The 144,179-nt window shown below is 42.6% G+C and overlaps 3 protein-coding genes across 3 annotated transcripts; 2 read left to right on the top strand and 1 right to left on the bottom strand.

Annotated features, from left to right (window-relative positions):
* The first annotated feature begins 38,021 nt into the window (after positions 1–38,021).
* Positions 38,022–80,943, top strand: LOC120056985 (junctional adhesion molecule 3B-like). The gene is made up of 9 exons (XM_039005314.1): positions 38,022–38,106; positions 75,447–75,515; positions 75,665–75,778; positions 76,015–76,167; positions 76,902–77,104; positions 78,098–78,197; positions 78,742–78,871; positions 79,094–79,148; positions 79,225–80,943. Exons 1-9 carry the CDS (start codon positions 38,022–38,024, stop codon positions 79,258–79,260), a joined length of 945 nt encoding a protein of 314 aa, XP_038861242.1. The 3' UTR covers positions 79,261–80,943.
* Positions 80,944–81,264: 321 nt separating this feature from the next.
* On the bottom strand, positions 81,265–116,249 carry ncapd3 (non-SMC condensin II complex, subunit D3). Its single transcript, XM_039005313.1, has 35 exons — positions 116,166–116,249; positions 110,455–110,621; positions 109,620–109,782; positions 109,292–109,458; positions 108,950–109,114; positions 108,777–108,838; positions 108,596–108,683; positions 108,345–108,478; positions 102,522–102,594; positions 101,789–101,914; positions 101,453–101,705; positions 101,307–101,345; positions 101,130–101,222; positions 100,949–101,022; positions 98,632–98,766; positions 98,078–98,298; positions 97,167–97,358; positions 96,767–96,864; positions 95,678–95,787; positions 95,461–95,568; positions 95,190–95,304; positions 94,911–95,006; positions 94,426–94,664; positions 94,053–94,132; positions 93,799–93,936; positions 91,860–91,993; positions 91,490–91,695; positions 91,074–91,184; positions 89,000–89,167; positions 88,506–88,627; positions 83,720–83,808; positions 83,544–83,591; positions 81,852–81,914; positions 81,704–81,758; positions 81,265–81,617 (listed from the first exon to the last, which is right to left on the bottom strand). The coding sequence occupies exons 1-35, from the start codon at positions 116,215–116,217 to the stop codon at positions 81,545–81,547; spliced, it is 4,257 nt and encodes a 1,418-aa protein (XP_038861241.1). The 5' UTR covers positions 116,218–116,249; the 3' UTR covers positions 81,265–81,544.
* A 678-nt stretch (positions 116,250–116,927) lies between these two features.
* On the top strand, positions 116,928–124,165 carry LOC120056983 (vacuolar protein sorting-associated protein 26B-like). Its single transcript, XM_039005312.1, has 6 exons — positions 116,928–117,364; positions 118,139–118,295; positions 118,934–119,098; positions 120,455–120,630; positions 120,905–121,047; positions 122,214–124,165. Exons 1-6 carry the CDS (start codon positions 117,142–117,144, stop codon positions 122,346–122,348), a joined length of 999 nt encoding a protein of 332 aa, XP_038861240.1. The 5' UTR covers positions 116,928–117,141; the 3' UTR covers positions 122,349–124,165.
* The last annotated feature ends 20,014 nt before the right edge of the window (positions 124,166–144,179 follow it).

Raw genomic sequence — 144,179 nt, 5'->3', positions numbered from 1 at the left:
CTAAAGAGCAAAGAAGAAAGAAGAGTGCAGACAGGCAGCTCAATACATCTAGGGGCTATTACTGTGTCTAAAAAGCATGCCTGCCAGCAAACTGCAGCCTGGCGTTTTGCTCAATGATTCTTCTGCTGTCATGCCAATTTAACGGGTTCTTTGCCTGTTTCACAGAGGACTGACTTTAAGTGACTGTGGGCAGGTGTTTTGCACTAACAAGTACACCGTGAGCTGTACAGGGTGACCTGACAGGGCAACTAAACTAAGAGTTCCCTGGGCCAGGGTGTCATTAAAGCATTTAGCCCAGAGAAAAGGTTGGGTGGGTCTCTAAGGGAAGGGAGGGAGGCATTGCATTGGTGTTGGTGCTACTAAGCCTTGATTGGATAGGAGAAATTAGATGAACCACCCAAGAGAGGAAAAAATAGAGGAAGTACTTTAGAGGAAATTAAACCTTATTATGAGTATGAAATGGAAATCGCTCATAGAAAAATCTATTGCACTTGTATGGCATATCTTTGAGGAATAGTGATGTAATGTTGTGGATGGTGATGGCGTTAGTCTTCTTTTCCCATCCGCCACCAGGGTGCAATGATAATTATAAAATAAACTCAGCAAAAAAAGAAACGTCCTCTCACTGTCAACTGCGTTTATTTTCAACAAACTTAACATGTGTAAATATTTGTATGAACATAACAAGATTCAACAACTGAGACATAAACAGAACAAGTTCTACAGACATGTGACTAACAGAAATGAAATAATGTGTCCCTGAACAAAGGGGTCAAAATCAAAAGTAACAGTCAGTATCTGGTGTGGCCACCAGCTGCATTAAGTACTGCAGTGAATCTCCTCCTCATGGACTGCACCAGATTTGCCGATTCTTGCTGTGAGATGTTACCCCACTCTTCCACAAGGCACCTGCAAGTTCTCGGACATTTCTGGGGGGAATGGCCCTAGCCCTCAGCCTCCGATCCAACAGGTCCCAGATGTGCTCAATGGGATTGAGATCCGGGCTCTTCGCTGGCCATGGCAGAATGCTGACATTCCTGACTTGCAGGAAATCAGGCACAGAACAAGCAGTATGGCTGGTGGCATTGTCATGCTGGAGGGTCATGTCAGGATGAGCCTGCAGGAAGGGTACCACATGAGGGAGGAGGATGTCTTCCCTGTAACACACAGCGTTGAGATTGCCTGAAATGACAACAAGCTCAGTCCGATGATGCTGTGACACACCGCCCCAGACCATGACAGACCCTCCACCTCCAAATCGATCCCGCTCCAGAGTACAGGCCTCGGTGTAACGCTCATTCCTTCAACGATAAATGCGAATCCGACCATCACCCCTGGTGAGACAAAACCGCGACTCGCCAGTGAAGAGCACTTTTTGCCAGTCCTGTCTGGTCCAGCGACAGTGGGTTTGTGCCCATGGGCGATGTTGTTGCCGGTGATGTCTGGTGAGGACCTGCCTTACAACAGGCCTACAAGCCCTTAGTCCAGCCTCTCTCAGCCTATTGCGGACAGTCTGAGCACTGATGGAGGGATTGTGCGTTCCTGGTGTAACTCGGGCAGTTGTTGTTGCCATCCTGTACCTGTCCCGCAGGTGTGATGTTCGGCTGTACCAATCCTGTGCAGGTGTTACACGTGGTCTGCCACTACGAGAACGATCAGCTGTCCATCCTGTCTCCCTGTAGCGCTCTCTTAGGCGTCTCACAGTACAGACATTGCAATTTATTACCCTGGCCACATCTGCAGTCCTCATGCCTCCTTGCAGCTTGTCTAACGCACGTTCATGCAGATGAGCAGGGACCCTGGCATCTTTCTTTTGGTGTTTTTCAGAGTCAGTAGAAAGGCCTCTTTAGTGTCCTAAGTTTTCATAACTGTGACCTTAATTTCCTACCGTCTGTAAGCTGTTAGTGTCTTAACGACCGTTCCACAGGTGCATGTTGGGTGTGACAGAGAGAGAGCCCGACTGGAAACAAACTGTCGTTTCCATGTAATAAAAATTTTAAATGAAGTTCGGGAATTTTTGTCAATTTTTACTTAACTTTGAACCTAAATCCAATGTTTTCATGTTGAATTTGCATTAGTTGACAACTCAATCAAAATGTAAATTAAAACTAGACGTTGAACTGACGTCTGTGCCCAGTGGGGAGAGACAGAGACAGCGGGAAAGGAATGTGGGGTTGCTTGCTTAGCACAGACACTTGTGTCATGGAGCTAAAAATTGTGTGAAAATCCTCTAGTAGTCCACAATGGCTCCAGAGCTGTTATGGGTCTAGCCTGGACTGTCAAAATTCCTCCAATCTCACACTCCTCCATCCACATTTGCTCAATCTTTCTCATTCCTTTCCTCATCTCATCCCTTTTCTTTCACAGTGTTGTGAGTCAAATAAAATATGTCAATGTTTTATCAAATGGAATGACAACTACTTCATTTACCTGAAAAATAGGCACGGACAATAGTCACAATATTTTAATGAACTCAAAGACTTTAACTGGAGTGGCATTAGCTAAATGGTATGAATTTGTATTCTTCAAATTATAATTTGAGTTCTCACACAACATGGTATTATCTAACTTTATTCCAATATCCTCTGTACTTCCAATTGGAATGCGGGTGGAAGACATGTGGGAGTGGTTTACACCCTATCTGTTTTTATTGGTCTGTGATGTTGTTTTCATACTACTTTGAATTGTGCCAGAATAAAAAGTTGTCTCCATAAAATTGGAGGCTTTGTAAAACTGGATACTACACAACCAAAGAGGTGGTGGTGGGCTCAGCCCTAGAAAAATACAGTATCCCATGTATTGAAATACACATAGTACATTTTCTTATCCTTTTACATTTTTTTTAATCTCAATCTCACTTTTTCAGAATGAATAGTAACTATATACTTTGTCAGCAGAGTAAATACAATGACAAACTGCAATATAGGCTACAATGTCATACACCGGCACAACAAATAGAAGGTTAATTTATCTTCAAAGTATATTCAAACTATTCAGGACAATGAACTTACATCAGTGCCATAGACTGTCTTACTTAATCCACAATGATTTAAAATATGATTACTTTGCAGCAAACAACTAGGGTATGGATACTAAAGTTGTGTCGACCAGAAAGCCACACCATTTCTCAGTCTCTTACATGCTCTTACTAGCCCTATGGCATACACGTTTCCTCCCAAATGTTACGCATACATTTATAACCAGACAGGCTGAATTTATGACAAAAAATTGCTTTCCAAGAAGCAGAGGAGTAAACATAGCTAACAAGCAGACGATCTCAGTGGTTTTGCACGTTTGGGGTTTATTTACAAAGAGGTGAATCAATTTTCATAAATTGCGGTGGGTCATGGTACACATTCAGCTTACATCAAAACACAACAAATTAATTAGTGAAATGTAAGTAATGCTGTCTAAATATAGTATTTTCAAATGCTTTTACATTTTTGTTGGATAAGAGTGCTATTTCATGGATAATATTTATGATATTGTACCAGGGCAAAGTTTGGCAAACGCTTCTTAAATATGGTCTCAACGAGAGAGTCTTAAAAAAGAAGAGAATAAAACCTTTCACTTTATTAGCTATATTTGTCATCCAAGGCCTCTGCTATCTATTCTACAGTACACCTCCTACAAGCCAATGATTCAAAACAACATACCCATGCTATATTCTCATCAGCATGAGAAACCAGACAATTGATGTCCTGAAATGTCTATGAAACGATAGTCCTGGACTATGTGTCATTTACAGTGGATGGGATGATTGAGTGAGCCACTCACAATGCTAATCCACATGAGATCGAGGCGATCTAAAATCTATCCATGATAATTAGCATTAGTTCAGCAGGTCTCTCGCCATGGGTAAGCAGAGAGGGGGATGGGGAAAGGGATAATGCAATGGAGCAGATCCAAGTGGTACTGTAGCCTAACATACTGTACTGGAGCATCTGCAAGCATGGCAGGGGGCCAACGCCTATCTCTCTCTCCCAAGCCGACTCGCCTCTCCGTGCAGATGTCAGCACGTCACATGCCCTGGATATGAGAGGAGGCGAGGGAGGGAGGAGGGCTGCCCGAAATCTGTCTCTGCGCCACCATGGGAGTGGAAAGGGTACACTGACTACACACCATCGTTCTGATACAGTACACTCCCTCCCGACCAATGGCAGCCTTCCCTCCTTGGCCAGACTGGCCAAGTGCACGCCTGGCATGCTGGGGTGGTGGAGAGGGGGACAACAGCTGTGGGCGGTGGGAGAGACAGTCGCTCAGTCCTGGCAGGCCGGGAGGGACAGGTGGGCTGTGCTCATCCGAACGATCACTCGCATGTGTGAGGGGTTGAACGGATCACCCTGGCCAGAGCCTCGCTCTTACATCACCTGCCAGAAATCCCAGGCATGGCAGCAGCTCTGGCTACTTGATAATCTACTTGTAACTAATGCCTGAAAGCGAGTAAAGTCAGATGGTTGGAAGATAGGCACTTGGGGCTTATAGATAAAGGACTTTGCAGGAAGTCCCCCTTTGACAGAAAACATATAATCCTGCATGACAGTGTCTGAATGTTTGTTTCAAATGATACTGTGAAATTGGGGGGAAATAAAGGTAAACTGGGATTAAACAACTGCCAAAATAAAAAGAGTTCTACGTTTTCCATGTGCCAAAGAATCATTTTTCTACTGCTCCGTCTCCTTCAAGAAGAACACATGAGGACAGACTACTGAGACATTATTTGTCTTTCCTTCTTTTATTGAAAATAAAATCCCTATCAATCCCTGCTTCACCATAAGAGCTTTAAGATGAAAGGTGTAAGAGGTTTAGGCCTTTAATTCCCTGGAGAAAGCTCATCTTATGTCCTTGGATATTACTACCTAAGAGCCTTGGTCTCTCCTCCATGTCACAAAGCACAGAGCATCCGATTGAATCAGCTCCCTTTAATCCTGCTTAATTTAGGTACGTAAACCACAAGGGCTTAACATTCCTATGACCCTGCCACCCAAATGAATTAAGGAATTGATTCTCTCCTTGTTGGCCTTAAACTAGATTCGGCTAAGACTACATTGAGACACTTCGCTCTTGAATATTAGATGAAGGAAGTCATAATATTACGCTCATAAGGTCCCCTCCCTTCTCATCAATTTCTCCCTCTCTCAGTCACTCTTTAAATTTCTCCCTCCCCTTTCTCACTTGCCTCCATATCTGTCACAATAGCCACCTCACTCTGATATTAACTTCATTCTCTTTCTCTCTGTGCATTTTCTCGATATCCCTCTCTGTATTTTATTTTTGATCCACATCTTACCTCCCCTATCCTCCCTGAGGGGTTTTGAGGTACGGGGGTGAGAGCCAGCCGCAGCTGCCTCTTCCTTCCTCTGGCTGGGTCTCTGCCTGGGTGTGGAGGCATGCTGTCAGCTCCCATTACCTAATTGGAATTGAGATGCAGCTGGCCAGGGTTTCTGCCTGCACTGCACTCCTGGTGGAGATGCTCAGGGCTCCAGCGCCCACTTTGCCTCAGATTCACCTCACACATGGGGGGAGTCAGGGGTGCATCCCCTGGGCTGTGTGGTTGAAAAGCAGCCAAGGCCAGTAGATGGAGGGAGAGTTCAGACCACCAGCCAGCTATATCTAAGAAGGTCAGCACTGTTTAATTGATATGCTTGGTCACGGTGCACTGGCAGAATTTATACATACTAGCTTACTTTATGAAACACCCTAGGGGCTTATTGTTGAATCTATACTGAACAAAAATATAAACGCAACTTGCACAATTTCAAAAGTTACAGTTCATACAATGCCTTGCAAAAGTATTAACCCCCTTGGCATTTTCCTATTTTGTTGCATTACAACATGTCATTTAAATTGATTTTCATTTGGATTTCATGCAATGGACATACACAAAATATTCCAAATTGGTGATGTGAAATTTAAAAAATTACTTGTTTTCAAAAAATCCTTTTTTTTTTTAAGGAAAAGTGGTGAGTGAATATGTATTCACCCCCTTTGCTATGAAGGCCCTAACTAAGATCTGGTGCAACCAATTACCTTCAGAAGTCACATAATTAGTTAAATAAAGTCCACCTGTGTGCAATCTAAGTGTCACATGATCTGTCACATGATCTCAGTATATATACACCTGTTCTAAAAGGTCCCAGAGTCTGCAACGCCACTAAGCAAGGGGCACCACCAAACAAGCGGCACCATGAAGACCAAGGACCTCTCCAAACAGGTCAGGGACGAAGTTGTGGAGAAGTACAGATCAGGGTTGGGTTATAAAAAAATATCCGAAACTTTGAACATCCCACGGAGCACCATTAAGTCTATTATTAAAAAATGGAAAGAATATGGCACCACAACAAACCTGCCAAGAGAGGGCCGCCCACCAAAACTCACGGACCAGGCAAGGAGGGCATTAATCAGAGAGGCAACAAAGAGACCAAAGATAACCCTGAAGGAGCTGCAAAGCTCCACAGCAGAGATTGGAGTATCTGTCTATAGGACCACTTTAAGCCATACACTCTACCGAGCTGGGCTTTACAGAAGAGTTGACAGAAAAAGCCATTGCTTAAAGAAAAAAATAAGCAAACACATTTGGTGATCGCCAAAAGGCATGTGGGAGACTCCCCAAACATATGGAAGAAGGTACTCTGGTTATATGAGACTAAAATTGAGCTTTTTGGACATCAAGGAAAACGCTGGCACCAACCCAACACCTCTCATCACCCCGAGAAAACCATACCCACAGTGAAGCATGGTGGTGGCAGCATCATGATGTGGGGATGTTTTTTTATCGGCAGGGACTGGGAAACTGGTCAGAATTTAGGAATGAAGGATAGCACTAAATACAGGGAAATTCTTGAGGGAAACCTGTTTCAGTCTTCAAGACATTTGAGACTGGGACGGAGGTTCACCTTCCAGCAAGACAATGACCCTAAGCATACTGCTAAAGCAACACTCGAGTGGTTTAAGGAGAAATATTTAAATGTCTTGGAATGGCCTAGTCAAAGCCCAGACCTCAATCCAATTGAGAATATGTGGTATGACTTAAAGATTGCTGTACACCAGCGGAAACCATCCAACTTGAAGGAGCTGGGGCAGTTTTGCCTTGAAGAATGGGCAAAAATCCCAGAGGCTAGATGTGCCAACCTTATAGAGACATACTCCAAGAGACTTGCAACTGTAATTGCTGCAAAAGGTGGCTCTACAAAGTATAGACTTTGAGGGGGTGAATAGTTATGCACGCTCAAGTTTTCTGTTTTTTTGTCTTATTTCTTGTTTGTATCACAAAAAAAAATATTTTGCATCTTCAAAGTGGTAGGCATGTTGTGTAAATCAAATGATACAAACCCCCAAAAAATCTATTTTAATTCTAGGTTGTAAGGCAACAAAATATGAAAAATGCCAAGGGGAGGGAATATTTTCACAAGCCGCTGGAAAAGGAAATCAGTCAATTGAAATACATCCATTAGGCCCTAATCTATGGATTTCACATAACTAGGAATACAGATATGTATCTGTTGGTCACAGATAACTTATTAAAAAAGGTAGAGGCGTGGATCAGAAAACCAGTCAGTATCTGGTGTGACCACCATTTCATGCAGCACAACAAATCTCCTTCACATAGAGTTGATCAGGCTGTTGATTGTGGGCTGTGGAATGTTGTCCCACTCCTCTTCAACGGCTGTGCGAAGTTGCTGGATATTAGCGAGAAGTGGAACACGCTGTTGCACACGTCGATCCAGAGCTTCCCAAACGTGCTCAATGGGTGACATGTCTGGAGAATATGCAGGCCATGGAAGAACTGGGACATTTTCAGCTTCCATGATACATGTACAATTCCTTGCGACACGGGGCCATGTAATATCATGCTGAAACATGAGGTGATGGCGGCAGATGAATGTCACGACAATGGGACTCAGGATCTCGTCACGGTATCTCTGTGCCTTCAAATTGCCATCGATAAAATGCAATTGTGTTCGTAGCTTATGCCTGCCCATACCATAACCCCACCACCACCATGGGGCATCTGTTCACAATGTTGACATCAGCAAACCGCTTGCCCACACGACATCATACATGTGGTCTGCAGTTGTGAGACCGGTTGGACGTACTTCCAAAATCTCTAAAACTACGTTGGTGGTGGCTTATGATAGAGAAATGAACATTCAACAAAACTGCACATTTTAGAGTGGCCTTATATTGTCCCCAGCACAAGGTGTACCTGTGTAATGGTCATGCTGTTTAATCAGCTTCTTGATATGCCACACCTGTCAGGTGGATGGATTGTCTTGGCACAGGAGAAATGCTCACTAACAGGGATGTAAACAAATTAGTGCACAACATTTGAGAGAAATAACCTTTTTGTGCGTATGGAACATTTCTGGAATCTTTTATTTCAGCTCATGAAACATGGGACCAACACTTTACATGTTGCGTTTATATACAGTGGGGCAAAAAGGTATTTAGTCAGCCACCAATTGTGCAAGTTCTCCCACTTAAAAAGATGAGAGAGGCCTGTAATTTTCATCATAGGTACACTTCAACTATGACAGACAAAATGAGAAAAAAAATCCAGAAAATCACATTGTAGGATTTTTAATGAATTTATTTGCAAATTATGGTGGAAAATAAGTATTTGGTCAATAACAAAAGTTTCTCAATACTTTGTTATATACCCTTTGTTGGCAATGACAGAGATCAAACGTTTTCTGTAAGTCTTCACAAGGTTTTCACACACTGTTGCTGGCACTTGACACATTTATGAAATTGCTTAGTCCAGTTACTAATAAGCGTACACGCATTAAGAATATGACAGTAAATACTGTTAAATCCCTGTGGATTGAATAGGAATTGAAACATTTTATGGTTGAGAGGGACGAGGCAAAAGGAATGGCAAATAAGTCTGACTGCACAGCTGATCGGCAAACGTACTGTAAACTGAGAAATCATGTGAATTTACTAAACAACAATAAGAAGAAACCATGAAAAACATAGAAATTATATAAAGAATGATAGTAAAACGCTTTGGAGGACCTTAAATTACATTTTGGGTAAAAACGTGAGCTCAGCTCCATCAGTCATTGAATTGGATTGTTCATTCATCACAAAACCATCTGAACTGATATTTCCAACTACTTTAATTATTTATTAATTGGCAATATTAGCAAAGTTAAGCTTAACATGCCAACAACAAATTTTGAACCTACACATCCATGCATAACTGACCCAATTGGGAAAGACAAGCATTGTACTTTTGAGTGTGGAAGAATTGAAAAAAGTATTGTTGTCTATCAACAATGACAAGCCACCTGGGTCTGACAACTTGGATGGAAAATTACTAAGGATGATAGTGGACTATATTGCCACTCCTATTTGCCATCTATTCAACCTAAGCCTACAGGAAAGTGTGTGCACTCAGGCCTAAAGGGAAGCAAAAGTCATTCCGCTATCCAAGAATAGCAAAGCACCCTTTACTGGCTCAAACAGCCGACCAATCAGCCTGCTACCAACTCTTAGTAAACTTTTGGATAACATTTATTGGACCAGATACAATGCCATTTCACAAATGATAAACTGACTTTCAGCGCTTATAGGGAAGGGCACTCAACATGTACAGAAATTGATGAGAAGATTGTTCGAGATGATTTGTTAGACTTCAGTGCAGCTTTTGACATTATCGATCATAATCTGCTACTGGAAAAATGAATGTGTTATGGCTTTACATCCCCTGCTATAGTGTGGATTGAGAGTTATCTGTCTAAAAGAACATCGAGGGTAGAGTCGGCATTCCCCAGGGCAGCTGTCTAGGCCCCTTACTTTTTTCATTCTTTACTATTGACCTGCCACTGGCACTGAGTAAAGCCTGTATATCTATGTATGCTGATGACTCAATATAATACACTGAGTGTAAAAAACATTAGGAACACCCTAATCCAGGCAAAAGCTATGATCCCTTTTTGATGTCACTTGTTAAATCCACTTCAATCAAATATACATTTGAAGTCGGAAGTTTACATACACCTTAGCCAAATACATTTAAACTCAGTTTTTCACAATGCCTGACATTTAATCCAAGTAAAAATTCCCTGTTTTAGGTTAGTTAGGATCACCACTTTATTTTAAGAAAGTGAAATGTCAGAATAATAGTAGAGAGAATTATTTATTTCAGCTTTTATTTCTTTCATCACATTCCCAGTGGGTCAGAAGTGTACATACACTCAATTAGTATTTGGTAGAATTGCCTTTAAATTGTTTAACATGGGTCAAACGTTTCGGGTAGCCTTCCACAAGCTTCCCACACTAAGTTGGGTGAATTTTGGCCCACTCCTCCTGACAGAGCTGGTGTAACTGGAGTCAGGTTTGTAGGCGTCTTTGCTCGCACACGCTTTTTCAGTTCTGCCCATACATTTTCTATGGGATTGAGGTCAGGGCTTTGTGATGGCCACTCCAATACCTTGACTTCGTTGTCCTTAAGCCATTTTGCCACAACTTTGGAAGTATGCTTGGGATCATTGTCCATTTGGAAGACCCATTTGCGACCAAGCTTTAACTTGCTGACTGATGTCTTGAGATGTTGCTTCAATATATCCATATAATTTTCCTTCCTCATGATGCCATCTATTTTGTGAAGTGTACCAGTCCCTCCTGCAGCAAAGCACCCCCACAACATGATGCTGCCACCCCCGTGCTTCACAGTTGGGATGGTGTTCTTCGGCTTACAAGCCTCCCCCTTTTTCCTCCAAACATAACGATGGTCAGTATGGCCATACAGTTCTATTTTTGTTTCATCAGACCAGAGGACATTTCTCCAAAAAGTACAATCTTTGTCCCCATGTGCTGTTGCAAACCGTAGTCTGGCTTTTTTATTGCAGTTTTGGAGCAGTGGCTTCTTCCTTGCTGAGCGGCCTTTTAGGTTATGTCGATATAGGACTGTGGATAGAGATACTTTTGTACCTGTTTCCTCCACAAGGTCCTTTGCTGTTGTTCTGGGATTGATTTGCACTTTTCACACCAAAGTACGTTCATCTCTAGGAGACAGAACGCGTCTCCTTCCTGAGCGATATGACAGCTGCATAGTCCCATGGTGTTTATACTTGCGTACTATTGTTTGTACAGATGAATGTGGTACCTTCAGGCGCTTGGAAATTGCTCCCAAGGATGAACCAGACTTGTGGAGGTCTACAATAATTTTTCTGAGGTCTTGGCTCATTTCTTTTGATTTTCCCATTATGTCAAGCAAAGATGCACTGAGTTTGAAGGTAGGCCTTGAAATACATCCACAGGTACACCTCCAATTGACTCAAATTATGTCAATTAGCCTATCAGAAGCTTCTAAAGCCATGACATAATTTTCTGGAATTTTCCAAGCTGTTTAAAGGCACTGTCAACTCAATGTATGTAAACTTCTGACCCACTGGAATTGTGATAAAGTGAATTATAAGTGAAATAATCTGTCTGTAAACAATTGTTTGAAAAATTACTTGGGTCATGCACAAAGTAGATGTCCTGACTGACTTGCCAAAACTATAGTTTGTTAACAAGAAATTTGTGGAGTGGATGAAAAACGAGTTTTAATGACTTTTAATGAGTTTTAATGTAAACTTCCGACTTCAACTGTAGATGACTGGGGATGAGACAGGTTAAAGAAGGATTTTTAAGCCTTGAGACAACTGAGACATGGAATGTGTATTTGTGCCATTCAGAGGGTGAATGGGCAAGACAAAAGATTTAAGTGCCTTTGAATGGGGTAGGGTAGTAGGTGCCATGCGCACTGGTTTGAGTGTGTCAAGAACTGCAACGCTCCTGGATTTTTCCTCAACAGTTTACAGTGTGTATAAAGAACAGTCCACCACCCAAAGGCCATCCAACCAACTTGAAGAGACTAAACTGCTTGGTGTAACCTTGGATTGTAAAGTGTCATGGTAAAAACATATTTATGCAACGGTAGCTAAGATGAGGAGAGGTCTGTCCGTAATAAAGCGATGCTCTTCAACCGATCGCTGCCAGCACCTGCCCGCCTGACTAGCATCACTACTCTGGAAGGTTCTGACTTAGAATATGTGGACAACTACAAATACTTAGTTGTCTGGTTAGACTGTAAACTCTCCTTTCACACTCATAATTAAGTATCTCCAATCCAAAATTATATTGAGATCGGCTTCCTATTTCGCAACAAAGCATCCTTCACTCATGCTGCCAAACATACCCTCGTAAAACTGACTATCCTACCGATCCTTGACTTCGGCGATGTCATTTACAAAATAGCCTCCAACACTCTAATCAGCAAATTGGATGTAGTCTATCAGTGCCATCCATTTTGTCACCAAAGCCCTATATACTACCCACCACTGCGACCTGTATGCTCTCGTTGGCTGGCCCTCGCTTCATATTCGTCGCCAAACCCACTGGTTCCAGGTCATCTATAAGTCTTTGCTAGGTAAAGCCCCGCTTTATTTGCATACACTGTATATAGATTTTTCTATTGTGCTATTGATGGTACGTTTGTTTGTCCCATGTGTAACTCTGTGTTGTTTGTGTCGCACTGCTTTGCTTCATCTTGGCCAGGTCGCAGTTGTCAATGAGAACTTGTTCTCAACTGGCCTACCTGGTTAAGTAAAGGTGAAATAAAGTACACTGCTCAAAAAAATAAAGGGAACACTAAAATAACACATCCTAGATCTGAATGAATTAAATATTCTTATTAAATACTTTTTTCTTTACATAGTTGAATGTGCTGACAACAAAATCACACAAAAATGATCAATGGAAATCAAATTTATCAACCCATGGAGGTCTGGATTTGGAGTCACACTCAAAATTAAAGTGGAAAACCACACTACAGGCTGATCCAACTTTGATGTAATGTCCTTAAAACAAGTCAAAATGAGGCTCAGTAGTGTGTGTGGCCTCCACGTGCCTGTATGACCTCCCTACAACGCCTGGGCATGCTCCTGATGAGGTGGCGGATGTTCTCCTGAGGGATCTCCTCCCAGACCTGGACTAAAGCATCCGCCAACTCCTGGACAGTCTGTGGTGCAACGTGGCGTTGGTGGATGGAGCGAGACATGATGTCCCAGATGTGCTCAATTGGATTCAGGTCTGGGGAACGGGCGGGCCAGTCCATAGCATCAATGCCTTCCTCTTGCAGGAACTGCTGACACACTCCAGCCACATGAGGTCTAGCATTGTCTTGCATTAGGAGGAACCCAGGGCCAACCGCACCAGCATATGGTCTCACAAGGGGTCTGAGGATCTCATCTCGGTACCTAATGGCAGTCAGGCTACCTCTGGCGAGCACATGGAGGGCTGTGCGGCCCCCCAAAGAAATGCCACCCCACACCATGACTGACCCACCGCCAAACTGGTCATGCTGGAGGATGTTGCAGGCAGCAGAACGTTCTCCACGGCGTCTCCAGACTCTGTCACATGTGCTCAGTGTGAACCTGCTTTCATCTGTGAAGAGCACAGGGCGTGGTGTTCTCTGGCAAATGCCAAACGTCCTGCACGGTGTTGGGCTGTAAGCACAACCCCCACCTGTGGACGTCGGGCCCTCATACCACCCTCATGGAGTCTGTTTCTGACCATTTGAGCAGACACAAGCACATTTGTGGCCTGCTGGAGGTCAATTTTGCAGGGCTCTGGCAGTGCTCCTCCTGCTCCTCCTTGCACAAAGGCGGAGGTAGCGGTCCTGCTGCTGGGTTGTTGCCCTCCTACGGCCTCCTCCACGTCTCCTGATGTACTGACCTGTCTCCTGGTAGCGCCTCCATGCTCTGGACACTACGCTGACAGACACAGCAAACCTTCTTGCCACAGCTCGCGTTGATGTGCCATCCTGGATGAGCTGCACTACCTGAGCCACTTGTGTGGGTTGTAGACTCCGTCTCATGCTACCACTAGAGTGAAAGCACCGCCAGCATTCAAAAGTGACCAAAACATCAGCCAGGAATAACTGAGAAGTGGTCTGTGGTCACCACCTGCAGAACCACTCCTTTATTGGGGGTGTCTTGCTAATTGCCTATAATTTCCACCTGTTGTCTATTCCATTTGCACAACAGCATGTGAAATTTATTGTCAATCAGTGTTGCTTCCTAAGTGGACAGTTTGATTTCACAGAAGTGTGATTGACTTGGAGTTACATTGTGTTGTTTAAGTGTTCCCTTTATTTTTTTGAGCAGTGTATATATATTTTTAAAAAGCCTGAAGGAATGGGCCCACTCCAGGACCATTGAGCGGACAGCGTCAAGCAAAAACATCCAGTTATCTGGGCCCCCCCAGGGTTCGGCTGGGACTGCTGCACCTCCCGGATCTATTTCCCTATACCCCAGCTGAGTGCCGTCGCCAGGCACGAGGTGGGAAGGATGGTCTCTGGCTCCGGGTGGTAACCGTGGAGTTATAGCAGCGAGACAGGGCATCCAGGTCTTGTCCTTTTCTCCAAAAAGAAGAAACCTGCGCCAGCGGGAGAGGAAGAGGGACGGATAAATCCTGTAGCCAGGAAGTCCCCAATGTAGGTCTCCATAGCCTTGGTCTCTGGTCCCAGCAGAGAGTACAGACGTCCCAGAGGCGGCGTGGGGCTAGGGAGAAGGTCAATCCCCCAGTCATAGAGGCGGTGTGGCAGAAGGGAAGTGACCCGGGACTTGCTGAACACCTCCCGGAGGTCCTGGTACTCCACGGGAAGGACGGAGAGCTCCGGAGCAACTTCGAGCCCCCAGGAAGACGACTTCAGACAATGGGCGTGGCAAAACGGACTCCAGCCCATGATAGCACCCGTAGACCAGATGATGAGGGGATTGTGTCGCTGGAGCCAGGATAATCCCAAAACCACGGGAATCTGGGGAGATTTGATGAGCAGGAATTGAATGGTCTCGCTGTGATTCCATGACACACGTAGGTTGATGGGAGTGGTGTTATGGGTGACCCGACCTATAGAGCGCTCGTCCAGCGCTCTAACATCCATGGGAATGGAGAGGGGCTGAGTGGAGATGTTCAGCTCGGAAGCAAGTGTGGCGTCCAAAAAGCTCTCATCAGTCCCGGAGTCGATGAGGACCCGGAGAGATTTGGACTGGTTTCCCCACAGCAGAAGGACATGAAAAGGGGTGTGAGTAAGGGAAGCAGAAAAGTTCTCCTTATGGCCCACAAGGGTACTCGGTCCTACTGGTGAGCCGGGTCTTTTACCGGGCAAGAGGACACAAAATGACCAAAAGTCCTGCAATACAGACAGCTCCTTGTGTTGATCCTGTGTTGCCGTTCCGCTGGCGACAGCCAAGCTCTGCCTATTTGCATAGGCTCGGGAAACAGTGCCTCGGCCATCTTCGGTGACTCTCAAGGAGGTCGGGAAACCTCGGGAGCTCTTGGCAACGGGACTGTCAGGGACTTCCAGGATGACTCGGAGACGAGGTGGAATCCCTGGACGTGAGAGCGAAATCGAATTTCCACTCCATCCGTCGTTCCTGCAATCGCCCATCGATGCGGATGGTCAAAGCGATGAGGGATTCAAGATCCGTGGGTAACTCCCAAGCAGCAAGCTTGTCCTTAACCTCGTCCGAGACGCCGTGCAGGAACATGTCGAACAGTGCTTCCTGGTTCCACGCACTCTACGCTGCCAACGTGCGGAAATCCACTGCATAGTCGGCCACTCTGCTAGGCTTCCTGCCAGAGCTGGATTAGCTTCCGGGCAGCTTCTCTCTCAGAGAACAGGGCATCAAAGACCTTCCTCACCTCTCCCACTAACCCCTCCAGACTCATGCACATGGCCGGCTGTTGTTCCCATACGGCGGTAGCCCAGGTGAGAGCCCTCCCAGACATTAGCGTGATGAGGTAGACTATCTTGGAACGATCCGAGTGGAAGGAGAAGGGCTGAAGCTCAAAAATGAGGGCACACTGAGCTAAAAATGCCGACAGGTGCTCGGCTCTCCATTAAAGCGTTTCGGGGGAGGTAAACAGGGCTCCCGGGAAGGTGGAGTGGCCGGTGGGGAGGCGCTGCTAACCGCCGAGTTACTGAGGGGCGGTGGGGTTACTACCGTGGCAGGCTGCACCCCAGACAACCGGTGTAATTGCTCCAGCAGCATGTCCAACGCCCGGTCATGGTGCACAGCCAACATTTGGACCCCCTCCATAAGACCACGAAGCAATTCCTCGTGCCTACCAATGGAGGCTCCTTGGAAGGAGATGGTGTTGCGCTGCTGGCCCGGGTCTGCTGGGTCAGTCATGGCCAGTTCGTACTATCAGGTATGAAGTTAAGACCCAGATGCAGACACTGTCCAATTAACAATGGTTTAATAATCCAACAGGGGCAGGCAATAGACAGGTCAAGGCAGGCAGGGTAAACCAGAGGTGGGGCAACGGTACCGGACGGCAGGCAGGCTCAGGGTAGGCAGAGGTCAATAATCCAGAGGTTGGGCAACGGTACAGGTCGGCAGGCAAGTGCAGGCTCAGGGTCAAGGGCAGGCAGGCTCAGAGTCAGGACAGGCAAGGGTCAAAACCAGGAGGGCGAGAAAATAGAGACTGGGAAAAGCAGGAGCTGAGACACAAAAACGCTGGTTGACTTGACAAACAAGACAAACTGGCAACAGACAAACAGATAACACAGGTATAAATACACAGGGGATAATGGGAAAGATGGGCGACACCTGGAGGGGGGTGGAGACAATCACAAAACAGGTGAAACAGATCAGGGTGACAGGTAGATGGGTAAATGTTTAAAAAGCATGAATTAAATATCCCTTTGAGCATGGTGAAGTTATTATTCCTAACTCTGGATTTCACCAAAGGTGACTTTAAAACAATTACAGAGTTTAATGGCTGTTGTCATGACGTTGGGTTGGGGGTAGGTTTACGACAGTCATAAATACCTCTTTCCCCCTTTTTCTCTCTCCCCACTATAACTGATGTGACATAAGGAAACCCATGGGTTAACATAGAGATTCTGGGTAACATCAGAAGTTGGGGGAAATGAACTATATTCTGGTAATCCAACCAACTGTACATATGCGGTGGTACTTAAGGTATATTATGTCAGTTCGGTTGCCCTCTGACACATTCTCATCAATGATAGAATGACATAAACGCTACTGTGAAAAGTCTAAACGTCAGAGGTATCGGATTCACATGGAATTGTTGTTTAATTCAAATGTTTGAATATGACATTGTTTGTGAAGAGGTGAAATGTAATTTTACCTTCCAAATGAGAGATCTGTGTTTTCATAAATTTGGCTTCTGCTCAACCAGGGGCCCGCCCCTGTGAAGAGACCTGGGTAATAGACTTTTCAGACACACCCCTCTCCCTCCACTATAAAAGCCACGAACCAGAAAATAACTTTCTGTTCCGGGTACTCTAGGATGACGATCCAGGGTCAGAATGGTTCAGATAATCACTATAGATGAAGCCAACATCAGCATGGACTTTGATTGTGAATGGTATGAACTTTGAACTCGTATTCACTACAGAAGTGATATCTCCTAGCCTTGGAGTTAGCAACAGCTAAACGCAGGTTCGGAAGGACAGTCCAAGTACCCCGTCTAATACCCACAACGTGTTCCCGTGACTACCAGAGACTTCTTCAAAGGACAGAGGACTCGGGTTGGCGACACAGGCCATCTACCACCAACCTACTGAAGCGCAGCTCAGAGTAAATATTCATTGCATTTTCCTCTTCAAATGGCGGTAATTTAGAATGCATAAGATAAGATTTACGATAGCACAGCTCGCCTATGCTCAAGTCTCCCGCGCTTTCACTAGGACTCCCCCCCCTTTCCTTTGTGTAACAAGCTGTCATATCGATTCTGCCCGCTAGGGACGTTTTTCTGTATGACGTAATTTGTGATCAAGTTATGATTTAATTGTGTATATGTGTTTCTGTGTGATTAGTTAGGTATTTAGTAAATAAATAATTAAACCCAATTTTGTAGTGCTGATTCAACTTGTTAGCCAGGATTCTTGCAGATAATCAAGGACTTACAACTTTCAGATGAGACTGAATAAAATGACGATTAATGTGACTGTTATTTAGTAAAATATTACAAAATCTTTAAGAGTTTATTCGAAAGATAACAGCTCTATAAATATTCTTTCGTGGTGTCCCTCTCTAGTTAATTAATATTTACATGGTTAGTTCAATCAGGTAATATTGATACCGGAGAAATTATTTTATAGAATAGCATGTCATAGCAATCAATCTGGCATAGTCAAAGACACGACACTGTGATAGAAAAAAACTGAGGATTGATCAACAACATTGTAGTTACTCCACAATACTAACCTAGATGACAGATCAAAAAGAAGGAAACCTGTACAGAATAAAAATATTACAAAACGTGCATCCTATTAGCTACAAGGCACTGAAGTAATATTGTAAAAGATGTGGCAAAGCAATTCACATTTTGTCCTGAATACAAAGTGTTATGTTTGGGGCAAATCCAATACAACAATTTACTGAGTACCACACTCCATATTTTCAAGCATAGTGGTGGCTGAATAATGTTATGGGTATTTTTTTATTTATTATTATTTCACCTTTATTTAACCAGGTAGGCCAGTTGAGAACAAGTTCTCATTTACAACTGTGACCTGGCCAAGATAAAGCAAAGCAGTGCGACACACACAACACAGAGTTACACATGGAATAAACAAACGTACAGTCAATAACACAATAGAAAAGTATATTTATAGTGTGTGCAAATGAAGTAAGATTAGGGAGGTAAGGCAATAAATAGGCCATGGTGGCGAAATAATTACAATTTAGCAATTAAACACTGGAGTGATAGATGAGCAGAAGATGAATGTGCAAGTAGAGATACTGGGGTGCAAAGAAGCAACAAAAATAATTAACAATATGGGGATAAGGTAGTTGGGTGGTGTCAAGGGTCGATGTGCAGCAGGTGGGACGGAGTCAGGCGCAGGACACAGAGGATGAGTAATAACAGACTTTACTCAATACGACAACAAAAATAATTTCCATGCAGGGAAAACAATCCAGCTCACACAATGTAGCGACAGCTTAACACAGAACAAACACGCACAAAACTATGGGGGGAACCAGATGGTTAAATAAGGAACATAATTATGGGAATGGAAACCAGGTGTGTACAATGAAGACAAAACAAATGGAAAATGAAAAGTGGATCGGTGGCGGCTAGAAAACCGGTGACGTCGACCGCCGAACGCTGCCCGAACAACGAGAGCGACCAACTTCGGCGGAAGTCGTGACAGGTGGGCTATTTACAGATGGGCTATGTACAGGTGCAATGATCAGTAAGCTGCTCTGACAGCTGATGCTTACAGTTAGTGAGGGAGATATAAGACTCCAGCTTCAGTGATTTTTGCAATTCGTTCCAGTCATTGGCAGCAGAGAACTGGAAGGAAAGGCGGACAAAGAAGAAGTTAGCTTTGGGGGTGACCAGTGAAATATACCTGCTGGAGGGCGTGCTACGGGTGGGTGCTGCTATGGTGACCAGCGAGCTGAGATAAGGCGGGGCTTTACCAAGCAAAGACTTGTAGATGACCTGGAGCCAGTGTGTTTGGTGACGAATATGAAGCGAGGGCCAGCCAACGAGAGCATACAGGTCAGAGTGGTGGGTTTTATATGGGGCTTTGGTGACAAAATGGATGGCACTGATAGACTACATCCAATTTGCTGATTAGAGTGTTGGAGGCTATTTTGTAAATGACATCGCCGAAGTCAAGGATCGGTAGGTTTTACGAGGGTATGTTTGGCAGCATGAGTGAAGGATGCTTTGTTGCGATATAGGAAGCCGATTCTAGATTTAATTTTGTATTGGAGATGCTTAATTGTGGGTCTGGAAGGAGAGTTTACAGCCTAACCAGACACCTAGGTATTTGTAGTTGTCCATATATTCTAAGTCAGAACCGTCCAGAGTAGTGATGCTAGACGGGCGGGCAGGTGCGGGCAGCGATCGGTTGAAGAGCATGCATATAGTTTGACTTGCATTCAAGAGCAGTTGGAGGCCACGGAAGGAGAGTTGTATGGCATTGAAGCTCGTCTGGATGTTTGTTAACACAGTGTCCAAAGAAGGGCCAGAAGTATACAGAATGGTGTCGTCTGCGTATCAGAGAATCACCAGCAGCAAGAGCGACATCATTGATGTATAGAGAGAAAAGAGTCTGCCTGAGAATTGAACCCTGTGGCACCCCCATAGAGACTGCCAGAGGTCCGGACTACAGGCCCTCCGATTTGACACACTGAACTCTATCTGAGAAATTGTTGGTGGACGAAGCGAGGCAGTCATTTGAGACACCAAGGCTGAGTCGAAAGCCTTGGGCAGGTCGATGAATACGGCTTCACAGTATTGTCTTTTATCGATGGCGGTTATGATATTGTTTAGGACCTTGAGCGTGGCTGAGATGCACCCATGACCAGCTCGGAAACCAGATTGCATATCAGAGAAGTTACGGTGGGATTCGAAATGGTCGGTGATCTGTTTGTTAACTTGGCTTTCAAAGACTTTAGAAAGGCAGGGTAGGATAGATATAGAGAGGGATTACCACGGCAGCTTTCCAATCTTTAGGGATCTCAGACGATACGAAAGAGAGTTGTACAGGCTAGTAATAGGGGTTGCAACAATTGCGGCGGATAATTTTAGAAAGAAAGGGTCCAGATTGTCTAGCCCAGCTGATTTGTAGGGGTATGCTTATCATCGTTAAGGACTAGGGAGTTTTTCAGGATACAAATTAAACGGAATGGAGCTAAGTACAGGTGAAATCCTAGAGGAAAACCTGGTTCTGTCTGCTTTCCACCAGACACTGGGAAATGAATTAACCTTTTATCAGAACAACAACCTAAAACACAAAGCCAAATCTACACTAGAGTTGCTTACCAAGAAGGCAGTGAATGTTCCTAAGTGGCTGAGTTACAGTTTTAACTTAAATTTGTTTTGAAAATGTATGGCAAGACCTGAAAATTGTTGTTTAGCAATGATCACTGTATGTACGGTGGGATTATAAATGTTGTATTTTAGATATGTAGTGGTTTAATAGTGGTGTTTTTGCCTTAATTTGGTTGGACCCCAGGAAAAGTAGCTGCTGTCTTGGGTTTCCTAAATAAATATAAATACATCAACGGATTTCTCACCTTGTCGGCTCAGGTAGTCAAACCAGCGACCTTCCGATTACTGCCCCAACACTCTAACCGCTAGGCTACCTGCCGCCTAGCTAGCACATTTGGTTTCTTAGAAGTTGTGGGAATGTGTTTTTGGGCTCAGATTGGTTCTGGTAACAAAGTCCTCAAGTTTCCTGACCGGTAAAACAAAACTTTTTTTTAACTATGACTGTTCTGTGAATGTTTGTTGTTCGATTGCAGCAGCAATCTGCGTTCAGGGTAGGCAGTGCCCTGAATGAAATAAATAAATATATATATACGTTTTATGAATAATCATTTGATCATGTTTTTCTGCATGACAAAATCGATTTCCCAAATTTTGCTGTGATCATGTACAAGATGTGCAAAGGGAAAGGCAACCTCACTGTGTGCCCTTCTCCCAATATTCAAACTTCAAACTGAATGCAAGGCATTGACATGACTTGGCTTGACATGACTTGGCTTGAAAAATGTATTGGCTTGAAAAAAGTAATGGGATAGGCAGGAGGATAGACAGAGCTCACTCCTGCCTGTGGACGTCACACATTATCTGCCCCCTTTTGGTGGTTACCGTTTTACTGTTAGCTAAAGTAAGCTGATCAGGATGGCTAACATACTGCATCTGAAACTGTTTTCAAAGTTGGATTTTCTAGCGAAACGTGGTAATAAGGGATGGAAGACCAACACCTGAGCTTAGGGACCTACACCAAAGGAAGGGACATAAAATAACATAATCATTTCAATCTGAGTGGCTCTGTGGCTGTGCTGCTAGCAGCCGACTCTACTGCTTCCCCTGCTTGTTGTTCTCCACCAGCGACAGCGTGTGGACAAGAGTCTGTTACTGCGCCTAGAACAACTTGCCTATAACACTCAACAAGCATGACAAATCTGTGTCTCACATCCAAAGCCAGATAGCTCTTAAAATATTTGGCAGCTCACGGATCGATCTGACATTGAATGAACAATGGAGAATGAACATCAGCATGCACATTGCAAATATAAAAGAAAACTGTGAGATTTTGAAAGACCTACATTGTAGCTAATTAATGCTACATCATGCTACCTAGGTAAACAGGAGTTGGCATTTCATGGCAACAATGAGAGTTCCAGCTCATCAACCAGGCCCAGGGGCACATATTAGTGATGGGGGGGGTCGATACAGTTACCTATCAGGACATTATTTTTGACAATATATCGTATTGTTTTGACAATATTGCAATATTATTTTTGCGCTAGTTTGCTATATCTGCACCAAAAAAGTATTTTTCCTTCTTCTAAAATGTATAAAATTACTTTTTCATCATCAATCTAAAATTCAAAAGGCACTCGCACATCTGAGCAAACTTGCATGGCAACAGTTGAACAAGATGAATGAAAAAGGAAACCGCACACTGCTCTTGATAGTATCACTGATCTTTAATAAGCTTACGTATCGGCCTCACGGCCTTCGTCAGAGCCGATACGTAAGCTTATTAAAGATCAGTGATACTATCAAGAGCAGTGTGCGGTTTCCTTTTTCATTCATCTTCATCATCAATCTACACACAATACCTCATAATGACAAAGCAAAAACAGTTTTTTATAATTTTTTGCACATTTATACAAAATAAAAATCTGAAATACCTTATTTACATAAGTATGCAGACCATTTGCTATGAGACTCGAAATTGAGCTCAGGTGCACCCTGTTTCCATTGATCATCCTTGAGCTATTTCTACAACTTGATTGGAGTCCACCTGTTGTAAATTCAATTGATTGGACATGATTTGGAAAGGCACACACCTGTCCATATAAGGTCCCACAGTTGACAGTTCATGTCAGAGCAAAAACCAAGCCATGAGGTCGAAGGAATTGTCCGTAGAGCACAGAGACAGGATTGTGTCGAGGCACAGAAATTCTGCAGCATTGAAGGTCCCCGAGAACACAATGGTCTCCATCATGCTTAAATAGAAGAAGTTTGGAGCCACCAAGAGACTTCCTAGAGCTGGCCACCCGGCCAAACTGAGCAATCGGGGGAGTAGGGCCTAGGTCAGGGAGGTGACCAAGAACCCGATGGTCACTCTGACAGAGCTCCAGAGTACCTCTGTGGAGATGGGAGAAACTTCCAGAAGGACAAGCATCTCTGCAGCACTCCACCAATCAGGCCTTTATGGTAGAGTGGACAGACAGAAGCCACTACATTTATGAAACTAATTATTCCAGATACTAACAAGCACACATCCATGACTACATGGAACTCTATTCCACATCAAGTAACTGATGCAAGCAGTAAAATTAGATTTAAAAAACAGATAAAAAAACACCTTATGGAACAGCGGGGAGCGTGAAGCAACACAAACATTGGCACAGACACATGCACACACACACACACACACACACACACACACACACACACACACACACACACACACACACACACACACACACACACACACACACACACACACACACACACACACACACACACACACACAGACACACACGCACTATACATACACATGAACTTAGTACTGTAGATATGTGGTAGTGATGGAGTAGGGGCCTGAGGGCACAAAGTGGGTTGTGAAATCTGTGAATGTATTGTAATGTTTTTAAAATTGTATAAACTGTCTTAATTTTGCTGGACCCCAGGAAGAGTAGCTGCTGCTTTGGCAGCATCTAATGGGGATCCATAATAAATACAAATACTCCTCAGTAAAGGGCACATCTGGATGAAACCTGGCAACATCACAAAGGTGAAGCAGGGTGGCGGCAGCATCATGCTGTAGGGATGTTTTTCAGCGGCAGGGACTGGGAGACTAGTCAGGACCGAGGAAAGATGAACAGAGCAAAGTACAGAGAGATCCTTGATGAAAACCTGGACCTCAGACTGTGGCGAAGGTTCACCTTCCAACAGGACAATGACCCTAAGCACACAGCCAAGACAACACAGGAGTGGCTTTGGGACAAGTCTCTGAATATCCTTGAGTCACCTAGCCAGAGCCTGGACTTGAACCCGATCTAACGTCTCTGGAGAGACCTGAAAATAGCTGTACAGTGACACTCTCCATCCAACCTGACAGAGCTTGAGAGGATCTGCAGAGAAGAATGGGAGAAACTCCCCAAATACAGGTGTGCCAAGCTTGTAGCGTCATACCCAAGAAGACTCAAGGCTCTAATCGCTTCCAAAGGTCCTTCAACAAATTACTGAGGAAAGGGTCTGAATACTTATGTAAATATGATATTTCAGTTTTGTATTTTTAGTACATTTGCAAACATTTCCAAAAACTGTTTTTGCTTTGTCATTATGGGATATTGTGTGTAGATTGATGAGGGGGAAAAAACTATTTAAAACATTTTAGAATAAGGTTGTAGCGTAACAATGTGGAAAAATACTGAATACTTTCTGAATGCACTGTAAGTATGGTGATATCATATCGTGAGGTCCCTGGCAAATCCCAGCCCCATCAATTATGTGGAACTATTACATGCCTTTGCTGAAAAAAAGTTAGCAAACCCATTTAGAGACCAGCACCGTGTGTACTTTTTGCTCATGGCCTATGATGGAAATTTCAATTCAACTGACGCGCTCTTCCGTGTTCTGCAGAACAAAGTGATGGATATTGGCTTCTGCCGTACCCGTATCAGCAACAAATGAAACCCCTGGAACGGCAGGGACAAGACTTTGATAGTTTCTTTGAGCGATTCGAGCAGAAATGCAATGAACTGGGCCTGGCAGAAAGTGAAACTTGTTTGATTTCGTTAGAGTTAAGGCTGATCTTGTCAGATTGTACAGTCACAAATGGTAAGAGACAAATCACCTGGACAGCTCCTCAGCTTTTTGTTCCAGCATGACTTAACACAGACTGTTCCCGAGGCGACTAAGTTACTGCAGCTGGTCCTCACAATACCAGCCAAAACAGCATCCGTTGAAAGGTAAAAGACATACAGACGAATAAAGAAATACAGTCAAAACCGGACTGATCAAAGTCCACTCTCATCCCTTGCCATCATCTCTATCGCATCAAGAGACTTTTAAAACTGATGGCCAACAGGGAGGAGTTTTATAGTTCAGTCACTGATGGATGGACTTCGTTTACAAGTAAGTACAAGTGTTAATTTACTGCTCACTGGCATTTGGGTCGCTGTCTGTGGTGCTTAATGTAGCCTGTTAGTTGCGTAGGGCACAAGCTATAAGGGCTTGTGAATTTTTGTCTAATGGTTGCGCCGCCTACCTGCTGCTGATGGTTGGTTGTGGTTGTTTGATGGTCATCTTCGTGATCGTGTCATACCGAGTGTTTGTGTTTGTGTGTGTGCGTGCGTGGGAGTGAGAGACGAGGACTGGGGGGGCTCAATAGAAAGTGCCTACCCGGCTTCAGACTTCACCGCCCTGAGTTCCCTGAAAGTTTTCTGTTAAAATGTCATTAACGCTCTGAGAATGAAAATTATAGGTTATTTGAAGATAATTAAATAACATTTTGAGAAATTTCAGTGAATGTTTCAAGAATAATTTTAACACTGCTTGCTTATTTTAGATTTTTTTTTCTTCAAAACTCCAAGCACAGATAAACATTGAAATTAATTTGATTTGGCATTAATCGTGCTAACAGTTATTTTGACTTATTCATTGTGACACAACATCAGTGAGATTCAAACCTGTCTCTATCGATGGAATTAGTCCACTGCGCCACCACAATGGAGATAGCATACCATGTTTTTTTACGTATACAAAGCTGTTCATATAGTCTATTAGAAAGTCATGTCTCGTTTTTTGTTTGCATAGAGAGGAACTTATAAAGAGGATAGACAGAGTTTTGTTGAGGCGCAGAGAATGGAATGTTCCAAATATTTTCTTGTGGTTTTATAGAAAGTTTTCTTAAAGAGTGGCTGAACTTACCAATTCCGCATGTGTTTTTTTGTTGCTCATTAAGAAAAACGGGATTTGAGTCTATGGGGTGCATTTCGATGTGGGTGTGTTATGTCCGCTTTGTCGTACCCTGGCAGTTACTGTTGTTATTCCCGCTTAAGACATAGTAGCAACAACATAGCCATTATCATAAGATAATCAAGACATTTGTAATTTATTTTGACATTTTTGCAGAGGTCTTAGTCGCACAATTTTATATCTAGCTAAAGTGTTTGGTTCAGTATTCCTCAATTAAAAAAAATAAATCATAAAAAACTACTCAGTTCACTGCAGACAGTATCGAGTCAGCGCCGTCTGGCTGCACTCAGGACAGATTCCTGGGGATCAGGTTTTTGGCTAAAATGTCCTGGTACTTGGTAAAGTTAATGATGCAGTTGACCTGAACAAGGTCCCCAGGACAAGTGGAAGCAAAATAGCCCCATAAAATCAAAGATCCACCACCATATTTTACCATACGTATGAGATACTTTTCTGCATATGCTTCTGTTTTCCAACGCCAAACCCACGACTGGTATGTGTGTCCAAAGAGCTCTATTTTCATGTCATCTGACCATTGCACTACCTGGTGTTTGATAAACGGCATTGGCACTTGGATTGGAAACTGGGTGAGGAAGTGCATGTTGTTAGCCTTCTTGGATAGGTGCCCCTTCTGAATAGCAGGAAAGACGGCATGAGAGAAGGCATGCCAAAATGAGTGACCTCCCGAACTGTGCAAACAAACACCTGGTGGGTTACAGGATGCAAGGGACAGAAAAACAGAGCCTTAGCCGAGCAATAAAAACATAGTTCGGGACAGAATCCAATGGCTGAATATGTGCAAAGCGCTCACATCAGCAGCGAGAAATGAATCACTTGTGTATTAACCATGCATCTGTTGCCATTATTCAATGAATATTTTCATCAACCAATTAGGGACCACTGTCATGACTACCATTACAACAGCAGAATTCCTTTAAAAAGACATTCAGCTAAAATTAGCAACATGGCACTGCTAGTATGTACCAGTAAGGAGCCATTAGGGTATTTCATATTATAGTTTAGCCAATGATAGCATATTAGCATGTTAGCATTATGTTTTGGTAACGTTGGATTTATAGCCTACTGAATTAATTAAAGGAATTCATTGTTGAGAAACGTTATAAAAAATCTGACTGACAAAAAAACTGATTTCACAAACAGATTATCTGTCACGTTCTGACCATAGTTCTTGTGTGCTTTACTTGTTTTAGTGTTTGGTCAGGACGTGAGCTGGGTGGGCATTCTATGTTGTGTGTCTAGTTTGTCTGTTTCTATGTTTGGCCTAATATGGTTCTCAATCAGAGGCAGGTGTTGTGTGTTGTCTCTGATTGGGAATCATATTTAGGTGGCTTGTTTTGTGTTGGGATTGTGTGGGTGGTTGTTTCCTGTCTTTGTGTTTTCTCTGCACCAGATAGGACTGTATCGGTTTGCCACATTTGTTATTTTGTATTGTGTAAGTGTTCACGTTTATCGTCTTTATTAAATATGTTGAGCACAAACTACGCTGCGTCTTGGTCCGATCCCTGCTACACCTCCTCTTCAGACGAAGAGGAGGAAGGCTGCTGTTACATTATCTACCGAATCAATATCTGCTTTTAAAATACTCCGCCTTTTTTCAAGACTTTGGAAGATATTATGTTCATGAACACAACATTTATGTAAGGTCCTTTCCGTTTACTTATAAATGGAGGAAGACCTATTTTTCATCACCACTAGCAAATTTGTCACATGCCTCAGGTTTTTCACTAAATCTAGGAGTAATGGAGAGCTCCAAGTACATCAAGGTTAATGGCCAATATATATTTTTTGTCAGTACATGGTAGTTACAAAGCCTGTAGACAGGTTCAGTGTAACCACAGTGTAGGTACACATAAATAATTGTAGAATTGTGTTTGAGCTCCATTCTTTATGACTAAGTACACTTAACTCTACATATCCTGTAAGGGCAACTGTATTGCAGACACCTTCCCTTCTTTCCTGCATTTAAAAAAAAACACCACTCACATCCCCCCCGTTCAGATGACACCTTTATCCTTATGTTTTGTGTTTCACAAGTTATATATTATTTTACCTATTGATATAAAGATCCCCTGCTTTTGCTGCGCTGAGTTTCTCGTAAGTAAGGGTTTGTGGATGTCTGCTTGGCTGATCTCATGTCAGCTCTTAGGGGGTGGGGGTTGACCCATCCATTATCCCCCAGGTCCACCTCACTGACCACCTACCCAGAGTGCCATCTGGCACACATCTCAGAAGAGAGAGGTCTGTTGTTTGTTTGTGTGCAAAGAACTGAAAAACGCTTGCCCGCTATTCACCTCATGAGCACATTGTGCCGTGTATTTATGATTTATTAAATAAATAATTTCTCCATCTCTACATCTTCAAAAGTGCAAATAGTTTCATATTTGGTCCCTTTTCTTTTCATCATATGCACAAACAGACAAGCAAACAACTAAGCGATGGATTCTATAACAGCTTTTCTGTTACTGTACGATCAAATCACGCTCAAAGCTGGGATGTTTTAAAGCAGTGGAATGTGTATTCTCCTATAGCTATGCAAGGTATTCTATTAAGCGTTTGCCCTATTTTTTAAGTAATCGCCTGGTTAACTAAAGGTTAAATAAAATGAATAAATACATGTTTGTTTTTATTACACAATTTGCACAGCTACAACTTTTAGAGTTCTTGTTTTTCAAGGCACAGTCCCAGCAGCGTAACTAAATTTGATTTGATTGGAAATGAAACAAAGTATAAAAAAAGTAATTTGGGAATTCCTAGTACTTAAGATGTTTTTTGTTCATCTAATTTTAGCAGTGACTCGTGCTTTGTTTCCTCTAAGGTTCATGCTATATGGGTTTGCTGTGGGTATTTAGTGATAGGAAGGAGAATATCTACAGTGCTACATTAAGCACTACGTGTCTGGGAGTTGAGGGTCATTCCAAGTTAAACTGTAATGATAACAGTATGGTAGCAGCATCCTTGATATGCCCATGACAGATTTGTCGAGCACAAGAAGTGATTACTTGAGACACATCGTGTCCCCTTGGGAAAAAATGCCCTATTTATTTGATCTGAATTCTCATTTGCTTCCTATTTTTTCCCTCAATCCTTTTACCCGCTTAAGCCAGGTCCAAGTGGGAATTATAAATGAGCACGAAAGGAGGAAAATATTACCGACCATGTCAGCCAAATCATCCTATACTGGATACGAGTGTTTTTTCACAAGTATTTTTATTTCTATGCAAGATGCCTTTGCAGAGAATTTGGGTGACAAAAGCTTTCAGTTGTCCTGTCCATCACATTCTAAATATAAGACATGAAAGATCAAGGATATAAATACATTGACTGACTTGATACCCTTGTCTTCACCCTTCACCAATCAACTCTCACATTGGGCCCTGATTGCGTGCCTGCCTGCTTCCCCGGCCCCTTGTGGAGACTGAGGATCAGTCTGAGTGCTGTGAGGGCTGTGGGTTTTCAGATTTCTCTTTTGGGCGTCCTTGACTCTGATAAGGGCTCCAAATGACTAAAGCCTGTAACATTCACACATCGGCGGGGTAATGTAATGGCTTTGCTGCTGAACCTTGTTTTGAAAGGACAAGACAGAGGGGACAGATATGGTTATTTTTATTTGATTAGACAATTCCTCTCTACTTTCTTCTTCTACTGTCTCGGAGGATTTGTTATTAAAAAATGACCTTACGAAACTACTAAGATGAGGTATCATCTCTGGGAGCTAATGCGATTCTTCAGGTCTCAGGCAAGGTTACTCACAAAACCACCTCTACACTGGGACTGTTGAATTGACTATGTGCAGTATATCATTATTTGTTTATTTGCTATGTGCCTTGAGGGATTTTAGAAACCATGATACAAGACACGTTATCCATCCACTTACAGTATGTACTGTACATACCTGGATGGGTACCTACCTACCTACCCATCGATCCTCTTAAACCTGATATATACTCTCCTACAAGTCCTTGAGTCAAAAGCATGAATCGAAATCAAATACTGCACAGCAGTGGAATATCATGGAGGCCCTCTTAAAAAGAGATTTAGTCTACAGTGCAATATAAATTGCTTACCCAAGGTGACAGAGAACCAGAAGGCTTTGCTTACGTACCATCTGGTGGCATATTTCACTGTTAGTCTACACCTGTTGTTTACGAAGCATGTGACAAATAAAATGTGATTTGATTTTCCTTGCAATAAAGAGGACAGTGAGATTCACCGTTTATAGTGCTAACGGGCTAAAACATCTCAAGGTCGCGGCACCGGACCCAAATAAATATCACTGACAGATTCAGTGAACCCGGAGCGGCCGTGTAAAACAGACCATGGGAGGTAGTTTGTCTTCTGTCCGCAGCGTTTTACAACATGAGAATGTCACCGTAGCAGCAATCGAGCCAATGCCACTCAGAGTCTAGGGGAATTATACAACGGGTGTGTCTAATCATGAATGCTGATTGGTTAAAACCGCATTCCAACCGTGTCTATTCCACAAGTTACCACCAGCTAAATCTATGACGTTAAAATGCATTTCTCAGCCAGTCGAAATCATTAATATTTTTTCTGGATATACTGTATACAAAGAAATGCAAATTGAAAAAAGGTCAAGCGAAACAAAATGCAACTAGTTTGCAGTTTTTCCAGCTTCAGTTTGAAGTGATTGTGTTAGCTGTGTTGTTGTTGGCTAGCTCCTCTGAACAACAGTGTCCTGACAAGAGAGCACATTTTCAATGGCAAGGGAAATCACGCCTCATTAGCTCATTGTTATGGATGTATCCAAATAAATGTAATTATAAACTGGGTGGTTCGAGACCTGAATGCTGATTGGCTGACAGCCATGGTATATCAGACCGTATACCATGGGTATGACAAAACATGTATTTTTACTGCTCTAATTACATTGGTAACCAGTTTATAATAGCAATAAGGCACCTCGGGGGTTTGTGATATATGGCCAATATACCACGGCTGTCACGTTCCTGACCTTATTTGCCTTTGTTTTACTTTGTTTAGTTGGTCAGGACGTGAGCTGGGTGGGTAGTCTATGTTATGTGTTTCTATGTTGGGTTAAATGTGTTGCCTGATATGGTTCTCAATTAGAGGCAGGTGTTTGACGTTTCCTCTGATTGAGAACCATATTAAGGTAGGCTGTTCTCACTGTTTGTTTGTGGGTGATTGTTCCTGTGTCTGTGTCCGTTGCACCACACGGGACTGTTTCGTTTGTTCATTCGTTTGGCTAGTCTTTCCTGTTCGTGCGTTCTTCGTTTTATGTAGTTCTCATGTTGAGGTCAGTCTACGTCGTTGGTTTGTTATTTTGTTAATTATCAAGTGTAGTTCGTGTCAGTGTTCGTCTTGTCAAATAAATTCATTATGTCTACATTCAACGCTGCATTTGGGTCCGACCCTTACTCCTCCTCCTCATCCGAGGAGGAGGCATTAGACAGCCGTTACAGAATCACCCACCAACAAAGGACCAAGCGGCGTGGGAGAAAGCAACAGCGATCGCAGGATTCATGGACATGGGAGGAAATATTGGACGGAAAAGGTCCATGGGCACAGCCAGGAGAATATCGCCGCCCTTGTGAAGAGCTGGAGGCAGCTAAAGCCGAGAGGCGGTGGTATGAGGAGGCAGCACGGAAGCGAGGCTGGAAACCTGTGAGTCAAGCCCAAAAATTTCTTGGGGGGGGGGGCTACAAGGGAGTGTGGCGAAGTCAGGTAGGAGACCTGCGCCAACTCCCCGAGCTTACCGTGGAGAGCGAGAGTACGGGCAGACACCGTGTTATGCGGTAGAGCGCACGGTGTCTCCTGTACGTGTGCATAGCCCGGTGCGGGTTATTCCACCTCCCCGCACTGGCAGGGCTAGATTGAGTATTGAGCCGAATGTCATGAAGCCGGCCCAACGCATCTGGCCACCAGTGCGTCTCCTCGGGCCGGCATACATGGCACCAGCCTTACGCATGGTGTCCCCGGTTCGCATACACAGCCCAGTGCGGGTTATCCCACCTCCCCGCACTGGTCGGGCGACGGGGAGCATACAACCAGGTAAGGTTGGGCAGGCTCAGTGCTCAAGGGAGCCAGTACGCCTGCATGGTCCGGTATATCCGGCGCCACGTCCCCGCCCCAGCCCAGTTCCACCAGTGCCGGCACCACGCACCAAGCCTCCTGTGCGTCTCCAGAGCCCTGTTCCTCCTCCACGCACTAGCCCTATGGTGCGTGTCTCCTGCCCATTACCACCAGTGCCTACACTACGCACTAAGCCTCCTGTGCGTCTCCAGAGTCCTGTGCGTCCTGTTGCTGCTCCCCGCACTAGCCTGAAGGTGCGTGTCCTTAGCCCGGTACCTCCAGTTCCGGCACCACGCACCAGGCCTACTGTGCGCCTCAGCCGGCCAGAGTCTGCCGTCTGCCCAGCGGCGCCTGAACTGCCCGTCTGCCCAGCGGCGCCTGAACTGCCCGTCTGCCCAGCGGCGCCTGAACTGCCCGTCTGCCCAACGGCGCCTGAACTGCCCGTCTGCCCAACGGCGCCTGAACTGTCTGTCTGCCCAACGGCGCCTGAACTGCCCGTCTGCCCAACGGCGCCTGAACTGCCCGTCTGCCCAACGCCGTCTGAGCTGTCCATCTGCCAAGCGCCGCATGAACTGCCCGTCTGTACTGAGCCTTCAAAGCCGTCCGTCTGTACTGGGCCTGCAAAGCCGCCCGTCTGTACTGAGCCTTCAAAGCCGCCCGTCTGTCATGAGCCTTCAGAGCCGTCTGCCAGACAGGAGCCGCTAGAGCCGTCCGCCAGACAGGAGCCGCTAGAGCCTTCCGCCAGACAGGAGCAGCCAGAGCCTTCCACCAGACAGGAGCAGCTAGAGCCTTCCGGCGGACAGGAGCAGCCAGAGCCTTCCGCCAGACAGGAGCAGCCAGAGCCTTCCGCCAGACAGGAGCAGCCAGAGCCTTCCGCCAGACAGGAGCAGCCAGAGCCTTCCGCCAGCCAGCCATGAGCAGCCAGAGCCGCCAGCCAGCCATGAGCAGCCAGAGCCGCCAGCCAGCCACGAGCAGCCAGAGCCGCCAGCCAGCCATGAGCAACCAGAGCCGCCAGCCAGCCACGAGCAGCCAGAGCCGCCAGCCAGCCATGAGCAGCCAGAGCCGCCAGCCAGCCATGAGCAGCCAGAGCCGCCAGCCAGCCATGAGCAGCCAGAGCCGCCAGCCAGCCATGAGCAGCCAGAGCCGCCAGCCAGCCATGAGCAGCCAGAGCCGCCAGCCAGCCATGAGTAGCCAGAGCCGTCAGCCAGTCATGAGCTGTCCTCCAGTCATGAGCTGCCCTCCAGTCATGAGCTGCCCTCCAGTCATGAGCTGCCCTCCAGTCAGGAACTGCCCTTCAGTCAGGAGCTGCCCTTCAGTCATGAGCTGCCCTCCAGTCATGAGCTGCCCTCCAGTCATGAGCTGCCCTCCAGTCATGAGCTGCCCTCCAGTCATGAGCTGCCCCTCAGCCCGGAGCTGCCCCTCAGCCCGGAGCTGCCAGTAGTCCAGAGTTGCCCCTCTGTCCTAAGCTACCTCTCTGTCCTAAGCTACCTCTCTGTCCTGAGCTACCTCTCTGTCCTGAGCTACCTCTCTGTCCTGAGCTACCTCTATGTCCTGAGTTATCTAGGGGGGACCTGTGTTAAGGTTCCTAGACCAGGGTCGGGGGCGAGGATCGCCACTCAAAGGACGCTAAGGAGAGGGACAAAGACAATGGTGGAGTGGTATCCTCGTCCTGCGCCGGAGCCGCCACCGTGGACAGATGCCCACCCAGACCCTCCCCTTGAGGTTCAGTTTTGCGGCCGGAGTCCGCATCTTGGGGGGGGGGGGGGGGGGGGGGGGGGTACTGTCACGTTCCTGACCTTATTTGCCTTTGTTTTACTTTGTTTAGTTGGTCAGGACGTGAGCTGGGTGGGTAGTCTATGTTATGTGTTTCTATGTTTCTATGTTGGGTTAAATGTGTTGCCTGATATGGTTCTCAATTAGAGGCAGGTGTTTGACGTTTCCTCTGATTGAGAACCATATTAAGGTAGGCTGTTCTCACTGTTTGTTTGTGGGTGATTGTTCCTGTGTCTGTGTCCGTTGCACCACACGGGACTGTTTCGTTTGTTCATTCGTTTGGCTAGTCTTTCCTGTTCGTGCGTTCTTCGTGTCTATATGTAAGTTCTTATTTTCAGGTCAGTCTACGTCGTTGGTTTGTTATTTTGTTAATTATCAAGTGTAGTTCGTGTCAGTGTTCGTCTTGTCAAATAAATTCATTATGTCTACATTCAACGCTGCATTTTGGTCCGACCCTTACTCCTCCTCCTCATCCGAGGAGGAGGCATTAGACAGCCGTTACAACGGCTAAGGACTGTGTCCAGGCACTCCACTTTGCGTAGCCATGGCATATTGGCCATATACCACACCCCCTCCAGCCTTATTGCTTACTTATACAACAGGTGGGTTTAATCCTGAATGCTGATTGGTTAAAACCGCATTCCAGCTGGTGTCTATTCAGCAAGTTGCCACTGGCTAAATCTATGACATTAAAATGCCTATTTACTGTTCCATTTGACTGCGTAATCCACTGTCTCATCAACCCAGCCAGGCAATTTATAACTTTGATCTCCACTATAAAAAGCATCTAGATATTATCTCACATTTATTTTAGACTAACATTTCGTTTTCAAAAGCGGAGATTTGTATAAACCTTGCGGTCTGTATCTCCTACATTTGCAACGTTGTTTCAATATTCAAATTTGATCTCCAGTTGTCCCATAGTAATGAACTTGTCGGGACGAGACAAACAGGCAGGGAGCGTTTCTCAGCCAGTCGAAATCATGAATCAGCTGGCATCATTTTTATGGATATATACAAAAAAAAGTAAATTGAAAAAAAGTCAAACGAAGATTTGCAGTCTTTCCAGCTTCAGTTTGAAGTGATTGTGTTACTGTAGCTGTGTTTTTGGCTAGCTCCTCTGAACAACAGTGTCCTGATGAGTGAGCACATTTTCTATGCCAGGCGAAATCGCGTCTCATTAGCTCATTGTTATGGATGTATCTGAATAAATGTCACTAGAAAACAGCTTAAACAAATGCAAATGTAGCTACTTTGCTGTTATTCTGGGCGCAATTTTTTGACGTAACTGTAAGTTAGCCGTAGTTGGCTAGCTAGCAATTTTCTGACGTAACTGTAAGTTAGCCGTAGTTGGCTAGCTAGCAAGCAAGTAATAAGAACTTTGCTATGGAACATTTAGAACGAACGACTGTGTCGCGTCCATAGATACAGAACAAAAAGACTGAACAACTGGTTCGCGTCCATAGATACAGAACAAAAAGACTGAACGACTGGGTCGCGTCTCTAGATACAGAACAAAAAGACTGAACGACTGGGTCGCGTCTCTAGCAACCCTAGATTTGTGTCGGGACTATATCTTGTGGAAGGATGAAATAATATGAATAAATTAATCAATATAACGTTTTTAATGAAAATATGTCAATCATTATTGGAATATGTTGGTAACCCGTTGTATAAAAGTGATAATGCTCTCGAAGCCGGTGTTTGGAGGATATATTGGCACAGTTTGCAGGCCCTCAACGAATAAATCCTCCAAACACTGGCTTCTTTGGCATTATCACTTAACTAGAAAACAGCTTAAACAAATGGAAATGCAGCTACTGTTGTTATTCTGGCTGCACTGTTTGACGTGACTGTGTAAGTTAGCCGTAGCTGGCTAGCTAGCAAGCAAGGGATAAGAACGTTGCCAGCCAGTATGGTAATAGAACATTTAGAACAAACGACTGGGTTGCGTCCATACATACAGAACAAAAAGACTGAACGACTGGGTCGTGTCCATAGGTACAGAAAAAAAAGACTGAACGACTGGGTCGTGTCCATAGGTACAGAAAAAAAAGACTGAACGACTGGGTCGTGTCCATAGGTACAGAAAAAAAAGACTGAACGACTGGGTCCTGTCTCTAGCAACCCTACATTTGTGCCTGGACTATATCTTGTGGAACGATTAAATAGTATGAACAAATTAATAAAAATAATGTTTTTAATGAAAACATTTCAATCATTATTTGAATATCTTGGTAACCCGTTGTATAAAAGTGATAATGCCCTCGAAGCCGGTGTTTGGAGGATATATTGGCACGGTTTGCCAGCCCGGGGGCCTAACAACACCCGTGCCAATATATCCTCCAAACACTTGCTTCTCAGGCATTATCACTTAAATGTAAACTAAGAGTCTTGTGATACATGAAAACAGCAGCGCACACTCTGGAAAATGTGATTAAGATTTAGATCAGATAATTTGGCATATTAATCCTTCAAATTGCATCTTTACATTTCTCTACAAAAGGGGAAGAGAGCATAGACATGATGTCAGAGTTATATTTACTTAGCTACATAAGCCAGAGGACCGAACCAAAATGGTGGTTCAGATGGCTCAGTTAGTTGGAACATGGTGCTTACAACACCAGGGTTGTGGGTTTGGTTGTGGCGGCAGTAAAAATGGGGGAGAATTGATCTGGCAACTGGAGGGCTGTAGGATTCAGATCCTAACAATCCTCTACCGTTGAGCACAACTGTAAATCGCTCCAGATCAGCATCTGCTAATGACCATATATATATTTTTATTATTACTTAGATGGAGTTGGAAAGGAAGATACATAGATACATGTAACCATGTAAAAAAAAAAATATTAAAACATGAAAGTCAACATTTCGCTCTTCCTCACTCCGTTTCTATACGTCCACGTTCTGCTAAAAGATACCCTGAAAGAGCAAGCTGGTGATAAGAATGATGACCGTGAATACAATGTGGGCTCAGAGCCAAAAGCTAGGACTTAAAGTGGATGGCAAAGGAGAAAGTCTGTCGTCTTAAGTGCTGAAAGTAAATCTGAGAATTCAGGATGTCTCTAAAGCGCCTCTATCATTCAAAAGACAAGAGAAAAACAATGGAAACAAAAGAGGCTGTTACATATTGTTTGTGCGTGTATGGGGGAAGGGACTTTAAGGGTTACTTTCCTCCACTGTACGTCAAACTATAAAGCCTGGTGCATCAGGTGCATATTGGGAATGCGTTTTACATTTAAGCTCTATTCACTGTGTGTGGACCTTGATAACATAGAACACATTTCAACTACTAGTAAAACGACCATTGTCCCCTTTTCTGTATTAATACTTAGTACTTACATAGTTTTCTGATATTGAAAAACCATAAGAACTGTAAATTCATTAGGGAGAAGACACCATGACAACCCGTAAAGCGTAATGCAATGAATAGTCTTTATTCCCTCCAGTTATCAAAGCAACATACATTTAATAATATGTAATTGTCATAAAATTGCAAGCAACATATTTGGGCCACACACATTAGTGTGGACTTTCTAGCAGACACAATGCCAATGGTTGGCTTAGCTATATAAAAGCAATAACGATTGCGTGCAAAATCAATTGAGATTGACTGAGATAAATAGCTGATTCTTTCAAGCCTGATCTGCCTGATGACACAGCTGTGGGGTTCTCTTTAAATGCAGTTACAACGGACAGGATTAGGCCAGTAAAAAGAGCCTCCAATCAATGCTAATTAATCCCTTGTTTACTCTACACAATTTGAATAGTCAACAAAACATTCCAAAGGCCATTTGTTTTAGGAAGGATGCCAATTGAGTTTTCTATTTTTAAGAATGGAATTTGTCTGGATATCTGACATACAAAGCCTACTCTGAAAATCAATAATAAAAAAGATTTGTAAATGTTATCGTAATTGTACAGCACAGAATGGTGTCTGATAGAATAGAATGGGTAAAATGGGTAGCCTAATACAGTAGTCCCCAATCAGAGATTCGAGCTGCCTGGTCCACGGTTGTAAAACGTCTGGTCCTCCCACATCTTGTCAACCATACATTCTTGACTGTTTGAGTGATGCTATCGGTAGCCATGGAAACCCGATACAATAGATTCATTCCCCCTGCCTCTCTCTCCCTGGCCAGTCCTCTCCATCCACTGAAAAGCTCTTGACTTTGCGCATGTACGGCCAAACTGAACATTGCATCGACTCCAAGATGGCGTTAACACGTCTGGCTTGCATTCTGGTCCTCCTCTCAACTCACTGTAAGTAAATACATGAGGACTGCGCTTTATTTCCCTAGCCTATTGCCGTTGCTGAGACATTCTGGACGAGACATTCTGGACGTGACACTCGCTTGTGTCATTTGAAATGAGCTACTTTGTTATTTGCGAGACGTGATCTGCGTAAGGATATAAGTGATAATTTCTGACCCAACTCTCTCAGCAAGCTAGCTACAGCCAGCCAGCTATTTTGTTATTAATAGATGATGTTCTGATTTAAATGGAGATATATTCAATTATAAAGTAGGCAATCGAAGACCAGAATTAAGAAATGGCTTGGTAACGCTAGAGCCTCAAGTCCTGTTGTGTCGGCTCGTTGGAATGTTTGATCTATCTGAAGCCGGACAGTGCAGTTTGGCATTTGGAAGTATGTCTAGTTTATCGAACTCTTCAGAGATAGAAACCTTTCGTAAACTGTTCTACATACAGTTAGCGTGTTTTAATGGGCTACAAACTTTACATGATGAAATAGCAAGAAGAGATACAATGTATCCGTTCATTTAGAGGCTTGTTTTTTAAAAGGGGACTCCCCCTTTAGTCTGTCTCCTTACTTTCAAAAGTGTTCGACTGTAAATACAACTATAAATGTGTTATTGTCTAAGAAATAAGTATTTCATATAAATATACGTTTGCTTAAACGTTTTTAACGTGTTTGAATCGTGGTTGATAAAAGTTCAGTCTCGCAGTATTCAGTGATGCGAGATAACGGTTTTTTCCATTGGGGAATAAAGACAGACAGTTCGCGGGAGGAGCCTATCTGAAAGCAGCAGGCAGCTCGCTTTGTCAGCGTTGAGAACTCTTTGAAGAGCGGTTCTAAAATGTAGATTTTGTAACTTTTTATTAGCCATCTTAAGCGATTTGTCTCGGCATGTAAACAGTTATTGTTTTGATTTGACCCTAATTAAAACATGAAATAACTGTTAGAACTGTTTACAATTTGGCCAGATGCAGAGACAAATCATTTAGCTATGTTGCTGGAAGAGTATGATGCAATTTGTTCCCATGAAGCGCTCCCTCGTGTTAACTCAGGCATACTCAGATTCTTCTCGGAAAGAATGTTTAATCATTATGTTGACATTTCAGAGATACATTTGTATCAACTTTCACAATTGCTGATGTCATTGACATGCTAAATTAAACGAAATAGAACTCTGAATAAGAAGAATGATTTTTTTTTTTTTTTGAATTGTTCCCAAATGTTTCCTAATAGCACATAGCAGGTGCTATAGCTTACCTCATATTCAAATTGTAATGAGAATTTGAATCACTAAAGTTATTGATAAATAAGTTAAGGCTACTGATATACACAACACATAAGGCTAGATTATAGCAGGATCTTAAACAGCACCACGTGATGGACTGGTGGTGGTCGTTTGCTTTAGGGTTTAACTGTTTTTCCTGAAGTGCTAAGCATGTATTGAATCCTTCTTGAAGAGAGACACACGGAACAAAAGGAAGCACAGACCTGTGTGCCTTCAGCCCCTCTGGTCATCCAAGTGTGTGGACTGGCTTAATTATCTGTGAATTTAAATATGGATAGCAAGAAGGCTGCTTCCAAAGATGGTGCTGGTGTCTTTCAATGTCGACCAGGAATTAGACCTACTGAGAATCTGATTTAGTGTGTTTGAAGCAATGATGCCTATTATTTTACAGCTTACCCAGTTGTTATTGTCTGTAGGCTATATACTATAGTTAGAGCTAGTTAACCTTGATTGTTGTTGGAAAGATTGTTACCACTCAATTACAGTTCTGAAAGAAAAACATAATTCACAATTTGAGGAAAATAACTTGAATCAGCTTTGTACGTTTAAACACCTGTTACTATGTAATTTGATTTTATTGCTTAAATGTACAAATCTATTTGACCTCTTTTGTTATGCACATTCTTTTGTTGGTTTTAGGCTTATTCATCATTGGCTTGTTTTTTCATTTCCAAGGAACTGTTTTGAACTCATGTCATAGTTTGAATGTATTTTGAATAGGTATGAGAGAGATGTACAGGGATTTGCTAAAAATAAGGAAACACCAACATAAAGTTGTTTTTTAAATAAGACGTTGGGCCACCACGAGTCGCCAGAACAGCATCAGTGCGCCTTAGCATAGATTCTACAAGTACACTATATATACAAAAGAATGTGGACACCCCTTCAAATTAGTGGATTCAGCTATTTCAGCCACCGTTGCTGACAGGTGTATAAAACTGAGGACACCGCCATGCAATCTCCATAGACAAACATTGCAATAAAATGGCCTTACTGAAGAGTTCAGTGACTTTCAACTTGGCACCGTCATAGGATGCCACCTTTCCAACAAGTCAGTTCGTCAAAATTCTGCCCTGCTAGTGCTGCCCCGGTTAACTGTAAGTGCTGTTATTGTGAAGTGGAAACGTCTAGGAGCAACAACGGCTCAGCCGCAAAGTGGTAGGCCACACAAGCTCACAGAACGGGACCACCGAGTGCTGAAGCGCGTAGGGGGGACCAACTCCATATTAATACCCATGAATTTGGAATGAGATGTTCGACGAGCAGGTGTCCACATACATTTGGTCATGTAGTGTATCTGGAGCTCTATTGGGGGGATGCGACACCATTCTTCCACAAGAAATTCCATCTTCTGGTGATTTGTCGATGGTGGCCGGAAACGCTGTCTCAGGCGCCGCTCCAGAATCTCCCATAAGTGTTCAATTGGGTTGAGATCCTGCCAAGACTTAGAAGTGCCAAGATATGTGGGAGCTTGACAGTGCTGAAAGTGGAACAGTACCAAAGCCAATATAAACCAAGCCAATATTCTTTGATTTTTATTTGGACTTGCGTGTATTGTTTTGTATTGTTAGGTATTACTGCACTGTTGGAGCTAGGAACATCAGAATTTCGCTACACCCACGACAACATCTGCAAAATATGTGTATGCAATCAATAAAATTTGATTCGATTAATATTGAGATATTTCCTTAATAGTCTTAGAAGAAGCACCTTCACAAATCTTAACCCTTAAGGTCCAGTCACCTCTATTTGAAGTTTGAGAATTATTGGCTTCTTTGACCTCAAGAAATTCACATTTATTCAGTGGCAGTAAAACTTGTTTTCCAGTCTGAATAAAAGTGAAAGAAAGATCAATAACAATGGTTGTGGCAAATGTCATTTCAGACTTGATAAATTACCCTTTAGCAAATGAGTGGGAAATTGATTAGGCTACTCATGGAGGCATGACCAACTGAAATGTGAGAACCTGGTCTAGTTTTTTTGCCCTATGGCAGCTCACAGTAAGTCTGCTTAAGCCTCATACCTCTTTGGGTGAGAAGAGAAGTCCCTTATCTGAGGAGATATGGGAGAGCTGCCTCCTTATGCATGAAACACATCGAGTATCCCATTGCCGATAGACAGCCTATAGGTACTTATCACAGTGGGAGGCTGTTCCATCTCTTACTAGAACAAAAGCGGTACCTGCTTCATGCCGACCTGTTAGCAACAAACCTATCGATTCTACTTGTAGAATCACAATGCTCGTCAGCGGCCAACAACTTGACTTTGAGACAATCAGAGAGCATGAACCCCCCCAAAAGGGGGACATTTTCTCCATACATCCACGGATGAGCCAGTCACACTTCATATGCAATGTAGGCTATGGGATGGTAGCTAGCTAAGTGCATTAATTAAATCACAATGGATTAGCTAGTTTCAATGAAACAGCTGCCTGTGTTAGCTGCCGAGTGTTGTGCAAGCCAGCGAATATGCTAACGCCTTTGCTTAGCTAATGTTGGAGTGTTTTCCCCTGATAAGTCTCTCCATCATGGCAAAATGTTTGGTCACACACACAAGCACACACACACAAGCACACACACACACACACACACACACACACACACACACACACACACACACACACACACACACACACACACACACACACACACACACACACACACACACACACACACACACACACACACACACACACACACACACACACACGATGAAGGATAAGACGCCTGTCTTCTTTGCTGACTTAATTTAAACAGGAGCCAGATGACAGGTGTTTTCTTCATTGTATAAAATGTGTGGCAATGCTGGTGGGGCCGGCAGGAGTTGGTGAGCCCCAGGGAAAGTGCTGATAGCGCTTCCCCCCAGGAGGTGCTTGTTGTCAGATGCTTCCCTTCCCATCCACAGCTTGTGAGCAAATGTTTGGAGCACTCCCTGAATGGCATGCTGGAACCCCCGGGCGAGTCACATACAGCTTGACATTTTAGTGTAGACAGTAAATGGCAGGGAAAAAGAGAAAAACGAATAGCAAGCACAGAGAGGAGTGGCTGCCCACTCAGCGCTAGTTTATTTAGAGAGTTAAGAGTTATTCCCAACAGACAAAGCAGTTGTGTGAGAATGGTAGACCCACTGTCCGTTTAAACTAGCACGGTAGCCCATGTCCTGTAATTAGGCTTGCAGCTCTAGCCTACATTTCCAGTTTGCTTGTAAAGCCGTTTGCAGTAGAGGTCGACCGATTAGGATTTTTCAACGCCGATACCGATTATTGGAGGACCAAAAAAAGCCGATACCGATTAATCGGACAATTTTTTAAATTTATTTTTTGTAATAATGACAATTACAACAATATTACATTAACACTTATTTTAACTTAATATAATACATAAATAAAATCAATTTAGCCTCAAATAAATAATGAAACATGTTCAATTTGGTATAAATAATGCAAAAACAAAGTGTTGGAGAAGAAAGTAAAAGTGCAATATGTGCCATGTAAAAAAGCTAACGTTTAAGTTCCTTGCTCAAAACATGAGAACATATGACAGCTGGTGGTTCCTTTTAACATGAGTCTTCAATATTCCCAGGTAAGAAGTTTTAGGTTGTAGTTATTATAGGAATTATAGGACTATTTCTCTCTGTACCATTTGTATTTCATATACCTTTGACTATTGGATGTTCTTATAGGCACTTTAGTATTGCCAGTGTAACAGTATAGCTTCCGTCCCTCTCCTCGCCCCTACCTGGGCTCGAACCAGGAACACATCGACAACAGCCACCCTCGAAGCAGCGTTACCCATGCAGAGCAAGGGGAGCAACTACTCCAAGTCTCAGAGCGAGTGACGTTTGAAACGCTATTAGCGCGCACCCCGCTAACTAGCGCGCACCCCGCTAACTAGCTAGCCATTTCACATCGGTTACACCAGCCTAATCTCGAGAGTTGATAGGCTTGAAGTCATAAACAGCTCAATGCTTGAAGCTTTGCGAAGAGCTACTGGCAAAACGCACGAAAGTGCTGTTCGAATGACTGCTTACGAGCCTGCTGGTGCCTACCATCGCTCAGTCAGACTGCTCTATCAAATCATAGACTTAATTATAACATAATAACACACAGAAATACGAGCCTTTGGTCATTAAAATGGTCAAATCCGGAAACTATCATTTCGAAAACAAAACGTTAATTCTTTCAGTGAAATACGGAACCGTTCTGTATTTTATCTAACGGATGGCATCCCTAAGTCTAAATATTGCTGTTACATTGTACAACCTTCAATGTTATGACATAATTATGTATAATTCTGGCAAATTAATTACGGCCTTTGTTAGGAATAAATGGACTTCACACAGTTCACAATGAGCCAGGCAGCCCAAACTACTGCATATACCCTGACTCAAGAGAAATGACACAATTTCCCTAGTTATAAGAAATTCATGTTAGCAGGCAATATTAACTAAATATACTAAATATGCAGGTTTAAAAATATATACTTGTGAATTGATTTTAAAGAAAGGCATTGATGTTTATGGTTAGGTACACATTTGTGCAACGACAGTGCTTTTTTCGCAAATGCGCTTGTTAAATCATCACCCGTTTGTCGAAGTAGGCTGTGATTCAATGAGAAATGAACAGGCACCGCATCGATTATATGCAACGCAGGACAAGCTAGATAAACTAGTAATATCATCAACTATGTGTAGTTAACTAGTGATTATGTTAAGATTGATTGTTTTTTATAAGATAAGTTTAATGCCAGCTAGCAACTTACCTTGGCTTCTTGCTGCCCTCGCGTAACAGGTAGTCAGCCTGCCACGCAGGCTCCTTGTGGAGTGCAATGTAAGGCAGGTGGTTAGAACGTTGGACTAGTAACCGAAAGGTTGCAAAAACTAATCCCCGAGCTGACAAGGTAAAAATCGGTCGTTCTGCCCCTGAACAAGGCAGTTAACCCACCGTTCCTAGGCCGTCATTGAAAATAAGAATGTGTTCTTAACTGACTTGCCTAGTTAAATAAAGGTGTAAAAAATATATATATATTTTTTTTTAATAGGCAAATCGGTGTCCAAAAATACCGATTACCGATTGTTATGAAAACTTGAAATCGGCCCTAATTAATCGGCCATTCCGATTAATCAGTCGACCTCTAGTTTGCAGTTAATCTATACTGAGGTTAGGTTTTGACAACAATTTGAATTGACATTTTGAATAATGTATTATGCACGATTCATGCAGATTCATCTCAGCATTTAGAAGTTACACTGAAGTTAAAGCTAATCATTGGCCAACAACAAGACCACAATAGTAGTTATCTACAGTGCCTTCTGAAAGTATTCAGACCCCTTGACTTTTTCCAGATTTTGTTAGGTTACAGCCTTATTCTAAAATTGATTATATTGTTTTTCAATCTACACACACAATACCCCATAGTAACAAAGTAAAACATGTTTTTTAGACATTTTTGCTAATTTATAAAAAATGAAAAACGGAAATATCACATTTACATAAGTATCACTTATGCGCTGTCTTGGCTGTGTGCTTAGGGTCATTGTCCTATTGGAAGGTGAACCTTCACCCCAGTCTGGAGCAGGTTTTCATAAAGGATCTCTTTGTACTTTGCTCTGTTCATCTTTCCCTCGATCCTGACTAGTTTCCCAGTCTCTGCCACTGAAAAACATCCCCACAGCATGATGCTACCACCACCAATCTTCACCGTAGGGATGGTTCCAGGTTTACCCCAGACGTGGCGATTGGCATTCAGTCCAAAGAGTTCAATCTTGGTTTCATTAGACCAGAGAATCTTGTTTCTCATGGTCTGAGAGTCTTTAGGTGCCTTCTGGCAAACTCCAACCAGGCTGTCATGTGCCTTTTACTGAGGAGTGCCTTCCGTCTGGCCACTCTACCATAAAGGCGTAATTGGTTGAGTGCTTCAGAGATGGTTGTCCTTCTGGAAGGTTCTCCCATCTCCATAGAAGAACTGTAGAGCGTTGTTAGAGTGACCATCAGGTTTTTGGTCACCTCCCAGACTAAGGCCCTTCTCCCCCGATTTCTCAGTTTGGCCGTGCGGCCAGCTCTAGGAAGAGTCTTGGTGGTTCCAAACCTCTTCCATTTAAGAATGATGGAGGTCACTGTGTTGTTGGACCTTCAATGCTGCAGAAATGTTTTGGTACCCTTTCCCCAGATCTGTGTTTTGACACAATCCTGTCTCTGAACTCTACAGACAATTCCTTTGACCTCATGGCTTGGTTTTTGCTCTGACATGCACTGTCAACTGTGGGACCTTATATAGACAGGTGTGCACCTTTCCAAATCATGTCCAATCAATTGAATTTACCACAGGTGGACTCCAATCAAGTTGTAGAAACATCTCGAAGGTTGATCAATGGAAACAGGATGCACCTGAGCTCAATTTCGAGTCTCATAGTAAAGGGTCTGAATACTTTTATAAATAAGGTTTCGTTTTGTATTTGTAATACATTTGCAAAAATTTCCAAAATCTGTTTTTCCTTTGTCATTATGTGGTATTGTGTGTAAATTGATGAGGAAAAAACATATTTAATCAATTTTAAGGCTGTAACGTAACACAATAAGGCTGTAACGTAACAACATATGGAAAAAGGGGTCTGAATACTTTCCAAATGCACTGTACCTTGGATAACCGCGCCACAAAGGACCATGCATGGGATAAAGGCAGCAAAGCACATGATTCCAACAATGGAATGGCCCGAAACAGCTGAGCAGGAGTGGGTGGATGGGTTTGGGGAGAAGGCACGAGTGACCAGAAATATCTATGGCGTCCCTCCCAAACCCCAGACACTGTTTGTTAGCAGCAAATGCGGCATTGTGAATAAAAAGCATACGGAGGAAAAAACTTCTAATGTACTGTGAATTACTTCACCCCTCCCACTCACCTGTTTTAAGTTGGTCTTAAAGAGAATGAAAGGGTAGTTGACTAAGAAATAAAGCATAACAGAAAAGGTGGATTTGAATGGCCTTTCATGAGATAGAAATCCACTTGAACTTCGCACCAAGAACTTGAAAGGTTATTGAAGTAGGCACTACCCTGCTTTTATATATTTTTTCTCCTTTTGGTAAGCAGTAGCAGATGCTGAGGGGAAAGTTGAAAATGGACATGGTTATGTTCCAGGAATGGCAAGCACGTGCATTCTTCAAATGTTAATAAGACTAGCGTGTGGAAGAGGCATTGATAAAAAATAAAAATAGGTCTAGAGCCTGGCTGCTAGGCTGAAGGTAGTTGGCCAAAACCCCCCATTAAAATATAACATCAGCTTTGGCTCGTCTCAGATTTGTTGTTGTTGTTGCATTAAGCCCATCTGTAGGCCTTGGTGTAATTTTGGGGAATTTTGATCGAGCACAACAATTATTTATATTTCTCAGAGATGTCACTTTTTTCTGTTGTGAGATATGGCATAATAAGTCTGGAAGTGATATTTCACCTTGTCAGTAGCAGTTGAAATCTGTTTGTTTTGCCAAGACGTTATCATGCAATGTTTTTTCTGTGTCTGCGGGATAATCTTTGAAATGCTCATCAATTGGCTGTCTGAGTTTAGGGCAGTGTTTTGGCGATTTCCTGTTTGCCGATCTTTATCTGTAGTCACGTGATCCCTAGGGGAAGAACGCCGGAGTGGTTTTCCTCCCTGTGTTCATTCAATAGATTCAGACAGAGCCAGCACATCAATAGGTCAGGAGGAACCGCCATCAATCACACATTGGGATGCTGTCAATTTAGGGAAATAATTACAGATTCATTAATGGCAGGGCATAGATAATAGAGTGAATGCTGCTGAAGCACTGCCTGTCTGAAAAGGCAAGGGAAGTCTGGGCTACATGCTAGGAGTCATAGCCAGATAATCGCTTTGGATTCATCCTCTGTTTACCATACTGTCACAAAGGCAATTACTCTCTCTATAAATAGCCAGATGGCAGAATCATATGACAGCCTCAGGTGTTTGAACGCTGTTCATTCCAAAGCATTGGGCTTGTATTCAAGCAACTCTAAATATATGATTCGAGATTAAACATATTCATATCTAAGCATAGTAAAATAGAAACTATTGGCATTATCTGAAAATGCATTTGTTCATCTTAAATCTTAAATACACATTGACGACAACTGACTAGTTTCAGCACCATCCTCACCGCTTTTCTACCCTTCTGAAAAGGCAATTTGGCATTTTCAGCGAGAACACTTTTCGTTCCTAAAACAAGTCTATCACCAACAGCCAAGCTGACAGTCAAAATACTCTCCTTCCTGTGATCTGCAGAACTGACAATGACTCCAATCCCTCGCAGCAGCCAGCTGAGTTCTTAAGTGTCTTCTACAGTATGAAGGGCAGATGACACCAGCCTTGTGATAAAAAAAGACATCCCAATCATTTTGTTGACCATAACTAATCCTCGCCGAGGCGTTCTCTTGATGTAGGGCCTTGCGAAAGAGACCGGTATGCAAGAGCCATGTATGTGGTTGTACGGCCTCCGGGTAGTGTTGTGCGATTCTTGCGGTAAGACCTGACAAAAATGTTGGTGGTCATCCAAAGGAAGTTTTTATTTATTAATATTTTTTTATTTAACCTTTATTTAACTAGGCAAGTCAGTTAAGAACAAATTCTTATTTACAATGACGGCCTACCCCGGCAAAACCCTAACACGGACGACGCTGGGCCAATTGTGCTCCGCCCTATGGGACTCCCAATCACGGCCGGTTGTGATACAGCCGGGAATCGAACCAGGGTCTATAGTGACGCCTGTAGCACTGAGATGCAGTGCCTTAGGTCGCTGCGCCACTCAAGAACCCATTGAGCAGCATTGCGGTGTTAGGTTCTAAATGAACCAAGTAAAAACTCACAGACGATTAGTAAAGCTCAAACCAAGTTTATTCACCCAAAGGATTAGACAGCTGAAGAGACAAAGACATGGTTCCACCAGCACAAGTATATATACCCCAATTTGGATGAAGTCTCCTCCTTCCCTCTAAACATTACGTCTTTATTGCTAGGGAAGAAGTTAAGTGATGCAGGTAATTAACTGTTCCTTCTCCCTTAATGTGACCTGACCTCGGTCCCCATTCCTCACTAATCCACAGCTCTCCACCCTTATCTGTGACTGCAACTATGTGATCGCCTTTCCTTTACTCATTACATTCCAAGCTTAATTGACTCCACCATATACATTCCTCCTACAGATAACCAGTAACTTTTGGTGTAGGAACCAGGCTGTGGCACTCCTCATTTCCATAGGATACCTGATGATTAACAATATTTGCAAGAAGGCGCCGACAGAGATGGTCGCCTCGCTTCGAGTCCTTAGGAAACTATGCAGTATTTCGTTTTTTAATGTATTATTTCTTACATTGTTACCCCAGGAAATCTTAAGTCTTATTACATACAGCCGGGAAGAACTATTGGATATAAGAGTGACGTCAACTTACCAACATTACGACCAGGAATACGACTTTCCCGAAGCGGATCCTCTGTTTGGACCACCACCCAGGACAATGGACCTAATCCCAGAAGCTGACCCAAAACAACGGCACAGCAAAAGGGGCAGGTGGAGCGGCCTCCTGGTCAGGCTTCGTAGACGTGCACCTTGCCCACCGCTCCCGAGTATACTACTCGCCAATGTCCAGTCTCTTGACAACAAGGTAGATGAACTTTGAGCAAGGGTTGCCTTCCAGAGAGACATCAGAGATTGTAACATCCTCTGTTTCACAGAAACATGGCTCTCTCGGGATATGTTGTCGGAATCGGTTAAGCCACCGGGCTTCTCCATGCATCGCACCGACAGAGATAAACTCCTCTCTGAGAAGAGGAAGGGCGGGGGTGTATGCTTCATGATTAATGACTCATGGTGTAATCATAACAACATACAGGAACTCAAGTCCTTCTGCTCACCCAACCTAGAATTCCTTACAATCAAATGCCGGCCATATTATCTCCCAATTTTGGATAACTAGTCACTTTAAACAATGCCACTTTAAATAATGCCACTTTAATAATGTTTACATATCTTACATTACTCATACCATATGTATATACTGTATTTTATACCATCTATTGCACCTTGCCTATGCCGCTCGGCCATCGCTCATCCATATATTTATATGTACATATTCTCATCCACTCCTTTAGATTTGTGTGTATTAGGTAGTTGTTGGGAAATTGTTAGATTACTTGTTAGATATTACTGCACTGTCGGAACTAGAAGCACAAGAATTTAGCTACACTCGCATTAACATCTGCTCACCATGTGTATGTGACCAATAAAATTTAATTTGATTTTGATTTGATTTATTTCAAGTTTAGAAGTCAGAACCCATCTGCAGTGAGTAAGGGGGGTGGAGTAGGGGTAGGTTTGGGCGGTATAGTTCTCTTTTTGGGGGTTTGGTGCACCCTAAAATTAACTATCTGACTATCTACGTGCCAAATAAATGATCACCAGCTCAGGGCTCCAGTTATGCATTTGGTTTGCTAACTTGCTATTTAAGTGGCTAGCTTGCTCGATCAAGCTTCTTGGTTACAGCAAAGAATCAATCCCCTCCTGGATCAAGATCCCTGCTGCCAACATTTTTTTCCATTCAGAAAGAAATAGTGGCCCTTGTGTGCACTGCCGGTAATACTGTATGGCACAGGAACGATATGAAGGTATGAAAATATGGAGTGCATCGTGACTTCTCACTGTAGTGTTTCTCACGTTTCTACCCAAGGTAATCGGCCCAGATGCTTTATCAGCCCAGTGACCATATGCCAGAAATGATTCATCATCAGGCAGAATCTCAGCATCAAATCAAGCTAAATCATTCTTATAACTATCTCAAGCTCAGGAAATGTAGTTGGCCTCTGTGAAGGGATGTGTAAGTCTTGTGCTAAGGCCTGACAAAAATGTTGGCAGTCAGACAAAGGGAGTTTTTGTTGAGTAGCATTGCAGTGAGTAAGGGGGGTGGAGTAGGGGTGTTTGGGAGTTCTCTGTGACTTCTCACTGCAGTGTCTCTCACGTTTCTACCCGAGGTAATCGGCCCAGATGCTTTATCAGCCCAGTGACACAAATGCCACAAATTATTCATCATCAGGCAGAAACTCGGCATCAAATCAAGCTAAATCATTCTTATGACCATCTCAAGCTCAGGAAATGTAGTCCATTGAAGACTGCCATGCCATCACAAATAATCCATCAAAGTATGACATGTTTGGTAATACACAGTTTCAGTAAATTGGTCCAAGGTTCTTATTTAGGCAGCTGATAGGTAGGCCTACAACCTACAACTACAGTTTCAAATTGAATGTATTTCACAATAAAGCCTCTCTCTTCAAACGAGGTATGTAGGCGTTAGCAAGTTCACTGAACGTCAGAATGATGGTGAGTAGGCGATAGAGAACAGACAGAGCTACAATAAATGATTATTGATTTGTGTCAAACAAAGGAAGGTCTTAGTAGAATAAATATCCTGTCTACTTTTGAAAAGCCACCATTAGCATCCGACTTGCAATGTACATTTAGCTGACTGGTCAGATAGTGTTGGTAGATTGTAACCAGACCATCTGGTGACCTGGTGTTGGGGTTAACACTTGGGCTACAGTATTAGGCCTAACTGGTAAAAAGGATGATTTTATGCAGCAGAGATGCGACAGTGTAACATTAACTGAGCAAGTATAACCTCAGTAATTCCTTTGTCCCATTAATGCTCTTAATAAGGATACTCTTTATTTTACAGTATGCTATTTACCTGGCACTTACTTAGAAATGACATGGTGAAATGGTAATCACTCAATAATTACTTAACTATTTGTTTGGTTATTTTGGGATTCATTGAAACAAGAAGCAGCATTTGTGTTGCTATATTTGAAGGACCAAAAAATATCAATTGTTATCACATAATTTTACTAGTTCATACCAAGTAATAATTATAAGCAGAGACAAGACTAAGTATAGCCAGACATAAGAACATATCTTCATGATAGCTTTCAGCTGACCTAGTCTGGAGCACTTCCATTAAAACTTCATCATCAGTTAAGCCTGAGAAAGTGTCGGACCAAGCATGTATAAAATACTCAGTGAGCACTGAAATCTTTGATATCGAGCGACATTAATGGCATTTCCTAATCCTGTCAGAATGTATCCCTGGGACATGGGCAACCCTAGGTTTTTGGTTTGCCATGAGTCGTGCCTGAGAACACGGTAGAAGCCCAGATACAGCATGTACACAGTACAGCTGCCACACGTGTGTGAGTGCATACCCTGGGTAAGTGCCTGAGATATTTGTCGGCATGCCAGACATTGGTGGCGAGTTAGTAACATGGTGGCCCTAGACTGAGCTTCGTAAGAGGGTGTACTGCCTGTAGTACTTACTTGTCAACCATGCTACAGCAAGCTGTAGAAAAAGAAAAACAATTTGAGTCATTTTTATTGTGACTCAGAGGTTTGGCGGGCATTTGTCATCACTGTAACCGGACGCTAGACAAGGCCGCATCCTCAGAGCTGTAGAGAGAGTTTAGGCATCCGTGTGCTTAAGAGTCCATTTTAGTAGCAGAGCCTATAGGGGCTGATAAGGGTGCTTGCCTGAACTGGTGACGTTAGCAGGTAAAAAAGAAAAAAAAGAAAAGGCCAATGCGTGGAAGTGCACAGACATTTGAATAGATTTTCATAAACACCGCCGTGTCAGCCATTGGAAAGAAAAAGTGAATAGGACAGAAAAAAAGATGTGGAACAACTCATCAAATTTGTCACATCTAGCTCATTTCTAAGGCAGGAAGGTTGCAATTAAACTAAATTGTCAGTTTCTCAACATTCTAGTCTTATTCTAATGTGAAATGCAGCAGAGACATCCCAAAATGACCACACTATCTCATCTGCCATTTCCTCCTAGATAGTCCGACTTCCCGAGTTGAACATGTTTATACAATGGTCATTATCAGGTCTTACAAGATAACCTTAAAAGGAGCCAACAAGACCTTGGAGAGGTTTCACACAGGCAGAATAATCAGACATTATTATTGGGGATGATTGTGTGAGGCTTAAAAGAGATTCTCACAATGTGGAATAACACCACAACAAAGATACTAGTACATTCACCATAGCCATATAGAAGAGGTTCATTGTAACGCTGGAATGAATTCAAGACCACTCTAGATGATATAGAGATATAGAAATTACGACTTCTGAACAAAGCAAATGTATCGTGGCAACATGGGAGATGAGAAAAAGACAGATTAAACTTGTCCTTTTAAAACCTATTTAATCCCAATAGAAGCAACAATAATACGTCAGGATTATAATAGATTGTGATAGAAAATGACATGTTTTCTTTATTATTCATCTATTTTGTCATGGCAAAAGCTCAAAGGATGAATATGAAACACTAGGCCTAGATGCAGAATTTGTCGTGTCTCCACTTGACTAACATTCCTTTCTAAAAACAGTGCTCTGTCATTGATTGATAGGACCCTCTATGCATATACATTTCACACACAGTCACAATTAACGGAAAGCTGTACAGCCTCATCTTTTCTTATCCCCCCCTCGCCCATTTACATTTTAAGGCCCTCACTGTAAAAACCCACATCTTAAAACATAGGCTGCTTGCATACCCATGTAGAATGTTGAATACAAACCATGAAAATAAATTGTTTTGAGAGATATATCCAGACAGCCCTGCACATTTTAGATGAAAGTACAATGACCCTGGTGGAACAATCTGGTCAGGCGGCACCATAAGAAGATTTGCTACGCTTGACCTGTGTTCTTCATTTCCAGTATGCACTGCTGGTACGATGAAGACATGTCTTATAGTCTTTCTGAAAGAACAATGAGAGCACAGATGTGCGGCTCTTGAAATATTGAACGCATAAAACAGCAGAGTGACAGAATAAAGCCAACAAATAATTTATTGAGAAAATAAATAAGAATGGTAGAAAACATAAGAACAAAAGCCTTTTAGTAGGCAGGACGAGTTATTTGATGGTGCTCACACAGGGTCTTGGAGTGTGCCCTTTGGATGAGGAGAGGAAAAACACAAAAGTTTCCCCCCAGCCTCCTCAGACCCATCCATTCCGGTTGTATCCGGTTTGAGCCAGAACAATGATCTTATGGGTTTGTGCATTTTCACCACACTTTCAGAGGGAATCTATATCTCTGGGCTGATGAGTCCCTCTAAATAGCCTCCCCCGATTCTCAGTGTAATTAATTCCCCGCTCTGAGGGTCATTCATGCGGAACTGGCCAACCATGCAGTTTTATTTCAGATCATCAACACTCAGGATCATCCTGCATATGACTTTGGGCAGCATACTGTGGTTTCAGGGCGTAGGTTAGCCCAATGTTTCGAGACAGACCTGGGAATGACAGGACTCGGAAGGTCTCGTGGTCAAACGAACAGATCTACAAGTGGCCCCAGATGTGAGCAATGAAGGTAGCGTAGAGTACTGTATATTGGTTAAACCTACCGATGCCCACTCAATTTGAAGGTTTTCCCCCAGAGTTTAGCTGGACGCTTGTTTAGAGATCAGACAGCAGTTGGCCAATCGGTTGGAGACATCACTTATCAGGGGTGGGGTCACTATAATTGCTATGTGCAGCTGCAAAGATTCCATCGGAGTCTGGACATTCCATACTCGGAGCAATATGCAGACCAGTGACACTCCCCAGTAATTGACGGGATATTCTCCTTAGTGTGACTAATGAGTTTGGCCATAATTATTTCCCATTTAAAGGGCTTAAAAAAAAAAAATCTTGGTTAGCTGAGTTATGCTAGAATTACTCAGCTAGGACTGTAATAATACTGTTAACCTGTATCATTAAAGTGCATCTTCCAAGGAATTCTCCATTGCATGATATACAGAAGATGAGAACAAGCATAGCAAGAGACCATAAGACAGAGACTGGTGATCGTTCTCTTTGGTTTGGAGATGGGGTTATGAACACATCTCAGCGGTGCACTACACATCTGTCTAGTGAACAAAATCATTTTCTCTCTGGATCAAGATCCAGATGCGAGCGTGTTTCTTTTTTGTGACTCTGTCTTGACATGTAAACAGTGTGTAATCTGCCATGTAAATCATTGTCTTTCAGAGCTTCAGAGAAAGGCAAATGGTATATTGAAAAAAGTCCCTGCCAATTTCATGTTTGTATGCAACTTTTTCCATCCTTAATTCTTGATGTTTCCCCCCCTTTTCCAATTTTAAGTTTGAGGCAAAAAAATGGAGGGCAATCGAAGGTGCACTTTTGCTTTATCAAACAGAACACCACAGAGCACTTAGGTTTGCAAAAACAGGCAGGTGACAAAGGTCAACAGCTGTCCTCTATTTTTGCCATGAACGCACTTCTGTGACTCACCATTGTGTACAACCACCAGGTTGCATTGTAACATTGAACAGTATGTCTTACTTCCTGTGATGGCATGAGTGTGACTACATTGCTAGCGTTAAATTCGGCCACAGAATGGGCTGCATGGAGCGCTCAGCAGTTTTGCTATGCGGCGCGTTTGTCCGGCATTTCCCATGGAAACCCGTGGGGGATTCCTCCCGAGCAGGTGATGGAAGCAGGGGTCCTTTGGGGTTGTCAGTGGTAGCATGAGGCTCAGATGGTTATCCCCTTTTCTCCCACCTGTTGCTCAGCAACATTCTCTGCCCTGCTCCTCAGACTGCCTATGCTAACTATTTGAGTCTGGAGTATGCTTTTGTACACATGTTGTTCTAAAGGCCTGCTCACTGGGTCAGTCGCTGGGATCGCTCACCAGGGAACTGCACACTTTGCTGTCGCAATCCTTCAAAGCACGCAATTTTTGATATAGGAGAGCAATCCTTTTTGGTATAGGAGAGCATTGTGTTAGTATCTAGTCTGGAAATGGTTATGAAATAGTCCTGATTTATTCAGTTATATATCCTAGGTTGTGGAATTTAGCAGTCTTTAGCGGTGGGATAGTGGGTGGTAAGAGTGCGTCTTCCATCAGAAAAGTCAGAACACAGTAATTTTGTGATGCCAAACATTAAAATACAAACCATACTGTAGTAAACACTTTAATTGACATTTACTACATAGACTATATCTTAGCAGAACAATATAATTGCCTCTGAGCAAGGCACTTTTTAAAATATAATTTGGACAAGGGTATTCTAACTAGCAAGGATTATCAAAATGGACAGTAAATAAATGAACAGGGAATGTTATGACTGTTGTCGTTAGTTGACCTCAAATGAGGTTCCTTTTGGAAAGTGACCCTTTTCCCTGTCCACGCTTATCAAAACTCTGCATCACCTGTGACCAGTTGTTAGTGCTGAGTGATTAACAGAAATGTCAGTTATTTTTAATTTTTAAACAACTAATTGATCGATTATTTGAATTCCATTAAGTTCAGTTTTTTCTGTGCTGTGAGCTCAGTGCGCACATTGCACGTTTTCTCTAGAGATAAATCAGATCAATCCCGAACTGTGCTATGTAGTAGTAATTGTAGTTTCCAACAGGCCAATATTCTACATAGATTAGCGCAGAAAACGTGGTAATTAACTACAATGACCATACATGCTTACAATCCATTGCGTGCCTACTTGTCCAGTCCGTGTTTCTTTTAGCATGCTCCTTAAAAGAGAGAAGAATGCGTTATCGAGAAGGATAGAGAGCAGTTGCTTCGGGTGGTATCTCTCTACCTGAAAATACATGATCTAAGTGATTGATAGTTGGTATTCAGCAGTCATAAAAGTATGTCTTATTTACTTAGAAGATCTACTAAAATAATGATTTTGTCAGAGCATAGGCAGCAGCTCTATAGAGATGAGATGATGACTTGGAATGAAAATAAAGTAATCAAATAAAACTAATGTAATATACACAACAACTGAAATATTTTATTAAAATAATGTGAATAAATGTTGATTAATAAGTGATAAGCAGTAATGGGCAGTCACTACTATCATGGGACTTTTATCAATTGTTTTATTCAGTTTTATTCGGATTATTAACAGAAACTGAACCAACCTCAAAAAGCACTAATCGCTCAGCACTACCGGTTGGTTGTCCCCACGATGTCAAAAGCTTTGGGTGACCTCACATTCTACACTCCCCCGCACTCACTCCACACTAACTGCTTACTAACTAACAATTAAACAGGCCAGAACTGCTGCCCACAGCATTTATCAAAATATAGAGCCATATTTATTGAGTCTAGGTCTACTTCAAATCTGGTCAAAATAAATATTTTGTCCAAGTATGGATCTTTTAGGTGGAGCAGGATATGGTCTGAACCCAGACTCCCTCATTCGATAGTAATGATTGTGGACAGCTCTACACCGGAATAAAATGTAGACACTACTATTTTGTCAGTAAATAAGTACAAAATAAAACAAGTCTAGTTTGAATAGTCTGTATGAATGCCTCACACCATGTTTAGTTAGTCTACATGTTCAAACCTCACCCCTTGTTATTTGTTTTCTGAATCAAGTCTTGCGTAACTGCCTATCATTTTCAAGAGTCTATTCATGGAGTAATGGGGGTTGGCGGCCTTGATTTAAAGGCCCTACCCCGTTGACATCCATCATTGCTACCGAATCACAGTGAAAGCAAGTGGAAAGAGGACACATTTTTCATTGGGTTGCCATAGAGCACTTCCTGCATGGCCAGTATATGCAAAATAATGACTTTTATGGAACGAAAGACTTAACTGAGGTTAATTTTACCTACAAATATATAGATGTCTAGAGGTGTGAACCTTCATCTTTGAGTCAGCAAAGATGCTAGTTAATTCTGCCTACAGTTTCTGTTAATGCCAGTGAGAATTACATTATTAAAGGAATACCTTGCAACAGAATCATGGGTGATAAAAAATGCATCAAATCATATGCCTGTTAACAACCAGGAAGTCATGAAACCACAGTATGAAACCAGAGTATTTTATGTAAAAATAATCAGCTTCACAGAGCTTAAGTGTCCAGAATAGAGAGATGAATATGGGGATGTATAGGCTATTTATGCATTCAACTGGCCTAACTGTTCAGGCATTCGGAGTTGCTGCCCCACTGCACAAGATGCCTTTGTTCAGGAGTGCAAACAAAAGGCAATTAATGAGATCGGCTATGGGGGGCCACTGCTGGAGAGGAAAACAATGGGAGCACTGGGATTTGTGCTTAGCCTGCTGTTCTAGGGCCGATAGGATCTCAATGAGTGGACTGAATGCTGCTGGGAGGCCCATGATGGAGACTTTATGAGCTCCCTGCTGCCTTCTCACACACTCTGGCCTGTGAACACCACAATTGTGTTGCTAAAGAGTAAGTGACCGTCTCTGGCTGTGCTACAATGTGTTTCAGCCATTATCCCATTGCCCAATAGAAAATTGGCATGTTCCAATCAGTTCCAACAGGATCTAAGGCTATGTAGTAGATGACTCCCATTGGGAAACACAGACATGAAAAGATAAAGCCAAATCACTTTGTTAGATTTAGATATATAGGTTGTGAAAAGGCTCAGTTTTGTGAAACACTAGTGAGGAAAAGCTCAAGTGAGCCAATGAAGTCTGGCCAATGGCCTTGTCCCCAGAGGCAGTGTCACAGGGGACTCCCTTTCAACTCAGCTCTTTTCAGCGCACAGCGAGCATCCTTTGGACCAGGAAGTGAGGCGGATTAAGGCTTTTGGCCTCACTAAGTCAACACGTCTCTGCTAGCAGTGTGACATTATTATTCAGCTGTCAGGCAAGCCTTAGCTCACCGGTATCTGCTACACACATTGGCCGGCACTAACAACAATGGCCGCTTATCAATGTAGCCCAGGCCAACGTGGCTGAGCCTAGTGTATCGGTTCAAAGTGGCTGAGTAATCGAATCAAATTTCAAATATAATTGTATTTGTCACATGCGCCGAATACAACAAGGGTAGACTTTACCGTGAAATGCTTACTTACAAGCCCTTAACCAACAATGCAGTTCAAGAAAAAGAGTTAAGAAAATATTTACTAAATAAACTAAAGTAAAAAATACAATAAAAAGTACCGAGGTTATACACAGGGAGTACTGGTACCGAGTCAATGTGCGTGGTACAGGTTAGTCAAGGTCATTTGTACATGTAGGTAGGGGTAAAGTGACTATGCATAGATAATAAACAGCGAATAGCAGCAGTGTAAAAACAAAGGGGGGGTTCAATGTAAATAGTGAGGCCATTTGATTAATTGTTTAGCAGTCTTATGGCTTGGGGATAGAAGGTGTTAAGGAGCCTTTTGGACCTAGACTTGACACTCTGGTACCGCTTGCTGTGTGGTAGCAGAGAGAACAGTCTATGACTTGGGTGACTGGAGTCCTTGACAATGTTTTGGGCCTTCTTCTGACATCGCCTAGTATATAGGTCCTGGATGGCAGGAAACTTGACCCCAGTGATATATTGGGCCGTATGCACTACCCTCTGTAGCGCCTTACATGCTGACCAAAATAAATGTACACATACATGTTATTCAATCATTGCACCCACACCGCTTGCGTGCGTCGAAGAGCGCCTAGAACTTGGTTCCCACCTCTCCCATCTCCTCATTGGTTTTTAGGAGCATATACCCACGTGCCATCTCCTCATTGGTTTTTAGGAGCATATACCCACGTGCCATCTCCTCATTGGTTTTTAGGAGCATATACCCACGTGCCATCTCCTCATTGGTTTTTAGGAGCATATACCCACGTGGGTGATTGAAAGATGAACTGAGGACCACACTCCAGTCCAGTTGATAGTGGTAATGCAAATTAATGTTGGTTGCCAACCGCCATATAAAGTCCGAAGAAGAAGAAGCCTGAAGGAGGAGAGATTACTAGAAACAAACTCGGTTTACCCTTTTATCTGTGGATAAATTGTTGGAGTTTACCTTGTGCATTTCAGGTAAAATAACAACCCAATGTTTATTAGCTAGCAACAGCAAGCTAGCTAGCTAGCTAAATTGCAATAAATGTTTAATGCTTTCGACCTGTCCCCAAATTAATATAGTTTGTTCAGAGTTCATTTTGATATTTCAACTTGCGTGTTCTGATCGTTCTGGTGTGGGTGGACAAAATCAATATGTGCACCATGGTGCACACGGATACACGGGTTTGGTCTGGTCAGCATGTTAAGGTCGGATGCCGAGCAGTTGCCATACCAGGCGGTGATGCAACCTGTCTGGATGCTCTCGATGGTGCAGCTTTAGAACTTTTTGAGGATCCAGGGACCAATGCCAAATCTTTTCAGTCTCCTGAGGGGGAAAAGGTATAGTCGTGCCCTCTTCACGACTGTCTTGGTGTGTTTGGACCATAATAGTTGGTGATGTGGACACCAAGGAACTTGAAACTCTCGACCCACTCCACTACAGCCCTGTCGATGTGAATGGGGGCGTGTTCTGCCCTCCTTTTCCTGTAGTCCATGATCATCTCCTTTGTCTTGCTCACATTGAGGAAGAGGTTGTTGTCCTGTCACCATACTGACCTCCTCCCTATAGGCTGTCTCATCGTTGTCGGACACACTGTTGTGTCGTCAGCAAACTTAATGATGGTGTTGGAGTAGTGCTTGGCCACCCAGTCGTGGGTGAACAGGGAGAACAGGAGGGGACTAAGCAAACACCCCTGAAGGGCCCCCGTGTTGAGGATCAGCGTGGCAGATGTGTTGTTGCCTACCCTTACCACCTGGGGGCGGCCCGTCAGGAAGTCCAGGATCCAGTTGCCGACGGAGGTGTTTAGTCCCAGTGTCCTTAGCTCAGTGATGAGCTTTGTTGGCACTATGGTGTTGAACGCTGAGCTGTGGTCAATGAACAGCATTCTCACATAGGTGTTCCTTTTGTCCAGGTGTGAAAGGGCAGTGTGGAGTGCGAATGAGATTGCATCATCTGTGGATTTGTTGGAGCGGTATGCGAATTGGAGTGGGTCTTGAGTTTCCAGGATGATGGTGTTGATGTGAGCCATGACCAGCCTTTCAAAGCACTTCATGGCTACCAACGTGAGTGCTACGTGGCGGTAGTCATTTAGGAAGGTTACCTTCGCTTTATTGGGCACAGGGACTATGGTGGTCTGCTTGAAACACGTAGGTATTACAGACTCGGTCAGGGAGAGGTTGAAAATGTCAGTGAAGACACTTGCCAGTTTGTCCGAGAAGCACTGAGTACACGTCCTGGTAATCCGCCTGGCCCTGCGGCCTTGTGAATGTTGACATGTTTAAATGTCTTGGTCACATCGGCTATGGCGAGCGTGATCACACAGTCATGCATGCTTCAGTGTTGCTTGCTTCAAAGCGAGCATAAAAGGCATTAAGCTCGTCTGGTAGGGTTACGTCACTGGGCAGCTCGCGTTTGGGTTTCTCTTTGTAGTCCGTAATAGTTTGCAAGCCCTGCCACACACGACGAGCATCAGAGCTGGTGTAGTAGGATTCAATTTTAGTCCTTGCCTGTTTGATGGTTTGTCTGAGGGCATAGCGGGATTTCTTATAAGCGTCTGGATTAGTGTCCCGCTCCTTGAAAGTGGCAGCTCTAGCCTTTAGCTCGGTGCGGATGTTGCATGTAATCCATGGCTACTGGTTGGGATATATACGTACGGTCACTGTGGGGACGACGTCGTCGATGCACTTATTGATGAAGCCAGTGACTGAGGTGGTATACTCCTCAATGTCATTGGATGAATCCCGGAACAAATTACAGTCTGTGCTAGCAAAACAGTTCTGTAGCGTAGCATCCAAATCATCTGACCACTTCCGTATTGAGCGAGTCACTAGTACTTCCTGCTTTAGTTTTTACTTGGAATCCGGAGGATAAAAGTATGGTCAGATTTTCCAAATGGAGGGTGAGGGAGAGCTTTGTATGTGTCTCTGTGTGTGGATAAATGTGGTCTAGAGTTATGTTTTCCTCTGGTTGCACATATGACATGCTGGTAGAAATGAGGGAAAACAGATTTAAGTTTGCCTGCATTAAAGTTCCCGGTCACTAGGAGTGCCGCTTCTGGATGAGCATTTTCTTGTTTGCTTATGGCCTTATACAGCTCATTGAATGCGGTTTCAGTGTCAGCATCAGTTTGTGGTGGTAAATAGACGGCTACGAAAAATATAGATGAAAACCCTCTTGGTAGATAGTGTGGTCTACAGTTTTTCATGAGGTACTCTACCTCAGGCGAGCAATATCTCGAGACCTCTTTAATATTAGACATTGCGCACAAGCTGTTATTGACAAATAGACACACACCACCACCCCTCGTCTTACCAGACGTAGCTGTTCTGTCCTGCCGATGCACGGAAAACCCAGCAAACTGTATATTATCCGTGTCGTCATTCAGCCACGACTCGGTGAAACATAAGCTATTACAGTTTTTAATGACCCATTGGTAGGATAGTCTCGAGCAGAGATCATCCAGTTTATTTTCCAGTGATTGCACGTTGGCCAATAGAACGGATGGTAGAAGCGGGTTACCAACTCGCCGACAAATTCTCACAAGGAACCCTGATCTTTTTTCTTCATGCGAATAACGGGGATTTGGGCCTGGTCTCAGAGAAGCAGTATATCCTTCACGTCGGACTCATTAAAGAAGACATCTTCGTCCAGTTCGAGGTGAGTAATTGCTGTTCTGATATCCAGAAGCTCTTTTCGGTCATAAGAGATGGTAGGAGCAAAATTATGTACAAAATAAGTTACAAACAATACAAAATAGGAGCCCGTAAAATGGCAGCCATCCCCTCCGGCGCCATTCTATGAATTCTAGCCTAGTGTATTGGGCCAACGTAACCTAGTGTATCGGGCCAAATAAGGAATTACAAGCTAAGGTAATCGCTGGGGGAAAAAAGGTCTGTGTTAAAGGCCCAGTGCAGTCAAAAAAGTGATGTACATATATACCTTTCCACAGGTTGTGATAATACTTTGAAATTGTGAAAATAATGATAAAGCCCTTTAAGTGTAAGAGGTGTTTGAAAAGTTCCTGAAATTTTTGCCTGTTTTGGTGGGATAGAGCTATGCGGTAAATCACCAGGCGGTAAATTAGTTAACAGACCAATAAAAAACCATGCGTTGCCAACTCTTTAAACTGTCCAGGAATTTAACCACAATACCTCCATGTATTATATACAGTTGAAGTCGGAAGTTTACGTACACCTTAGCCAAATACATTTAAACTCAGTTTTTCACAATTCCTGACATTTAATCCTAGTAAAAATTCCCTGTCTTAGGTCAGTTAGGATTACCACTTTATTTTAAGAATGTGAAATGTCAAAGTAATAGTAGATAGAATGATTTATTTCAGCTTTTATTTCTTTCATCACATTCCCAGTGGGTCAGAAGTTTACATGCACTCAATTAGTATTTGGTAGCATTGCCTTTAAAATGTTTAACTTGGGTCAAACGTTTTGAGTAGCCTTCCACAAGCTTCTCACAACAAGTTGGGTGAATTTTGACCCATTCCTCCTGACAGAGCTGGTGTAACTAAGTCACGTTTGTAGGCCTCCTTGCTCGCACACGCCTTTTCAGTTCTGCCCACACATTTTCTATAGGATTGAGGTCAGGTCTTTGTGATGGCCACTCCAATACCTTGACTTCGTTGTCCTTAAGCCATTTCCCCACAACTTTGGTAGAATGCTTGGGGTCATTGTCCATTTGGAAGATCCATTAGCTAACAAGCTTTAACTTCCTGACTGATGTCTTGAGATGTTGCTTCAATATATCCACATAATTTTCCATCCTCATGATGCCATCTATTTTGTGAAGTGCACCAGTCCCTCCTGCAGCAAAGCACCCCCACAACATGATGCTGCCACCCCGTGCTTCACGGTTGGGATGGTGTTCTTCGGCTTGCAAGCCTCCCCCTTTTTCCTCCAAACATAACAATGGTCATTATGGCCAAACAGTTCTATTTTTGTTTCATCAGACCAGAGGACAATCTTTGTCCCCATATGCAGTTGCAAACCGTAGTCTGGCTTTTTTATGGCGGTTTTGGAGCAGTGGCTTCTTCCTTGCTGAGCGGCCTTTCAGGTTATGTCGATATAGGACTTGTTTTACTGTGGATATAGATACTTTTGTACTCGTTTCCTCCAGCATCTTCACAAGGTCCTTTGCTGTTGTTCTGGGATTGATTTGCACTTTTCGCACCAAAGTATGTTCATCTCTAGGAGACAGAATGCGTCTCCTTCCAGAGCGGTATGACGGCTGCGTGGTCCCATGGTGTTTATACTTGCATACTATTGTTTGTACAGATGAACGTGGTACCTTCAGGCGTTTGGAAATTGCTCCCAAGGATGAACCAGACTTGTGGAGTTCTACCATTTTTTCCCTGAGGTCTTTACTGATTTCTTTTGATTTTCCTATGATGTCAAGCAAAGAGGCACTGAGTTTGAAGGTAGGCCTTGAAATACATCCACAGGTACACCTCCAATTGACTCAAATGATGTCAATTAGCCTATCAGAATCTTTTAAAGCCATTAAATTATTTTCTGGAATTTTCCAAGCTGTTTAAAGGCACAGTCATCTTAGTGTATGTAAACTTCTGACCCACTGGAATTGTGATACATTGAATTATACATTGAAATAATCTGTCTGTAAACAATTGTTGGAAAAATACTTGTGTCATGCACAAAGTAGATGTCCTAACCGATTTGCCAAAACTATAGTTTGTTAACAAGAAATTTGTGGAGTGGTTATAAAACAAGTTTCAATGACTCCAACCTAAGTGTATGTAAACTTCCGACTTCAACTGTATCTGTGTATTGTTATGAACACACTGTCAGGAGTTATGGAGTGCACAAGCAATACCCATGTTTAAACCTGAATGCTTGAGTTTATATTTCAAAATGTCATCACAATCAGCAATTCTTGCCCATCTCTTGACCATAATATTTCACACAGAAACCAATTAAAACCCACAAAAGCATATTTTCCCTTTCTCGACACAACACGAAGACATTTATTTTAATTGCACTTGGTAAGGCTGGGGTGGAAATTACATTCCTAATTAGGATTAAGGAAGAGGTCAGTCTGCTTGGACTAGAATGCGAGGTATTTGCAGCGAGCAGAGCCAATGCCATCTGTGCAGAGAGCAGCTAATTCTGGCACCCGATGTTACACAGATTTTCGTGGTAGGAGCTTCGCTACGAGCATAGGATTGACTCTGTCCCCTGCCCCAAAAATGCTGTGTTGAGCTGAATTAGGCCCCTGGATCTCTTAAGCCCCCACCACGGTCTCAGAGAGCTCCCCAATTTATTTTGACGTCCGAAATGTGTGGCGGGTCATATTGTTTGCACTGGAGTGCCATGTCAGGGTAACCATCGCCTCTGCATTATGCCTCGATTTGCCTTGACAGAAGGCGTTTACAGCATCTTACACTGGGGCCAGTCTGTGGTTGAAAAATGAGCCACCAATTGATGTTATTAAGGGAGGATGGCCAAGGCTTCCCCAGCTGCCTGTGAAATGGTAGGAGATGTAGTGCTGCTACACTTACCTGCAACCAATTAGCAAACTGTGGGGGCCCAGCCTGGCGTTGACAGCCACTATAAATAGCCGCAAGGCTTCTCAAACGCTAACCTATTCTTACTAACTGAGGAATAACTCACAGACCTGCTGCCTCCGATTGTCCACTACATCATCACTAACATGCACTGACACCGGCTCAAATGACAGAATTGACTCAAAAACTGGCTAAACACAACCCATAGCAGGGCAGCTTCACTTTATGCACAGCAGCATGTGGAACTGGCACACCACTCCTCTCCACTCTCACTTTCATACCCACTTATAACGCTTCCTGTGTAAATATTGTGCCTGGATATAAATATTTATATTAGCAGCTCCAAGCTTAGATTATTTTACCTGTCATCAGATCACCCTCTCGTAGTTTTATTGATGTACAAATTACCTCGACTAACCTGTACCACCGCATATTGATTCGGTACCGGTACCCCCTGTATATAGCCTCGTTATTGTTATTTTATTGTGTTACTTTTATAATTTTTTACTTGTGTTTATTTGGTAAATATTTTCTTAACTCTTTCTTTAACTGCACTATTGGTTAAGGGCTTGTAAGTAAGCATTTCACGGTAAGGTCTACAAATGTTGTATTCGGCGCATGTGACAAAAAAGTTTAATTTGATGTTATCAGACATCTCTGAATTTCACGTTGCCCTTGGAAATGATTAGGTAGGTGCTTACTTAGACCGAATACGGAGAGATTACCTAAGAGGCAGTTATATAAACAGTATGCTTGCCATTTAATACAACACAGGCAATAGCCTACATACTGGAAATGTAGGCCTGTGTTTTTGAGTTTAGCTCAGCTGAATAGTTTATGGAGAAAAGTAACAATAAATGCTTGAAATTGTGAGGAGTGATGTCTAACTGTAAAGTCTATGTATACAGAGGGTCTGTTGAGTGAAGATACACTACCAAAAGTATGTGGACACCTGCTCGTCGAACATTTCATTCCAAAATCCTGGGCATTAATATGGAGTTGGTCCCACCTTTGATGCTATAACAGCCTCCACTCTTCTGGCAAGGCTTTCCACTGGATGTTGGAACATTGCTGCCGGGAATTGCTTCCATTCAGCCACAAGCATTAGTGAAGTCGGGCACTGATGTTGCACGATTAGGCGTTCTAATTCATCCCAAAGATGTTCGATGGGGTTGAGGTCAGGTGTCTGTACAGGCCAGTCAAGTTCTTCCACACCGATCTTGACAAACCATTTCTGTATGGACATCGCTTTGTGCAAGGGGGCATTGTCATACTGAAACAGGAAAGGGCACATGACTCGAATGTGGGTGGCAATATTTTCCTCAAAGACCATTCAGAAAATGTTTGCACTCAATTGAATAGCACATTTTAGAGTACTTGACACATCTTATTCTAAAGTTAAGCAAGATTAGATCCCGTCCAAAGCTGGCAGAGTGAAAGTTCCATCCACCACTCCGTGGACCAGTCTTGTGAGTTAGTAACTACTCCGCTGGAGGACAAAGTGAGAGCGGACCAGATGCAGACGTTAATGCTGAAACAAAGTGACAGCTTCCAAGGCATTCAGTGACACCGTCACCCCTACTACCCCCTCCACTCTCTCAGTGGTTCTAGTCAGGCCTAGTCTTTGACCTGTGTAGATCAAGAGGGCTCCATCCCTGGAATAGAAGGCATCACAGAGCGGGGCCTATTGCAGCCACACAAATGAAGAATAAATGAATACACAAAGAGCCCTTCCCGGTAACACTGAACTGTGTCAGAGTCGACCTGGAAAAGATGGAATGCAAATGAGCTCACTCCTGATACCCAGCCACAACTTCTAATCAGGGACCATTAGACACATACACAGTGCAGTTTCTCAGCAGTAGGTCTCTTACACAAGCATTTCGCTACACTCGCATTAACATCTGCTAACCATGTGTATGTGACAAATAAATTTGATTTGATTTTATACCGTTTGATATAGCATGATATTTGACATACAATTGAAGTTTGCTGCTCTCTTGCACTGTCACTACGCTCAGCCCTCCTCTCTAAGATCAAGCCTGGTGACATTTGCTCGGCAGCTGAAGGAGTATCTGAGGCATTTTCTTTGAGGCTTGCGTTATCTTTGCTTGAACTGCACTATATTTAGTCACACTGGAATGAGCGAAGACTACAAAGCTCCTCCTGTACATTTCCAAACTTGGAATTTGATTGCTTGTACGCGTTTTCAGCAGATCTGTCATCCTTTCACAACAGTTGACAATCATCCAGAGACTGTTTCAATCATCATATAGATGCAGCCAATGTGACGTAATTCCCAGCTCTGGTATCCACTAGCAACACCAGCCTTCTGGATACAAAATGACTTTCTGCCGGTGCCATCTGTAGACTGTTCAGCTATTACGCAATTATGATAAGAGAGAGAAAAACAGCAATGGCAAGGCAAGTCTAGCGACAAACTGTGATTCAGGATAATAAGGCACAAAGATATGAGAATCTTAGGGCACTATCACAGCATATTGTGCTATCACAGCATATCACTGCAATAGTCAAATTGTTTTAGTTGCCTAGGGTTACTTATTTGATTGCCGCCTACGCAGATGCTGTTACTACTCCTTGGGTTTCATATCTGTGACTGTCTGTGATAGCAGACAAACCTTTCATTTCAGAATATCTGGTCAGAGCTCAAGCTTGGTGGATAAACAGATGGATTCAGTGTTTTATTGAAACCAGAGGTTATTAGTGTCATCCAATAAGAACAGAAGTGGCACTTTTCGATAGGCCAAAGAAAAGAGATGAAAATTCAACATAAGACCTCTGGTATGGTAATAGTAGGCACATGGTGGTAATCTTCAGTGCTTATGTAAAGAGGCTTCAGTGTGCCCTCGCCACTATGTATCCTCGCATCCCATAATGTTAAACTGTGGGTGGAAGGGTAAAAATAGGGGTGAGGGGGGATAAGAAAGTTGACCGGACAAGTCAGCTGGCGAGAGTGACCGCCACTGCCGGATGACCACAGCTGTTACCACACAACCTGCGGTCACTTGGCCTGCGAGCTTAGCCCTAAAACCAGTCCCTCCTATTGTTGTTGTTAGAGGTTGTTATTTTCACAGAGGACTTGAGGTCAGTTCAGCCACTTTCTCCCCAGCTCACACAAACAGGTGGGTCACCACCAGAGCTTCTGTTTACTGGTGGGGTAAGGGAAGAAAGTCTAGGAATTTGTATGTTTAGGTATAGAAACTGTGGAAACTGGAGCATGATTTGTTTGGAATCAGTGCAAAATCTTTTCTTAGCAAGGAGCTTATGCTGTATGGAATGTAAATGTCAATTCATTCATTCATTAGTCTGGCTTTGCATCCAGATAGACATTAGCAACTAAGCTAAGTGAGAATTGGCATCGCCCAAGGGTAAAATGTATCAGAGACGTTTAAAAAAATATTTTTTGAAAACTATCCTGTCTGACAGTCTTGTGAAAGCATTTGGATTTTCTGGGATAAACGTAACTGAAACCACAATCTGGTTTAGCATGCACATTTCATGAGGGGCCTGCCAGTTAATTTCTTGCAGCACCGACCAAAGAAAACTCTGTGGTCAAGTATGTGGTGACAAAAACTGTAACCTAGTTTTGCTTGTAAAGATAAATATTTACTCTCTTTGAAGGAATTCCAAGTGTTCACATAGACTCCCTCAGCTACAAGTAAAACTCTCCAGGCCAAGACACTGTGGAGGTACAGGAGGGCAGTTACCCGGGTGGTTGAATTGGAGAATGTGTGACCCACTACACACCATGGCCAACATGCAGCATTGCAGAGCCTTTAGGGCAGCGGAGGGAGAAGAGTTCTTAAGTCTTGCGGAGTGTTATACTGGACTGTATATGTCTTAGCACTGGGATAGAGCCTAGTTTAACACAATCCACATACGGAGTGGAAGTTGCAGAGCACAAAAACACATCCCATCCAATTTGCTGGCGCTGACTGAGGATAATGCATTTTTCCGTGGGCACCACTTGCTCAGCGAACAAACAGCCGTCCTCCTCTTGGGGGAATTAAATCAATGCAGCAGTTAAAAAATAACAAGGAATATTATCTGCTTCATGCGCTGCTGAATGAACGGGATGTGCTCAATGTTCACTGACTAGACGTGTCAAAGCAGATTCTGCCCATTTACCAAGTCCCATGTGATCCCTAATCACGTGTGTGTTTGTGTGTGTTCCAAAGGGGTGTAGCCTTACATGAATAAAGCGTCGAAAAACATCAACTAGCAGATAATTTGCAAAACTAGGTACTTTGATGTCTGGGGTTTTAAAGGGACGTGGGTGTATCTCGCGGAGGTGCTAGGCAGAATTGTTACTTTGGGGATTTCACTGGGAAGCTTAATGAACCCCTCCATTTATGACGTCACACTCCTCTATAACTTTCTTTTACTAGCAGAAAGGGAAATCTTGTTGATTTTTCCAATAGTAACACCACAGAAAGCTAGGAGCCAATTCACATGCAGGCATCCATTCTCTAGTCCTCAGTTCAATTTCCATCGCTCCATGTCATCTGCGTATAATTCTAAATGAAGCCAAGGGATAGCTTTTGTCTCCAGTCCCTCATCTATTGTTTTATTCAGCATCGCAAAGCCTGGGGTTTTATCAGGGTATTACACTAAGATTACCAAGAAGAACCAGCAGTCCCTCTTGAGAAGGGCGAGGGAGATTAAAATACTCCCATGCAGATTGCCAGATCGCACACAGCTGTGCCCTGCCAGGAAGACGAGAAAGAGAGATGGAAAGACAGGGTAATGTAGGTCACGGAGCACCTGCATGGTTTGAGGGCTTAAACTACACACACAGGCACACACACACCGCAAAGACCTGGCCATCTACTGTATATGAAGACAGTGGGAAACACTACTGCAGCCTCTCAGACGCAGGTGTTAGGGGATGCATCATGGCTCTGGGAAGCGGTCAATACCTTAGAATCTTTCCCAGGGGAGAGCAGAGAGAGAGAGAGAGAACAGACAGGATGACAGATGGGTCATAGGTCAGGATGAGGCAGACAGGGGAAGGGAAGAGAGACGGGAGACACCTGTCCCACAGTGCACAGTCATCACTTCCTTATTGCTGCTTAGTCCTCGAACACTTTCCTGGCCACTGCCGCCTCCCAGCTAATGCCCCCATCAGGAAAGCTCCATCTGTTGTGCAAACGCTCAGGAGGATGTAATTGTTAAGAGGATGTATGTTCAACCAAGGTTCCGGCCTGCTGGATCTGCTCCATTTCTGTTTTGTTCACCTAGCCTCACCTGCCAACCCTGGGAAATTATTAAGAATTCAGCCATCCTGCTTGCAGACAAGACTGTGTGTAAATTACCAAACATCGGGACTTGTTAGGGACAGTATATTTTCACAGTATTATTTAGTGTGTTTTTTAAAAAGCTGCCTTCTGCACTCACCAAGAGTTTTGACTTTAATATTGTGGTCTGGATGTTGGGACTTTAAAGTTATTCATTTTGACTGGGGTTTTTGCACACTTTTTCCTGGACAGCTGCTTCTAAGGCAAACCTCACAACCTTTTATCGGAGTATCAAGCTCACTTAAGCACCAAATCTGCACCTAATACTATCTGAGTTAACAAGGAAGATGGAACAGGGGCTTGCCTAAGCTAGTCCATTAGCTGGTCAAAACAAAAAGAAAGCTGTTTGGTGAAATCAAAGACAAAATACTATTGTGCTAAGTGATATATTTAGGTAAGCTTATGTGGCTTTGTTTTAATGAGCACACAATCAACAGGTTTTTGTTTTATTTTATCATGTACCATGAGATACTTGGCCTATATAATTCTCTCATTAACATACACTCCTACATATATGCATAATTGAACTCTGAGGGGGGAAGAAATGTCTGCAGTTGTGCAAATAAGATTGCATATAGCTAGAAATATGAGGAAAGTGGTGATTGATATTCATCTTTATTCTGCACCAATTCTACTATAGAATTGATTTTCTCAGTTGAGAATCTCTCCCTCTGTGACTATTCCAATCAAGAAGGAGTTGACATTTCAAAAGTACAGTTTGCCACATAACCATGGCTGCAAGGGCTTGTCAGAGGCATTAGCGAGTTACCAAACAAGCAAATACGTTTTTTTCTACGTGGAGCTATTCTATTACTTCCGCCTGAACACTTTCAACTAGGCTCTCGATGTTGTGGAATATGTGAATGACTTGCAGGCTTTGACAAAACTATTTGATGTTTCAGTTTACAAATACAGTAGCTAATTTGTGTGTGATGTTCGGATGTACCGATCCTGTGCAGGTGTTGTTACACGTGGTCTGCCACTGCAAGGACGATCAGCTGTCCGTCCTGTCTCCCTGTAGCGCTGTCTTAGGCATCTCACAGTATGGACATTGCAATTTATTGCCCTGGCCACATCTGCAGTCCTCATGCCTCCTTGCAGCATGCCTAAGGTACGTTCACGCAGATGAGCAGGGACCCTGGGCATCTTTCTTTTTGGTGTTTTTCAGAGTCAGTAGAAAGGCCTCTTTAGTGTCCTAAGTTTTCATAACTGTGACCTTAATTGCCTACCGTCTGTAAGCTGTTAGTGTCTTAACGACTGTTCCACAGGTGCATGTTCATTGAACAAGCATGGGAAACAGTGTTTAAACCCTTTAAAATGATTTTTACGAATTATCTTTGAAAGACAGGGTCCTGAAAAAGGGGCATTTATTTTTTTGCTGAGTTTATATAGTGTCAAGAAAAAGTATGTGAACCATTTGGAAATAAATTGGTCATAAAATGTGATCTGATCTTCATCTAGGTCACAACAATAGACAAACACAGTCTGCTTAAACTAATAACACACAAACAATTATACGTTTTCATGTCTTTATTGAACACACTGTGTAAACATTCACAATGCAGGGTGGAAAAAGTATGTGAACCCTTGGATTTAATAACTGGTTGACCCTCCTTTGGCAGCAATAACCTCAACCAAGCGTTTTCTGTAGTTGCGGATCAGGCCGGCACAAATGTCAGGAGGAATTTTGGACCATTCCTCTTTACAAAACTGTTTCAGTTCAGCAATATTCTTGGGATGTCTGGTGTGAAGTACTCTCTTGAGGTCATGCCACAGCATCTCAATCGGGTTGAGGTCAGGACTCTGACTGGGCCACTCCAGAAGACATATTTTCTTCTGTTGAAGCCATTCTGTTGTTGATTTACTTCTGTGTTTTGGGTCGTTCTCCTGTTGAGCTTAAATTGGCGGTCAGATAGCCTAACATTCTCCTGCAAAATGTATTGATAAACTTGGGAATTAATTTTTCTGTTGATGATAGCAAGCTGTCCAGGGCGAGGCAGCAAAGCAGCCCCAAACCATGATGCTCCCTCCACCAGACTTTACAGTTGGGATGAGGTTTTGATGTTGGTGTGCTGTGCCTTTTTTCTCCACACATAATGTTGTGTGTTCCTTCCAAACAACTAAACTGTAGTTTCATCTGTCCACAGAATAGTTTGCCAGTACTGCTGTGGAACATCCAGGTGCACTTTTGCGAACTTCAGACATGCAGCCGTTTTCTTTTGGACAGCAGTGGCTTCTTCCGTGGTGTCCTCTCATGAACACCATTTTTGTTTAGTGTTTTACGTATCGTAGACTCGTCAACAGAGATGTTAGCATGTTCCAGAGATTTCTATAAGTCTTTAGCTGACACTAGGATTCTTCTTAACGTTGAGCATTCTGAACCGTGCTCTTGCAGTCATCTTTGTTGGACGGCCACTCCTAGGGAGAGTAGCAACAGTGCTGAACTTTCTACATTTATAGACAATTTGTCTTACCGTGGACTGATGAACATCAAGGCTTTTAGAGATACTTTTGTAACCCTTTCCAGCTTTATGCAAGTCAACCATTCTTAATCTTCTGAGATATCTTTTGATCGAGGCATGGTTCACATCAGGCAATGCTTCTTGTGAATAGCAAACTCAAATGTGTGTTTTTATAGGGCAAGGCAGCTCTAACCAACATCTCCAACCTCGTCTCATTGATTGGACTCCAGGTTAGCTGACTTCTGACTCCAATTAGCTTTTGGAGAAGTCATTCGCCTAGAGGTTCACATACTTTTTCCAACCTACAGTGTGAATGTTTAAATGATGTATTCAATATAGACAAGAGAAATACAATAATTTGTGTGTTATTAAGTTTAAGCACACTATGTGTGTCTATTGTTGTGACTTAGATGAAGATCAGGTCAAATTTGATGACCAATTTATGCAGAAATCCAGGTAATTCCAAAGGGGTCACAGTTTTTCTTGCCACTGTATATACATATATAAATGTAGAACTTTTTACTCTCAGGGCCTAACTTGTGTTGTCTTTGTTTAACTAGAACTATATGAAATGGATCACATCTCGAGAGACAAAGCCCAAAATATTGCTATTAAAGATTCATAGCAATTAACATTAGCAATGGGGGAACATTAAAGCTTTGAAGGCCTACACTAAAGACTTACTTATAGTCCTTCCTTTCCATCACTCCCACTCCTGAACTTTACATTTCATTAAATGTTTAATCTTATATTAAGTTAAGCGGGTGAATATTCGCCTTTTTCAGCCCGTGGGACAATGTATAGCTTGGTGTTAAAACTGACGACATAAGGTAAACAAGCTGTGGTCTAGTAACGATCTCATAGACCTTAGGGTAAGCAGCTTACCCAGTCTGCTTTAGAGGGCGACCCCAAACAGCTCCCACACCCATGCGTGCATTGGATAGTTAGCAGGGAACTGGTATGAGACTGACATTGACTTAGCAGGACCAGGGTGAGGGGGACAGGAAATACACCTACTAATGCCTGGGTGTGAGGAGAGTTTCCTGGGGAAAGGTCTACCAAAGGATCCGTAACCTTATGCTTTCAGACAGACTTGTCTCTTCAGGTCGCAGACTCGCCTTACTGTGTGAAAGAACTGTGTGGTGTCTTGCTAATTCATTGTGTCAGCAGAGGCCCGGTGAACTCAGCCGGTAAAAGGCTCTAAATGTGCTCCTGTCTTTTTAATGGACAGGGGCACTTAGGCCTCTTTCTTTAGACAGGGATGGGGAGCTGGGACGCAATGGGGCGCCAAGCCGTGTTACTGGATCAATAAGGTTCCTGGAGGTAACCACTTAATGAAAACGCCCACAGAGTTGGAGTTGGTTATTGGTTTCAGTCAGGTGAAGTAGCCACTGGCCTCAGTCAAAGTGCGTCACCAGGAGAAACAATCTAATAGAGTGGAACAGTAAAGTTAGGGGTTGGCAGTGGGAAGTGGCACACACTGCAGGAAATAAAAAGGGATAGTTCACACAGATTACACATTGGTTTCCTTACCCTGTAAGCAGTCTATGGACAAGGTATGACAGCAATCAATGATTTGGTTTAGTTTCTCTAGCACCGTTTAGTGGCACAAGTCCCATTCAAGTCATGGTACCGATATTAGCATTTTTGGCGCATCATGTCCAAATCATCCGAAAGCATCTAAAATTGATTGTAAAGCTCAACAAAGTCACTTATAAATTATTTGAATATGATGTGTGAAAAATGCTAATATCGGTACCATGTCCTGAATGGGATTTGTGCCACAAATGCTAAAACATTAGCATTTGGAAACAGTGCCAGGGAAACTAAACCAAAGCATGGTTTGCTGACATACCTTGTCCATAGACTGCTTACTAGGGCCGGGACAATACCAGTATCGCGATACTCGTTAGTATCGTGGCAAGGAAACAAAACCCGAAGCAGATTTAACTTTTTTTGAAAAACAGCCCTAATGTTGAAAACAAGCATTATGTTGTCATCCAGAGTCACATGTATTTATTTTCCAAGCTATAGCACACAATATTATTCATACAGGAGGTTTTTAACGGACCAAAGAGTAAGGTCTGCTTCATGTTTGCATTCTTTTCCATGGAAAATGGAAAATATTGTGATACTGGTATCGTCCTGGCCCTACAGGTTAAGGAAACCAATATGTCCATTTGTAATTTGGGTGAACTATCCCTTTTAGGACATTCATTCACACTGACATGCAGTTCACTCAAGCCAACTGACCAAGCCTCTGTGACCCTGACCAGCAGCTACTTGAGCCTAAGCATCATCTGAGTCTCAGGGAGACTATTCATGGTTGTGTGACTGGGTTGGTATGCATGTGTGGAGGAATGGCCTGTCGGGATGATTCAGCAGTGCCCACTCCCATGGCCCATTACTGCCACATGGGTACTCGCGTCAGGCCCAGAGAGGGAGAGAGAGGGGCCGGGCAGGCTGCTAGGCTGACACTGGCATGGGAGAGCTCGTGCCGAGAAGGGCATGCGCCTCCCTGCACAATTACTCACAGTGCGTAGAAACTGTGCCCCCCCTTAAGTCCACGTCGGTTCGCCCCGCCAGACTAAAAATGGAAGGTAACAGATCCAGACCATGGTACACTGGGAAGAATGAAGAATGCGTCTGGGTGGGGTGGTAGATTGGGAGCGAGGGGATTGATGTTAATTTAGTTCCTGGAATTTTGGATGAGCTAACTGGTTAGAAACAACCCTAATGGGGGCGTAACAGCGAGCTCACCAACCATAGCCCGGCAAACAGGCACTAATGGACATCGCACATAGTTTGTGAGGTCATCAGTGTAATGGCAAAGTTCGTGTGACTGTGAGACTTATGTTTCTTCCTCCTCGTTCCTGTTTTGCAGGTTACTTCAACGTGTTGGCAGTGATTCTGAGAACAACGAATGATGCGCCATGGGCCAATGAGTTTGAATGTAAGAGCCAATAGAGATCTCGTAATGTATACACCGATGTGCATGACTTTGACTTGACACTAAAGAACCAGAACCACCAAACAACATCAATCCTTTGGTTCTTCATTTTGAAAGCCTTGCATCTAATTTCCTCTCTTCTCGTCTGGTAGCTATCGAATTGTCCTGTTTGATAGAGTCCATCTCCACAAACGACCCCAGAATCGAATGGAAGAAAATTAAGGATGGGGAGCCCAGTTATGTCTACTTTGAGAAGAAGATCTCAGGTAACGGACTCAACTGAGTGCTTTGTCTTAATGTCATCTTCACTAATATCAATATCAAAGTGACACAAAGGGACAAAAATAAATAAAAAATTCTGATCATCTTACAGAAACAAACAATTCCTGCTTTACAAACAGCAGTTATCTGACTAATAAGGGAATGACATTCTGTTCTATACTCATCAATTATGTCTGTATTAAATCAGCGGGAACTTAGTGTGTTTTTTTTTCTCCTGCAGGAGATTTGGAGGGCAGAGCAAGGATCAGAGAGCCTGCAACATTAGTAATAACCAATGCCACAAGATCAGACTCAGCCAGTTATCGTTGCGAGGTCACCGCCCCAATTGACCAGAAAACCTTTGATGAGATTTTGATCAACCTTGTCGTAAGAGGTAGGTATATCAGCCGCTTCAACTCACATCTACCCAACACACCACTAGCTTTTTGCACCATAATCACATTATTAGTTGTATTACGAAAGTAAACTGTGGTATAATATTGAAACCAGAACAAATTTAAGACTTTACACCAACACAAAGATGCATCACCCTGTGGCTATGACTGAAATTGCATGTTTGGGGAAGGAAGAATTGCCACTACCTAGCTGAAATTGCATGTTTGCCAAGTCATTTGCGATGCAATTCTTTAATGCATCTCATAATTTCACTGCCAAAATATTTGCTCTTAGTCTTAAACCTTGTTGCTTTTGGAAGTTGCTATGAAGCATAACATACAAAACACAATGAACATACTCATTGTCCCTACAAACAGCCTTAGAGGTTACTACTTTCAATGCTGTAAGCTGAAACTTTTTTGTAGGTCAGGCCAACTCTTTGGCACACGTATGAGGATGCGTTGTGACTGGCCTGTCCCTGCCGCAAAGGCGTGTTCTGGGCTATATGGGGAAACCTCTGAAACTGCATCCCCGCTAAATAGCACCGCTAAAGATGGAAAGTGCCGTGTGTTTAGTTGACAGGGTTTGGCACAGGGCAAAAGACGCGTACCCATTCTCAGAGGTCATTCATTGGCCTAGTAACTATAACCAAATGTGTATCATGGGTTGTGCTGATTTGACACGTTCAGATGCTGAATGTTGCCACTGCTGAATATGTGTTTGTGTCCACAGTGAAGCCAGTGGTGCCGAAATGTGCTGTCCCCAAATCGGTGCCCGTGGGGAAGGCGGCGGAGCTGCGCTGCGTGGAGGACGAAGGTTTCCCCAAGTCTCAATACCAGTGGTTCCGCAACAAGGAGGAGATCCCCGATGACCCCAAGACCAGCCCCAAGTTCTTCAACTCCTCCTACACGCTCAACGCCGAAACTGGAACCCTGGTAAGTGTGTGTTTTTGTGTGAGGACTGGGAGGGAAGGGGACTCTAGGGCAGGGCGAGGCTGTGGGGGTAGGTGCGGATATTTTGGGGAAACAGTTGATGGTGCGCAGGGATTGAGGCATGAGGGGAATTTGCAGTCCTCATTGGCACATTCCTGAACTCCCTCTCCCCTGCTCAGCCAGACACAGTCAATGGCTCGCCCCCAGGCCCTCCACTCAACCTTCACACTAGCCTCTAAAGGTTGGCCTGGCTGTCACTGACATACTTCCAGGGAGTCACACCCTATTACATGCTACACCGGCCTCTTTTACTTGAAGACCACCAGTTTACACTGCCAAATCAGCGTTTCGTATCCAACTAACCAAAAGCCAACTAACTATCAACAGGACTAGAATTAGAGGACAAGACATCATTAGCCTGGGTTCAAATGTGATGGGAGACAGCATACGAAAACTGAAGCGATATCTGTTGAACATCAAAGCAACTCATTTTGGTGACAGTTCCACCTGCAACGTAATCCCAATTGGACCTCGTTATAAACCTGCACTTTACCACATGCAGTAAAATATATTGGCACCCTTGCAGGATTGACTATTTCTTCGAAAATAAGTTGACATTTGAAAAATTGTGTGTTTACATGTGCATTTGTTTGATTTACAACTGCATAGGACCAAAACAACTAATAATCTAAACTAAAATTGAAAATTTTCACTACAAAGTCCCAAAATAGCATGGACAAAATGTTTCTAAATTCTAATTAATTTGGTTAGAGGCAATGATTCGCATTTATTATGTAATTTCTCAACTGTGGTGAGTTTGCAGGTGCCTACAGGTTAAAAATAGCCAGTCAACCCATTTTTAAAAGAAGAAACTGAACATTCTGAACACTGCACTCCATTGTAAAGTGCCAAGGGTGCCAATATCTTTTACAGCATCTGTACATACACCAGAACAAAAGGACACCGGTTATACTGTTGTTGGTTTTTCCTTTGCAGAAATTCAGTGCTGTCAGAAAGGACGACTCAGGAGAGTACTTCTGCCGAGCAAAGAACGACGCGGGTCACTCAGAATGTGTACCGCAGACGATGGAAGTCTGTAAGTCTGTTTGACAGCTGACACAGTTGTATACAAGTTACACAACACACTAGGGTTGGGCGGTATCTAGATTTTCATATCATCATACCGTTTCTGTACCATACTGGGGTATACGGTATTACAGAATTTGCACACACAAGGGGTGACATAAATAAATAAAAACAAGCACAAAACAATTTAGTCAACAGGGATCTTGATCCAGGAGGGGATTGAATGTCTCTGCTGTAACCAAGAAGCTTGATCTTGACATCTAGCCACTAGCAAGTTAGCAAACCAAATGCATAGCTGGAGCCCTGAGCTGGATATAATTTATTTGACACATCTTAGATTTCATATAGTTATACTTAACTTAGTTATAAGCAGTGGGTTAAAAACAGTATTGAAAATCATACTGTCGGTATTTCGAAATACCCCAGTATACAGTATATCGCCCAAGCCTACATGTTGAAGCATGTTATTCCCGTAGTCCGGTATTTCCTTCATAAAGAGCCAGTTGAAGATACCTCAACATAAATTCTTCATTCATCCTGTTGTTTCTCCCCAGATAACATCAATATTGCCGGGATCATCCTGGGAGTGCTGGTGGTAGTGGTGGTGCTATTGTGTATAACAGTGGGCATCTGCTGTGCGTACAAGCGAGGCTACTTCGTCAGCCAGAAACAGACAGGAAACAAGTGAGTGAGACTTCCTCTTGAGCGGCGCGGCAATGGGTCATGGCTCATTGAGGTTTAACATTTGCCTATTTAGACCTTATGAACAGCCTTGACTTCACAACTTGACCTGGTCAACTCACAGCCAATGGTTTTATAACATGCATGGAACAATTCTTACTAGAAATGTGTTGTTTTTGCAACACCATAAATGTCTTCTGATCATGTCTCCATTGTGTCTGACAGTTACAAAGCCCCAGCGAAAGGAGACGGAGTGGACTACGTCAGGACAGAGGACGAGGTGCGTAAAGAAAAAAACGATATTTTAAACTAGGCAGTCCAACTTTTTCTTACTTGCTCTTTTCTTTTTATTCTAGGGCGACTTCCGACACAAATCTTCATTTGTCATCTGAAGAGGAAGACGAAGGGCATGGAAGGGAAAGGTGTGATACTTTGGACTGAACTCATTAAGTGTGTGAGATGACCAGTGAGCTGCCACAGTATGTGCCTTGAGCTCTCTGCACGTCTGAAACGATTCAAGTTTGCCAAAGGTGACAAGTTTTCACAAATCTATATAGAACTATTAACCATTGTTACAGACACAGATAAGTATTGAAACCCGCTTGTTGACCTTTTTATCACCAAACAACTTATTTTGCTAAATTATGGAGATTTTTACGTTAAAGTTATAGCATGTTTCAATAAGGTTTTTAACACTATCTGCTGGGGAAAAGCATTTATGTAAGATGTTCTGCCAGGAGGGGAAAAACATCTAGCTAAGTTCTGAAGTAAATCTAACATGACATATTTCTACTTTAAACATGTGCTTCAAACCTTTGTCATTTATATAACTTTTTTTTCTACCAGCAAAATTTGTCAGACTATTTTTGATGGAATATATTTTGAAATGCCTATAGATAAAGGTTTACTTTTTTAAATATTTGTAAAATACTAGTATACTTTTTTATTTGGTTGTGGGAAAAATAAGTTTCAACCACTCAGTATTCAGCTGTAAAATTTCACCTTTCCTACCCCCCCAAAAAAACGCAATCATAAAATGACTTGTTTTACCATAAAGGTTTGGTTCTAGAACGGTCTTACATATTTTATTTTCTGTTGGGATTTCCATGTTAATATTGAAAGTTAAATGTTTGTAGATAGTGTCTTGGACAGTAAAAGGCTTCAATGAGTACCAGCCAAAAGCTGGGAAATACTGTACACAATCAGTGCTGCATATATCCTTGATTTTAAGTGTCCTTCTATGCTTGAGTTTATCTTGTATATATTGAATATATTGTCATTTTTTTTGTTGCTGTATGTCAGGAATACATTGAGTATTTGTAATACAGGGTTTATGTTGGCTAAAAATTGTATATAGATAACTGTTTGTATGTGTGTGTGTGTGTCCCCAAGGAGGCAATATGAAACTCTTCCCATGGTTTGAAAAATACATGGTCATGGTAGAGACGATCTGCCTAATGTTTGCACATAGGACATTTTACATTGAACAAGCTTCTCTACACCAGGCAAAAAACGTAGAATTTCAAATTCAAGTAAACGACCTAAGACATTGTATTTGACGTTTTCCCAAATGAATTTATATCCAAGAGTTAGAAAACATTACAAGATAGAGTAATTGCCTGTAGCTAGTAGAAACCAATTAATGCAGATGCAAAACATTTTTTACAAAACAGGTACTTAAGGTTTTCATTTGTACTTTGATAAAGATCATTCCTCTTAAGTGCCTTCTGCCATTACAACAGTAGATCAGCTTCATGCCATCTAACACATTTTAACATTTTATTTTAAAGGTATTTCTCAATCACAATACTGCAAAATGCACAAAAACCTGAATTGCATGTTTAATACTCCACGAACGGCGTTTGAGAGGAATGATGACATTGACAAGAATAATGGAACATTTTCCCACCCAAATCATTTTTACATATCTGCTTTGTTTTGTAAATAGATTATTTTCTTTTAGCATTGTTTTAAAGGATTACACTTTTTTTCCCATTGGAGTAGAAATAGAGATTTATTATGCAATAGTGCCTAAATAGTGGGAATTCTTTTTGGTAGAGTAAAGACACAAATAGAAGAAAATATACACAAAGTTTGTTAACAGATTAAATAGATGGAGAAACAAAAGCATGCCGCCTACATTTACCATAAAGGCCAGAAAACACCGGCAACTTCCAAGGCATTGAAAATAAGATATTTTTTTATTAAACAGCCCTCTTCAAAACCGGCAATATGTAGTTTTAAATACACAGTGAAAGAGATTCCAATACATGTTCTATGGTTGGGGCTAGCTAAGCCAAATACTGACTGCCAATCACGCTTTTCCTCCAATCCAAGGTTGATGAGGTTCAAGCTATCCAGTGTTGATAATCTGCCTCGAATTTCTCCAATACTTGAGGTTGGCGTTGAAATCATGTGAAGGTTCAAGCGTTTCAATTGTTCACACGTTTATTTGATTGAGAACATGATTTTTCTGAACCAAACTAATGTAACACCCATCTCGGGCCTGGTACAAATCCTCTGAGAATTCTTGAACCGTATGTTAATGATTAATAAAAACTCACTTCTAATATTCTGACATGGGTGCTGGATTTTCATTTACAAAAATAAAGAACATTTTACATGGGACATCAAGTGTGTTCAGTATAGACAGAAGAGAACATGAAAAAGAAATAGCTACTGATGTATTTGTCTTGTTCTTTTTTGATTGAGTGGGGACTGCACGTTCCATTGCCTTGGCACTGGAGTTCTGAAAACACAAGAAATGAATTAGGTGAAACCTTCCGACCATTATACGGTTTAAAGCTTATTTTGATAAAAAAAATAAGTACTTACTGCTGATCAGGTGAGATCAATTGAAGGACACGTCCTTCTTCTCCAGTCTTTGAACCTATGAAGAAAAAAACTAAAGTCAGACCAAACACATCATCAGTGTCCACTTGTGATCAAATGGCACCTGTCTAAAGGTCCAAATGTTGCATACCTGTTCTCCGGTCACTGAAGATGGCGCTGACTCCTTCCCCGAATGTAACTTCATTTATGTTACCTGAGTAACATGTAATAGGGATATTATGTTGGGGAATTAGATTTTTGATATTTAATTTAAGGCATAAGGTTAGTAGTTTGGTTAAACGGCAATTCCGCCACTTTTCAACCTCATCTTCAGCACCAAACCAGTGTCTACATACACTACATATACAAAAAAGTATGTGGATTCGGCCATTTCAGCCACACCCGTTGCTGACAGGTGTATAGAATCGAGCACACAGTCATGCAATCTACATAGACAAACATTGGCAGTGGAATGGCCTTACTGAAGAGCTCAATGACTTTCAACGTGGCACCGTCATAGGATGCCACCTTTCCAACAAGTCAGTTCGTCATATTTCTGCCCTGGTCAACTGTAAGTGCTGTTATTATGAAGGGGAAATGTCTAGGAGCAACAACGGCTCAGCCGCGAAGTGGCAGGCCACACAAGCTTACAGAAGGGGACCGCCAAGTGCTGATGCACATAGCGTGTAAAAATCGTCTGTCCTCGGTTGCAACACTCACTACCGAGTTCCAATCTGCCCCTGGAAGCAACTTCAGCACAAGAACTGTTTGTCGGGAGCTTCATGAAAGGGGTTTCTATGGCCGAGCAGCCGCACATAAGCCTAATATCACCATGCGCAATACCAAGCATCGGCTGAAGTGGTGTAAAGCTCGCTGCCATTGGACTCTAGAGCAGTGGAAATGCGTTCTCTGAAGTGAAGAATCACGCTTCACTAGCTGGCATACTTTGGTCATATAGTGTGTGAAAACAGTGCATTTCAATGATCTGTGGTAAAAAAGAAAAAAAAAGTTAAGGTCGTAAGAAAATTATCCTGTGACACAGGAGTTTAAAAGTTTTTTAAAAAACAATGATTTTCAAAACCTGCAACGGGTTTCTAGCCCAAAGGAGGGTATTTTATTTTTCCCCACGTCACTGCCAATCTAATAGTGTTTCAAAAATCACATTTTACATAAGTTGACACTGGTATTTCATTGGAGACAATGAAAATGAGGTTGAAAAGTGGTATATTTCCCTTTTAAGGTTAGGGTTAAGTGTAGGGTTTGGCATAAGGTTAGCAGTATGGTTAAGGTTAGAGTTAGTTTTAAAAACAGATTTTAAGAAGATGGTAGAACATCCAGCTTTGCCAGTTAGTGCCAATTGATGAATGACTTCAGTGAGTGGGAAATGACCACCTCTGGACAACGTTTTTTTGTTGTTGGGGTTTATCATGGGGCTGCCAGCCATCGACTTGTGGCCCAACAGCAGCTCTTTTTGCTCTACATGAAGAAGCTTTCATTGAGTCAGTAAATTGTTGACAGTACCTGAAAACACTACCCACAGTGATATTCAGAAGGCTCCTTCCCCAATCACAAGGTTTCTTAAGACCCCATGTACAAAGATCTCCAATGAGGGAAATCTAGCAGCATCAGCATTATTGGGCACTATGGATGGTAACCACTGCATGATCAATGCATATAGAGATTGAATGTCTAGAGCAGTGTGATCCATTCAATTCCACATGATACTCCTCATTCAATGTTAGCTGCTCTTGGGACATGCACACAGCCTATACACTTGGCATGCGGGAGGGTGTCTGACTCCTGAAGGAGAAGGAGGATTCAGATCCGGGTTTGTCCAACTTACCCTGCGGGGTGCTTATAGCTCGATCGCAGACGCCTCCTTTCGGCTTCACTGTAATAGTGGAACACAAGAAAAAGGAAAGAAATCTGTCAAATGGAATCACATCTCACCAAGTCGGAGTTGGCTATTTCCATCTAGATCCGTCTAGTCAGCGGTGTGGTCATGAAAGACGGCCATACCTGATCCATCCAGAGGTGTGAAGTTTTTGTCGCCGGTCACCATGACCCAGCTCCTGTGTGGCCCGCTCCTCTGCTTCGCTGGCTGACGCCTGGGGTTCGAGCACAACACCCAGTCAGAGAGACAAGCTTAATTACGCTTTCCCATTCCACATAGCAGCAAGGTGTGCCCATAGTGGTGGTTGTAATAGAATGTTGTTGTAGGTGTAGCTGAAGTGACAATGGGAGTAATGCCTCTAATACCAGATCAAAAGGCACAGTGCAGTCAAAAACATGATTTCCTGTGTTTTATATACATTTCCAGACTAGGAGTCTGGAATAATACTGTGAAATTTATGATTTTGAAACCGCCTGAAGTTTCTGCCTGTTATGGTGGGATGGAGTTTTGGCCTGCCTAGTGACATCACCAGGTAGTAATTTAGTTCATTAACAAATAAGAGAGTTCCAAACCTCTGCCAATAACAGCTAGTTCATGTTTCCCTTCCCCACTTAGACCCTTCCTAGCTAAATTCTTGCTTAAGAAATTGCTCTTTGCTCTTTAAAAATCAATTTGTCAACCATTTTAATTGAAAACAATCACAGTAATGTACTTAAATTGTTACCCAGAAATTATATATCTATATATATATATATATATATATAAAAAGGCTGCATTGGACCTAAGATTATTAGGCATTTAATAGCACCTTTTGAGATTGCTCAATCTGGGACTGGAATGTGTCTAGACATATCCACCCCACCTTGTAGTAGAGAGGATTCAAGGTGACGTAAAATGGGTGTAATATTTTCACACCAAGTATAAGTAGTCTTAAGGTAGGTACAGTGCATTCGGAAAGTATTCAGACCTTCACCTTTTGTTATGTTACAGCCTTGTTCTAAAATGGATGAAATTGCCCCCCCCCCCCCCCCCCCTCAGGAAATCTACACAGTATACAACATATTTATATTTAAAAAAGAAATTGGTTTAGAAATGTTGCTAATTTATTAAAATTAAACTGAAATTACAGTTACATAAGTATTCAGACCCTTTACTCAGTACTTTGTTGAAGCATCTTTGGCAGCGATTACAGCCTTGAGTCTTCTTGGGTATGACGTTACAATCTTGGCACACCTGTATTTGGGGAGTTCCTCCCATTCTTCTCCGTAGATCCTCTCACGCACTCTCAGGTTGGATAGGGAGCGTCGCTGCACAGCTATTTCAAGGTCTCGAGAGATGTTCGATTGGGTTCAAGTCCGGGCTCTGGCTGGGCCACTCAAGGACATTCAGAGACTTGTTCTGAAGCCACTCCTCCATTCCTGGCTGTGTGCTTAAGAGTCGTGGTCCTGTTGGAAGGTGAACCTTCACCCTAGTCTGAGGTCCTGAGAGCTCTGGAACAGGTTTTCATCAAGGATCTCTGTACTTCGCTCCACTCATCTTTTCCTTGATACTGACTAGTCTCCCAGTCCCTGCCGCTGAAACACATCCCCACAGCATGATGCTGTGACCACGCTTTACCATGGGATGTTGCCAGGTTTCCTCCAGACGTGATGCTTGGCATTCAGGCCACAGAGTTCAATCTTGGTTTCATCAGACCAGAAAATCTTGTTTCTCATGTTCTGAGATTCCTTTAGGTGCCTTTTGGCAAACTCCAACTGGGCTGTCATGTGTCTTTTACTGAAGAGTGGCTTTCGTCTGGCCACTACCATAAAGATAGTGATTGGTGGAGTGCTTCAGAGATGGTTGTTTTTCTGGAAGATTCTCCCATCTCCACAAAGGAACTCTGGAGCTCTGTCAGAGAGACCAACGGGTTCCTGGTCACCTCCTTGACCAAGGCCCTTATCCCTTGATTGCTTAGTTCGGCCTGGGCGGCCAGCTCTGGGAAGCGTCTTGGTGGTTCCAAACTTCTTCCATTTAAAAACGATGGAGACCACTGTTTTCTTGGGGACCTTTAATGCTGCAGATTTTTTTTTGCTACCCTTCCCCAGATCTGTGCCTCGCCACAATCCTGTCTTGGAGCTCTACGGACAATTCCTTTGACCTCATGGCTTGGTTTTGCGTTGACATGCACTGTCAACTGTTGGACCTAAAATAGACAGGTGTGCACCTTTCCAAATCATGTCCAATCAATTGAATTTACTCCAATCAAGTTGTAGAAACATCTCAAGGATGATCAATGGAAACAGGATGCATCTGAGCTCATAGCAAAGGGTCTGAATACTTACGTAAATAAAAAGGTGTTTTTTCCCCCCAACACATTTGCAAAAAAATGTAAAACCTGTTTTCGTTTTGTCATTATGGGGTATTATGTAGATTGATGAGGGAAAAAATGTAATTTAATACAATGTAGAATAAGGCTACCATTACAAAACATGGAACAAGTGAAGAGGTCTGAATACTTTCTGAATGCACTGTATGTACAGTATAGGTAAGTAGCAGGATTTCCGTCAGTCGGTAATTGCTGGCTTTTGGCCAACAAAATAAATCATGCACCCCCGACTGTTGCGTGCTGCCTTACGTGCCTGCCCCTACTGGTGAGGAGAGAACGTGCGAGAGAGGAGCTTTGGGCTACTGTTGATTGCAAAGATGGAGGCCTTTTTAATTGAAGTAAAATTAAAAGTTAGAGTATGCCAGGGTTTGCGTTAGGCAGTAATAGCAGTCTTTCGTCCGTTTTTTTTTTTTTTTTAAGTGATAAATAAAATTGACACCGGACATTGGCCAGAAGATAAAAATCCCTTTGAGAAATAATGCTTTTTAGCTCATTAATTTATTTAAATACCTGTTGACTGGTCATGCTTATCGGTCTATAGGTTAATTAGCATTATTTTGTGGAATTAAATTGGCCCGTGTACAGCATATTCATTACACATATTTATCACACGCATACAGATAGAGCCTTTGAGTGGAAAATCTGTCTGACAGTGCAAGAGTTGCTGCTGCAGCATCTTGTGGTGCTTTCAAGACAATTGTGAACTCTGAAAAATCGAGGTCAAATAATGACTTCAGTGATCTTCAGGTCGGAGATCTAGAAAGAGGCCCGAGTTGGATGACCGTTCAAAACGAATTTTCCTAGTCGGAGCTTGTTTTTTTCCGCCAGTTGTCTTGAACGCACTGAAGTTGGAAGTCAGAGATTTCTAAGTCCCCAGTTGTTTTGAACACGGCATCAAACGGCAACGGAAGGCAGGCTTTATCAGCCGTCACACACCACTTTGCAATGAGCCGAAGGCAGTATGCATTTTTAAAACATATACTTAATTGTTTGAAACCTGAACGTTTTAGTACACATGACACATGTCTTACCTTGCTTCAAGGTAGCCCATTAGATCTCCTCCCTTTCTAAATTTCTAACAGATCATTTCATCGGTCACATGAAACCGCTAGCATGTGCAGTGTCCTTTTGCATAATGGAATGAACATTCACGCGTAGCCTACTGCATTGTGCGCATTGCTGCGCTTATAATGTGAAGAAATAGTTAATCAACTAAACGTTTTGAGCTGTTGCATCAGACTCATATAGCCTAGGCCTACTCATTGTATGACTTTGGGATCCATCGTCTCACAACTGTCCCAGAGTCTGTTTGGAATAGGCCATTTCTTTCTCGACAAGCTGACCAATAAAATAGGTAGCGTAAACTTTTCTACTATAGTAGATTGACATAGGCTAGTGATTTTGCTGTTTGTTACTGGTCTTGTTGGCTGAGGAAAAGTAAATGTGGACAGTTATAACATGTTCAAAGCACACAACAGAATTCGGAAAGGATCGCACATCGTTGCATCCTCGACTTGCATGTTCTAGTAATATCAATTACCATATTCTAAATGTGATCTGCACCGTGCGTGGATGCCCTAATCAGGTTAAGCACCCAACGCATATGGATCAGGTACATTTATCAAATGTCTGGTAATTGAAAATGTTGCTGGTCAAAATGTCCAGCTCCACATTTTCCTAACGGAAACCCTGTAGTATATGCCTATAGTAAAGAGAGCTGTCCTCCATATGGCATTTTAATATTGTAGTTCTTCACAAAGATGAGAAGAACGTTGGCGTGGCCAAATGTGCAACTCGCTATTTTGGTAGACTTGAATTTTGGAACTTTATAAATGTTTTCGTATTTATAACAATTTGTTTTATCATTATTGTAGGCCTATTTATAAAATGTCATTAGCCTATTATTGTCATACGTTGGGTATGGTATGCACTTCCTGGTAATTGCTGCAATATAGCCTATAACATTTCTGTGAAGGTTTAAACCAGTTCGCAAGTGTTTTGTTTCATTCTGTTGAGCCATTTTAAGTTCCAACTGTCGCAATATAATATCCTGCTTGTATTTCCCCTATAAAGAATGACTTTATCACGGCCGGCACGCTCATTAGGCATGATTAGGCGGCCGCCTATGGCCCCTTTTTCTCAACTGGCCAACACATAAAACCTCACATAATTCTGACAAAAACAATGACAATTTCCCTCAACCAGTGGCATATGGGCTTTTTAGGTGAGCTCTGATGCCGTCCTTAGATAAGCAGTGCCTACTTTGTTAAAGGCAGGGGCACAAAATATTTAGCTTGTCTATTCTCAGCGCGCCTCTCAAGGGTGCTGTTGGAGAGACGCATCTCTGCAGCACTCCCAACATTCCATCAAAAACATAATCAAACGCGCCTCCCGAGTGGCACAGCGGTCTAAGGCACTGCATCGCAGTGTTGCGTCGTCACTACAGCCTGGGGTTCGATCCTCGATAAATAAACATTTTCCTAACAGAAATCCTAGTAGGTAGGTATGAAAGCATTGTGCTTATATGCAGCTAAGAGCTGTACCTGTCTGACTGGGCAAGTCTTTGGGTGAGCAGGCCTCGGTGGCTGGGGCCGACGGGCTGGGGCGTGGCAAAGCCCGTTTGGAGAAGCCTGTGGGCAGAAGCAGGGGCAGGGGAGCCCAGGATCTGAGAGACAGGGAGGGGGTGGTATGGTGGAGGAGGACAATTATGAGAGTATGTATGGGATATGTAGCCTGTAGACATTTAGACAATTGACATCGAGTCAGGCATTTCTTCATATTCTCTCTTTTACAGACAGATTTAGTAACCTTTTAAATTAATTTCCACTTAAATAGAATTTTCACCTACTGACATCAATGTAAGTGAGATTGACTTAAGTGGAAGTTAGGCATCAAGGGGCAATTCCTTCATTACCAGCAGGGCTCCTGATGGATTGCTATTCAGGCTGTTCGCAGCAAAGAGTAATGGCTGTAAGAAAGTACTCCTATCTAAAAAAAAAAGACAAGACCTCCCTCCATTACTAGGCCTAGTGCTCACCGGCGTGCCTCCAGAGGCAGCATCCCCTCCCAGGGAGCAGTGGACCATCTGGGCTTCCATCTCCTGCTCCTTCTCATACATCTTCAGGTTGTACTCCAGCTCTACTGCCAGCTGCTCGTCCGCTGCAAAGAACTCCTTCACCTCACTGCGGTAGTCCTGCATGGTCAGCTAGACAGCAGGGAGAAGTGTTATATCCCCTAAGGATTTGGCCTTAGGAACAGATCTAGGATCAGACTAACTTGAGAACCCAAGGTCCATACAGACATTGGGTTTCATTCGAACCATTGACAACAGCGCAGCCAATGTGCACAACAGTCCCGACACCCTGTCTAACCCTTAATAATCATTGTGTGCAATATGCTTTTGGAAACCTCAGAAACTTCATATCACCCCCAAAATAAATTTGACAAATACAGAAGATCCACTTACTGTGGGCTTCTTTAACACAGATTTCCACGAGGTGTTTTGCGTTGCACATAAGGATGCACATTTTAGTAAATTTGGCTGAGGACTAACAGACCCTTATTAACCAGTCAACAAAATTGTTCCAAACAGTAAAATGACGTGACCAACAGGAAATACTATGCATGCATACATACAAGGGTAGGATGTTTTTCATCAAGATGCAACAATAGAAATCCTATCGTCTTAAAGTCGAAAAGCTATTATTGAACACGCAACTGCAATTAGCGGAAAAACACCAGTCTAAACAGCGCACTTAATGCGAGCGGTTCCATATGTGACAGATGAAAATCCGTTAGAAACAACTAGGATGGGTTGCTAATATAACTAGAATTGTGCCTTTAGCTTCTGGACAACGAAAGAAACTTGTTATGAAAACCAATGTCTGTCTTCTCTAGTTTACAACAGCCCTGTGACCGGCCTCTGCTTCACAATGGCTTTATGGTAGGCGGGAGCAAATGGTTAGGTTCTGCACCAGAGTCCCTCTCTGAAGTTGAAGAGCTACAGATGGTACTCTCCTCGGTGGCCTGTGTTTGAATGCTTGCTAACTGCTAGCACAGGCACAGACTCCTGTGTCAGCTCCTTTCAATGTTTGCTGCAAACTTTTGGGGTAAGCGTCGCATTCAGAGGCAATAGTGGTTGGGCATGTTTTTCCTATACTGATTGTTTGAAGTAAAGTAAAATGTTCAGGTTTCAAACAATGATATTGCCTCAAATCCACATTGCAAAGTGATGGGTGACGCACTGATAGCATGCCTACTATTGACTATCGCCTATGCACTCGAATGGGAGGCGTGCTTTAACTTTGAGTTGAAAGAAGAAAATTGTAGCTCTTTAAAATCATGGACATCAAAACAGTTAACACGGAATGACTGGGCTTATAAAAGAACAGGTCGCACCAGTACCAGCTGCTCTTGCCCTGTGACCGGCGGCGATAAGCTATTCCGCTCCTCAAACTAGGCTGTGTATGCGTGATAAATAAGATACATGACGACTACCCAAAATACACGCACCAATTTAATTCCACTAAATTATACTAATTAACCTATAGACCGATAAGCATGACCAGTCATGTCTTTTCAGTAGCTTACCGATTAACATCCCTAGTTGCACATTTACCCGAACTATGACACTTCCTGAGCTAATGGAAACTCCGGCGAGAACACAAAACATTGGCTCAAAGTGGTGTTTGGATTTTTTTTTTTTTTACTCAGGAAATCTGTTTGTATTTACAAAGTTATTTTTGGATCATTATTAAGTTGAGTGTTCAAGGTTTCCAAAAATGTTTCGCAAAACAAAGAAAATGTTTCCAAATAAGAGTGTTTCAAACTTGACCAAATCACCTCAGCTAATCAAAAGGAACATTGAATGACTCCAATGTAGCGTTGGAATCAGAAGAGCCCTACTCCACTGTATTCACTATCCTGGTAGATACAAACATTGTCATGGGATACATTTTGAACTGCAAACCATGCTCAGTCCTAAGTTCTTGCTTTTAATGTATTTTCAAAATTTCTAAGTTGTTTTAATATATTTTACATTTCTAATTGCGCTATCATACATTATACTTGACAATGGATGTCATGATGGCCGTCTTCCCTCTCTGCCTTACCTGGAGGTAGCCCATGAGGTCCTTCAGGACTGGCGAGCGCTTCTGTTCCAGCATGCTCTTCAGATTAATGATGATGGGAATCATGCTCTCGATGAACACTTTCTTCTGGACCTGTGGGTGGATGGATGAACAGAGGTTTGTTAGTTAGCCGTTGGCCCCCTCTAGTGGCTTGGAACACAACATTTGTGGGTTTAAGTAGTGCTGGACAAATACATGTTTATTGTAAGTCACTTTGGATATAAATGACTGCTAAATAGTAATATTATCATTACTACTACTTGTTTTAGAATACAAAATTGTGTGTCCTATTAAGACGTGTTGCATGTAAAAGAATTAAAGAAAGCTTAAATTGCAACCAAATCCGAGTCCTGGCCCCCCATTTCATTACTACTACCATTATTCAAAGCTCAACATACCTGTGAGACCACCTTCTTCTGGGCCACCTGCATGACGGCCTTGGCCATGGCCATCTGCTCGTCCTCCTGCGGCTCGTCACCACCAGCCCCCGCCGCTCCGCTCAGTGCTGACAGCTTGATCTCCTTGAGGCTGAGGATCCCAAATGTTTCAGCCAGCACTGCCGCCCCGTCACCGTCCAGAGGCAGCTCACCGTCCACGAAGCACGCTGAAGGGGATGGGGTGGAGGCAGAGACACAGCGAAAGAGAGGGAGAGGCAAAGAGAGCATATGAGTGAGAGAGACAAAGGTGCAAACATTCGATAAGCTCTCACCAATACACATTTGAAGAGTACATGTCATTTCAATGTAGCAGTTTTCTTGGAGCGTTTACCGAGGATGTTCTGGCTGATCTTGATGGTGATGTTAAAGCGCTGGGCGTCTGTGAAGTGCACCAGCAGGAACCTATAGATCGTGAACCTCCTCTCTTTGTTCTGGGCTCCTTTCAGGGAGAACTTAGCCTTCTCACTGGGGGACAAACAGACATTTACTACAGCGTTTCCCAACCTGTCATGGACTAGGGACTGGCAAACGACATAATTTTCCATTGTAACACATGGCACACATTTCCATTTCGCACAATTGCTCGAATAGAATTGCCAGTTCAATAGTCTAGCTAGTTCACAATCACACTACAACAGCAAAGAACAAGTCCAATACTACTCATCCACTGATTAGAAAGCATTTTTACTGTGAAAATATCTTGTTGTGACCATCTCACCATCGGAGTGGCTGATCAGCAATATCTTAGAGTGCAAGTTCAGAATCACCAACTTAGAATAGTCCTTATCATCATCCTTGTAAACTCAGCAAAAAAAAGAAATGTCCCACAGATTTTCATTGTAAAGGGTTTAAACAGTTTCCCATGCCTGTTCAATGAACCATAAACAATTAATGAACACGCACCTGTGGAACGGTCGTTAAGACACTAACAGCTTACAGACGGTAGGCAATTAAGGTCACAGTTATGAAAACTTAGGACACTAAAAGAGGCCTTTCTACTGACTCTGAAAAACACAAAAAGAAAGATGCCCAGGGTCCATGCTCATCTGCGTGAAAGTGCTCCAGGCATGCTGCAAGGAGGCATGAGGACTGCAGATGTGGCCAGGGCAATAAATTGCAATGTCCGTACTGTGAGATGCCTAAGACAGCGCTACAGGAGACAGGACGGACAGCTGATCGTCCTCGCAGTGGCAGACCACGTGTAACAACACCTGCACAGGATCATTACATCCGAACATCACACCTGGAGGACAGGAAAAGGATGGCAACAACAACTGCCCGAGTTACACCAGGAACGCACAATCCCTCCATCAGTGCTCAGATTGTCCACAATAGGCTGAAAGAGGCTGGACTGAGGGCTTGTAGGCCTGTTGTAAGGCAGGTCCTCACCAGACATCACCGGCAACAACGCCGCCTATGGGCACAAAACCACCGTCACTGGACCAGACAGGACTGGCAAGAGTCGTGGTTTTGTCTCACCAGGGGAGATGGTCGGATTCGCATTTATCGCCAAAGGAATGAGCGTTACACCGAGGCCTGTTCTCTGGAGCGGGATCGATTTGGAGGTGGAGGGTCCGTCATGGTCTGGGGCGGTGTGTCACAGCATCATCGGACTGAGCTCGATGTCATTGCAGGCAATCTCAAGCATTACAGGGACGACATCCTCCTCCCTCACGCGGTACCCTTCCTGCCAGCTCATCCTTACATGACCCTCCAGCCTGACAATGCCACCAGCCATACTGCTCGTTCTGTGCGTGATTTCCTGCAAGACAGGAATGTCAGTGTTCTGCCATGGACAGCGAAGAGCACGGCTCTCAATCCCATTAACACGTCTGGGACCTGTTGGATCAGAGGGTGAGGGCTAGGGCCATTGCCCCCAGAAATATCCGGGAACTTGCAGGCGCCTTGGTGGAAGAGTTGGGTAACATCTCACTGTAAGAACTGGCAAATCTGGTGCAGTCCATGAGGAGATGCACTGCAATACTTAATGCAGCTGGTGGCCACACCAGATACTGACTTACTTTTGATTTTGACCCCCCCTTTGTTGAGGGAAACATTATTCCATTTATGTTAGTCATGTCTGTGGAACTTGTTCAGTTTATGCCTCAGTTGTTGAATCCTGTTATGTTCATAAAAATATTTTACACATGTTAAGTTTGATGAAAATAAACGCAGTTAATTGAGAGGACGTTTCTTTCTTTGCTGAGTTCAGAAAGCAATTGGTAGCCAATATAAAACTACTTTTAGCCAAAAATAGGACATAATTGTACCTGGCCGTTTGAGGGAATTTGTTGTAGGTCTTGTGTTTCTCATAGGAGTTGAAGTGGAAGATGCACTCAATGAAGTGCTGTGAGAACATCACTGGGTTCTTCTTGAGCAGGAGGTGAACCAGGCAGTACTCACACAGACTGGAATGGAAATAAATGGTGATGGGATTAATTTAATTTTCAGTTATGTTCATTTTTTGCTTTTTGTATTGAGTGCATTGGAACTGGTGACAGCATACATAATGATCACCACTTACCTAGCAATGGTAGGGTCAGAATCCACCAGCACTGCAATGAAACGGAAGAACAGCGAGCCCTTCCATTTGACAAACTCTTCCTACAAACAGCAACAGAAACGATTCATAATTCTTTACCCTCTTCCTGACAGTGACAGGTTTATTGGAAAAAAAATTTACATTGTGGCTTTAGCAAGCTGAATTCAGGAATAACAAGTATATATAATTCCAGGATTACAGCGACTGAGAAAAACATTTAGGAGGGCAGTCATTTAAGAATATTGATACATTTTAAATCAATCAAGCCATAGTAACACTTAATTTCTGTCAGTTTATTGTCCTCCGGCCACAACCGGTACAGCAGAGGGCGCCATCTATCGTTTCTGAGTCCTACCTGCAGCAGGTTAGTGAGCATGGTGAGGGTCTGCTTGCGGATGAGCGGCTCCTTATCGCGGAGACATGCCGACACGTTGGGAACGTAGCGGTCAACCATGTTGGTGTAGCGCACGCACAGGTCACACATGACCACGACCACGTTGCTGCGCACCGACAACTCGCTGCACAGTTCCAGTTCGCGGGCGAACGCCGGCAGGTACTTGCGGGTCAGCTCCTCGTGCTGCAGGCACAGCTTACCTGTAGGGAGACGGGAGGGGTGGAGAGTTATCGATCCAGTTATTTTTGGAGCAGAGTGCTTATGGTATGCTACTCTTCCTGGGGTCCAGCAAAATTAAGGCAGTTATACAATTCTAAAAACATTGTGTGTGTGCACTCAGGCCCCTACCATATATCTATAGCATAATGGTGTGGGGTTGTTTCTGGACAGTGTCTCAGCCAAAATTACATTCATTTCCAGGAAGGTGGTCTGAGGTGAGGTCATACCTAGAGTGATGACAGCATGAGCCCGGACGCTGCTGGGCATGGAGGAAGCCTTAAACTGAGACAGAGGCTTGGAGCCAGCCAGCTCCTCTGACCCCTCTGTTACAACACGAAACATGTATAGTAGAAAGAAACATTCGACATAGCTGTGAATGGACCAGAAGAACAATGCATATGTGACCAAAGATACTGAACAGCTGATTTTACAAAAGGTTTTTCCCCCTGCAGCCACTTAAGGGCTCCATAACATTCTAATATTCTCTGAATAATGTATTAAAATACCTGACTGTTGTTCCACACTGGAGGTGAGGACAGACTGGACCAGGAGCACAATGCGTTTGCCCACTTTGGAGGGACAATGCAGCGACGCCACGCCTAGTGTGTACAGGTGCTTCACCTGACCGGGGGGGAAAAATTAGTAGGTAGATGGATGGGCAAGATGACCTCAATGAAGCCCAATTAATACACAAAAGATCCAGTTTACACTCGCTTTGCAATAGTATTCAAAGGACCTGTCAATGAGTGATTCTGTTTAGATGTTCATTTCTCTCACCACCAAATCCTCATTCAAATTCTGTGCTCCATTTTCATTCAGGATGACGCCGGAAAGATACGCCTCACAGACCGAGACTAGTTCTCCACAGTGTTGGTTAAGGAATGTCTGCAAAGCATAATTTAACTTCTGGTTAGCTAATACAGTCCACATTAAAAGAATGGAAGTGAGTTACTGGGATTTATTCTAATATTTGAGGCTCGCACACAAAAACTACCTGTGTGTCACTGACTGCCTCTGCCTTGCCCAGTCGACACAGAGTCTCCACACTGGCACTGATCACCTCCAGAGGCATGTCAAAGCTCTTCAGCCAGGTAATAATGTCCTCTGCCATTAAAAAATATAAAAAATAAGTTAGATTCACAAACAAGAAGTAAGGATAGCTAGGGTCAGGGCTATTTCCAGACCACATGATGCGACCAGGAATAAATCTGAACCCTACTTATAGTCAAAGGCACAGAATTTCTCCCAATCAAGAAAAACTCCTACAATAGAGGGGAGGGAACCGGGGCCTAAATTTAAAAAATAAAATCTACCAGCCACTCAGATTTCTTTACCAGCCAAAATATTTACCATAATTGCATCAAAACAACAGACGACCATACATTGTAATGTTCCTAAAAAACAAGAAATGTAATAGTAAGAATTCATGTGGTATATTGCTAAATTTCATTCCATTTTAACCAAAATATCAGATGAGACAAAATATTCAGCTGCCCCTTTAAGAACAGGTTGTTACCATGGTAACAGGGCCACTCCAGTCATATGAGAGATTTGGGACCTGACTAGGGCATCTCTTCACTATCAGTTGAAGCAGCAGACTCAAACTAACATTAAAAACAACCGAGCTTGTGAACAAAACAATGTAAATAGCCAAGAAACACAAGGACAAAGTCTCAATTAGTAAACTTGAGTAAATTAGACCAACTTTTATGCTTGTGCGCAGCACCTCCAAAACTAAATCATTCAGCACTTCACTCAGTACGCACAGCTCCTCTGCTGCTTGAGGCAAGATATAGGATGCATATTTCTTTGTACGATTAGCAGATACGAAACAAAATTGCAGAAAACTGTAGTATTTTTCTCCTGTAAATTGTGCTCATACTTTACTTTTTTATATGCGAATGTAATGCTTGCACTGTAGAGCCCTGCAAATTGACTACCAGGCAATGTGGCTGGTGAAATACACATTCTTAGCTATAGCTAACTCTAGCCACATTTGGTAGGTGTTAATTTTATGCCTTAGAAGGAGCCATCTTGACAGCTCATCCTGTGTCATCCCATTCAAAGCAACTTGGACACCCACCGACAATCCTGCTCTTGGTGTCTTCGTTCAGATGCTCGCCAATGTCCCCGATCACGCACAGGATATGGCAGGATGTTGTCACTGTGACATTCTTTGACCTAGAAAATAAAACATTCAGTAAAATATTTGACAAGCACAGGAGATGGGCTGTTTGAAAATACGCAGCGTCCCTTTCTTGACATAATGACCAGTCTGTAGTGACTGGACTGGTGAAAGCCATGTTGTGAAACCTCTGCTTTCACCAAATCACATTGTCTAAGGTCAGGAAATACTTAAAGGAACGGAGGAAGAAAGGATGCATTGTCTTAGTATTAAGAGAAGGCAAGAGAGCGCGCCGGATACAGTTATTTACAAAAATAAATACTGTAAGATATTTATCAATAGCCTGAACTACACTGACCTGACCAGGTCGTCCCAGGCGTCCAAGATCTTTCCGTAGTCGAGTCGGGGGCAGGAGCTGGCCACTTTGGAGAGCAGCAGCCACGCCCCGGCCGCGTGCTCTGCCTCCGTGTGAGAGATGAGGTTGTTGATGAAGGCTGCAGTGAACTTGTTCTGCTTGGACCACACCGTGAAGGCCCTGCTGAAGTACCGGCTGTAGAGGAGGAGGAACGCAAAGGTTTAATAAATGTTTTTGTGTCCCCACTTAGATACACTATGGAAGTTAATTGTTTAGGTCAGATTTTTGTTTGAATATAATTCATACATATTTAGTATAATATTGGCTGTGGGGAGGTGTTCCTCACTTCTAGATTAGATTATTTCTGGACATTTAGCAGACCACTTTTGGCTGAAGAGCACCCCCAGACGCACTTAATTAACATGAAGTCTCCGAAAGCAGCGTGAATGTGCACCTGTTACAGGATTTTTGTGTTTAATGACTAAAATATGTATACATTTGACTTAGAATTATAACTCATAAATGTTGAATGTTATGTGTTCCTTGTTAGAAAGAATGGGTTTATCTTCAGACAGGCTAGAATGATGTCTCTACCCAGGGAGGGGAAAGACCTTGAGTTGGTTGTAGATAGTTGAACAGGTGGCAGACAGTAATGAGAACTCGAACTGTATTGCCATTGTATCCGAGAGGAGGTTGGACATTAAAACCTATGACATCATTTTTATTATATAACCTGATGTAAAATGTATTATGATCAGTACTCTCGAGAATAAACGCTATTGATTGATTGATTTTAAGACTGGTATCTGTCCATTTTATGCAGATAATTATCTTACAAATTCTTATTTATGGGCAGAGTGTTTTAATTGAATTGGTTAATAAACAGGAATCAAAATTCCTTTAACAGCACCTACCCAAGGTCTTGGCAGTGGTCACACAGCAGGCCCAGCAGGTCCCAGGTCAGTGTCTGCTGGGCGTCCCTGTAGCTGTAGGAGCCGTGGCTCTTCACCTGGCTGAGGATGGTCTGCTCTAGGCACTCCAGGGCTTTCTCCTGGACAGAGCTCTCTGCGTCCACCACGGCCGGCACCACGCCCCGCAGCCATGCCTTCTGTACCAGGCTGTTCTCTGGGTGGGCCTGAATGGAGGGGTAGCCCCAGGCACAGAGATATGAGAAAAATATGGAGAAAAGAGGAGAGTGCTTGTGAATGACTGAAGTTGACTATACAGGCCAGAGATCTACAAGGCTCCTAAACCTTATGAGCCAGTTTCCTGGACCATGGAAACTCCATAGGTGAATAGGATGGAAGTGTTGATCTGCTCATGTACAATATGGCAGAAGCTCAACTAGACTAGGGCAGTGTTTCCCAACTCCAGTCCTCGAGTACCCCCAACAGTACCCTGGACTAGAGGGTAGTAGAAGGAGAGGCAGTGAGCAGTGCCACCCAGACAGACAGAGCTAGCTACTCACAGCAAGGAGGTCCATGAGGCACTGCAGGGCCTTCTTCTTGACAGACAGGGCGGGGTCCCGGGTGCGTTCTGACAGCACAGCCAAGTTCTCCTCACTGAGCATGATCACGTTGTGCTTCAGCAGGCCCATCATCGCCTGGACACAATGAGGGTTAGTGAGATTTTAAAGAGCGGGTTGGTCGTATTTGCACACCTTATATTGCCCCAGCAGGTAGAATGAGTAGCAAGCAAGAAATGTGCATTCCACAATCGGTGTTTTAACCCTTTGAGGGGGGGGGGGGGGGGGTTCTACTAAGCTAACATATGGAATTATTTGAAGATGGTCATACTAAGAATCAATTAGATACTTTATTTTGAATGCTAGGACCCCTTTAGGTATTTATTATTTGATTAAACATTGAATTTGGTCTTACTGCCATTAGCCCATAGAAACACATTGAATAACAGAGTCACACATGGAAAAACTGTCCCCCCAAAAATTTAAAGGAAGTTTGTTTTGAAGTGCCTGTCCTATATCTGAGATAAGAAAGATCAGGAAATGTATTTATTTTTGACATATTTAACCACTTTTTTTTTTAGGTACTAAACTACTTCCATATACAGTACTGTGCAAACGTTTTAGGCAGGTGTGAAAAAATGCTGTAAAGTAAGAATGCTTTCAAAAATAGACATGTTAATAGATTATATTTATCAATTAACTAAATGCAAAGTGAGTGAACAGAATAAAAATCTAATTCAAATCCATATTTGGTTTGACCACCCTTTGCCTTCAAAACAGCATAAATTATTGTAGGTACACTTGCACAAAGTCAGGGATTTTGTAGGCATATAGTCAGGTGTAAGATTAAACAATTACACCAAACAGGTAAAAATTCAAATTCAATATGTAGGTTGAAACAATCATGAACTGAAACAGCTGTGTAGGAGGAATAAAACTGGGTGAGGAACAGCCAAACTCAGCTAACAAGGTGAGGTTGCTGAAGGTGAGGTTGCTGAAGTCAAAAGTCATACACCATGGCAAAACTGAGCACCGCAACAAGACACAAGGAAGTTATACTGCATCAGCAAGGTCTCTTCCAGATGTGCTGTCCAAACTCTTTTGAAGCAGCACAAAGAAACGGGCAACATTGAGGACTGTAGATGCAGTGGTCGGCCAAGGAGCTTACTGCAGCAGAATTTGCAGAAAACAGTGGGACCCTGGTACACCCATCTACTGTCCGGAGAAGTCTGGTCAGATGTGGCCTTCATGGAAGACTTGCGGCCAAAAAGCCATACCTCCAACGTGGAAACAAGGCCAAGCGACTCAACTATGCACAAAAACACAGGAACTGGGGTGCAGAAAAAGGGCAGCAGGTGCTCTGGACTGATAAGCCAAAATGTGAAATATTTGGCTGTAGCAGAGGAAGTTTCTTCACCGAAGGGCTGGAGAGTGGTACACGAATAAGTGTCTGCAGGCAACAGTGAAGCATGTTGGAGGTTCCATGCAAGTTTGGGGCTGCATTTCTGCAAATGGAGTTGGGGATTTTGTCAGAATTAATGGTCTCCTCAATGCTGAGAAATACAGGTAGATACTTACACAATACCATCAGGGAGGCATCTGATTTGCCCAAAATGTATTCTGCAGCATGACAACGACCCCAAACATACAGCTAAAGTCATTAAGAACTATCTTTAGCGTAAAGAAGAACAAGGAGTCCTGGAAGTGATGGTATGGCCACCACAGAGCCCTGATCTCAACATCATCGCGTCTGTCTGGGTTTGCATGAAGAGAGAGAAGCACCTGAGGCTGCCTAAACCCAAAGAAGAACTGTAGTTAGGTTCTCCAAGATGTTTAGGCCAACCTACATGCCGAGTTCCTTCAAAAAATGTGTGTAAGTGTACCTATAAGAATTTATGCTGTTTTGAAGGCAAAGGGTGGTCACACCAAATATTGATTTGATGTAGATTTTTCTTCCGCTCACTCACTTTGCATTTTGTTAATTGATAAATATAACAATTCTTACTTTACAGCATTTTTTCACACCTGCCTAAAACTTTTGCACAGTACTGTATACTTCCTTTCATAAAAAAAAAAAAATGGTACCAGGGTACCTTCAGACGAGTCTTGTGAGCGTCCTAGATAGAGTGTGTTCGTGAGAGTCTCACCTTTCCATAAAAGGGTCATAAAAAGTGGACAGGCCAAACTGGCAGATTTTTATATTATGCTAATTGACTCAAGAAGGTTAATGGCATACAACCATGCAAGAGAAGCCTACAGCTCTTTAAGTCATGTCAACTACTGTACAGTACACACATTAAACAAAGACAGAAGTACGTACCTGCAGTGCACACTTCCTCACGTTGGTCTTTGGGTCACTCACACGGCGCTTCAGTAAAGCCATTGTGTCTTTTGCTAAAGAAAACACGAGCATCACATTACCATCAAATACTGAAATCATGTCCCACCAAACAATGTTTTAAATAAACACCTAAAAAGCCTGTAATATTTTTTGGACTTACACTCAAAACTTGCATGGTCATTGTTTGTGATCTCAATAGTCTTGAAAGGTAAAGTCTTGAACGTTTTTTGGGTCGTCTGTGAATTTAAAGTGCCTAAAAAAAGGAGCAGGTCACATTGAGTAAACAAACAAAAATATCCAACTATATTACTGGATTTAAAGCTGTTCTAGAGCTTACCATCAGAACCGTTACCCTCCAAGACAGTCTGCGCAGATGCTAAAATTGATAGAAATGACAAATTAGTTTAGTATGCAACTAGTATTTGGTGCTTTGTGCATGTGTACATACATGCATATGTTAATGTTTGTGTGTGTGAGACTCACTGGTGGAGAAGAGCTCTTTGATGCTGCGTGTGGCGTTCATGGAGGGCAGCTCCAGGCACTGGGCCAGGCAGGTGAGGGCGTGGCCTCGGACTGTGGGCGAAGCGTCTGAGCGACGGCCAAACACCATGTTGTGGACCAGGAACCTGTGGGACAGGAAGGAGACTAGTTCTGCGTCCAAATTTTCATTTGCTTCCCTCTCTGGCTGTTCCAGCAGAGCCATGGACACGTCCAGTGCAAACATCCGGTACGCCACCTAGGGGAAGACAGCAGAAAGTTCAGATTCAGTTCAAAGCCAACAGCTCAAATCCCAACTAATTCATACTTGACAGCGCTCACCTTTGATTGTCTGGAGTAATCAAATAGCCACTTTATGAATGACGCGTAGTCTCCACAGGGCATTTTGGCCAGCAGCTTGGCCACGGCCTGGGCTCCATGCGTACGGTAGTCTGTCTTGTCCACCATCTGAAAAATTCATGCCAGGACAAAGCTATTATCTAATGTGATCCAATGTCTTTATTTGTATTTTCTGTTCTAACATTTATCCCCCTTTTCGGGATTACGATCTTGTCTCATCGCTGCAACTCCCCAATGGTCTCGGGAGAGGCGAAGGTCGAGTCATGCGTCCTGTGAAACATGAACCACCAATCCGCACTTCTTAACACCTGCTCGCTTAACCCGGAAGCCAGTTGCACCAATGTGTCGGATGAAACACTGTTCAACTGACGACCGAAGTCAACCTGCAGGCGCCCAGCCCGCCACAAGGAGTCGCTAGAGAGCGATGAGCCAAGTGAAGCCACCCCGGACAAACCCTCCCCAACCCGGATGACGCTGGGGCAATTGTGCGACGCCCTATGGGACTCCTGGTCACGGCCGGTTGTGACACAGCCTGGGATCGAACCGCAGGCTGTAGTGACGACGCAAAACTGCGATGCAGTGCCTTAGACCACTGCGCCACTCGGGAGGCCCCAACGTCTTTTATAGGAGTAAATTCTCTTTTAGACAGATGTTGGATTAGTTCCGAATTGACAAAAAATGTATGGATTGCATTTTAAAGTAAATGTAGTTTTACCCGGAAGGATATGTGCTGCAGGAGGATCCGTAGAAAGGGCAGTGCTGGCTCTTTCAGTTCATCAACAACATGACTATGATGAGACACACAGGGCGAGATCCATTACAGCAACTAGTGATATGCATTTCAAACTGCAACAAAAAAATTCAAGGGTTCTTACGAGTCCATACAGGAGTGCATGTTAGTTTTTTAAATATACTTTTTGAGGGAGCTTTTTAAAGATTCTACATACAAAAAGGTAGCAGGGTACGGGGATCACCCCCCCCCAAAACAAAATATATAAATATTCTATACATTTTTTTTGGGGGGGGGGGGGGGGGGGTTCAGACCGGCTTTCAACTAGTTCTTGAAAGTTGTAAAATTAGAATGCACAAGCCGCAATTGGGAGTGCATCATAAGTTTTCCTTGGCATGTCAGTCATTGCATACCTTAGAGAGCCATGTCTAGATCAACTAGCCCATGTCAGCTGAAGTTTTTTTAGCCCATAGATTGTTGTAATGTGACTCAAATATCACATGAATACACATGTATATAATTCCAAGAATTTGAGAATTAAAACTGCTAGATTTTCTCTGCGCCTCATGGGGCGGCAGGTAGCCTAGTGGTCAGAGCGTTGGGTCAGTAACCAAAAGGTTGCTGGATCGAATCCCTGAGCTGACATGGTAAAAATCTGCCATTCTGCCCGTGAACAAGGCAATTAACCCACTGTTCCCCAGTAGGCATCATTGTAAATAAGAATTTGTTATAAATTGACATATATATATATATATATTTAACACACACAGTTGAAGTCGGAAGTTTACATACAGTTTAAATGTATTTGGCTAAGGTGTATCACAATTCCTGACATTTAATCCTAGTAAAAATCCCTGTCTTAGGTCAGTTAGGATCACCACTTTATTTTAAGAATGTGAAATGTCAGAATAATAAGAGAGAATGATTTATTTCAGCTTTTATTTCTTTCATCACATTCCCAGTGGGTCAGAAGTTTACATGCACTCAATTAGTATTTGGTAGCATTGCCTTGAAAATGTTTAACTTGGGTCAAACGTTTCGGGTAGCCTTCCACAAGCTTCCCACAATAACTTGGGTGAAATTTGGCCCATTCCTCCTGACAGAGCTGGTGTAACTGAGTCAGGTTTGTAGGCTTCCTTGCTCGCACACGCTTTTTCAGTTTTGCCCACACATTTTCTATAGGATTGAGATCAGGGCTTTGTGATGGCAACTCCAATACCTTGACTTCGTCGTCCTTAAACCATTTTGCCACAACTTTGGGAGAATGCTTGGGGTCATTGTCCATTTGGAAGACCCATTAGCTAACAAGCTTTAACTCCCTGACTGATGTCTTGAGATGTTGCTTCAATATATCCACATAATTTTCCATCTTCCTGCAGCAAAGCACACCCACAACATGATATTGCCACCCCCGTGCTCCACGGTTGGGATGGTGTTTTTCAGCTTGCTAGCCCTTTTTCCTCCAAACATAACAATGGTCATTGTGACCAAACAGTTCTATTTTTGTTTCATCAGACCAGAGGACATTTCTCCAAAAAGTAAGATCTTTGTCCCCATGTGCAGTTGCAAACCGTAGTCTGGCTTTTATATGGCAGTTTTGGAGCAGTGACTTCTTCCTTGCTGAGCGGCCTTTCAGGATATGTCGATATAGGACTTGTTTTACTGTGGATATAGATACTTTTGTACCCGTTTCCTCCAGCATCTTCACAAGGTCCTTTGCTGTTGTTCTGAGATTGATTTGCACTTTTCGCACCAAAGTACATTCATCTCTAGGAGACAGAACACGTCTCCTTCCTGAGCGGTAGGACGGCTGTGTGGTCCCATGGTGTTTATAAATGCACAGATGAACGTGGTACCATCAGGCGTTTGGAAATTGCTCCCAAGGATGAACCAGACTTGTGGTCTACATTTTTTCCCCCCTGAGGTCTTGACTGATTTCTTTTGATTTTCCCACGATGCCAAGCAAAGAGGCACTGCGTTTGAAGGTAGGCCTTAAAATACATCCACAGGTACACCTCCAATTGACTCAAATTATGTCAATTAGCCTATCAAAAGCTTCTAAAGACATGACATAATTTTCTGGAATTTTCCAAGCTGTTTAAGGCACAGTGAACTTAGTGTATGTAAACTTCTGACCTACTGGAATTGTGATAGTGAGTTATAAGTGAAATAATCTGTCTGTAAACAATTGTTGAAAAAATTACTTGTGTCATGCACAAAGTAGATGTCCTAACCAACTTGCCAAAACTATACTTTGTTAGTAATACATTTGTGGAGTGGTTGAAAAACAAGTTTAAATTCCTCCAACCAAAGTGTATTCAAACTTCTGATTTCAACTGTATGTATATATACACACACACATACATATATGTGTGTATATACAGTGGGGCAAAAAAATATTTAGTCAGCCACCAATTGTGCAAGTTCTCCCACTTAAAAAGATGAGAAAGGCCTGTAATTTTCATCATAGGTACACTTCAACTATGACAGACAAAATGCATTTGGAGAGCATTTGGATGATCCAGAAGAAATTGGGAGAATGTCATATGGTCAGATGAAACCAAAATAGAACTTTTTGGTAAAAACTCAACTCGTCGTGTTTGGAGGACAAAGAATGCTGTGTTGCATCCAAAGAACACCATACCTACTGTGAAGCATGGGGGTGGAAACATCATGCTTTGGGGCTGTTTTTCTGCAAAGGGACCAGGACGACTGATCCGTGTAAAGGAAAGAATGAATGGGGCCATGTATCGTGAGATTTTGAGTGACAACCTCCTTCCATCAGCAAGGGCATTGAAGATGAAACGTGGCTGGGTCTTTCAGCATGACAATGATCCCAAACACACCGCCCGGGCAACGAAGGAGTGGCTTCGTAAGAAGCATTTCAAGGTCCTGGAGTGGCCTAGCCAGTCTCCAGATCTCAACCCCATAGAAAATCTTTGGAGGGAGTTGAAAGTCCGTGTTGCCCAGCAACAGCCCCAAAACATCACTGCTCTAGAGGAGATCTGCATGGAGGAATGGGCCAAAATACCAGCAACAGTGTGTGAAAACCTTGTGAAGACTTACAGAAAACGTTTGACCTCTGTCATTGCCAACAAAGGGTATATAACAAAGTATTGAGAAACTTTTGTTATTGACCAAATACTTATTTTCCACCATAATTTGCAAATAAATTCGTTAAAAATCCTACAATGTGATTGTCTGGATTTTTTTTCTCATTTTGTCTGTCATAGTTGAAGTGTACCTATGATGAAAAAAAGATGAGAGAGGCCTGTAATTTTCATCATAGGTACACTTCAACTATGACAGACAAAATGAGAAAAATAAATCCAGAAAATCACATTGTAGGATTTTTTATGAATTTATTTGCAAATTATGGTGGAAAATAAATATTTGGTCACCTACAAACAAGCAAGATTTCTGGCTCTCACAGACCTGTAACTTCTTCTTTAAGAGGCTCCTCTGTCCTCCACTCGTTACCTGTATTAATGGCACCTGTTTGAACTTGTTATCAGTATAAAAGACACCTGTCCACAACCTCAAACAGTCACACTCCAAACTCCACTATGGCCAAGACCAAAGAGCTATCAAAGGACACCAGAAACAAAATTGTAGACCTGCACCAGGCTGGGAAGACTGAATCTGCAATAGGTAAGCAGCTTGGTTTGAAGAAATCAACTGTGGGAGCAATTATTAGGAAATGGAAGACATACAAGACCACAGATAATCTCCCTCGATCTGGGGCTCCACGCAAGATCTCACCCCGTGGGGTCAAAATGATCACAAGAACGGTGAGCAAAAATCCCAGAACCACACGGGGGGACCTAGTGAATGACCTGCAGAGAGCTGGGACCAAAGTAACAAAGCCTACCATCAGTAACACACTACGCCGCCAGGGACTCAAATCCTGCAGTGCCAGACGTGTCCCCCTGCTTAAGCCAGTACATGTCCAGGCCCGTCTGAAGTTTGCTAGAGAGCATTTGGATGATCCAGAAGAAGATTGGGAGAATGTCATATGGTCAGATGAAACCAAAATAGAACTTTTTGGTAAAAACTCAACTCGTCGTGTTTGGAGGACAAAGAATGCTGAGTTGCATCCAAAGAACACCATACCTACTGTGAAGCATGGGGGTGGAAACATCATGCTTTGGGGCTGTTTTTCTGCAAAGGGACCAGGACGACTGATCCGTGTAAAGGAAAGAATGAATGGGGCCATGTATCGTGAGATTTTGAGTGACAACCTCCTTCCATCAGCAAGGGCATTGAAGATGAAACGTGGCTGGGTCTTTCAGCATGACAATGATCCCAAACACACCGCCCGGGCAACGAAGGAGTGGCTTCGTAAGAAGCATTTCAAGGTCCTGGAGTGGCCTAGCCAGTCTCCAGATCTCAACCCCATAGAAAATCTTTGGAGGGAGTTGAAAGTCCGTGTTGCCCAGCAACAGCCCCAAAACATCACTGATCTAGAGGAGATCTGCATGGAGGAATGGGCCAAAATACCAGCAACAGTGTGTGAAAACCTTGTGAAGACTTACAGAAAACGTTTGACCTCTGTCATTGCCAACAAAGGGTATATAACAAAGTATTGAGAAACTTTTGTTATTGACCAAATACTTATTTTCCACCATAATTTGCAAATAAATTCATTAAAAATCCTACAATGTGATTGTCTGGATTTTTTTTCTCATTTTGTCTGTCATAGTTGAAGTGTACCTATGATGAAAATTACAGGCCTCTCTCATCTTTTTAAGTGGGAGAACTTGCACAATTGGTGGCTGACTAAATACTTTTTTGCCCCACTGTATGTATGTGCATATATATATATATATATGTATGTGCATATATACATACACACATATATATACATACATGTAAATATATATATATATATATATATATATATATATATATATATATACACACACATGTAAACATATATATACACACGTATGTCTATATGTGTGTATATATATATATATATGTACATGTATATGTGTGCATATATACACACACACACACGTATATATACATGACTATTGCATGGTAGCACTCACATCTATAGCCATGAAATGCTTTGAAAGGAAAAAATAAATTTTATGTTCTATTATTAAAAAAATAAAAAACTGAACCATGCATGATAGCACCAGCTGTTCCGAACAATCTGTTCCATCAGCCTTATTAACCGATGTGAATAAGGCCTTTAAACAGGTTAACATTCGCAAGGCCAAACGGGAAAATGGGTCTGTACTACTTTTTTTTTTTTTACTTTCTATACTTCTGTCAAATGTGTCATGTCATCGTCTACTGCTTGAGAGAGGATAAAGTCTGTATCAATGCAGCCGATGTCCCAATAATTATAGCGCGAGAACACTGAGCCTCCTCACAGCCTGCGCCACTTACTCATTGCTAGCTCTAGCCTGTCCTGATGAATACCATTATGTTATGTAGTACATAGTTTATTTTTTACCAAAGTCAAATTGATTGTATGATTTTATAACGCATACATTAAAAAATGTCAAATGTAATGATATTGAACTCAAAAGATCTGTCTGGATCAAGTGCCATTCTGTGACTTCGGCTAATATGCCCCCCCCCCGGTATCATTTTGGTATTGTGATGGCATCGACTTTTGTGATACTAAACGTGGTATCAAAATCAAAACACTTTAGTCTACACCTGTTGTTTATGAAGCTTTTGACAAAATGTTTTTTGGACATATCCTCCTGTTTCCTGATCATTGCAGATGGACATGGAGTGAAGGAGAGGAAGCATGTTTATTGATTCACGTTGTGAACTGCCATTCCTTACCTGACAAAGCCAATGGCCTGATCCCGGGCAGCGAGGACAGCTTGGGTGGCCATCATGAGGGAGGGCTTGCCACTTTCCCCTTTGCTCATCATGAGGATCACATACAGGACTCTGTGGAAAACCCGGCCCAGAGACTGGAGAGACAAGTTAATTCAACAACAAAGAACCAGAGCTTAAACTCATTACGGTAGTAATTCAGTAGCAATGTTTTGACCAAGGAAGATGTGTTGTATATGCATTTTCCTCAATACCACTTTCTCATCTCCATGATTTGAGGAGCAGAGCAACCACAATCCGTAATAGGCCAACTCAGGCATTGTCCTCATGTCATCGATATCCCTGGGCACAGATCAATACAATTAAAAAAAAAAAATGTTGAAAATATTGAAGTTCACAAAGGATAATGAAGTGTATGTATGTCTGTGTACTTACTGTCCAGCACCAAAGGTCAATTCTCCAATAACAGGCTCAAAGTTAGTCAGCTTGGCAAACATCTAAAGTTGACAAAGAAGACCCAGCTTTTAATGGTGTAACTGCTCAACATTTTAATAGACAACGAGGTCAAAACCACCTAGCCTATAGATACTGGCACTATCCAGAAGTACCTGTACACAGTTGTCTGCACTCTGTGGCTCATCCTTCAACGGAAATTTGAGGAGGAGCCGGAGGAGGCTTTTCACCAGGAGGACGACTCCCTCTCTGATTTTCAGGAGGTCCTGTGGAGACAAATGGACCTCCTCCTCCTGTTCCTCATTCTCATCTACTTCCATCTGTTGAGTGAGAGACAAGACAAAAACACTTAGAATGAACAAAGTGAGTAACCTTGGCAAAATTAAAAGATCATTGAGATTTGATCAGTGTCATTATACAATATTGTGTAAGGTAAGACAGCCCCAAGTATGAAAACAGGAACATGCCTGGACATTTCCAGTATATCTGTGACAAACCTCGTCATTGTCTTTCCTGTGTGGTTTGGACCGTTTGCCGTCAGCCTGAGAGCTCTTCAAAGTGTCTTTCTTGCGCTTCTTGACCAAGCTCTGGGGCCAACAGTTGCTCACGGTGTTCAAGCAAGTGTCAAAGAGTATTTGGTGGAACATTTTGTTGACCACACTACCTGTGGAAGACAGACAGAAAGGCAAGACCAAGAGACAGACCAGAGTAAACACACATTCACAGGGTAACCACCAGCCCACAGGAAATTATTTTCACCTGTCCACATTAGAAGTCCTAATCAAACATGCTTCAGAATTTTACTTAGTACAGTACAGAACATACCTGGGATTCCCAGTAGCAGTAAGTAGAGGGAGGATGCCTGTAGAGCGCTTATCCTTTGCTGAACGCTGGCTGTTTTGGACTTCCCTCCCAAAACAAAGTACGACAGCACCGCCACAAGTGACTTGACAGAGACCCCATTGTCACCGAACACTGTCCAGACACTCTAAAAATACAATCACAGAATCAAGGGATTGATAAATCAGAGTACATTCTATGGATTGCTTCTCTGTAACAGAAAGGTTCCCAACTTTCAAGTCAAACCCATTTGTAAATTATTCAGTGTTTCCCCTATATGCATGTAGCAGTGGCGCAACGCCACTGCTAAATCATGGCCTCCACTGCACAATTTTTTATTATAATGTAGATGTATGTCCCAGGAAGACCCCATCCACCGTCCGCCACAGGTCTTTTATTTTCATACTAAACATAACAGACATGGTATTACACGCTCCTGATTTGTTAACTAACCTCATGACCAGTATGAAGTTGATAGAAATAAAACCATGCATTTCAAGATGGAATTCACACTAGAGGAAACAGCTCTACTGTCCACTCCAGCACCTTTGTTATTTTTTTTGTGGATGAAACTGAGCGAGGTGAGGTGCGTCGGTAAATGTGGTACATATTCTGATGTTCTTTCGCACGTGCAATGATGTGTCAGTGTTGGTTGGTTGCAGTAACTTCGTTGTTGTAATATCCTAAACGGACCTGGCAGTTTCAACATTACAATTCCATCTTTAAAAAGGGTATGCTACAAGTACTTGAGGTTAAGGACAGCCAAACAGAAAAGACTATGCAATTTTCAAGCTAAACTCTTTACTAAAACAGTTCTTACTTGTGATGTGCCATCAGTTCCTAAAGTGGACACCTCAGTGTCAGTCATATAGGGTAGCAGGTGACTGTACAACGTTTTGAATTCCTTGGATCCATTTTTTATGACAATGGCAGCGTCCAGTGGTTCAGTTTCAGTGAATTCAAAATCCCACACAGCATCAACCCAACCTGCACAAAAAACACCAATGAATATTAGTTTCAACTCCTTACTTGAGCCCAAACTCTGAACAATGAATGCAAGACTGACTTGACATGATAATAAATCAGCTAGCTATCATAGGGCAATTCCACGCCAGCTGGAGCGGAAAATATTTTTGGCATCTCAGATTGTTCTGGCAATTCTCACATAGGAACTTCAATTGGAGGCAGGACGCTTGACATGCTTTAAAAATGTGTATTACAAACCACTTAAGAAAATCATGAAGAAAGTGGCCATTTTATGCAATTTTTAGACTTATACATGCCTTCGATAACATCTTGGTCATTATACTCCTTCTAGTGTACTCTAACATATGGAGTATGTCTACTCTAGATTCTCAAATACAGATTAATTTATACAACATAAAAAATATTCATATGAAAAAAAACTATCCTTTTTGATTTTGTTTATTTTAAAGACGTATTTTTTTGAACAATATATATGCTCTCTGCTAAATCTGAAGTTCTGATCAATTTTCCGAACACCACAGTGAATGGTAAATGGATTCAAAGTGAACTCCCCCTGCTGGTGATTTGCTGAATGTGCAATTCTAAAGGAGGGATGTGATTGGTTAATGACCTATAACGTCAATTTCTATGTATAAAATGGGTAATATCATTATAAGTACCAGAGAGCCCACTCTGGAAATTTTATGCGTTTGAAGAGTATATTGTTTCAAACAATAAGTCTAAAAATAAGCTAAATAAAAAAGGGTAGTTGAGATAAAACTATTAATATGACTAACATTGAATAAATTGAAATGTGTATTTCAGAATCTAGACATACTCCATATGTTAGAGGACAGTGCACACTATAATGATGACACCAAGATGTCTGTATCATGTACGGTTTACAGATCATAGGGTGCAGTGGTGGAAAAAGTACCTAAATTGTCATACTTGAGTAAAAGTAAAGATACCTTAATAGAAAATTACAAGTAAAAGTCAGACAGTAAAATACTACTTGAGTAAGTCATTAAATATTTGGTTTTAAATATACTTAACTATAAAATGTAAAAGTATAAATAATTTCAAATTCATTATATTACACAACCCCCCCCCCCCCCCCAAAAAAAAAATATATATATATATATACACTGCTCAAAAAAATAAAGGGAACACTTAAACAACACAATGTAACTCCAAGTCAATCACACTTCTGTGAAATCAAACTGTCCACTTAGGAAGCAACACTGATTGACAATAAATTGCACATGCTGTTGTGCAAATGGAATAGACAAAAGGTGGAAATTATAGGCAATTAGCAAGACACCCCCAATAAAGGAGTGATTCTGCAGGTGGTGACCACAGACCACTTCTCAGTTCCTATGCTTCCTGGCTGATGTTTTGGTCACTTTTGAATGCTGGCGGTGCTCTCACTCTAGTGGTAGCATGAGACGGAGTCTACAACCCACACAAGTGGCTCAGGTAGTGCAGCTCATCCAGGATGGCACATCAATGCGAGCTGTGGCAAGAAGGTTTGCGGTGTCTGTCAGCGTAGTGTCCAGAGCATGGAGGCGCTACCAGGAGACAGGCCAGTACATCAGGAAACGTGGAGGAGGCCGTAGGAGGGCAACAACCCAGCAGCAGGACCGCTACCTCCGCGGAGATGCCGTGGAGAACGTTCTGCTGCCTGCAACATCTTCCAGCATGACCGGTTTGGCGGTGGGTCAGTCATGGTGTGGGGTGGCATTTCTTTGGGGGGCCGCACAGCCCTCCATGTGCTCGCCAGAGGTAGCCTGACTGCCATTAGGTACCGAGATGAGATCCTCAGACCCCTTGTGAGACCATATGCTGGTGCGGTTGGCCCTGGGTTCCTCCTAATGCAAGACAATGCTAGACCTCATGTGGCTGGAGTGTGTCAGCAGTTCCTGCAAGAGGAAGGCATTGATGCTATGGACTGGCCCGCCCGTTCCCCAGACCTGAATCCAATTGAGCACATCTGGGACATCATGTCTCGCTCCATCCACCAACGCCACACCACAGACTGTCCAGGAGTTGGCGGATGCTTTAGTCCAGGTCTGGGAGAAGATCCCTCAGGAGACCATCCGCCACTTCATCAGGAGCATGCCCAGGCGTTGTAGGGAGGTCATACAGGCACGTGGAGGCCACACACACTACTGAGCCTCATTTTGACTTGTTTTAAGGACATTACATCAAAGTTGGATCAGCCTGTAGTGTGGTTTTCCACTTTAATTTTGAGTGTGACTCCAAATCCAGACCTCCATGGGTTGATAAATTTGATTTCCATTGATCATTTTTGTGTGATTTTGTTGTCAGCACATTCAACTATGTAAAGAAAAAAGTATTTAATAAGAATATTTCATTCATTCAGATCTAGGATGTGTTATTTTAGTGTTCCCTTTATTTTTTTGAGCAGTGTGTATATATATATAGAGAGAGAGAGCACAGGGCGCCAGTGGCAAATTTGCCAATCTTGGTGTTCTCTGGCAAATGCCAAACGTCCTGCACGGTGTTGGGCTGTAAGCACAACCCCCACCTGTGGACGTCGGGCCCTCATACCACCCTCATGGAGTCTGTTTCTGACCGTTTGAGCAGACACATGCACATTTGTGGCCTGCTGGAGGTCATTTTGCAGGGCTCTGGCAGTGCTCCTCCTGCTCCTCCTTGCACAAAGGCGGAGGTAGCGGTCCTGCTGCTGGGTTGTTGCCCTCCTACGGCCTCCTCCACGTCTCCTGATGTACTGGCCTGTCTCCTGGTAGCGCCTCCATGCTCTGGACACTACGCTGACAGACACAGCAAACCTTCTTGCCACAGCTCACATTGATGTGCCATCCTGGATGAGCTGCACTACCTGAGCCACTTGTGTGGGTTGTAGACTCCGTCTCATGCTACCACTAGAGTGAAAGCACCGCCAGCATTCAAAAGTGACCAAAACATCAGCCAGGAAGCATAGGAACTGAGAAGTGGTCTGTGGTCACCACCTGCAGAACCACTCCTTTATTGTGGGTGTCTTGCTAATTGCCTATAATTTCCACCTTTTGTCTATTCCATTTGCACAACAGCATGTGAAATTTAAGGTCAATCAGTGTTGCTTCCTAAGTGTAGTGCAGTGCAGTGTATATATATATGTAATAATGACAATTACAACAATACTGAATTAACACTTTTATTTTAACTTAACATAATACATCAATAAAATCTATTTAGTCTCAAATAAATAAAATAACATGTTCAATTTGGTTTAAATAATGCAAAAACAAAGTGTTGGAGAAGAAAGTAAAAGTGCAATATTTGCCATGTAAAAAAGCTAACGTTTAAGTTCCTTGCTCAGAATATGAGAGCATATGAAAGCTGGTGGTTCCTTTCAACACGAGTCTTCAATATTCCCAGGTAAGAAGTTTTAGGTTTTAGTTATTATAGGACCATTTCTCTCTATACCATTTGTAATTCACATACCTTTGACTATTGGATGTTCTTATAGGCACTATAGTATTGCCAGCCTAGTTTCAGGAGTTGATAGGCTTGAAGTCATAAACAGCGCAATGCTTGAAGCACAGCAAAGAGCTGCTGGCAAATGCAGGAAAGTGCTGTTTGAATGAATGCTTACGAGCCTGCTGCTGCCTTCCACCGCTCAGACTGCTCTATCAAATCATAGACTTAATTATAATAACACACAGAAATAGAATCCGTAGGTATAGTCAAATCTGGAAATTATCATTTCGAAAACAAAACGCTTATTCTTTCAGTGAAATACGGAACAATTCCGTATTTTATCTAACGGGTGGCATCCCTAAGTCTAAATATCACTGTTACATTGCACAACCTTCAATGTTATGTCATCATGTTCTGTATTTCACTGAAAGAATAAGCATTCTGTAAAATTCATTTCGGTCATTGTTAGGAAGAAATTGTCTTCACACAGTTCGTAACGAGCTACACAGCTCAAACTGCTGCATATACCCTGACTCTGCTTGCACAGAACGCAAGAGAAGTGACACAATTTCCCTCGTTAAAAGAAATTCATGTTAGCAGGCAATATTAACTAAATATGCAGGTAAAAAAAACATATACTTGTGTGTTGATTTTAAGAAAGGCATTGATGTTTATGGTTAGGTACACATTGGTGCAACAAGTGGTTTTTTCACAAATGCGCTTGTTAAATCATTACCCGTTTGGCGAAGTAGGCTGTGATTCGATGATAAATTAACAGGCACCGCATCGATTATATGCAACGCAGGACAAGCTAGATAAACCAGCAATATCAACCATGTGTAGTTAACTAGTGATTATATGAAGATTGATTGTTTTTTATAAGATAAGTTTAATGCTAGCTAGCAACATACCGTGGCTCCTTCCTGTACTCGCGTAACAGGTAGTCAGCCTGCCACGCAGTCTCCTTGTGGAGTGCCATGTAATCGGCCATAATTTGTGTCCAAAAATGCAGATTACCGATTGTTAAGAAAACTTGAAATCGACCCTAATTAATCGGCCATTCCAATTAATCGGTCGACCTCTACTTGCTAGCTAATTTGTCCTATTTAGCTAGCTTGCTGTTGCTAGCTAATTTGTCCTGTGATATAAACATTGAGTTGTTATTTTACATGAAATGCACAAGGTCCTCTACTCCGCCAATTAATCCACACATAAAACGGTCAACCGAATCGTTTCTAGTCATCTCTCTTCCTTCCAGGCTTTTTCTTCTCTTGACATTATATTGTGATTGGCAACTTTCATAAATTAGGTGCATTACCTGACCTCGTTTGTCTTCCAGTCACCCACGTGGGTATAACCAATGAGGAGATGGCACATGGGTACCTGCTTCTATAAACCAATGAGGAGATGGGAGAGGCAGGACTTGCAGCGCGATCTGCGTCAGAAATATAACTGATTTCTATTTTAGCCCTTAGCAACGCAGACGCTCGCTTGCCGCAATAATCGAGTAACATAGATTTCTAAATTTATGTTTTAACGCACGCGAGCGGTGTAGTCAGCATGTAACGTTACTGTATTCCAAACATTGGTTCTTACGCCTACATCATGATGATACTTTGTCAAGTCATTATTGTTGTAGGTAAATGTGAGATAATTATATTAGCTAAACCCTGACTATTTCTTTGTTATGTACAGCGAAATCTGCCATTTGTTCCTACGTTCTGGAATGTTCAAGTGAAGTTGGCAACTTGAATTTAGCAAGTGACAAATGGAACTACACGACCACAGTAACGTTAGTGTAATAACAATAAAATGTAACGTTAGCTAGCTAAGTCGATAAAACCTGCCATACTAGTATTGGTAAAGTGTTAGATAAGCTCACATCACTGAAGTTGGTGACACTTAACATATTAGGACTTAACAGTAGCTAGCTGGTTAGCAAAAAAACTAGCAAATCAAAACAGGGATAACGTCACGTCAGGCGTTCACGCTAGCTAGATAGCATCGGTTCTCTTGCAACCTGGCACGGCAAATTCGTTAAAATATCAATAATATAAGCAGGCCAATTGTTATTTCCGTACTACTTCAATACACATATCCTTTCAAATTAGGACTTACCTCCGGAGACGTCTTTCAATTTCAGAAAATCTAGAGCACGTATCAACTCCATCTTTCTTTGAATAAACCCGCCAACTCCTCTACAGTCGCGCCCTTGATTTACGTCATCGTCGGTTATATTTACACCAGAAATGTTGCGTCGAAATTGCGCAGAAACTGAAGCTGACCGCTTTGGTTGACATATATATTTGTATAAACTGGGTGGTTTGAGCCCTGAATGCGGATTGGCTGACAGTCGTGGTACGGATATAACAAAACAATATTTTTTTCTTCTCTAATTATGTTGGTAACCAGTTCATAATAGCAATAAGGCACCTCTGGGGTTTGTGGTATATGGGCAATATACCACAGCTAAGGGCTGTATCCATGCACTCCGCTATGTGTCGTGCTTAAGAACAGCCCTTAGCCGTGGTATATTGGCCATATACCACAGCCCCTAGGGCCTTATTGCTTAAATATTGTTTCATTTTGCCACATCTAGAATAAAAAAAAAATTCTTGACCTAGGTGGTTCCTTTCTTCTAGCTATAATGGATAAGAAATACATTCGTTGAGCAAGGGGGTCAGGAAAATCACAAGAATTTAAATGAAAAATGAACACTTCAAAATTGCAATATTTCTCTGTGATCTGATATGGTGTCAGTGTGAAGTTGCCTATAGCTATCCAAAATGATTTGGCCATTTCTATCTGAATACCTGCATGCAATGCACATTACACTGATCCCGAGCCTGCAGTTACACGCATGCGCATTTAACGAGGAAACGCTACAGTGGGCATTGCAATACTGCTGTAATTGGAAACATTCAACAATCGCTTCGTTTAGTTTCGTATCATAGGACAGACAGCACAATCTAAATTCCGGAGGAAATCACTCGTAGGAAGCATTTGGAATACAGTAACGTAAGAGTTTTGTTGTACATGCAAAATCTACAAAGGCTTGTTGAAAAAGGTATAGGCTCTGAAACAAGGTCCAGTGATGAGTTTCTTTAGTTTTGGTCAAAGTGCAGAAATCGATATCGTTTTGAAAGACGCTGAGACAAGAAAGAGAGTTGAACATAAGACTGAGGATGGGAAAAAGGACAAATATTTTCTATTATATGATGGTGAGACAGTATCTGGAAACGTCAACGTAACACTTAAGAATCCAGGGAAAAGACTCGAGCATCAAGGCATCAAAATGGAGTTTATTGGGCAGATTGGTAAGTCTGTGACACAGCAGGGTTGTCACTGCCAAAATAACTTAATAAGCTACACAATTATCCATGGCGCAAAACATGAATTTACTTCGATTAAGAAGTCTCTATTCGTGATGTTGTCATCCTAATGAATTGTCAAGCTGATTAAATTAACTATCTGTGTCGATTGATTGATCAATGTTGCAACTGTAGCTCGATGACCCAAGTCATATGACATACATGTATGTATGTGCCACGTGTGTTGCCCGTTGAGAGAGAAATATATGTTATCACCAACTGGTCTTTAGTTTGCTTTGAGTATGTTACAATTGATATGCAACGTTTTAGTCGATGAGTGAAGGTATTAAGTCATGCCATGCTCATTAGTCTATTCACTGCACGCTGCTTGGGCACGGGTTAAAACGTAGTGACCTGTGGTTGGCTGTGATATAAGTGATAAACAGAAGCACTATTGTGCCACAGAAACTCTCCTACAGTAGATTAGTTATCTGCCTGGTCAGAAGTTCAGAGATGTGTGAGAATCATGATACTAACTTCACCTGTCAGTCACACTTGAACATAAATGTGGCCTATATCATAGGTCCTTTATAGTTACATTGTAATAAACGTTATTACACAGTTGTAAGATGCAGTAACCAGTTGTCATTTGTAGCATTACCTTTAATCCATTCACACTACATGTAATGCCTTTTTAAAGGGATAGAAAGTAATCTGTAAACTCTTCTAGATAATTTTTCACCATTGAAAACTGGTGACTAACTATTTCTCTCTTGTCAGAGCTGTACTACGACAGGGGGAACCACCATGAGTTTGTGTCTCTGGTTAAAGACTTGGCCAGACCAGGAGAGCTAACACAGTCCCAGGCCTTTGACTTTGAGTTCACACACGTGGAGAAACCATACGAGTCCTACACAGGCCAGAATGTCAAATTACGGTAAGGAAGTATCTGGCAACAAACCATGCATGAACCATTTGTACAACATTATAGGTCAAAATCAATTACCCTCACACACAATTTGAGTTCCATCACTAAATATGTATGTATATCACATGTATGCATGTGATTCTAGGCCATTTAGTTAATTGTAATAATTTTAAGCATTGTAAAGCTGATTGTCTGTGATAAAAATGCCTTTGTCCAAAAGAATGGAGCTCTAGAGTGCCATTTAAAGAGTTATGCAGTCAACAAAACAGAATTGTTGCCTTGGCAAAACAAGGAAATAGAAACAGAAATAATAGAATCTGAAAATAGAGATAGACTGGAGCCCAGTCTAGAGAATTGCCATTTCCGATGTCTCCAGTACAGTGTATATCTACAGTAGCTTAACTTCTGTACATATGTCAAATATGTTAACATGAGAGTATCATTTGTCTGTAGAGTGAAGTGCAAATACAGTTATATCAAAGCACAGATTTCACCTGATTTCTACTGTGTCTCACCAGCTATTTGTGGTCTTTATGGGTAGAATGTGACTCCTATTGGAGACTTTCTGAATTGTTCTTTGTGCATCATGCATTTATACCCATTGAGTAGATGAGTTGATTTTCTGCCTCTTCTCTTTTATATTTCAGCTACTTTCTGAGGGCAACGGTAAGCCGGAGACTGAACGACATCAGTAAAGAGATGGACATTGTCGTGCACACGCTCAGCACATACCCAGAACTCAACTCGTCGATCAAGATGGAAGTGGGAATCGAAGACTGTCTACACATCGAGTTTGAGTACAACAAGTCCAAGTATGACTCTGTTACCATGGTTTATCATATTTGAAAAAATATTCATGTTTTTGAATGATGATATAGCAGAGCTTTAGTGAAGTCAAACTTAAGTCTCCCTGGTTCAACTTCCCTAAACTCCTATGCTAATAGCATGTTTATATTTGTATTTATTATGGATCCCCATTAGCTGCTACCAAGGCAGCAGCTACTCTTCCTGGGGTCCAGCAAAATTAAGGCAGTTATACAATTTTGAAAACATTACTATACATTCACAGATTTCACAACACACTGTGTGCCCTCAGGCCCCTACACCACCACTACCACATATCTACAATACAAAATCCCAGTGTACGTGTGTGTATAGTGCGTATGTTAACGTGTGTGTGTATGCATGTGTCTGTTTGTGTTGCTTCACAGTCCCGGCTGTTCCATAAGGTGTATTTTTATCTGTTTTTTATATCTCATTTTACTGCTTGCATCAGTTACTTGATGTGGAATAGAGTTCCATGTAGTCATGGCTCTATGTAGTACTGTGCGCCTCCCATAGTCTGTTCTGGACTTGGGGACTGTGAAGAGAACTCTTGTGGCATGTCTTGTGGTGATGCATGGGTGTTCGAGCTGTGCGCAAGTAGTTCAAACAGACAGCTCGGTGCATTCAACATAAATATTTTTTGGGGCTCGCAAGTGGTCTACGTCACTGCATCTCAGTGCAAGAAGCGTCACTACAGTCCCTGGTTCGAATCCAGGCTGTATCACATCCGGCCGTGATTGGGAGTCCCATAGGGCGGCGCACAATTGGCCCAGCGTCGTCCTGGTTTGGCCGGGTAGGCTGTCATTGTAAATAAGAATTTCTTCTTAACTGACTTGCCTAGTTAAATAAAGGTTAAATAAAATATATATAAAAATATATATATTTATGTTAGCTCTCTGTGTACATCCAAGGGCCAGCCGTGCTTCCCTGTTCTGAGCCAATTTCAATTTTCCTGAGTCCCTTTTTGTGGCACAAGACCACACGACTGAATACTAGTCCAGGTGCAACAAAATTAGGGCCTGTAGGACCTGCCTTGTTGATAGCGCTGTATCGTATGATTTTTGAGGAAAAAACATCTGAATGTAATAGGACATTTGAAGTAGCTTATGTCGCAAATTAAACACTGATCAGTTTGAGGCGAGTGAAACATTGTCAAAGTACTTGTTATGACAACTTCTGTCATTACTGTTTATTAGCATTGGATGGAAGTGGACAGTTAATCAAAACCAAAGTGTGGATTTCGGTCTCTCCTTGTCCATAGACTGCTTTCAAGGTAAGGAAACCATAACCTAAATATGCCATTTAAACAGTCCCTTTAACTGTGAACTGTCCCTTTAATGCAGATACCACCTAAAAGATGTAATCGTGGGAAAGATTTACTTCCTCTTGGTACGGCTCAAGATCAGACACATGGAGATTGACATCATCAAGCGAGAAACGACAGGCACGGGCCCAAATGTGTACCATGAGAACGACACCATAGCCAAGTATGAGATTATGGACGGAGCACCAGTGAGAGGTAAGTGGCACCGACAACCAGTGGAGGCTGGTGGAAGGAGAAACCAGAGGAAGGGCTCATTCTAATGGCTGGAATGGAACTGTATGTTTGATAGTTTTCCGTGGACTTTATTCCAGCCATTACAATGAGCCCATCCTGTGGATTCTCCTTTTACCAGCCTCCACGCTGGATTTACACAAATGATGGGCATGGGACTTGGATTGAAAACGTCTGACAAAAAAACATATATTTTACAGTGAACTATCACTTTAATAGTATGGCTTTTGTCTTTCAGGGGAGTCCATCCCTATCCGACTATTCCTGGCTGGCTATGAGATGACTCCTACAATGAGGGACATCAACAAGAAGTACTCTGTGCGGTACTACCTCAACCTGGTGCTCATAGACGAGGAGGAGAGACGTTACTTCAAACAGCAGGTACATGCAGATACACAGTAGAGACAGTAGAAACAATAAACACACAATAGAGATAGAATGGCAGGCAGGTAGCTGCTGTTGTTCTATTTGATCTGATTGGTGACTAATTTGTGGTTCATGTCAAGGTACAAGGTCAGCACATTGTTCATTTCAACTCTGTGTATGAGTGCTGTGTAACAGTAGGCTGTAACAAAACATTTATTTGTATTGGGATATAAAGAAAGGACATCAAATAGAGGTCCTATCATACCTGTATCACACCATAGCAAATTGTAACATGAGGTGTACATCAAATCAAATGTATTTATTTAGCCCTTCTTACATCAGCTGATATATCAAAGTGCTATACAGAAACCCAGCCTAAAACCCCAAACAACAAGCAATGCAGGTGTAGAAGCACGGTGGCTAGGAAAAACTCCCTAGAAAGGCCAAAACCTAGGAAGAAACCTAGAGAGGAACCAGGCTATGAGGGGTGGCCAGTCCTCTTTTGGCTGTGCCGGGTGGAGATTATAACAGAACATGGCCATGATGTTCAAATGTTCATAAATGACCAGCATGGTCAAATAATAATAATCACAGTGAACAGGTCAGGGGTCCATAGCCGCAGGCAGAACAGTTGAAACTGGAGCAGCAGCACGGCCATGTGGAATGGGGTCAACAAGGAGTCATCATGCCAGGTAGTCCTGAGGCATGGTCCTAGGGCTCAGGTCCTCCAAGAGAGAGAAAGAAAGAAAGAGAGAATTAGAGAGCGCATACTAAAATTCACACAGGACACCGGATAAGACAGGAGAAGTCCTCCAGATATAACAGACTGACCCTAGCCCCCGACACATAAACTACTGCAGCATAAATACTGGAGGCTGAGACAGGAGGGGTCAGGAGACACTGTGGCCCCATCCGATGATACCACCGGACAGAGCCAAACAGGCAGGATATAACCCCACCCACTTTGCCAAAGCACAGCCCCCACACCACTAGAGGGATACCTTCAACCACCAACTTACCATCCTGAGACAAGGTCGAGTATAGTAGGCTGTGTGTTGGTGAGTGCAGTAGTTAAACTGGGATGTGTTCATTATCACAACGGGAAATAAAAATGGACATTCTTATTGGACATGTCCAGGTAGTTTCTCTCTGTTTCATTCTGTTTTATTGCCTTGTTCTAGGAGATCACTCTGTGGAGGAAGGGGGACATAGTGAAAAAGAGCATGTCCCACCAAGCGGCCATCGCCTCACAGCGCTTCAAGGGCTCGTCCAGTGCAGAGAAAGCCCTTGCTCAGGCCCAGGCTAAGGAACAGTAAAACTCCAGAATAGCCTACACTCCATCGCTTTGTACAGGTGTGTGTGTCTGTATGCATGTACAGTGTGTGTACGATGTAGTGTACATGTCTGTGAATCTATGAATGTGAGAAAGAATGCATGTGTTTTTTCACTGCATCTATGAATGTGTGTGTGTTTATCAGAGCATCTTTGAATGAGAGCATGTGTGTGTTGATATTCAATATGTGAACATCAGCCATCTTAGGCATATATTTCTACCCTCGCCCATTTCAACATCGCCATCTCACCACAAACACTGCTGGCACTTTCTACAACAACTGCAGTTGAAAAGGGATGACAAATTTCATGTTTGAAGAAATAAGGCATTCTCAGGGTATATTTTATTAACTTTTAGCTAGGTTTTTCTGCCGTACTGATTAGCATAATATGCTTTTTTATTTTCTTTGAAATAGTGATTTCTTAACTCGAAACTATGGTGAAAACAGCTGCTGTTGACATAGCTTCCTTTAGGCATCTCTTAATGAATACTTGTCTTTGGCAGTTGGACTCAATGGACATGCAAGATTTCTTAAGTCCTGTTTACACTTTGCATTAACATGTGGTCGTCATCCGATCAAGATTATCAAATCACTATCTGATCAAGGTCTGTTCCGTCGACACAAAAATGTGTCTCTCATCCGTCCACTGTATGTGGACACTGGACACATGTTAGCGCCAGGTATAAACGTGGCTTTAGAATCAGAGAATATGCTAAATGTTTTTTTATTGTGCGAAATGTCATGCAAATAGGGAACATTTTGGGAAAATTACATTTCAATTGTCAGACATCAACTATCAGCATTGCATTCCATTCCATCATCAAAAAAAACATTCCATTCCAAGCTTTGTCATTATCAGTAGATGTAAACAGCAATGTTTTATTTTTTAACAGAATCTTTTTTTATGTATTTGATCTTTTAGTAACATTATACATGTTCTGGGTTCATTTATCTGTTAGAAATGTAAGCCAGATGGCTTATGTCCATTAACATTGGCCAAGTTCGTTTTGCATGGCCCAAGTGTGGTGACACTGATAGTTTCTTGGAACTAATGGCTTTCACGGTTGTGGCTAGATGGAGAATTAATGTAGCAGGTTAGGAGAATTAACATGGCATGTAAGAAGAATTAACGTAGCAGGTTAGGATAATGAACGTAGCAGGTTAGGCTAATGAACGTAGCAGGTTAGGATAATTAGGTTAAGGTTGGGTAAAGGGTTAGGCTTAGCTAAAATGTACTCCATCTTACCGTAGAAGCCATCAGTTCCGAGAAACCATCAGTATACCATGCCGGTTCCCTGGGTAGGCAGGGTTTTCTTATTTTAGACCATTCCATTGGTCCTACTGAAATCTCCACCCACTCAAAACTAACTTACATACTGCCACTGCTGCTAATACGTGTGAAAGATTTTGGTGTAACCTTTCCAACCTATCAACCAGAAATAAGATACATTTAAACCATTCATTTTTATTTGCACTAGATCCAAATTATGTGAAATCAGTCTGTTTTCTGTCAGTAATTTGTTTTAAAAGTACCTAGAAGACATTGCCAGCATTGGATAACCCTTAGGCAAAAAGTTAATTGCTTAATGGCTCTAGTTCAATTCGAGAAACAACCTCACAGCTTGTTTTTCCTGTCATCTCCAACCATTTTACACCAGGCACATGACTTCCGGTATGAATGCACTGAAGTCCTCAAAATGGTGTAATTTTGATTGTAAATAATATGAAGAAACAAAGAATGTGTCAAAAGTAAATACATTTGTGTCAGAGCAAATAAATTTGCAAACATTTCTAAAAAACTGTTTTTGCTTTGTCAATATGCAGTATTGTGTATAGATTGATGAGGGGGAAAAAACTATTTAATCAATTTTAGAATAAGGCTTTAACGTAACAAAATCTGGAAAAGTGAAGGGGTCTGAATACTTTCCGAAGGCACTGTATTATGGCCTTTAACTAGACTTTGGGCTAGATTCATTCAGATTGCACTTGCCGACTCCCACATAGCTGTTGTTTTGACGGTGTTGGGGGTGGAACTGGATTAGAGCTGTCAAATCCACAAGCGGTTACTGGCATTATATACCTGTCGTGGATATTGTTATTGGCTGCATAGAGTCGCATTAGTATAAAGCCCATGCAGCCATGTTATGCTTTATTAATGCTAAACAAAGGTTCTTAAACGTATTAGAGAATGATGGATTTAATTCAAAATGACTCAAAAGAAAGGTACATAAATCAAACATAAATATATCAACATAAAGATATCATACAAACCTTTAAAACTACAGTCTGCAAATAAAAATAAATACAAAAAATGGCCATCCTGCCACTTATTTTAACATACAGCTGAGGGATGGGAAAATATTACACCACATAGACAGCGCTCCAGATGCAAGGACTGACAGTTTTGAAGCTATATAGTCATGGCCAAAGTTTTGAGAATGACACAAATATTAATTTCCACAAAGTTTGCTGCTTCAGTGTCTTTAGATATTTTTGTCAGATGTTACTATGGAATACTGAAGTATAATTACAAGCATTTAATAAGTGTCAAAGGCTTTTATTGACAATTACATGAAGTTGATGCAAAGAGTCAATATTTGCAGTGTTGACCCTTCTTTTCAAGACCTCTGCAATCCGCCCTGGCATGCTATCAATTAACTTCTGGGCCACATCCTGACTGATGGCAGCCCTTTCTTGCATAATCAATGCTTGGAGTTTGTCAGAATTTGTGGGTTTTTGTTTGTCCACCAGCCTCTTGAGGATTGACCACAAGTTCTCAATGGGATTAAGGTCTGGGGAGTTTGCTGGCCATGGACCCAAAATATTGATGTTTTGTTCCCCAAGCCACTTAGTTATCACTTTTGCCTTATGGCAAGGTGCTCCATCATGCTGGAAAAAGCATTGTTTGTCACCAAGCTGTTCCTGGATGGTTGGGAGAAGTTGCTCTCGGAGGATGTGTTGGTACCATTCTTTATTCATGGCTGTGTTCTTAGGCAAAATTGTGAGTAAGCCCACTCCCTTGGCTGAGAAGCAACCCCACACATGAATGATCTCAGGATGTTTTACTGTTGGCATGACACATGACTGATGGTAGCGCTCACCTTGTCTTCTCAGGACAAGCTTTTTTCCGGATGCCCCAAACAATCGGAAAGGGGATTCATCAGAGAAAATGACTTTACCCCAGTCCTCAGCAGTCCAATCCCTGTACCTTTTGCAGAATATCAGTCTGTCCCTGGTTTTTTTTCCTGGAGAGAAGTGGCTTCTTTGCTGCCCTTCTTAACACCAGGCCATCCTCCAAAAGTGTTCGCCTCACTGTGCGTGCAGATGCACTCACACCTGCCTGCTGCCATTCCTGAGCAAGCTCTGTACTGGTGGTGCCCCGATCCTGCAGCTGAATCAACTTTAGGAGACGGTCCTGGCACTTGCTGGACTTTCTTGGGCGCCCTGAAGCCTTCTTCACAACAATTGAACCGCTCTCCTTGAAGTTCTTGATGATCCGATAAATGGTTGATTTAGGTGCAATCTTACAAGCAGCAATATCCTTGCCTGTGAAGCCCTTTTTGTGCAAAACAATGATTCCAAGCACCACCCTCCTTTTGAAGCTTCCAGTCTGTTATTCGAACTCAATCAGTATGACAGAGTGATCTCAAGCCTTGTCCTCGTCAACACTCACACCTGTGTTAACGAGAGAATCACTGTCATGATGTCAGCTGGTCCTTTTGTGGCAGGGCTGAAATGCAGTGGAAATGTTTTTGGGGGATTCAGTTCATTTGTATGGCAAAGAGGGACTTTGCAATTAATTGCAATTCATCTGATCACTCTTTATAACATTCTGGAGTATATGCAAATTGCCATCATACAAACTGAGGCAGCAGACTTTGTGAAAATTTATATTTGTGTCATTCTCAAAACTTTTGGCCACGACTGTACATTGTTTGCAATGGTATTGTTTACAATAAATTGAGTTAAACAAGCTCATGATTTGTATTTTTCAACTACTATATACCATTCATTTATGAGAAAGCAATGGATGTCCCAATCCTACACTGTAGCCTTAAGTGTATTTACAGAAATGTATGTGTATTTTGACCTAAAATAAACGTAATTCATACTTCATAGCAAGCTATAAGGTACTATCCCATTTGTGAAAGGGAATGTTAGTATACAGACAAAGCTGTATATCAAGGCTCAGGAGAAGACCCAGATGCAGACAGTTTCGAAGTAGCAAAAGTTTATTACAGAAACAGGTGGGCAGGCAAATGACAGGTCAAGGGCAGGCAGAGGTCAGTTGTCCAGAGCAGAGTCCGAAAGGTACAGAACGGTGGGCAGGCAGAATGGTCAATAACCAGGAAAGCTAGAAAACAGGATCTAGAGCAAGACAGAAGCATGGGAAAACCACTTGTAGGCTTGACGAAACAAAACAAACTGGCAACAGAGAACACAGGTATAAGTACACTACAGACCAGTAGCACTCACGTCCGTAGCCATGAAATACTTTGAAATGTTGGTAATGGCTCACATCAACACCATTATCCCAGAAACCCTAGACCCACCATAATTTGCATACCGCCCAAACAGATCCACAGATGATGCAATCTCTATTGCACTCCACACTGCCCTTTCCCACCTGGACAAAAGGAACACTTATGTGAGAATGCTATTCATTGACTACAGCTCAGCGTTCAACACCATAGTACCCTCAAAGCTCATCACTAAGCTAAGGATTCTGGGACTAAACACCTCCCTCTGCAACTGGATCCTGGATTTCCTGACGGGCCGCCCCCAGGTGGTGAGGGTAGGTAGCAACACATCGGCCATGCTGATCCTGAACACTGGAGCTCCCCAGGGTACGTGCTCAGCCCCCTTCTGTACTCCCTGTTCACCCACGACTGCATGGCCAGGCACGACTCCAACACCATCATTACATTTGCAGACGACACAACAGTGGTAGGCCTGATCACCGACAACAATCGAGACAGCCTATAGGGAGGAGGTCATAGACCTGGCCGGGTGGTGCCCGACCTATCCCTCAACGTAACCAAGACTAAGGAGATTATTGTGGACTACAGGAAAAGGAGGACTGAGCACGCCCCCATTCTCATCGACGGGGCTATAGTGGAGCAGGTTGAGAGCTTCAAGTTCCTTGGCGTCCACATCAACAACAAACTAGAATAGTCCAAACACACCAAGACAGTCATGAAGAGGGCACGACAAAGCCTATTCCCCCTCAGGAAACTAAAAAGATTTGTCATGGGTCCTGAGCTCCTCAAAAGGTTCTACAGCTGCAACATCGAGAGCATCCTGACTGGTTGCATCACTGCCTGGTACGGCAATTGCTCGGCCTCTGACCGCAAGGCACTACAGAGGGTAGTGCGTACGGCCCAGTACATCACTGGGGCTAAGCTGCCTGCCATCCAGGACCTCCACACCAGGCGGTGTTAGAGGAAGGCCCTAAAAATTGTCAAAGACCCCAGCCACCCCAGTCATAGACTGTTCTCTCTACTACCGCATGACAAGCGGTAACAGAGTGCCAAGTCTAGGACAAAAAGGCTTCTCAACAGTTTTTACCCCTGGTAACAGGTAATGAAATGGCTACCCGGACTATTTGCATTGTGTGCGTCCCCCCAACCCCTCTTTTTACGCTGCTGCTACTCTCTGTTTATCATATATGCATAGTCACTTTAACTATACATTCATGTACATACTACCTCAATTGTGCCCCCGCACATTGGCTAACCGGGCTATCTGCATGTGTCCCGCCACCCACCACCCACCCTCTTTTACGCTACTGCTACTCTCTTGTCATCATATATGCATAGTCACTTTAACCATATCTACCTGTGCATTCTGCCTGACTAACCGGTGTCTGTATGTACCCTCGCTACTTTTATAGCCTCGCTACTGTATATAGCTTGTCTTTTTACTGTTGTTTTATTTCTTTACATACCTATTGTTCACCTAATACCTTTTTTGCACTATTGGTTAGAGCCTGTAAGTAAGCGATTCAATGTAAGGTCTACTACACCTGTTGTATTCGGCGCACGTGACAAATAAACTTTGATTTGATTTGGGGAATAATGGGGAAATGGGCGACACCTTGAGGGGGGTGGAGACAAGCCCAAAGACAGGTGAAACAGATCAGGGTGTGACATTGTAGGCTAAAAGCTAAATGCTCATACAGGATACAAGTATCTTTTACCTTTAATAGTTGTATTTTGTATTTCTGTTTTTGAAAATGGTTTTTAATCCTATTTCTCTGATTAAAAGAGAGCCTGAAAATTATATGTTATTATTCAATGCCTGGCTTGAACCTCTCATGATGTGACACACAAACATTGTCACTAGGGGGCAGGCTTGCATGTACTCCTGGTTAGACCTTCAATGTCTTTGAAGACCTTATTCCCATCTCTCTGTGAGAGGGATAGTATATTTTCAACCATTCAAACACTGAGGGTGGAAGTGGCTCCCTTTCATTTCCTTCATATGTAATGGTGAAAGATGGTAAAATTAAATTCAAGTGAAATTAAATTCCTGAAATATTTCTACCTATCCTGTGACTCCAAAGGAGTGTAAAGTAAGAAAAGGAGACAAGGAAAGGAAGTCACTGTAGACTATTAAGATGCACCCTAAAGTGCATACACATTGTTACATTGTAATGTAAGTGAGCATCTTTAGTCCTGGCAGAGGCTGGCTGCCAGATGAGATGGACAGTTTAGTAGATGCGGTCTAAAAGGTTGCTGATGGAAGAGCAGTCAGTCAGTGGCAGCCTTCTACAGTAACTCATCTATGCTAAGGTTATTGGTATTGATTGAGCAGATGCTGCTGACCGATGTATTTTTATCAGTTGAGGAATGAAGCCATCAGAAAAATGTGTGCTGTGTTCTTCAGTGTTGATTATTTTCAGGCAAATTCCACTTATCCACTGGGCCTGAAGAGCTAAAGCCTTTTCACACAGTATTAGGCTCCAGCCCAGAAACTTGAACTGCAGCCATATTAACAAATTGTTAACCTTGAAAACCAACAGTGGAGGTGTATGGTCTTCCCCGGATCCGATTGCACGTTGGGGTTCTCCTTATTCAATCAAAACTGGTATCCGGGTGTTGCTGATAATGTAGAAAAAAATAATTTGCTCTACTAGAAAAGAGAACCGTTTAAAGGCCCAAAGCTATTCCTATTTGTTTAAACATGATTTCCTTTACATATGTGACCTTGCATCACCTATTGTGGTCACATTAAGGGTAATGTATCCTTGAGTGTTATGGTTTGTTTGATTTTACGTTATGCAGAAGCAGTGGCGATTTTAGCATGTAAATTCTTGGTGTGGCAAACAAAAGCCACTACACAACACAGCACTAAACAATACATGAATTGCACTATAATGGTGACAAACAGTGCCCACAAAAATAAAGCTGTCCCAACAACAGAGCTTTCTTTTCAGCACCAGGGAGTGAATCCTTACCACCGCTACACCTGGCTATCAGCAGAGCCTTGTGTGCTCACTTAAACAGAAGGTGGCACGGCGATCCTTCTTGTGGGCAAATTTTGTCATCAAAGTCTGCCATTCGTATGGTGCTTTCAAGACAACTGGGAACTCGTTAAAAAAAACAAGGTTGAATCATGACGACAGTGATCTTCAGGTCGAAGCTCTAGAAAGAGGCCAGAGTTCCCGACTTGGAATTCCGAGTTGGATGATCGTTCAAACGTATTTTCCCAGTCGGAGCTTGTTTTTTTCAGAGTTCCCAGTTGTCTTGAACTCACTGAAGTCTGAGTTTTCCCAGTTCCGAGTTTCCAGTTGTTTTGAATGCGGCAGAAGTCATACTGGATTGACAGCATGGCAAATGTATTCAACCTTTTCTGGCCTATTGTGTTGCATGTGAATGTTTATCCGTTTAAGCTTGAAAAAGAGACCCTTAAACCCTGACTTGGACCACACACCCTCTCCAGTGAATAGCAGGCTAGTGATTGCTTTGCAACGCTTGCAGTTAGGCACTGATTCCTTTCAAACCACTCATTGTTGAATTTGCGATTTCCAACTGGTTGTGTATTGTTTATGTCCAATGGCCGGTGAGCACCGATATGTTTTATCAATAATTTCTCTTCATATGACAAGGGTTGAAAAGGATTTGCCAGTAGATTGTCCACTTGATTCATGATGATGACTGCTTGTCTAGCTTGCTAGCTAAGATTTCGAAAGTATGATGTTGACATGATCAGTCCAATCAAAGCTACGGTAGATATAACGTGATTTGACGTAATTTTATCTGTGGCCAATGACCTTTAATCTTCTTGGATGGGCACTTCTAATGTAAATCTATGGCAGCACCCCCAGGGGGCTTGAATTTTCGGTGACGTGGTGTCCCCATGAGTGACAGAACACTGAGCCAATCACGGCGCAACTAGAGAACATTTCCAACCCCTACGCTCTGTATTTTCCACTGGCTGCCCCACCACAACTGAAAGCACTGAGCTAGGCTGAAACATCTGCATTTTGGAGCTGCCTTACTCAAGGAAGCAAAAAAGAGCCCATGTTTGTATGCAGCTTTTTTAACTCAATTATTATAATTTTTTTTACATTATTTGCAAACTGATATGTGACATGTATTAATGCCAAAATAACATGCAAAACAGGCAACAACAATTTTGTAATTTTTTTATAGCTAAACAGGTGGGGCTCAAAACCTGCCCTGAATGACGGGTCGCCACTGTGCAGCTGTCACATTTGAGAGGAACTGTGAGGCGGGTGGGGGGTTGAGGGATTGGCTTGTCCTCTCACAATTATAAACACCTCTAGTGCAACCCAGCTAGCACATTTGGTTCCTTGGAAGTTGTGGGAATGTACATGTTTGGTTTCCCATTGGTTCTGGGAACGAAGCCATAAGTATCCTGACCGGTAAACAGAGATTTGTAAACGTTCTGAGAACGGAAGTGAAAATGTCTGTTCTGTGAACGTACATTTTTTTAGGCTGCAGGGAAGTTCTGAGAACTTTCTGAAAGTTTGCCTGGGAGGTTTTATAATTGTTCTGAGAACAGAAATGATATGTTAAGTTTTTTAATAACTTCCTTAAAACGTTCACTGAATGTTTCAATAAGACTTTTAATAACACTGATAGCTTAGTTTGGGTTACAGTGCATTCGGAAAGTATTCAGACCCCTTGACTTTTTCCACATTTTGTTACATTACAGCCTTATTCTAAAATCTATTAAATATTTTTTTTTCCTCATCAATCTACACACAATAACTCATAATGACAAAGCAAAAAATAAATGTTTGCACATTTATTTAAAAAAAAAAACTACTGAAATATCACATTTCCTTAAATATTCAGAACCTTTACGCACCTTTGGAAGTGATTACAACCTTGAGTCTTCTTGGGTATGACGCTACAAGCTTGGCACACCTGTATTTGTGGAGTTTCTCTCATTCTTCTCTGCAGATCCTCTCAAGCTCTGTCAGTTTGGATGGGGAGTGTCACTGCACAGCTATTTTGAGGTCTCTCCAGAGATGTTCGATCAGGTTCAAGTTCGGGGTCTGGTTTGGCCACTCAAGGACATTCAGAGACTTGTTCCGAAGCCACTCCTGCGTTGTCTTGGCTGTGTGCTTAGGGTTGTTGTCCTGTTAGAAGGTGAACCTTCGCCCCAGTCTGAGGTCATGAGCGCGCTGGAGCAGGTTTTCATCAAGGGTCTCTCTGTACTTTGCACCGTTCATCTTTCCCTCTATCCTGACTAGTCTCCCAGTTCCTGCCGCTGAAAAACATCCCCATAGCATGATACTGCCACCACCATGCTTCACCGTAGGGATGGTGCCATGTTTCCTCCAGACATGACGCTTGGTATTCATGCCAAAGACTTCAATCTTGGTTTCATCAGACCAGATAATCTTGTTTCTCATGGTCTGAGAGTCTTTAGGTGCCTTTTGGCAAACTCCAAGCGGGCTGTCATGCCTTTTACTGAGGAGTGGCTTCCGTCTGGCTACGCTACCATAAAGGCGTAATTGGTGGAGTGCTGCGGAGATGGTTGTCCTTCTGGAAGATTCTCCCATCTTCACAGAGGAACTCTGCAGCCATGTCAGAGTGACCATCAGGTTCTTGGTAACCTCCCTGACCAAGGCCCTTCTACCCCGATTGCTCTGTTTGGCCGGGCGGCCAGCTCCAGGAAGAGTCTTGGTGGTTCCAAACTACTTCCATTTAAGAAAGATGGAGGCCACTGAGTTCTTGGGGACCTTTAATGCTGCAGAATTGTTTTGGTACCCTTCCCCAGATCTGTGCCTCGACACAATCCTGTCTCGGAGCTCTACGGACAATTCCTTTGACCTCATGGCTTGGTTTTTGCTCTGACATGCACTGTCAACTGTGGGACATTATATAGACAGATGTGTGCCTTTACAAATCCTGTCCAATAAATTGAATTTACCACAGGTGGACTCCAATCAAGTTGTAGACACATCTCAAGGATGAGCAATGGAAACAGGATGCACCTGAGCTCAATTTCGAGTCTCATAGCAAAGGGTCTGAAAACTTATATAAATAAGGTATTTCTGTTTTGTATTTGTAATACATTTGCAAAAATTTCTAAAAACCTGTTTTCGCTTTGTCATTATGGGGTATTGTGTGTAGATTGATGAGGAAAACAATTAATTTAATCAATTTTAGAACAAGGCTGTAATGTAACAAAATGTGGAAAAGGTCAAGGGGTCTGAATACTTTCAGAATGCACTGTACATACACCTCACACACATGGTTATGGGCTTAAAAGAAGAAGACACCTGTAGCATTTCAGATATAGAGTAGAAATGCATTCAATTCAAAGTTTGCATCCCGATTTTACACTTTGGGCTCTATTTTAATAAACTTAATGCAATGGTAAATCTAAGCGAAGGCAGTACTGCTATAGGTTCAGGGGTGTGTCAGAAATATTTTTGCTATTTTCACTATCACAATTATTGCCACACTTGCTGGCGCTGTGCTCCATGGCGAAATATGTGGTTGCTTCATGCTGTGTATTTATGGTCTTTTATGTATTGCCTTGGAATCAACTCCTATTCCAATGTTAGTCAGTTATAGTTTGTTAAATGGCTTACAGAAATGAAATAACAAAATGTAGAGCTATCTTCACGAAATACATTAACTTGAACCCATTTGCAGTCCACATTGTTCTAAGTAATTGCATGGCTAGTATTCACACTGATATAGGTTTTAGTAGTATTCACACTGATAAAAGCAATAGGCCTACTGTAAATTGCATTATGGCTGTGCATGGACACGCCAAACATTGTCAATAAGCAAGGTTAAGTTCAATATTGATAAGGCCTAAAAAGAGAATGAATAATTCTAATCAAATTCTAAACAAAATAGGATATGTCACACTTACAGGCACCATAATTTCTTTCCGTGGGCATATAATATTAAAACAATGCAGAATATGGATAGTTTTACGCACATCCACACTTTTCTCAGTAGCTAGACAAAGATCCAATATAAAGAGAAAGGGAGAATGTCCACTCACCGTTATACTGCTCCTAAATAGGCCTATGTTTTATTAACATAATCATAACAATTTTACAGATCAGATCGTATTCACACATTTCCAGAAGTTGCATTGCAAGCGGACGTTGTCTCCATAAAACCAGGAAGGTGAAACATTCTAATAAGTTTGGTTGTAATAAAATGTAATGAAAAACAAGCAGTTAAAAATAAAAATAAAAAACATGTAAAATGCAATGATATCATACAATCGCCAGGATAAAAAATACACACTTTGCTGTTGAACAAGCCTTCGTTATAGTAGGCCTACGGGAGGGCTTGGGTTTTGAATAATATATGAAACAATTTTTTACAGGTTACAGATAACTTTTAAATACGAGGTTCACCGGTATTCACAGAGGTACGCATCTCTCGTTTCATGATGAGCATGGAGGGAGTTTTACGCAAATCCTAAACAGGACCTGCATGGCTAAAATAATGTGGGCCTGCCTACAAATATTGAATAAAGCTTTGCCAAACCCTTTATCGATAGTCCTGACTAGTTTGCGATTGCATTGGGCAGACAAAAAAAAGCCTTAATTGAGAGGAGAGGAGGCTATGCTTGGTCTTTAATCAAATAAAATGAAATGGGGAAAAAACATGAGTTTTTTATGTTTCTAAATATGAAGTATTCAGGCTCCAAAAGCACATTGGGCTACTCTTGTTTCATGTGCATATGGGCAGTGTGCGTCACGGTTGGATAGGGGCGTTTCCGTTGTCAAAATTCATGCCATAACCAACTGCATTACCACTAAAACCATCTTACTGTAAATCCCCATCAGCACTGCCTGAAATTAGCACTTTGAATCATGTTTTTTAAGGACACTGAGCACAAGTGAGCTGATATAAGACAGGTAAAAACACCAGTGCGGCAGTTTTTACATAATGAAATTGCAAACTAACCTGTGTTTGACACTAGCGCCAGCTTAACACCAGACGAAAATAGAGCCCTCTATATATACAGTTGAAGTCGGAAGTTTACATACACTTAGGTTGGAGACATTAAAACTTGTTTTTCAACCACTCCACAAATTTCTTGTTAACAAACTATAGTTTTGGCAAGTCAGTTAGGACATCTACTTTGTGCATGACACAAGTCATTTTTCCAACAATTGTTTACAGACAGATTTTTTCACTTATAATTCACTTTATCACAATTCCAGTGGGTAGAGAAGTTTACATACACTAAGTTGACTGTGCCTTTAAACAGCTTGGAAAATTCCAGAAAATTGTGTCATGGCTTTAGAAGCTTCTGGTAGGCTAATTGACATAATTTGAGTCAAATGGAGGTGTACCTGTGGATGTATTTCAAGGCCTACCTTCAAACTCAGTGCCTCTTTGCTTGACATCATGGGAAAATCAAAAGAAATCAGCCAAGACCTCAGAAAACAATTGTAGACCTCCACAAGTCTGGTTCACCCTTGGGAACAATTTCCAAACGCCTGAAGGTACCACGTTCATCTGTACAAACAATAGCATGCAAGTATAAACACCATGGGACCACGCAGCCGTCATACCACTCAGGAAGGAGACGTGTTCTGTCTCCTAGAGATGAACGTACTTTGGTGCAAAAAGTGCAAATCAATCCCAGAACAACAGCAAAGGACCTTGTGAAGATGCAGGTACAAAACAGGTACAAAAGTATCTATCCACAGTAAAACGAGTCCTATATCAACGTAACCTGAAAGGCCGCTCAGCAAGGAAGAAGCCACTGCTCCAAAACTGCAATAAAAATCCAGACTACGGTTTACAACTGCACATGGGGACAAAGATCTTACTTTTTGGAGAAATGTCCTCTGATCTGATAAAACAAAAATAGAACTGTTTGGCCATACTGACCATCGTTATGTTTGGAGGAAAAAGGGGGAGGCTTGCAAGCCGAAGAAGACCATCCCAACCGTGAAGCACGGGGGTCGCAGTATCATGTCGTGGGGGTGCTTTGCTGCAGGAGGGACTGGGGCACTTCACAAAATAGATGGCATCATGAGGATGGAAAATTATGTGGATATATTGAAGCAACATCTCAAGACATCAGTCAGGAAGTTAAAGCTTGTTAGCTAATGGGTCTTCCAAATGGGCAATGACCCCAAGCATACTTCCAAAGCTGTGGCAAAATGGCTTAAGGACAACAAAGTCAAGGTATTGGAGTGGCCATCACAAAGCCCTGACCTCAATCCTATATAAAATGTGTGGGCAGAACTGAAAAAGCGTGTGCGAGCAAGGAGGCCTACAAACCTGACTCAGTTACACCAGCTCTGTCAAGAGGAATGGGCCAAAATTCACCCAACTTATTGTGGGAAGCTTGTGGATGGCTACCCGAAACGTTTGATCCAAGTTAAACTATTTAAAGGCAATGCTACCAAATACTAATTGTGTGTATGTAATCTTCTGACCCACTGGGGAATGTGATGAAAGAAATAAAAGCTGAAATAAATAATTCTCTCTACTATTATTCTGACATTTCATATTCTTAAAATAAAGTGGTGATCCTAACTGACCTAAGACAGGGAATTTTTACTAGGATTAAATGTCAGGAATTGTGAAAAACTGAGTTTAAATGTATTTGGCTAAGGTGTATGTAAACTTCCGACTTCAACTGTGTCACAGGAGACTGAAAAATATCAAAACCGTTTGACATAGAAACACGGGAGTTTTGGTGTTTAGAAATAAATAATGTTTTTTGAGTATGAAAGTATGAAAAATATTAAACATTCCACCCATGAGGCCACTAGGTCATTCGACTGCAGGAAAGGGCTAACAAGTCACATAATAAGTTGCATGGACTCTCTATCTGCAATAATATTGTTTAACATGATTTTTGAATGACTACCTCATCTCTACCCCACACATACAATTATCTGTTGGTAGATGGGTAAACAATAAATAAAAGCAGACATTGAATATCCCTTTGAGCATGGTGAAGTTATTAATTACACTTTGGATGTGTATCAACACACCCAGTAACTAAGATACAGATACAAAGATGCCGGAGAGGAAGGAAACCTCAGGGTTTTCACCATGAGGCCAATGGTGACTTTAAAACAGTTAGAGTTCAATGGCTGTAATAGGAGAAAACTGAAGATGGATCAACAACATTGTAGCTACTCCACAATACTAGCCTAAATTACAGTGAAAAGAAGGAAGCTTGTTCAGAATAAAATATTCCAAAACATGCTTCAAAATCAAATCAAATCAACTGTATTTATATAGCCCTTCTTACATCAGCTGATATCTCAAAGTGCTGTACAGAAACCCAGCCTAAAACCCCAAACAGCAAGCAATGCAGCTGTAGAAGCACGGTGGCTAGGAAAAACTCCCTAGAAAGGCCAAAACCTAGGAAGAAACCTAGAGAGGAACCAGGCTATGAGGGGTGGCCAGTCCTCTTTTGGCTGTGCCGGGTGGAGATTATAACAGAACATGGCCATGATGTTCAAATGTTCATAAATGACCAGCATGGTCAAATAATAATAATCACAGTGAACAGGTCAGGGGTCCATAGCCGCAGGCAGAACAGTTGAAACTGGAGCAGCAGCACGGCCATGTGGACTGGTCAACAAGGAGTCATCATGCCAGGTAGTCCTGAGGCATGGTCCTAGGGCTCAGCTCCTCCAAGAGAGAGAAAGAAAGAAAGAGAGAATTAGAGAGAGCATACTAAAATTCACACAGGACACCGGATAAGACAGGAGAAGTACTCCAGATATAACAGACTGACCCTAGCCCCCCGACACATAAACTACTGCAGCATAAATACTGGAGGCTGAGACAGGAGGTGTCAGGGGACACTGTGGCCCCATCCGATGATACCCCCAGACAGGGCCAAACAGGCAGGATATAACCCCACCCACTTTGCCAAAGCACAGCCCCAAAACCACTAGAGGGATATCTTCAACCACCAACTTACCATCCTGAGACAAGGCCGAGTATAGCCCACAAAGATCTCCACCACACCCAGACAGGAAGATCATGTCAGTGACTCAACCCACTCAAGTGACGCACCCCTCATAGGGACGCCATGGAAGAGCACCAGTAAGCCAGTGACTCAGCACCTGTAATAGGGTTAGAGGCAGAGAATTCCAGTGGAGAGAGGGGAACCGGCCAGGCAGAGACAGCAAGGGCGGTTCGTTGCTCCAGAGCCTTTCCGTTCACCTTCACACTCCTGGGCCAGACTACACTCAATCATATGACCCACTGAAGAGATGAGTCTTCAGTAAAGACTTAAAGGTTGAGACCGAGTCTGCGTCTCTCACATGCGTAGGCAGACCATTAAATAAAAATGGAGCTCTATAGGAGAAAGCCCTGCCTCCAGCTGTTTGCTTGTTTACTTCCCGTTTGCAATAAGGCACTAAAGTAAAACTGCACTAAAATATGGCATAGACATTAACTTTATGTCCTGAATACAAAGTGTTATGTTTGGGGAATTTTGAAACATGATGGTGGCTGCATCCTGGATATGCTTGTCATCGGCAAGGACTGGGGAGTTTTTTAGGATAAAAATAAACTGAATAGAGCACAGGCAAAATCCAAGAGAAAAACCTGGTTCAGTCTGATTTCCACCAGACACTGAGAGATTAATTTATCTTTAAGCAGGACAATTACCTAAACCACAAGGCCAAATCTACACTGTGGTTGCTTACCAAGAAAGCAGTGAATGTTCCTGATTGGCCGAGTTACAGTTTTTACTTAAATCTACTTGGAAATTAATGGCAAGACCTGAAAATGGTTGTCTAGCAATGATCAACAACCAATTTGACAGAGGTGAAAGAATTTTGAAAATAATAACTGGCAAATGTTGCACAATCCAGGTGTGGAAAGCTCTTAGAGACTTACACAGAAAGACTGACAGCTGTAATTGTTGCCAAAGGTGCTTCAATCAATCCCTATCCCAGTCTGCTGTGCCCACATGCTTCAAGATGGCCATCATTGTTCGTGTTCCCAAGAAAGCTAAGGTAACTGAACTAAATGACTATCGCCCCTTAGCACTCACTTCTGTCATCATTTAAAAAAATATATATATTTCACCTTTATTTAACCAGGCAGGCCAGTTGAGAACAAGTTCTCATTTACAACTGCGACCTGGCCAAGATAAAGCAAAGCAGTGCGACAAAAAACAACAACACAGAGTTACACATAGGATAAACAAAAGTACAGTCAATAACACATTAGAAAAATCTATATACAGTGTGTGCAAATGGAGTAAGGATTACCTCCTTACTCCAATAAATAGGCCAATAGTAGCGAAGTAATTATAATTGATCAAATTAACACTGGAGTGATAGATGTGCAGATGATGATGTGGAAGAAGAAATACTGGTGTGCAAAAGACAAAAAAGTAAATAAAAACTATATATGGATGAGGTAGGAAGATTGGATGGGCTATTTACAGATGGGCTGTGTACAGCTGCAGCGATCGGTAAGCTGCTCAGATAGCTGATGCTTAAATTTAGTGAAGTCTCCAACTTCAGCGATTTTTGTAATTCGTTCCAGTCATTGGCAGCAGAGAACTGTAACGGAAAGGCGGCCAAAGTAGGTGTTGGCTTTGGGAATGACCAGTGAGATGTACCAGCTGGAGCGCGTACTACGAGTGGGTGTTGTTATGGTGACCAGTGAGCTGAGATAAGACGGAGCTTTACCTAGCAAAGACGTATAGATGACCTGGAGCCAGTAGGTCTGGCGACGAATATGTAACGAGGGCCAGCCGACAAGAGAATACAGGTCGCAGTCGTCGGTGGTATTTGGGGCTTTGGTGACAAAACGGAAGGCACTGTGATAGACTGCATCCAGTTTGCTGAGTAGAGTGTTGGAGGCTATATTGTAAATGACATCGCCAAAGTCGAGGATCGGTAGGATAGTCCGTTTTACGAGGGTATGTTTGGCAGCGTGAGTGAAGGAGGCTATGTTGCGAAATAGGAAACCGATTCTAGATTTAATTTTGGATTGGAGATGATTAATATGAGTCTGGAAGGAGAGTTTACAGTCTGGCCAGACACCTAGGTATTTGCAGTTGTCCACATATTCTAAGAACCGTCCAGAGTAGTGATGCTAGTCAGGCGTGCAGGTGCGGGCAGCGATCGGTTGAAGAGCATGCATTTAGTTTTACTTGCATTTAAGAGCAGTTGGAGGCCACGGAAGGAGTGTTGTATGGCATTGAAGCTCGTTTGGAGGTTTGTGAACACAGTGTCCAAAGAAGGGCCAGATGTATTCAGAATTGTGTCGTCTGCATAGAGGTGTATCAGAGAATCACCAGCAGCAAGAGCGACATCATTGATGTATACAGAGAAAAGAGTCGGCCCGAGAATTGAACCCTGTGACACCCCCATAGAGACTGCCAGAGGTCCGGACAACAGGCCCTCTGATTGACACACTGAACTCTATCTGGGAAGTAGTTGGTGAACCAGGCGAGGCAGTCATTTGAGAAACCAAGGCTGTTGAGTCTGCCGATAAGAATATGGTGATTGACAGAGTCGGAAAGCCTTGGCCAGGTCGATGAAGACGGCTGCACAGTACTGTCTTTTATCGATGGCGGTTATAATATTGTTTAGTACCTTGAGCGTGGCTGAGGTGCACCCGTGACCAGCTCGGAAACTGGATTGCACAGCGGAGAAGGTACGGTGGGATTCAAAATGGTCAGTGATCTGTTTGTTAACTTACCTTTCGAAGACTTTAGAAAGGCAGGGCAGGATGGATATAGGTCTGTAACAGTTTGGGTCTAGAGTGTCACCCCCTTTGAAGAGCGGGATGACCGTGGCAGCTTTGCAATCTTTAGGAATCTAGGACAATACGAAAGAGAGGTTGAACAGACTAGTATTAGGGGTTGCACTAATGGCGACGGATAATTTTAGAAAGAGGCGGTCCAGATTGTCTAGCCCAGCTGATTTGTACGGGTCCAGATTTTGCAGCTCTTTCAGAACATCTGCTATCTGGATGTTCTGCTATAAGCATTTCTCCCCGGCAGCTTGGGCAAGTAGCTGCCGGGGGTCCAGAGCTGTTGGCCGGGGTTGGGGTAGTCAGGAGGAAAGCATGGCCAGCCGTGGAGAAATGCTTATTGAAATTCCCGATTATCGTGGATTTATCAGTAGTGACAGTGTTTCCTAGCCTCAGTGCAGTGGGCAGCTGGGAGGAGGTGCTCTTATTCTCCATGGACTTTACAGTCTCCCAAAACTTTTTGGAGTTAGAGCTACAGGATCCAAATTTCTATTTGAAAAATCTAGCCTTTGCTTTCCTAACTGACTGTGTGTATTGGTTCCTGACTTCCTTAAAAAGTTGCATATTAAGGGGACTATTCGATGCTAGTACAGTCCGCCACAGGATGTTTTTGTGCTGGTTGAGGGCAGTCAGATCTGGAGTGAACCAAGGGCTATATCTGTTCTTAGTTCTACATTTTTTGAAAGGGGCATGTTTATTTAAGATGGTGAGGAAATTACTTTTAAAGAACAACTAGGCATCCTCTACTGACGGGATGAGGTCAATATCCTTCCAGGATACCCGGGCCAGGTCGATTAGAAAGGCCTGCTCGCAGAAGTGTTTTAGGGAGCGTTTGACAGTGATGAGGGGTGGTCGTTTGACCGCGGACCCATAACGGATGCAGGCAATGAGGCAGTGATCGCTGAGATCCTGATTGAAAACAGCAGAGATGTATTTGGAGGGCAAGTTGGTCAGGATAATATCTATGAGGGTGCCCATGTTTACAGATTTAGGGTTGTACCTGGTGGGTTCCTTGATAATTTTTGTGAGTTTGAGGGCATCTAGTTTAGATTGTAGGACGGCCAGCGTGTTAAGCATATCCCAGTTTAGGTCACCTAACAGAACGAACTCTGAAGATAGATGGGGGGCAATCAATTCACATATGTTGTCCAGGTCTATAACAGGCGGCAACAGTGAGAGACTTATTTCTGGAGAGAATCATTTTTAAATTAGAAGCTCGAACTGTTTGTGCATAGACCTGAAAAGTATGACAGAACTTTGCAGGCTGTCTCTGCAGTAAATTGCAACTCCTCCCCCTTTGGCAGTTCTACCTTGACTGAAAATGTTGTAATTGGGGATGGAAATCTCAGAATTTTTGGTGGCCTTCCTAATCCAGGATTCAGACACGGCAAGGACATCAGGGGTAGCGGAGTGTGCTAAAGCAGTGAGTAAAACAAACTTAGGGAGGAGGCTTCTGATGTTAACATGAATGAAACCAAGGCTTTTACAGTTACAGAAGTCAACAAATGAGAGCGCCTGGGGACACACAGGGCCTGGGTTAACCTCTACATCACCTGAGGAACAGAGTAGGAGTAGGATCAGGGTACGGCTAAAGGCTATCAAAACTGGTCGTCTAGTGCGTTGGGGGCAGAGAATAAAAGGAGCAGATTTCTGTGCGTGGTAGAATGGATTCAGGGAGTAATGTACAGATGGGTATGATAGGGTGCGGGTACAGTGGAGGTAAACCTAGGCATTGAGTGACGATAAGAGGGGTTGCATCTCTGGAGGCACTAGTTATGCTAGGTGAGGTCACCGCATGTGTGGGAATGGGACAAAAGAGGTATCTGAGGCATGTTGAGTGGGTCTAGGGGCTCCGCAGTAAAAAAAAAACAATGATAACTACCCTAAACAACAGTATACAAGGCATATTGACATTAGAGAGAGACATAAAGTGAGGCATAAAGCAATCACAGGTGTTGATTGGGAGAGCTAGCTAAGACAACAATGGGTAAGACAACAACAGCTAATCAGCTAAGACAACAACAACAGGTAAAATGGCGATGAATGGGCAGAGAGGGTCAGTTGACTACACACAGGGCCGGAGTTCAAGGCTGGGGCCGACAGATAAACAAAATAAACAAAAATGGAGTACTGTGATTAATGAACAGTTCAGCAGGCATCAGCTATATAGCCAGATGATCATAGGGTCCAGTGAACAGCAATAGATGAAACAGGGAAGCCGGTAGGTAGTCGTTACTAATCTAGCAAGAGGGGGACACGGCGTTCCTAAAGTTAGCAGGCCGGTGCTAGCAGAAGCATCTTTACCGATGTCCGACAAAGGCCGGTTAAGGACACATCGGACGGAATTACATCGGCAGACCAGTCGTGATGGTTCGGCGGGGCTCCGTGTTGACAAAGTGTCCAGGCCAATTGACAAAAGAGATATTGTAACTGGAGTAATTTCGTTTGCTAGCCGGGAGATGCGCCTGGCTCGAGGCTAACTGGTGCTAGCTTCGGGACAAGAGCGTTAGCCACTATAGCCACTCGGTAGCAGCTAGCTAGCTGCGATGATCCGATGCGAAGGTCCAGAGCTTATGGCAGGAATCCGGTGATGTCTGCTAACCATGTGTATGTGACCAATAAAATGTGATTTGATTTGATTACGAAGGTTTGACTCAGGGGTGTAAATGAGATATTTCTGTATTTCATTTTCAATAAATGTATAAAGAAATCAGAATTTTTTATTTTTGTCATTATGGGGTATTGTGTGTAGATGTGTGAGAAGAAAATATTTAATTGATTTTGAATTCAGGCTTTAACACAGCAACATGTGGAAGAAGTCAAGAGCACTGCATCTGAGAACTGCTGTATATATTTCCTAATGCTTGGTGAGAGAGTGGTTGTCCTATGGTTATTTTGCATACAACCTTCCCACAACGTTCTGGGAATGGTGCAGGATAGTTGCATGGGTTTGGAACATTCTCAGCACATTTAAGGAATTTGACAAAAAAAACATATTTTCTTGGTATTTCATTACTTAGACAGAATGTTTCCAAACACGTCAAACATGGTTACACTTAATACATTTTTGGTAATGTCCTAGGAACGTTCTCCAACTGATTTGAAATTGGGAATGTTCTCAAATAGTTCAGAGAACATTAAGAAACAACGTTGTTCTGTGGAAATTTCAGTACTTCAGAATAACCTTTCCACCAGGTTTCATCATGGTTATATTTAAAGTCATGTTCTCAGAATGTTCAGAGAACATTAACAAACAACATTCTTCTGTGGGAATTTCAGTACTTCAGCATAACGTTTCCTACAGGTTTCCTCGTGGTTCTATTTAAAGTCATGTTCTCAGAACATTTAGATAACTTAAAGAAATACACAAGAAAACTACTAACATGGAATTATTTTAAGATGGTCATACCAGTAATCATTTAGATATTTGATTTTGAGTTTAGGACCACTTAAGGTATCAAAAAATATATACAAAAGGATTTGATGAAACATTGAATTTGGCCTTATTGCTATTAGCCCATTGAAATGCATTGAATAACAACTTCATACATGGATAAATAGATAGTCCCCCAAAAAATCAAAAGGAAGTTTG

The sequence above is a fragment of the Salvelinus namaycush genome, chromosome 12 (assembly GCF_016432855.1).
Source record: "Salvelinus namaycush isolate Seneca chromosome 12, SaNama_1.0, whole genome shotgun sequence".
Lineage (NCBI taxonomy): Eukaryota > Metazoa > Chordata > Actinopteri > Salmoniformes > Salmonidae > Salvelinus > Salvelinus namaycush.
Note: the sequence above shows the minus strand (reverse complement) of the source record. Positions and strands in the feature narration are given on the sequence as shown.

What these genes read in the sequence shown, in the direction of transcription:
- LOC120056983 (XM_039005312.1), top strand. Translation starts at nt 117,142, where the DNA reads ATGAGTTTCTTTAGTTTTGGTCAAAGTGCAGAAATCGATATCGTTTTG. An exon ending in GGAGTTTATTGGGCAGATTG is followed by an intron (nt 117,365 to 118,138) that starts GTAAGTCTGTGA and finishes CTCTCTTGTCAG; the next exon opens with AGCTGTACTACGACAGGGGG. An exon ending in TTTGAGTACAACAAGTCCAA is followed by an intron (nt 119,099 to 120,454) that starts GTATGACTCTGT and finishes CCTTTAATGCAG; the next exon opens with ATACCACCTAAAAGATGTAA.
- LOC120056985 (XM_039005314.1), top strand. Translation starts at nt 38,022, where the DNA reads ATGTACGGCCAAACTGAACATTGCATCGACTCCAAGATGGCGTTAACA. An exon ending in GATCAACCTTGTCGTAAGAG is followed by an intron (nt 76,168 to 76,901) that starts GTAGGTATATCA and finishes TTGTGTCCACAG; the next exon opens with TGAAGCCAGTGGTGCCGAAA. An exon ending in CAGAAACAGACAGGAAACAA is followed by an intron (nt 78,872 to 79,093) that starts GTGAGTGAGACT and finishes TGTGTCTGACAG; the next exon opens with TTACAAAGCCCCAGCGAAAG.
- ncapd3 (XM_039005313.1), bottom strand. Translation starts at nt 116,217, where the DNA reads ATGGAGTTGATACGTGCTCTAGATTTTCTGAAATTGAAAGACGTCTCC. An exon ending in CAGTGTGGAACAACAGTCAG is followed by an intron (nt 95,007 to 95,189) that starts GTATTTTAATAC and finishes GTGTTGTAACAG; the next exon opens with AGGGGTCAGAGGAGCTGGCT. An exon ending in TCTGACCCTACCATTGCTAG is followed by an intron (nt 93,937 to 94,052) that starts GTAAGTGGTGAT and finishes TTTCCATTCCAG; the next exon opens with TCTGTGTGAGTACTGCCTGG.